Source organism: Ceratotherium simum, chromosome 16, assembly GCF_057802395.1.
Source record: "Ceratotherium simum simum isolate JZ-2026a chromosome 16, ASM5780239v1, whole genome shotgun sequence".
NCBI lineage: Eukaryota > Metazoa > Chordata > Mammalia > Perissodactyla > Rhinocerotidae > Ceratotherium > Ceratotherium simum.
Genome location: NC_141915.1, coordinates 56,340,265 through 56,457,993, shown reverse-complemented (window position 1 = coordinate 56,457,993; position 117,729 = coordinate 56,340,265). Strand labels below are relative to the sequence as shown.

General features: G+C 53.3%; 6 protein-coding genes across 24 annotated transcripts; 4 read left to right on the top strand and 2 right to left on the bottom strand.

Moving 5' to 3' along the window:
* The first annotated feature begins 3,764 nt into the window (after nucleotides 1–3,764).
* Nucleotides 3,765–11,981, top strand: WBP2 (WW domain binding protein 2). 3 transcript variants are annotated; one of them, XM_004432772.3, is made up of 8 exons: nucleotides 3,765–3,881; nucleotides 6,295–6,403; nucleotides 7,615–7,750; nucleotides 8,693–8,785; nucleotides 9,661–9,795; nucleotides 10,002–10,124; nucleotides 10,619–10,695; nucleotides 10,828–11,981. In XM_004432772.3, the coding sequence occupies exons 1-8, from the start codon at nucleotides 3,823–3,825 to the stop codon at nucleotides 10,879–10,881; spliced, it is 786 nt and encodes a 261-aa protein (XP_004432829.1). In that variant the 5' UTR covers nucleotides 3,765–3,822; the 3' UTR covers nucleotides 10,882–11,981. The 3 variants fall into 3 exon arrangements, with proteins under 3 accessions (XP_004432829.1, XP_087297750.1, XP_004432830.1); XM_087441624.1 differs by having other exon boundaries at nucleotides 9,906–10,124; XM_004432773.3 differs by lacking the exon at nucleotides 9,661–9,795.
* A 1,490-nt stretch (nucleotides 11,982–13,471) lies between these two features.
* On the top strand, nucleotides 13,472–27,626 carry UNC13D (unc-13 homolog D). 5 transcript variants are annotated; one of them, XM_004432771.3, is made up of 32 exons: nucleotides 13,472–13,618; nucleotides 14,361–14,396; nucleotides 14,658–14,765; nucleotides 14,867–14,926; nucleotides 15,012–15,078; nucleotides 15,311–15,491; nucleotides 15,927–15,971; nucleotides 16,073–16,141; nucleotides 16,326–16,395; nucleotides 16,577–16,681; nucleotides 16,785–16,877; nucleotides 16,953–17,056; nucleotides 18,626–18,743; nucleotides 18,855–18,979; nucleotides 19,111–19,201; nucleotides 19,284–19,340; nucleotides 19,419–19,516; nucleotides 19,621–19,672; nucleotides 19,752–19,882; nucleotides 19,996–20,116; nucleotides 20,472–20,615; nucleotides 20,814–20,912; nucleotides 21,017–21,223; nucleotides 21,406–21,474; nucleotides 22,514–22,593; nucleotides 23,948–24,053; nucleotides 24,131–24,202; nucleotides 24,606–24,689; nucleotides 24,786–24,906; nucleotides 25,124–25,247; nucleotides 25,731–25,927; nucleotides 26,729–27,626. In XM_004432771.3, exons 1-32 carry the CDS (start codon nucleotides 13,502–13,504, stop codon nucleotides 26,848–26,850), a joined length of 3,273 nt encoding a protein of 1,090 aa, XP_004432828.1. In that variant the 5' UTR covers nucleotides 13,472–13,501; the 3' UTR covers nucleotides 26,851–27,626. The 5 variants fall into 5 exon arrangements, with proteins under 5 accessions (XP_004432828.1, XP_087297743.1, XP_014644762.1 ...); XM_014789276.2 differs by lacking the exon at nucleotides 13,472–13,618 and adding an exon at nucleotides 13,707–14,215; XM_087441617.1 differs by lacking the exon at nucleotides 20,814–20,912.
* A 1,349-nt stretch (nucleotides 27,627–28,975) lies between these two features.
* UNK (unk zinc finger) lies at nucleotides 28,976–64,217 on the bottom strand. Of its 6 annotated transcripts, XM_087441621.1 has the most exons (18): nucleotides 59,502–59,746; nucleotides 59,039–59,203; nucleotides 58,811–58,913; nucleotides 44,955–45,164; nucleotides 43,743–43,919; nucleotides 43,464–43,594; nucleotides 42,516–42,651; nucleotides 41,817–41,934; nucleotides 40,718–40,802; nucleotides 39,032–39,174; nucleotides 38,125–38,325; nucleotides 37,448–37,513; nucleotides 36,287–36,461; nucleotides 35,221–35,322; nucleotides 34,881–35,069; nucleotides 32,377–32,558; nucleotides 31,496–31,753; nucleotides 28,976–30,295 (listed from the first exon to the last, which is right to left on the bottom strand). In XM_087441621.1, exons 3-18 carry the CDS (start codon nucleotides 58,867–58,869, stop codon nucleotides 30,140–30,142), a joined length of 2,388 nt encoding a protein of 795 aa, XP_087297747.1. In that variant the 5' UTR covers nucleotides 58,870–58,913; nucleotides 59,039–59,203; nucleotides 59,502–59,746; the 3' UTR covers nucleotides 28,976–30,139. The 6 variants fall into 6 exon arrangements, with proteins under 6 accessions (XP_087297747.1, XP_014644759.1, XP_004432827.1 ...); XM_014789273.2 differs by lacking the exon at nucleotides 58,811–58,913; XM_004432770.3 differs by lacking the exons at nucleotides 58,811–58,913; nucleotides 59,039–59,203; nucleotides 59,502–59,746 and adding an exon at nucleotides 64,062–64,217.
* A 3,654-nt stretch (nucleotides 64,218–67,871) lies between these two features.
* H3-3B (H3.3 histone B) lies at nucleotides 67,872–70,249 on the top strand. The gene is made up of 4 exons (XM_087441615.1): nucleotides 67,872–68,022; nucleotides 68,467–68,604; nucleotides 68,722–68,875; nucleotides 68,961–70,249. Exons 2-4 carry the CDS (start codon nucleotides 68,477–68,479, stop codon nucleotides 69,087–69,089), a joined length of 411 nt encoding a protein of 136 aa, XP_087297741.1. The 5' UTR covers nucleotides 67,872–68,022; nucleotides 68,467–68,476; the 3' UTR covers nucleotides 69,090–70,249.
* A 9,406-nt stretch (nucleotides 70,250–79,655) lies between these two features.
* GALK1 (galactokinase 1) lies at nucleotides 79,656–86,366 on the top strand. 2 transcript variants are annotated; one of them, XM_087441613.1, is made up of 8 exons: nucleotides 79,657–79,856; nucleotides 80,804–80,993; nucleotides 81,444–81,563; nucleotides 81,764–81,899; nucleotides 82,024–82,205; nucleotides 85,667–85,817; nucleotides 85,926–86,088; nucleotides 86,173–86,366. In XM_087441613.1, the coding sequence occupies exons 1-8, from the start codon at nucleotides 79,692–79,694 to the stop codon at nucleotides 86,242–86,244; spliced, it is 1,179 nt and encodes a 392-aa protein (XP_087297739.1). In that variant the 5' UTR covers nucleotides 79,657–79,691; the 3' UTR covers nucleotides 86,245–86,366. The 2 variants fall into 2 exon arrangements, with proteins under 2 accessions (XP_087297740.1, XP_087297739.1); XM_087441614.1 differs by lacking the exon at nucleotides 81,764–81,899 and having other exon boundaries at nucleotides 79,656–79,856; nucleotides 82,107–82,205.
* A 116-nt stretch (nucleotides 86,367–86,482) lies between these two features.
* ITGB4 (integrin subunit beta 4) lies at nucleotides 86,483–117,458 on the bottom strand. Of its 7 annotated transcripts, XM_087441612.1 has the most exons (41): nucleotides 117,026–117,458; nucleotides 113,785–113,873; nucleotides 112,430–112,512; nucleotides 112,075–112,176; nucleotides 111,718–111,922; nucleotides 111,055–111,151; nucleotides 110,718–110,889; nucleotides 109,445–109,708; nucleotides 109,037–109,126; nucleotides 108,614–108,736; nucleotides 108,021–108,185; nucleotides 107,756–107,832; nucleotides 107,016–107,218; nucleotides 105,341–105,444; nucleotides 105,122–105,220; nucleotides 104,805–104,934; nucleotides 103,854–103,976; nucleotides 103,650–103,756; nucleotides 102,729–102,762; nucleotides 102,361–102,552; nucleotides 101,982–102,085; nucleotides 101,613–101,671; nucleotides 101,458–101,481; nucleotides 100,285–100,433; nucleotides 100,012–100,191; nucleotides 98,836–98,984; nucleotides 96,151–96,355; nucleotides 95,182–95,339; nucleotides 94,629–94,809; nucleotides 94,333–94,470; nucleotides 92,009–92,191; nucleotides 91,793–91,924; nucleotides 90,294–90,524; nucleotides 89,439–89,675; nucleotides 89,125–89,283; nucleotides 88,540–88,689; nucleotides 87,737–87,925; nucleotides 87,496–87,651; nucleotides 87,243–87,407; nucleotides 87,043–87,153; nucleotides 86,483–86,934 (listed from the first exon to the last, which is right to left on the bottom strand). In XM_087441612.1, exons 2-41 carry the CDS (start codon nucleotides 113,861–113,863, stop codon nucleotides 86,795–86,797), a joined length of 5,649 nt encoding a protein of 1,882 aa, XP_087297738.1. In that variant the 5' UTR covers nucleotides 113,864–113,873; nucleotides 117,026–117,458; the 3' UTR covers nucleotides 86,483–86,794. The 7 variants fall into 7 exon arrangements, with proteins under 7 accessions (XP_087297738.1, XP_087297734.1, XP_087297733.1 ...); XM_087441608.1 differs by lacking the exons at nucleotides 89,125–89,283; nucleotides 90,294–90,524 and adding an exon at nucleotides 88,811–88,876 and having other exon boundaries at nucleotides 103,854–103,973; nucleotides 117,026–117,456; XM_087441607.1 differs by lacking the exons at nucleotides 89,125–89,283; nucleotides 90,294–90,524 and adding an exon at nucleotides 88,811–88,876 and having other exon boundaries at nucleotides 117,026–117,455.
* Between the last annotated feature and the right edge of the window lie 271 nt (nucleotides 117,459–117,729).

Below are 117,729 nucleotides of genomic sequence, written 5' to 3'. Positions count from 1 at the left end.
GTTATTATCTGACTTTATTTTGTGAGTGTGAGGAAGATCGGCCCTGAGCTAACATCTGCCAATCCTCCTCTTTTTGCTGAGGAAGACTGGCCCTGAGCTAACATCGATGCCCATCTTCCTCCACTTTATACGGGATGCCGCCACAGCAAGGCTTGACAAGTGGTGTCTCGGTGCGCGCTTGGGATCTGAAATCTGAACCGGCGAACCCCTGGCCGCAGCAGCGGAGTGTGCGCACTTAACCGCTTGCGCCACTGGGCCGGCCCCCTGACTTTTTGATTATAGCCATCCCAGTGACTGTGAAGTGAAATCTCATTGTGGTTTTGATTTGCATCTTCCTAATGACTAATGATGTTGAGCTTCTTTTCATGTGCTTATTAGCCATTTGTATATCTTCTTCGGAGAAATGTCTATTCAAATCTTTTGCCAGTTTTCTAATTGGGTTATTTGTCTTTTCATTAGCGGGTCATAAGAGTTCTTTATAAATTCCCAATAGAAGTCCCTTATCAAATATATGATTTGCATATATTTTCTCCCATTCTGTGGGTTATCATTTTGGGGTGTGTGTGTGTGTGTGTGTGTGTGTGTGTGTGTGTGTGTGTGAAGAAGATCAGCCTTGAGCTAACATCTGCCAATCCTTCTCATTTTGCTGAGGAAGACTGGCCCTGGGCTAACATCCGTGCCCATCTTCCTCCACTTTACATGGGACTCCGCCACAGCACGGCTTGACAAGCGGTGCATTGGTGAGCGCACAGGATCCAAACCCAGGGCTGTGGCAGCGGAGCGTGTGCACTTAACCGCTGCGCCACTGGGCTGGCCCTCATTTTGCTTTCTTGATAGTATCCTTTGAATGCTCCCTAATCTTTTTAATGTTGTGGAACATACAGAAAATAATTATGTGTTCAGCACAAATGATGTCTGTTCCACTCAGTGGGGCAAACAGATGGAGCTTTTTGGGGATCAAGAGGTGACTAGTTCAGGGGCCCAGTCACCCTGAACTCCACCTAGCTGTCCTGGTGTGATGGGAGCAATACCTCAGGCATAATCTTGCTTGGCACATGGTTCAAGAAGCTCTGGTCTGGAAAACAGGAGCAATTACAGCTCAGTGAAAAGTGATTATTTCTGGAAACAGGCATAGCTAGGTGGACCAGAAGGCAGAAGAGGTCCAAGTTCAGAGACCTGGGTCTTTTGCTGACGCCTTGGTTCAGCATTGAACTGCCCTTGAGCCTCTCAGGGTGGGTACTAGAAACAACCACCCCCTCCACCACTGGGAGTGGCCCTAACAATGTGTTCACATGGTCATACGTTTCTATAAAATTTGCAAAAGTTGGACATTTAAGCCGGAATCTGTTAAGCCTGCTATCTTTTTCCACTCTGACTTCCTTTTTTTTTTTAATTTTATTTATTTATTTATTTTTTTATGAGGAAGATCAGCCCTGAGCTAACATCCATGCTAATCCTCCTCTTTTTGCTGAGGAAGACCGGCTCTGAGCTAACATCTATTGCCAATCCTCCTCCTTTTTTTCTTTTTCCCCAAAGCCCCAGTAGACAGTTGTATGTCATAGTTGCACATCCTTCTAGTTGCTGTTTGTGGGACGCGGCCTCAGCATGGCTGGAGAAGCTGTGCGTCAGTGCGTGCCCGGGGTTCGAACCCGGGCCGCCAGTAGTGGAGTGCTAGCATTTAACTGCTAAGCCACAGGGCCGGCCCATCCACTCTAACTTCCTTTTCATCACATTTGCCCTCCTGTCAGGACACCTCACTGTGGCCACAGCACTGTGTATTCATGATTTTGTACTCTAGCTCTTAAACAGGGCCTCCAAAATTGTCTAAGATACAGACCCCACAAAACCTGCATCTGCTTCTGCCACCAACCCAGTTCCACAAAGGGGTTGGGGTGGGGCTGGACTGTTGCCCCACCTTCCCTTCTATGGTCCTTAAAGCAGCCATTCTTACATACCCATTACTGGGTGGATTTTCCCTTTCTTTTTGAAATTTATTAATAATATTTGCACACTGAGTCACCAGCCAACCCCAATTCCCAGACCCATGCCTCAATGGGATAATGCCAAAAACAGTGTGTGGTGAATCTTTTCAGAAATTTTATCTATATCTAAATCCTATTTTTTATACAAGTATATTTATACACCATTCTGTACTTAACAAACCTTGGCAATCTTTCCACGTCAGCACACAGAATGTGACTTCATTTTTTTCTTTTTTTTTTTGTAAGGAAGATCAGCCCTGAGCTAACATACATGCCAATCCTCTTTTTGCTGAGGAAGACAGGCCCTGAGCTAACATCTATTGCCAATCCTCCTCCTTCCACCCCCCACCTTTTTCTCCCCAAAGTCCCAGTAGATAGTTGTATGTCATAGTTGCACACCCTTCTAGTTGCTGTATGTGGGGTGCCGCCTCAGCATGGCAGGACACGGGGTGCATCAGTGCGTGCCGGGATCTGAGCCGGGGCCAAAAGCAGCAGAGCTCTAGCACTTAACCGCTAAGCCACAGGGCCGGCCCCTTCATTTCTTTCAAGGGCTGCATAGATTGCATGTGTGAAAATTAACCTAACCATCTGGGGCAGATTTCATTATGCACTACTTCACTGCACTTGTCCTGTAAGGTCCAACTTGGTTTTGCATAAAACCTCACATAAGGCCATTACTTGTTTCATTATTTTTCCCAGTTTTTGATCCTTCATCTAGGAATCTCACTCAAAAGGTAAATCAAGCAGGTGGATTTCTGAAGTTGGCCCTCACGTGTCAGGAAATCAGCTGTCTGCTTAAAATCAAACTCTTTGCCCTTAAGTTTAATGGTGCAGCAGCACCGCCACGTGGGGAGTGAGACCCCCCCCCCATATTTCCCCTTAAAGATCCCCCTCGGAGGTGGGGGGAGTTTACATAACTACAACACAGTGGAGGCCGCCCAGTGCTGGGTCACAAGCTGCAATGAGTCACCCCTGTTTTGTAAGCTGCCGGTCTCGCACTGTACCCAGTTCCAATCAGTTACTCCAATCTTGTTTAAATCTTCAAGCGGGGACGCTGCAAACCTTGTAGGCGGGCTGGAAGACAAAAGCCAGAGCATTCTAGAGGGAACACCGCCACCATGAGGTCAGCTGTGGTGCAGGCGGCAGACCCGACAATAAATTTGGCAGAGGATTCAGGTCCCGGCGCCAGGCCCAGGCCCAGGCCCAGGCCCAGGGTTCCCCCCCCCCACACACACACACGGAGATTCTCCCCGCCCACCTCGGAGGGTCCGGGTTTGGTTTCATGAAAGAGATGATAGTTCTTCCTGACTCTTCTCTGCCAGTCGACCAGCCCACCACATCCTAGAACAGACTGAATCTTGCACTCATCTATATGGCTCAGTGACCATACAAGTTGGAGGCAAAGTCACATAGTAAGTGCTCCATAAACGTTATTGAGTGAATGGTATCCCAGTAACTCACTCCACACACCAGCTTTAGGTTACAGTCCCCATTCTGCGGGTATGAGCTTTTGCGTCCAGGGCCTTTACGGTTAATTCTCCTGCGACGTGCCAACTTTATTCCGGTCCCGCTAAGGACCGGGTTGGGGGTGGAGAGCGCGCAGGCCGAGGTTGAAGAACTGTAGTCTTCAACTTGTTAGTGACGCAAGCGAAAGTGGGGGAGAGGGGGAGAGGGAGTTAACTACTGTGTTACCACGTGACGCCGGGGATCACGTGGTTGAGCCAGCTTCCGTGCGAGAACTGTGATTGGCTGACTCTAATACGACCGACGCCACTAGGGGCGGGCCGAAGAGGGGCGCAAGCTCACTGCGTTGCGAGTCTCGGGACCCCTCTCCGAGACTATGGCGCTCAACAAGAATCACTCGGAGGGCGGCGGAGTGATCGTCAACAACACTGAGAGGTGAAAACACTGCGGAAGGATCCTGGGGGACCGGGGTGGGCGTCGACGGGGTGGGCGTCGACGGGGTGGGCGTCGGGGAATAACTCTGAGGGGGACAGAAAACTGATGGGGAGCGGTGGGGGGCGGGGGTGAAGGCCGAGGGCGGGGCTAGAGGAAGGTGGGGGTCGTGGGGGAGGGGCCGGGAGGTCGCGTTCCGCTGTGGGCTGGGATCGGATGGGGTGGGGCGGCTGGACGGGGACGGGGTTTGGGAAGACAGGTGGGGCCTAGGGATCGTTCTTGGGCCCGTTTCCCAGAGTCGGTGACTTTTAACAGATGAGAAGAACCTCAGGCAGAAATAATTCCCATTTGTTGGGCGTATACTACGTTATTCCGTTACTACGTTTCTGCATTTCTTCTACCTTATTTAATACGTAGATCCTGTGCGGCGGGTACTATTGTACACATTTTATATTTAGGGAAACTGAGGCACAGAGAGGTTAATAACTTGCCTGAGATCACAGAGTTGTAAGTAACAGAGAGGAGATTCCAGGAAAGGAGTCTTGACTTCAAAGTCAGTAGGCTTAACTACCAGTAAATAGCCTTCCGGTATATTCCAGAACTGCTCAGTTTCCAGATGAGAAACTGAGGCCCAAAGGCGAAATTAAATCGATAACGTTTGTCAGATGTCTAACACAGTTCCTGGCACGGTGTCGGTCCTTGTACAGGTTGGTCCCTTGCCTCTTTCACTTGAATGCTTGTTGGTTTGGGTCACTCCCCAAAGCAGAGGTCACCCAACTTCAAGGTTCTGTCTCCCCATCCACCAGTCAGTTCTGTCTCTCCTCCCACCTTTGGGCTCCTTGGATGGCTCCTCTTTCCTCTTGTTCTTGGGGCATTGAGAATCAGACCAGCCGGCCCTGGTTGAGCTATGCTGACCCTGAGGTGTCTCTTGAAGGCAGAAGGAGCTTAGCAGGAACCTGAGTCACCAGAGGAGACTGGTAAGATCAGAGCCTTGTAGCTGGCTAAGGCCAGCACCCAGCCCGGGGCCTGTCACCTGGGAGTGCTTGATGAGTCAGAGGAGAATGCCTAGGGTGCCCCTGACCTCAGAAAGCTGACTTGCTCTCCATCATACCTGCTGAGGGTCTGCCAGACCAGCCTGTTCCTGGTAATGACCTTTTTTCTCTGAGCTGTCCTTCTCTTTTCTGGTACCCTTCCTCTTTTCACTTACCCCTCCCCAGTGAAGAAAGTTGTGATATTTGGGAGGAGGAAGAAGACAGGTGGAACCGTGTAAACTTGGACCTTGTTATCTTATAATCAGAGACACCTCACATTGCTCCTGATTTGTAACTTCTCTTTGTGTGAACCAGTCCTGGGCCCCGACAAACCCTTTTGATGCCATTTGGTAACATCTCCTGGGACTGTTTTACTTTCTCTTTCAGTGGGATTTTTCTGGAACAAGAATGCATCTATTCTGCTGGGCCTCCTACCTGTCTTAGGGCTCAGTGCTGCTGAATAGCAACATGCCTTGTTTTGGAAATGCCTCAGCCTCCTTTCTTTTTTTTTTTTTTTTTAAAGATTTTATTTATTCATGTTTTTCCCCCCAAAGCCCCAGTAGATAGCTGTATGTCGTAGGTTCACATCCTTCTAGTTGCTGTACGTGGGACTCGGCCCCGCGTTGGACGGAGAAGTGGTGCCCTGGGGCACGCCCGGGATCCGAACCCGGGCCGCCAGCATCAGAGCGCACGCACTTAACCGCTAAGCCACGGAGCCGGCCCGTCAGCCTCCTTTCTGAAAAAATTGTGTAAACAGTAATTGAAATTTACATCCAGTATTTAAAATTTGATGTGCAAAATGTGTAAAAGAGTAAGAACCTTACTCTTCAAGTCATGAACCCCTGTGAGAGTGATGAAAATGTGGATTCTTCTGGAGAAATGCACTTACACAATCTTCTCCAGGGCTTCATGAACTGACATCACTGCAGACCCGGGTTTAAAGAAACCCCAAAGTAAACCCTTGTGTAATGTGTAGAGTCATGTCTTAAAATGTTTATATATCAGGCTTAAAGAAACAAACCAACAAAAACAGAACACCAATCATAAAGACTTAGAAGAAAATGGAAGCGTTAACCTGGATAATCTAACCTGATTTGAGGGATTATGGTGTCTCCAGAGCCCGAAGCTCTACTGCGCTGGTCACTTGGGTGCTGTATGAGTGGGGTTTGGGGGAATTCTGTAGAACCCCAACTTACTCATCTCTTCCATGGCTATATTAATAGTTTCCTTGCAGCAATGTTGAAACAGTTATAAGAGATGACATGTCAGGCAACTAACTAACATGCTAATGGACAGCTGCTTACCAGGAGGGTCCAGCCACTGGGTGGTAACAGATTATGACTCCACGCTGTTTCATCAGGGCCTTTCCTCTTTTCTCATCACAGCATCCTAATGTCCTATGATCATGTAGAACTTACGTTCAATGACATGAAGAATGTGCCAGAGGCCTTCAGAGGGACCAAGAAAGGCACCGTCTACCTTACCCCTTACAGGGTGAGTTGTACAGCGTGATGCTTTGTTTGGAGGCTCGTGGCTCCTGGAGGTTGATGTGAGTCTTAGGTCAGGCTCAGCCTCGTGAGTCCATTGGCCTCCAGACCCTGGTGAATGTTAGTTCCTCACTCTGCGTGTTTCTCTGTCACATGCTCCTAGGTTCTGGAACCACTGGGCTCTTTGTGTAGCTGAACTGACCTCTGGGCGGGGAATCCATGCACATTCCAAAGCTAGCGCTGCAAAATATTTAGTTGGATGCAGCTGCTGGGCTGACCTAGGCCTGGAGGGGAGAGACTATTATTGTTTTGATATCTGTAGGAGTAGCCCATGAGGCCTTTATACACATCCAGAGTGATAGATGTGGTAAACAGGATACAGTAGCATGGCCACAGCCTCTGGACTGGGCAGAGAGCCCAGCAAAACCCTGCAGAGGGGGAAGTGCAGAGAGAAACTGCAGAATGGACCTTGCCTGAGAGTTACCCAGGCAGACTCTGACAGACTTCCAGAGAAATACAAATGGATATTCTTGGAAAAGGGTTGCTGCCTATAGCTACCTAAGAGTTAGGCTTAAAGATGGTTGGAAGAGAGGAGCACATCTTCCAGCTTTCATCACTAGGACTTAGCGGAGACAGGGGAGTCTGAAAACTCTCTCTCTGGTGGTTCAGGTCGGCATCTTCAGTCGCAGATTGAAGTCATGGGTTTAAAACAGAAGGGTCTCCAAGTGCAGGATGGAAGACTCTTGTTGTTTGGGCAGTGAGTCTGCAGGACAGTTACAACAGCCCGTTCTCTCGGATTCTCACGCCCCTGGCACTCTGTCATTCTCAGTTCTGTGAAGCTCAGGCTAGACCTCCCCCTTCAGAAGTCCTTCCCTGCCTCTGCCCTATCTTTGCAGGCCCCTTCACTTACACAGCACATCCACCACCTCCTCACTACCACTTAAATGACAGAGCAGTCAGTCCTTCTCACATACACTGTCTATGAGCAACACGTTTTTCTTGTGAATACACGTCTGGCCTCTCCAGCCAGGCTGCATGTAAGGCTTTTTACTTTAAAAAACCCTCTCTGAGAGTGTCTGGTGCAGAGAGAGCTCTGGGGCTGCTGGACCCTGGCTTGGCCGCCCACCCCTGCGCTGAGAGCAGGCATCACACATAGGAAGTGGTGGCCAAGCGGGCTGTGGTTTGGGTGGTGATGGCCCTTGTCCTTCCTCCCTGCAGGTCATCTTTCTGTCCAAGGGGAAGGATGCCATGCAGTCCTTCATGATGCCTTTCTATCTGATGAAAGACTGTGAGATTAAGCAGCCTGTGTTTGGTGCAAACTACATCAAGGGAACAGTGAAGGCTGAAGCAGGAGGTGGGTGACGGGCTCAGGGACGCGGAAGCGGCTTCCAGAGAGCTGCTCTGGGGCGCCTCTGACTTTGCCTTGAAGATGTCCTCTTTGGACCCTTATTATCCTAGCCGTGGCCTCTTCCTGGCTCTGGATTAGCTTCCAAGACCAGAGGGCTGCCACCTGTTCAGCAGGGGTGGAGTTTTAGTTGCCAAGAGCTGGGAAATGCTGGCACTAAAGATGGCAGCTCAGATCACTTTTCAGAGAGCGAAATCAGCAAAATGACTGTAAACTAAGTAAAAATGCTTATTCTGACCTGGGGAGTGTGTTCAAATTTTAGATGTGGGCAGCACCTGTATCAGGTTCTTGGAAAGGGCCTTTTCCCTAGAGCCAAAAAGAGCCAGCTGCCCCTCTGGACTCCTGGAGGGGCCCTGCTTGGTGGCAGGCTCTTTCACAGACACCAGGGACCTCTGTGTCGAACTCACCTTCCCCCTCACACCCAGCCAGGCCCAACCTTGCTCTCGAGGAGCTAGCGGTTCCCCTTAGGCCCCCTCACAATGAGAGGTCTGCTCTTAACCTGAACGTCAGTTGTTGCTGAGTGTGCCTGCTCCTGGGAAGCTGCCTTATTGGGAGTGGGAGGCCCTAGTGCAGCTGTACTCACAGGGCTGGGGATGAGAGGACAACTTTGTTCCAAGAAGGAAAAGCCCCCTGTTCCGAAGGGTGAAGCCGGCCCGGGCAGGAGGCAGGCCAGTCTGCAGCGCTGGCATGTGCTGTGTGGGCAGCAGGCCAGAAGCAGCCCGGGCCAAGAGACAGGAGCTGCAGGGCCAGCCCTTCTCCCACAGGCCTCCAGGGCATCGGATGGGGGCCTTCCAGTGGGGGCTCGGAGAGAACACATTGCCGTCTCAGCCGTCTCTTCACTTGTGACTCTTGTTCTTTTCCTGAGCTGTGGATGCCCCGTTCCCTTCTCAGGTGGCTGGGAAGGCTCTACGTCTTACAAGTTGACCTTTATGGCCGGGGGCGCCATCGAGTTTGGACAAAGGATGCTACAGGTGGCATCTCAAGGTATCAAGTCTCTAAAAATTAGGCACCAGGGGCACATTGAATCTGTGTGGTGTTTTTGTTTGTTTGAATTTGTTTACTTTTTTGTTTGTTTTTAATTTTATTTACTTATTTATTTATTTTTTGCCCCAAAGCCCCAGTAGATAGTTATATGTCATAGCTGCACATCCTTCTAGTTGCTGTACGTGGGATGCGGCCTCAGCATGGCCGGAGAAGCGGTGCGTCGGTGCGCGCCCGGGTTCCGAACCCAGGCTGCCAGCAGCAGAGCACACGCATTTAACCGCTCAGCCACAGGGCTGGCCCTTTGTTTGTTTTTTAAGCACTCAAGAGATGAGTCTCTGGGCCCTGGGCTGACCGGGGCTGGGAGTGAGGAAGGAAGCTTGTAGTTAGCATTGACTCTGTCTTGTACCTGAAAGGCTGGGTTTCCCCTGCCTGGAGCAGGTATAGAACATTTTGACAAAGCTGTTTGGACTCAAGGACATTTTACTGTGGACTCATAAAAACAAAAAACTCAGCCATGAAGCCACCATCAGACAGCCATTTTAAATCACCAAGGGCTGTGTTCAGCAGACATCCTCACCTCGTCCGCCACCTCACCCGGCTCCATTCTTTACCCCATCCCTGAGCCTCCCTCCTTCCCTCCCTCCACCCCCTCCTTGATCTCCCCCTCCTGACCTCTCTTCCCATCTGGACCCCTCTCCTCGTCCCTGACAGAGGCTGACTCAAGCATGGGTGGGGAGTGGAATGGAGTGGGGTAAGGCATGTCTGCTGTGCACATTTCTGGGACCCTGCAGCTCTCCTCAGCAGACAGTGGGGCCACCCTCTCCCCAGCCCTGCAGGCAGGCGACGCTCATTTCTCTCTCCCCTTGTACTTATAGCCTCTCGAGGTGAAGCCCCCAGTGGAGCCTATGGGTACTCTTACATGCCCAGCGGGGCCTATGTCTTTCCCCCGCCAGTCGCCAATGGAATGTACCCCTGCCCTCCTGGCTACCCCTATCCACCGCCCCCACCTGGTGAGTGTGTCCTTTGCTGTCCACCCCTTACCCCAACCACCCACCCACTAACTATCCCCATCCAGGCCAGGGGGTTATAGAGGGGAGACTTGTTTTTTGACTTGCTTCAGGACTAACGGAGAAGGTGGAGAGGCGTCGGAGGGTGCCAGCTGAGGGAGCCGGGGCTGGGCTGCTCACTGGGTCCCTGTCACTCTCTTGCCGAGCAGAGTTCTATCCAGGACCTCCCATGATGGACGGGGCCATGGGATACGTACAGCCCCCGCCACCGCCCTACCCTGGGCCCATGGAACCTCCAGTCAGCGGCCCTGGTGTCCCCTCCACTCCTGCAGGTGAGGCCTCTGGGCTGCTTGCAGTCCTGGGGGACCAGCCCTCTCCTCCCCATGGTTGCACGGAAGCCCCAAATGATGAATGACCTTTGGGCTAGGGACTATCCCAGAGGACCAGCAGTGTGGTGGCCTGGTGGTGATGAGCTAGATTCCAGCCCCACTCTGTCCCTTAGCTAGCTGTGTGCCCTGGGGTGGGGAAGGTCTCCCTCGGCGCCTCGGTCTTTTCATCCACAAAGAGGTAGCAGCAGTACCACCTGGTAAAGTGGTGAGGATCAGATGAGGAGAGGGGTAAAGGGACTGGAAAGGACAGTGTAACACATGGTAAGTGCTCAGGAAATTTTAACCGCAGTTTTACTGATGGAACTGGATCCTCAGCCCCAGCCACCCCAAGCACTGGGGGGCTGGGGTCACTGGGCTGAGAGGAGCTCCAGGGGCAGCTGGAAGAGGAGGGGAGGGCCTGTCACTAGGGCTTATCCCGAGTGTGTTTGCTCTCACAGCTGAAGCCAAGGCCGCAGAAGCAGCTGCCAGCGCCTATTACAACCCGGGCAACCCCCACAACGTCTATATGCCCACGGTGAGCGGGGTGGTGAGCGGGGTGGCCACGGTGCCGGAGGAACCCCCACAGCCACAGCATGCTGGGATTTAGGGGCGAGGGAGAACTCCTCTTGTTTTGAACCTTCTAATGTGATCTTTCTTCCTTCCTTAGAACCAGCCTCCGCCACCTCCCTACTACCCCCCAGAAGATAAGAAGACTCAGTAGACTCCTCGTGCCCCCTGCCTCCCGCCTCTCATCACTCTTTCCTTCCCCTCCCCTTGGGGCCTAGTCTGGGGTTGAGGGGCTGATGTGAGGGCCGTGTTCTTCTTCCAGGTCTGACTATAAAACACTTAGCAGGAACTAGCGTTGAGGCAAGGAGGAGCCCCTTGACTTGGGAGCATTGCCTCCCAGCTTCCCACCCAGCCCGGAGCCCAGGCACTACTCAGCGCCCTTCCCTCCACCATCACTGGGCTCTCCTCGGGCCCGCGGGGCATCCGCCTCCTTCTTGGCTTGCTCTAGCAACTTCTACCCACAGAGGGACTCTCTGGCCACCTCCTCCACTGCAGTCCAGCCCCTCGTTTTGGTAGCCACTTGATACTCAGCCTCCCGAGCTCCAGCAGACCAGCCGCGTGTCTTCCCGAGGGCCCCCGCCAGGCCCTCCTCACATTCCCTCCACTCTGGTCTGTCCCTGGCCCAGGAAGCCACCTTCCCAGCAGACTGTCAGCTCACATTCCATTCCTAGCCGGCCTCCAGCCCAGTCACACACGCCTTCCTTTCCCTGTCCTGTCCTTGCTCATTCTGTGGCCACCACTGTGTGACTTGGGGAGCTTTATCGTGAGCTGCCAGGGGGTAGGTGGCATGAACGCCAAGCCACTGCAGCTCGGGGAGGGAGCCCCCTGTTTCCCTGCTATTGTTTCTGGAATTTGGTTCCCTTTGTCTTCTCTTCCCTCTAGAAGGGGCTTCTCAGACTGGAACTGGAGAATGCATGTCCATCCCATCATGCCATTTGGGGGCTGGGGACAGGGCCCCTGACTCCTGGGGCCTGGCCTGGGGTTGTGTGCTGACCACGACCTCTCGCCAGCCCCTTGGCCTGCCCCCTTCCTTTAAGCTTCATGCCTGGTTGGCGATATGTCCCCTGGATGCACTAAAATTTGCTCTCATTTGCTCCTGGACTGGCTGTGAAATGAGGAGATGGTTATTTAAAGAGAATTCCCTATTTATTTGACCAAAAAAAAAAGCCAGTTAATATATTAATGTGAAATAAACCCTGTTTGCACCTTGATTTGTTTGCTGCAAATGCGAAGTAGTAAAAATGAAGTAACGACCTCGTCTGGCTGTGTGTGTGTTGACTGAGGTGAGCTCTCAGGAAGGAGAGCTGTCTGGCTGCTGAGGGCCCCCGGGGGAGGGAGGCAGTGTTCCCTCCCCATGTGTGTGAGAGTCCCTTGTTCACACCGCCCATTTGGGCCCAGGACACTAAGGCTTCTCAAGTGTCTATTGCATGGTGGTTTCTCGGCAACTGCCCACCCGCAGAGTCCCCTGGGCCTGGTGCAGCCCAGCAACTGCCCTGGGTGGGAGGGCTGGACGTGAGTTCCTGTGTCTCTGGCTGCTGTGTCGCCACCTCGAACTGCAGCTCCGGCCCCAGTCAGGCTCAGAGGTGTCTGAGGGAGGAGCACGTCTGGGCTTGTGAGAGGGGCGCCTCTATGAAGCCCAGCCAGGGACAGCTCTGGCCTGGAAGAAAGCCCCCCCAAGGCCCTGGCCTGGAAGAAAGCTCTGGGCATGGCATCAGAAAGCCTAGCACTGGGCCGGCCCAGGCCCAGTGGCTTAGCGGTTAAGTGTGCATGCTCCGCTACTGGCGGCCCGGGTTCGGATCCCAGGCGCACACCGACGCACCACTTCTCTGGCCATGCTGAGACCACATCCCACACACAGCAACCAGAAGGATGTGCAACTATGACATACAGCTATCTACTGGGGTTTTGGGGAAAAAAAGGAGGAGGATTGGCAATAGATGTTGGCTCAGAGCCAGTCTTCCTCAGCAAAAAGAGAGGAGGATTAGCATGGATGTTAGCTCAGGGCTGATCTTCCTCACCAAAAAAAAAAAAAAAAAAAAAGCCTAGTACTGAAGCATCCATTTTTCTGTCCCTTCTGGACCAAGTCCCCCTCTCAGGAGAGGCTAGGCAGCGCTGCCTCTCCAGCCTCTTCCTTCTGGCCAGCCCCACCCAGGAGCTCCTGGAGTTGGCTAACCGCCCTACAAGGGCATTTGAAGGGAGCACCGTGTTGACCGTCCTTGTAGGGGCAGGGGCCTTAAGGCTGTCCCTGCCCAGCATAGCTTTGCCCCGTCCCTGCAGTGGAATGTCACCTGTGGGGCAGAGCAGGCTGAGCAGTTGGCTGCCCACTGGGGAGATGCCTCTTTGGAGCCCCCACCCTGTGCCCTGCCCACCCCAACCCCAGGTCTGGGGCCCATTCAGGGAAGGTTGTGGGTGAGAACTCCACCAGCCGGGTTGGCTTCCCTCAGTCTCTGGACCAGCTGGGTCAGGGCCTCTGTGGGACAGTAAGGTGGGGCCAGACCTGCCCACTGGGTCCACCTTCTGCCTCCAGCCTGGGAGAGTTCCTCCCAGGATCCCAGCCAGCGGGAGAGAAGGTGCAGGGGCCTGGGAGACGGGGCCTCTGGGCCTCCGAGGTGGTGAAACTCTGACCTGACCCTCCTCTTGCCCCCCCCAACACCCCCACCCCCACCCCCGTCAGCACAGGGTGGCAGCTCTGGGCTCTTTGCATAATCTTGTGGCTTCACTATCTTCACCCAGTGCAGCGGGCACAGCAGAGGGGAAGGGCAGAGCTGGCCACCATGGCGACACTCCTCTCCCACCCCAAGCGGCGTCCTCCCCTCTTGCGCCAGGCCATCAAGATAAGGCGCCGCAGGGTCGGAGAACTGCAGGATCCCCTACCCCAAAGAGCTCAGGAGGTAGGAGTGACCTCAGTGGGGAGAAGAGCCGGCCTGGGTGGGGCTCTGCGGTCTCAGGGTGCAGTCTCAGGGTGCGGGGCCCCACCTCTCGTGGGCTGGGGCTAAGGATGTGGTCCCCTCTTCTGCCTGCCCCAGCCCCTGGGCAGAGCCTTCTGGGTTGGCAGAGTAGGGTCTGCCATGTGTTCTCTGGGCGGCCCTGGGCCTCAGGTCCAGGGTCTGAGCCTCTCTGAGCCCCCTCCCTCTGGCGGGGCTGACCCTCCCATCCTCTGTTCCTCCAGCTCCAAAGGCACCGGCCCCTTTAGGCAGGAGGTGTCCCTGCTGTGGGCTAGGCTGCTTGGGGACCATCTGAGCAGCCCCCAGCCCTGCTCGGCATGCCCCCCAGTCTCCCACCTCCGCTGCTGGGCCTCACTTCCGCCGCTGGGGTGTGGAGCGTGGCCACCTGATAAGCAGTGCTGTTTCCTCTGGGGAAGGAAGGGAGGTTGGGGCCACGGGTGCTGCTGGGGCAGCTGAGCGCCGATGGACCTCAGCTACGGCAGGCCAGGGGGCAAGGAAGGCAACCTGGGGGCTGGACCCCCAGGAGGCTTCCTGTGGGAACAGGTGTGCGGCACCGGTGGGGTTGGAGGCCGGGTGCTGGGGCCCCCCACGGCCCTAGGCCTGGGCCTGCTCTGCAAGGAGCCGTTCCTGCTGTCCCAGCCCTGGTTTAGGCCTCCGGGACACCTTGTCTTTTCACCTTGCTCCCCAGATTGAGCCTCCATCCCACCACTTCTCCCCCGAGGAGGTAAGAATCGGAGTGTTGGAGGGCGCAGAGAGGTGCTGGGGAGCAACCTTGCATCTTCCCCAACACCTTCTTCAGCTACTGGCCAAGGCTGATGGCAGCAGCCTGGGAGGGAACTTCTGGGTCTCAACCCACTCTGTTGCCCTGCACATATGTGTGCTTTGTCTCTATGGGCATGGAGTGTTGGTGCCAGGGGTGGCTAGTGGGGCTTTGACCTTGTGGTGGGTGAATGGGAGTTCCCGAGGTGACCCTATTGTGTCTCAGAGGGCCCTGCTCTACGAGGAAGCTCTCTACACGGTCCTGCACCGCCTGGGTCAGCCTGAGCCCAACCATGTGGGGGAGGCCTCTGAGCTGCTGCAATACCTGCAGGAGGTGAGCCCAGCCCCCACCCCACCTTCCTTCCTGCAGCCTTTCTTCCTGGCCTGGCTCCCCCCACCCTGTGCCCCAAGCCTCCCACACTCCTACCCCACCAGGCGTTCCACATGGAGCCCCAGGAGCACCAGCAGATGCTGCAGCGGGTCCGGGAGCTCGAGGTAACCCTGGGCCATGCTGGGCAAGGCGGGGGGCTGGGAAGCCCAGCCCCTTCTTGGACTCAATCTCCTCCCTTTCTCCCTCCAGAAGCCAACATTTTGTCTGAAGGCCACGGTGAAACAAGCCAAGGGCATTCTGGGCAAGGATGTCAGTGGTGAGTAGGGGGTGGGGGGCTTTCTTCCTGGATCCTTCCTCTCCCCATCACGGTCTGTCCCAGGATTCTGGGCGGGAGCTCCCATCTCCTGTCTCCCACTGGCTTGCCCGAGTGCAGCTGGCCCTTTGCCCTTGGAGTCTAGGATGGGGAGGGGCTCTACCCCTCCCTGGGAGGACTCTCCCAGGGAGCCCAGCCAATGCTCTGTTTGCCTCGTTCTCTCCCTCCTCCCCAGGGTTCAGTGACCCCTACTGCCTGCTGGGCATCGAGCAGGGGGTAGGCGTGCCCGGGGGCAGCCCTGGGTCTCGGCGTCGGCAGAAGGCAGTGGTGAGGCACACCATCCCGGAGGAGCAGACCCACCGCACCCAGGTCATCACCCAGACACTCAACCCTGTCTGGGACGAGACCTTCATCTTGTACGTGGCGCTGCCCCAGCCCCTACCCTGTCCGGGGCTACCCTCAGTGGTAGGGGGTCCCCCAGTCTATGAGATCAGCAGGACTTCCTGGCTCAGGGGAGGGGCTTGGCTTGACTGGAGGAGGAGTCTGCTCCCAAGGCAGGGGAGACAGGAGGCCAGACAGGACAGAACAATGGCATAAATGCCACGTGTGCTGAGGGGTGCGGAAGGTAGGATATGTCTGGGTTGATCTAGGAGTAGCCTGAGGCTTACCTGAAAGGAGAGAGAGATGCAGTTGGGAGGGGAGGAGGAGTTTGCAGGGAGGGGCTAAGACTCCAGGGTGGGTGATATTGGGGATGACAGCTTTGGGGGACAGGCTCTGGACTGAGGTAGTCTAGGGCCTGCTCGGGGGTCTATCCTTCCAAGGCCCTCAGCCAATCCCTCTTCTCCCTACAGAGAGTTTGAGGACATAAGCAATGCGAGCTTTCGTCTGGACATGTGGTGAGGGGCATGCCCTGCCCATGGGGGTGGGGGGGACAGAAGGGAGTTGGGGGCTCCCAGCACACCCTCTCTGCCTCCTGCACAAACCTCTGCCCCACCAGGGACCTGGACACCGTGGAGTCTGTCAGACAGAAGCTTGGGGAGCTCACAGATCTGCATGGGCTGCGAAGGTGAGTGCCTCGGGGTTCCCAGGGAATGAGTGGGGGCTCCTTCTGCTCTCCCTCACAGCATGCGCACTGGTTGCTGGGCTGCAGGCTTTGTCCGGGCGCGGGTGGCCACAGGTAGGGGGCAGATCCCCGCTTGACCTCTTCAGTCTCTTGGCCCGTTTCCCTCATGGGACGCTGCCTGGAACAGGATCTTTAAGGAGGCCCGGAAGGACAAAGGCCAGGATGACTTTCTGGGGAACGTGGTTCTGAGGCTACAGGTGAGTGGGGCAGGGCAGAGGGGGGCACGGGCGGAGGGGCCCAGGAGAGAGGCACAGGGGTGTTATGAGGGGTTCTGGGAGGAGTTCTGGGGTTTGCCTCCCATTGCCTCCTCTGCCCCCAACTGTGTGAGGCTCGTGCCACTCATGGGTGTGGGCCTCTCCTGCCTGCCCGGCCTGCCAGGACCTGCGCTGCCGGGAGGACCAGTGGTACCCTCTGGAACCTTGCACCGAGACCTACCCGGACCGCGGCCAGTGCCACCTCCAGTTCCAGCTCATTCACAAGCGGGTAGGTCTGGGGTCAGGGCCTCCCAGGGTCCCAGCTGGGTTGAGAGGATGGGGTGTACTCTGTGTGGGGTCTTCTGCTCACAGCCACGCTGGCTCTATTTCAGAGAGCCACTGCGGCCAGCCGCTCCCAGCCCAGCTACACGGTGCACCTTCACCTGCTGCAGCAGCTCGTGTCCCACGAGGTCACCCAGCACCAGGTACTGCCCTCCCAGGGCTGGGCGGGGCCAGGGCCTGCCTGCCAGGTCCTGACATGTCTCTCCCTGTGCCTTCAGGCGGGCAGTACGTCCTGGGATGGGTCGCTGAGTCCTCAGGCTGCCACCATCCTCTTTCTCCACGCCACGCAGAAGGACCTGTCAGACTTCCACCAGTCTATGGCGTGAGTGCACAGCCCAGCAGAACACCCGCAAGGGCTGTCTATGAGGCTCCACCCTCTCTCTCCCTGCCTGCCCTCCTGCAAGCTGGCAGCCCAAAGACTAACTCTTGAGAGATTTCTGTTTGGTCCAAACTGTGTGTTTTAAATTTTGAGTCAGTTGCCCACCTTTTTTTTTTTTTTTTTTTGTGAGGAAGATCAGCCCTGAGCTAACATCCATGCCAATCCTCCTCTTTTTGCTGAGGAAGACCGGCCCTGAGCTAACATTTATTGCCAATCCTCCTTCTTTTTTTCCCTTTTTTTTCTCCCCAAAGCCCCAGTAGATAGTTGTATGTCGTAGTTGCACATCCTTCTAGTTGCTGTATTGGGATGCCACCTCAGCATGGCTGGAAATGTGGTGCGTCGGTGCGCGCCTGCATCCGAACCCGGGCCACCAGTAGCGGAGCGCGTGCACTTAACCGCTAAGCCACTGGGCCGGCCCCAAGTTCCCAACTTTTAAAAATCTGGAGATTTCCCCTATAAATTCACATTCCACCTTCTCATGAAGCATTAGTGCTGGAATAGTCGCAGGGCTGTCATTTTGCTGGGCTGCAGTTGGTCAGAGCAGAGTAGCCTGTGTCTCCCCCGAGTCCATCACGGTTGCTGTCGGGCCCTCGCCTCACCGAGTCCTCTGGGCATTTGAGTTTTCCACCCCTGCCCTGGCCCCCAGCCCCGCCTCCCGATGCCATTGCCTTCCAGTCAACAAATTTTGCAGTGACGTTACCAAGTCTGTGTTGAGGGCCTGTCACATCCCCAGTGCCACATGAGATTGTGGGAATGCCAGGAAGGGGCACGTGAGTTCACAGACATTTCAGTGCCCGTGAGGAGCAGAAGTGGGGGCACGCCCGGGTGCAGGCTGAGAGGAGGAACGAGAGTGGGAGCTGCCCTGGGCCAAGCTGACGCTTGGCATTTGGGGGGGGGGGCGGGAGAAGGCTGGGGGAGAAGGGCAGCTCTGGGACTGTGGGCAGGTGAGTATTCTTGGACAGGTAGCGAGGATGTTGGTGAGGCTGGAGGCTGGCGGCGCCAGATGGTGAGGGCCCGGTTTGCCCACAGGGCCCAAGCATGTAGTGCAGGTGGCGCTGAGTCCAAGGGCCTGTCCCTGGGTTGCTCTCCTCCCCCATCCTCCCTCACCCTCGCACTCGAGCCTCGTCTCAGCTCAGTTGTCACCTCTGTGAAGGCTCCCCTGAACTGTCTAAAGGGAAGTTCCAGCTGATGTTTGCCATGTGTGCATGAAGCCTCAAGTCTCTAAATCTGATTCTTCAAAAAAAGCGAAAAATCTTGAATTTTTAAATCATAAATGTCCTAATTTAAGAGATAGGTGATTAATGTATACATTTGAAAATCACCTATGGGTACAAAAAAATCCTTCAGGTCACCTTCAGCCACTGGTTTTCAGCCCTGCGTATCGATGGGGATCCACAGGAGCAGAGGAGGCTTCAGGGCAGGGGGAGTCCCCATTCCTCCCCTGCGGTCAGGGAGAGCAGTGGGAAGGGAGGCACCCCACCTGGCCAGGCTGAGGGCTTCTGTCTGCCGCAGGCAGTGGCTGGCCTACAGCCGTCTCTACCAGAGCCTGGAGTTCCCCAGCAGCTGCCTCCTGCACCCCATCACCAGCATTGAGTACCAGTGGATCCAGGGCCGCCTCAAGGCAGAACAGGTGGGCTGGAGCGGGGAGTGGGGTGTTGGGCAGGCAGGGCTCAGGGAGCAAGAGTGCTGTCCGGGCCCCATAAAGCAGCTCCCGCCTCACAGCATCTTCCTGGCCCTGTAGCTGGAGGAGCTGGCCACCTCGTTCAGCTCCCTGCTGGCCTATGGCCTCTCCCTCATCCGGAGGTTCCGGTCTGTCTTCCCCCTCTCCGTCTCCGACTCCCCGGCCCGGCTGCAGTCTCTTCTCAGGTCGGTGACTACCTCTTCCCCTCCCTCACTGGGATCAGGGCCCAGGGAACAGCTCGGGCACCTGCAGGGATAGGGAAGCCTGCTGGAGGAGTGAGTGGGGCATCTCTGGACACAGCTCTCTGTCTCCACAGGGTCTTGATACAGATGTGCAAGATGAAGGCCTTTGGAGAACTGTGCCCCAGCAGCGCCCCACTGCCCCACCTGGTGACCGAGGCCCTGCGGGTATGGTACCCACTCTGGGGATGGGGAGGGCATGTGCCTTGGCCTAGCAACCCCTCGCTGCTCACTGCCTCTTTGTCCACAGACTGGCACTGTCGAATGGTTCCACCTGAAGCAGCAGCACCATCAGCCCATGGTGCAGGTGAGGGGGCTCAGGCAGGGTGGTGGGTGGAGTTCTTGCCCCTCAAAGCCCTGCTGAGCCCCCCTCTGTCCCTGCCAGGGCATGCTGGAAGCAGGGAAGGCCTTGCTGAACCTGGTACAGGACATCGTTGGTGACCTGCACCAGTGCCAGCACACGTGGAACAAGATCTTCCACAAGTGAGCAGATGGCTGGGTCGGGAGGTAGAGTGGCAGAGGCTCAGAATGGGGACCAGAGGACCCCAGTGTGTGCGCCGGGTCACACCCTGCTGCCTTTCCCCCAGTGCCCTCAAGATTGACCTCTTCTCCATGGCTTTCCTGGAGCTACAGTGGCTGGTGAGTCTCTCCCATAGTCTCCAGGCTGCACCCTCTGTCCTGGCTCAGGAGCCCTGCCCGCCACACCTTCCCTTCGCAGGTGGCCAAGCGGGTGCAAGATCACACAGCAGCGGTGGGTGGCTCTGTGTCCCCAGAGATGGGTGAGAGTCTGTTCCAGCTCTACATCAGCCTCAAGGAGCTCTTCCAACTGGGCCCGGTCCCCTCGGAGAGGTGGGTAGCAGGTTGGCTGTGGGCGGGCTGCGGGTAGGCCGCAGGCATGCAGGGGAGAGGAGAGTGGAGGAGGGCTCCTTGCCTTCCCCAGGCTGAGCCCTGGCTCTCCCCAGGGATGGAGTCCTGGCCCTGGATGGCTTCCACCGCTGGTTCCAGCCGGCCATCCCCTCTTGGCTGCAGAAGACATACAGCGTGGCCCTGGCGCGGGTGCAGCGTGCAGTGCAGATGGATGAGGTAGGGGCGGGGCCTGGGCTGGGGATGGGGTCCCGGCTTTGTGGGTAGTGCTTGGGTCTGCCCCGAAGAGAACGTACAGAAGCCGGTAACCAGCGTCCAGCGGTACTCTTGAGGCCAGTTGTGTGCAACATGCTGCCTCCTGATATCCTTAGGGTTGACCGTGGCTTCCCTTTACAGACTGATCCTTGCAGCCTGGGAGGTCTGGGCAGAGCCTTCCTTGTTCCCCTCGTGACCCACTGCCCAGCTCTGTGCTCGCTGGTGGTAGAAGTTCTGAATGCTTGCGGAAGGAGGGAGGAAGGGACATGGATTTGGCAAGCCCTGAGCCCTCCTTCCTGCGTGCTCCCTCATCCCCCAGCTGGTGCCCCTGGGTGAACTAACCAAGCATAGCACGTCGGCTGTGGATCTGTCCACCTGCTTTGCCCAGATCAGCCACACGGCACGGCAGCTGGACTGGCCTGACCCAGAGGAGGCCTTCATGATCACCGTCAAGTTCGTGGAGGTACAGCATCTTCCACTGTGTCTTTCCCCACCTTTCTAGGACAGCCTCAACCCCAGCCCACCCTGTTTCTCCCAAGCTCTTGCCCTAGCAGCCTCCAAAGGCCCACATCCTAAATCCTCCAAGTCACTGAGATTCCTGTGCTGCCCCCCAAGTGTCCCTCCTGGGCGCCCCCCATTGATCATCCCCTCCCCATCACAGGACACGTGTCGGCTGGCCCTGGTGTATTGCAGCCTTATAAAGGCCCGGGCCCGTGAGCTCTCTACAGGCCAGAAGGACCAGGGCCAGGCAGCCGACATGGTAAGGGCCAGAGCTGGGGGTTGGGGGCTGGGGTGGGCATAGTGCCTGCCAGTCCTGGCACTATTCAGGAACCTCTGCATCCCTGTGCCCATGCCCCCTTCCAGCTGTGCGTGGTGGTGAATGACATGGAGCAGCTGCGGCTGGTGATCGGCAAGCTGCCCACCCAGCTGGCATGGGAGGTGCTGGAGCAGCGGGTAGGGGCTGTGCTGGAGCAGGGGCAGCTGCAGAACACGCTGCATGCCCAGCTCCAGGGTGCACTGGCTGGGCTGGGCCACGAGATCCGCACCGGCGTCCGCACCCTGGCCAAGCAGGTACTTGTCCGACCCACTGTGACTTGACCCCACCCTGCCCATCCTCTGCCTGAAGCCCCCCAGCAGGACTTGGGCTGATCACCAGCCCCTACCCATTCCTGAACCTAAACTCAGGCCCCAGTGACCTCTCCTGATCCCCCCACTCATGCCCTGGCCTCCCTCCTACCATTTTGTGTCTCCAGCTGGAGGTGGGCATTGCCACGCACATCCAGAAACTCGTGGGCGTCAGGGAATCCGTCCTGCCTGAGGATGTGAGTGGCCCTCCCTGCTCACTGACCTTTGCCAGTTCTGTGGGTCTGGGATTGCAAAGGGGCTTAGGGTAGGTAGGGGGCTAAAGGCCATGGCGTGTCAGAGATAAGTCCTTCAGACTTGGGCAAGGACTGTTCCCTCCTGGCCCTTGGTTTCCTCCTTGGATGCTAAGGGGGCGGGGCTGGGTCATTCCCCTGGCTCTCCCAGCACTGATGGTCAGTGTGGAGGCTGCAGTGGCAGAGGGCTTAGACTTTGCAGCCAAACAGACCTGGGCTTGCACCTTTCTCAGCTGCCTACTAGCATAGCTGTCCTCTTTGTAGAAGCCAGCTGCCCTCAGTTTCCTCCTCTGTCAACAGGGATGGTAATGCATACCTTTGATTGTGTGGGAGAAGGTTACGCATTAATTCATCAGCTATTTAAGCACCCACTTTGTCCCAGGCATTGATTTAGGCCCTGAGGATATATATCAATGAAAACTATAATAAAAATCCCGCCTTCCTAGAGCTTACATTCTAGTGGGGGAGGTGAAAGTAAAGCTAAGAAAGTATATGGAACTAGAACTAGAAGTATAGCTGTGACTATAAACATACATATATGTGTGTATGTATATACATATATACATACATGTGTATACATGCACATGTGGTGTGTTGGATAATGATAAGTGCTAAAGAGAAAAATAAAACACAAAAGGGGGTGCAAAGTGTCAGAAGGTTGTATTTTTAGATAGTGGCCAGCGAAGCCTTACTCAGAGGGTGACAGCTGAGTCGACCTAAAGGAAGCAAGAGAAAGAGCCCTGAGGACTTCTGGGAGAGGGAACAGCAAGGGCAAAGGCTTTGAGGCAGGACCGTGCCTGGCAGATTCGGGGGCTGTAGAGATGGCCAGTGTGGCTGGAGCTGATTGTGGGCAGGGGCCAGCTCCTGCAGACATTCCAGATGATGCACACAAAAGCTCCTGGCCCTGTTTCCTCCCCCAGGTCAGGGCAGGGAACGGGGGTGGAATGGGAATAGGCCAGAGCCAGACGTGCTGCCCTCTCCCCAGGCCATTCTGCCCCTGATGAAGTTCCTGGAGGTGAAGCTCTGCTACATGAACACCAACTTGGTGCAGGAGAACTTCAGCAGGTCTGCAGCAGCCCCTGCCCTGCGGTGCCCCACCACCTCCACCTCCTTCCACCCACCCCTCCTTCCTGGCCTCAGCATCCATTCTCAGGGGAGGATGCAACCAGCCTCTGCTTAAATGCTTGCTCCCGGGGACAGGGAGCTCACTACCTAACAAGCCTGTCCATTTCATCTTAGGCTGAGCTGAAACCTGCCTATCCTTTGTCCCTTAGCCCTAGGCCATCTTCGGGGACTTGCCGACTGCAGCTCTGCCCTCCTAACATTTCAGGCAACTGGTATTCCTCTCCCACGATCCAGGGGAACTTCTAGTTAGAGTCTATCTTAAAGCAGGGGCCCAGCACACCAGACAGCAGTGGGTAGAGGTCAAGGGTGTGGGCTCTGGACCACCTGGATTCAGACTCCAGCTTCACTGCTGCTCGGTGGGTGGCCTTGAGCAGATTACTCAAGTTTTCTGTGTGGTTGATCATGGTTCTGGCCTCTCTTGAGGACTAAATGAGTCACGTGAAGTGCCGAGAGCAGTGCTGTATAGAGGAAGTGGTAGAAGACAGCGCCTATGACGGCGACAGGTCCTCCACACAAGATCTGGGCCCCAGGAAGCTGCTGGCCCCTCCCCCAGAGTTCTGCTCCACTCCCAGGGGTACAGCGGGGCCCGCGGGAGCCCCCCTTCTTTATTTCTTAGGCCGTAATATGCCGTTTGTTCAGCTTGGATTTTCACATAAAACAGAATCTAATCTCCACTAAGATAGGAGTTTTACTCACTACTGTCTCAAAAGCTGCTAGAACAGTGTCTGGTGCATAATAAGCACTTAAATATGTTGAATAAATTATATAGACCTCCCCCATTCTTACTTACACACACTTTTTTTGTACTTAACTGCTGGACTCAACTTTGACGTGTGCAAGTTCAGTGACTTAGGTGGTTATTGGGAATGTGGCTTGGTGGCTCTTTTTTTCTCCCCACAGGTGGTAGATGCTTATCTATATGCTATGTGCTGAAATCCTATTCATTTTGGCCACCCCCATCTTGAATCACAATTCTGTCATTGGGGGACCAGCCTTCCCCCCAACCTTGTTTGTTGGGGTTTGATAATCCTACTGAGAAGGATTCTTCACTCAGTTGTGAGACATGTTGGAGAGGACTGGCCCCGTCTGTCCCCCGGCTTGTCCTTCCCTCAGGAGACCAGCCCTCCCTCCCTACACTGCCTGCCTGCAGCCCTGGCCTCAGCCTCACCTGAGAAGCAGGTGGAGGTGGAGGGTGGGTGGGCCTGGGTCCCCTCCTCTTTCTCAAGAGCATCTCTGCTTCTTCTTCTTCTGTCCTCCCGCCCTGTGTCCGGCATCCCTCTTCACTTCACCCCAGCCTTCTGACCCTGCTCTGGACCCACACGCTCACAGTGCTGGAGGAGGTGGCCGCCTCCCAGCGGAGCTGCCCCCTGGCCTCTAGCAGGCTGAAGGTTGTGCTGCAGGTAATAATACTAGTAACAACAAATAATAACCCTGGTGGGAGAGTGCCTGGGGTCACCTCTGCTGTCTCACCCCCTAGAACCTGGAGATCTGCTTCTACGCAGAGGGCTGTGGCCTGTCACCTGAGGCCCTGCACACGGCCACCTTCCAGGTAGGGGCCTTTTGGTGAGCTGGTGGGGTAGGGGTAACCTGCCTTCCTGTGCTCACCTGTGTCCAGGACCAGCTACATAATTTATAGGGCCCAGCACAAAATGAAAATGTTGGCCCCTTTTGCAAAAATTATTAAAAATTTTAAGACAGCAACAGCAGAGCGTTAAACCAAGTGTGAGGTTCTTCTAAGTATGGTGATGGGGTGCTGTGCGACTGCATGGGTGGCACACCTGTGAAGCCCACCCTGTCTGTGCCTCTGGCTGTCTGTTCCTCTCCCATAACACGCAGTGCTTCCCATATCAAACTGACATCTCTCCCCGTGGCTGTGAGCTCCTGAAAGGCAACATGGGGCTGTGGTTGAGTGTGACAGTTCAGGTGACTTCTTGGCTGTGCCCCATTTCCAGGATCTGCAGAGGGATCTGGAGCTGCAAGCGGCCTCCAGCCAGGAGCTCATCCAGAAGTACTTCTGCAGCCGCATCCAGCAGCAGGTGAGGCTCCCTTCTTCCGCCGTGCTCACTGCGCACCTGGAGCCCTGCCTCACCCGCTCTGCCCCAGCTGACACTGCCCATGCACCCCACCCCCAGGCAGAAACCACCTCGGAGGAGCTCGGGGCTGTCACGGTCAAGGCCTCCTACCGTGCTTCTGAGCAGAAGCTGCGTGTGGAACTGCTCAGTGCCTCCAGCCTGCTGCCCCTGGACTCCAATGGTGAGTGGAAACTGCCCACTGGCCACTCCCCATGTCCCCACTCTGGTCCCCAGCCTCCCTGGGGGCTCTACTGGTCCAGCAGGAGCACTGGTTGCATTTCCTCTGGATTTCCAAGAGGGGGCGGTGCTGCTGAGTGGGCACAGCTGCAGGGGGTGGGGACTGAAGGGGGAAGCTGGGACATCCTTGGCCAATGTCCCCTCCCTGGGCCACTTGCCAGGTTCCAGCGACCCCTTTGTCCAGCTGACCTTGGAGCCCAGGCACGAGTTCCCTGAGCTGGCGCCCCGGGAGACCCAAAAGCACAAGAAAGACCTTCACCCGCTGTTCGATGAGACCTTTGAGTTGTGAGTGGTTCCCTACACTCACCGTGCTTCTCCAGGCCTAGATCTGCCTCAGGCCTTCTCCTCCCAGCTGGGGCCCAGGGAGGGGGCACCTGGGACAAGGGTTTGCTGGCACAGGCCTCAAACCTGCTCCCCGGGAGGTGGAGTGGGACCGTTGGCAGAAGACTCTCACAGTCTTTGGACTGAGAGGCTTGCTTCCAGGAAGGGTGCTGTCCCTGAGGTCTTCTGTTCCCCTCAGGACAGGTGGGCCTGGGGACACAGGACCCGCTAGTTTAAAGCATCAGCTCACAGCCAGAGCAGACATCATAGCCCGAGATAGGCCAGGCTGAGAGCTGATTTTGCAATCCTAATCCCCACCTGTCTGTGGCCTTTTTCTCCCAGCCCTGGCCTTTCCTCAAGAAGCAGGGAGTGAACCCATGTATGGGGGTGGGTGGCAGTGGCAGTATGTGGGGCAGGCGGCTGAGCCCAACTCTGTCCCCCATCCAGCCTGGTGCCTGCTGAGCCGTGCCAGAAGGACGGGGCATGCCTCCTGCTCACTGTGCTGGACCATGACACACTAGGGGCTGATGACCTGGAAGGGGAAGCCTTCCTGCCACTGCGCTCAGTGCCAGGCCTGACTGGGACCCAGGAGCCTGGCGAGGTGCCTCAGATCCGCCTGCCCCTCACCTACCCGGCACCCAACGGTAGGCCTGAGCCCCAGGGCAGGGCAGAGGCCATGAGGCTGCAAGTTTGGGGCCTGGCCCAGCACTGGGGGTGCAGGAAAGGGGCAGCCTGTGAAAGCTCAGGCAGGGGCCCCCAGAGAGGCAAGGTTGGGGTCAGAGAAATCCCTCCTTGGAGGTGGAAGCAGGTGGAGCCAGCATGGTGGCTTGTGTTGCTGAGTAGGTCTCTCGGTCTAGTCAAGAGACCAGTGAAATTTAAGCTAGGTCAAGTGTAATGTGACTCTACCTGGCGGGGGAAGGTCACCAACAAGTTTACCTGGGGAGAGGGGCCAGATCTCTCTGACCGGGGGCACATCTGGGGGCACATCGTTGCAAAGCATTCCCCAAGCTTGATAATAGTAATAGGTCACATGTCTGAGCACTTATTATGGGCTAGTTCTAAGCACTTGACATATGTTAACACTTTCAATCCTTACAACCACCCAGTGAGGCAGGTATTATTGCTGTTTTACAGATGAGTAAACTGAGGCACTAAAAAGTTAACTAGCCAGCCTAAGGTTCTCGTATAAAAAGGTTAAGAGTAGAAACCTGAGGCACCTTTCAGCCTCTTGCACTGCAATTGGCTCAGTGTCCAGGCCAGTGCCATCGTGCCAGAGGTGGTGAGTGTGTCTCCAGTCTTGTCCGTCAGGCTGTCTTGTGAGCTTGGCTGGTGTGAGTCCATCACTAGTTTCCAGGTTGGCTGGAGAATGGGGCAGTGCTGTGTTCCCTGCCACTACCCAGGCACTGCCTTTCTCAGAGTCTGACCCCAAACACCTCTCTTCACAGGGGATCCAATTCTGCAGCTGTTGGAGAGCCGGAAGGGTGATCGCGAGGCCCAGGTGTTTGTGAGGCTGCGGCGGCAGCGAGCCAAGCAGGCCTCCCAGCATGCCCCTCGGCCAGGGCAGTAGCAGTGGAAGTTGGGACCCTAGTAGGCATGGGCTTTCTTGGGAGATCTGGGTTCTCCCCATGCAGTGCAGCCCTCCAGCCTGGCCTAACACCCTGGAAGGGCCTGTAGGTCTGGGGAGCCCCACTTGTGCAAGGCCCAGAGTGAAGACCCCCTCTGGTCCTCCTGCCAGGGCAGGGGCCCACAGTGCTGGGGGCACCATCAGCAGTATTTATATTCCCTTCTTCCTCCCTTCAGCTCCGGTGTCAGCATTCTCTGCCAGATTCCAGCACCAGGGAAAGGGGAGGCAGCTGTCTGCATCTCCAGTCCCTGATCCCCTCCTGGGTAAAGCTGCTCTGGCAGAGCAGGGTCTCAGCTGCCTGTTTCCTGGCATGCCTATTCCAGCCACAGGGGTGGGGGCCAGGCTCCCTTGTGCCTGTTCTTCAGTACTCCTACCCAGGCCCATTGGAGCCAGGTCTGCAGACACAAAGTCTTCTGGGGAAGGGAGAGGGGATCCTGCCAAAAATGAGGCTACAGCTGCCTTGGGGTGGGCAGGGGTGGTGGCCATACTGAAGGGAGCTTGGGTCCTCTCCTGAGGTGACTACCAGCACCCAGGCTAAGGAGCCTAGGGCTAGGGACCTTCTGGCTCTGAAGGAGGGAGCGCTGGCAGGCAGTGGGGCTAGCATGGAGGAGTGGAAACAACGGATAGCTTGGCTAGCTGTGTCTGCTGAGGACACCTCCCTGCGACGGTACCTGCCACTTAGAAACTTTATTAACAAAAATAAAAGAAAAAAACCAATCCATTGTCCTCTTAGAAAATATACTGTTGGCCTGCAGTGGGGTCCAAATTAGTCAGGCCATGCAAATCCCCTCCTCAGCCCTTGAGCTGCCCACACCCTGGGGCCTGGCCCACCTCTCACACCCCCATGTAACAGAGCAAGGAGGTGGTTGTGGCAGTAACTGATGCAGAAGCAGGGGCTGGGGGAATTGGCATAACTGGGATTTTGGCCAAGGGCTCTGAACAAAGCAGTACCAGGCATTAGTCTGTGGTGGCTGCCCAGCACAGGGGCCTGGCGCTCTAGGGGGAGCACCACGAGGCCTTGGGGGGCCCTCTGAGGGATGCAGGCTGAGGCCAAGTGGCTGCTCTAGAAAATAGGGCTCAGAGTGGGGTCCCAGCCCTGCCTGGGCGAAGGTGGCCTGTGTGCTGGGCCAGTTGTCATTCTAGCTCTGTGACCCTGGTTGAGTCACTTAACTTCTCTGAGCCTGCACAAGTATCATGGGCGCAGGAGGTCAGATAAGACCATCTCCAAGGCTCCTTTCAGCTCTGCACATCTGAGACCAATAGAGAGAGCCCACTAGGCATGTTTTCTCACACCCACTTAACAGGCCAGCTAAGAGCAGGAGGAGGGAGGAGGTGGCTCAAAGGCTGGAACCCAACCCTCAGGGTACAGGATAGAAGGCAGGACAATTCCTCTGGGGCCCACTTTTCTTTTAATGCTTTTATGAGAAGGCACTGTTTGTTCCTCTGAGAAACAACTAGAGGCCCTGGTGTCTTCTGGAAAACAAGTAAACCAGCTGCAGCTGACAACAGAGCCCTGAAGAGACCAGTTGTAGGTGCTGGGAAGTCTCTGTGTCCAGGGCTAAAGGTCCCCGTCTCATCAACCCCAGCAGGCCTGGGTCAGAGAGCACTTGATCTCTGTCTAGGAGTATAGAGCTGCTTTTGGGCCTGGATGGGCCCAGGGAGCCTTGAGGCCTCTTCAGCCACCTAGCCACAGCTCAGGGGTGGGTTCACGAGCTGTTTCTGTGGCTGAGGCCGGGCTCCCAGCCCAGGTGAGGCTGAAACCTGGACTGAGACAGCCGAGCTGGCCCACACTATAGTTCAAAGGCCCTCATTTGGGGCTCCACTCCCCCTCACCCCCATGTAAACAAGCTGCCACTGCAAGTTCATATTTTATTTCCAATAGGTTTGGAGCTTTGTCGATTTTTGCGTTTTTGTAAAAAAAAAAAGAAAGTTTTCACTTAATTCATTGAAAGCCCTTTCGTGCTGAGCCCAAGGGGTGGCCTGGGCCAGGGCCAAAACCTTCGCAGCCCTCTTGTTCCCACCCCAGACCCCCAGTGCTGGGAGTGGGGTAGCTTCCCTCCACCCGCCCTGCCCTCCCACCCCTACTGCATCTCTCTGTACAGAACAATTTTTTAAATGGAAGCTAAGACACAATATACATGGGACAGGCACGCACACACATGCACACAGGCGTCCGCTCCAAACAGGGGCAGGACGTCAGCTGCACTCAGAGAGCACCAAGGAATGCATACGGAGCCCCTCCCAGCGAGGAGGGCAGGGCCTGAGCCCCACCTTGGTCCTCACAGTTTGCAGCTCCTCCCCATCAACTGCCCTGCTAGCTGCCAGACGGAGGGGGTAGATGGCACAGAGGGCCATGCCAGAAGTGGGGGGGACAGCTGAAGGCAGCTGAGGGGTTACAGAGAGGGCAGTGCCAGCCTGGTAGGTGGCCCTGGGGCCAGGGAAGCTGCTCTGGGAGTCTAGGAGGAGAGGACTGAGGTAGACCCCCAGCCTCAGGAACCTGAAGGGTAGAACTCCCAGGCCTTGCCCCTCGAGGAGCTTAGGGTCAGGAGTGGGATGGCCCTGCAGCTTTGGCCTGCCAGCCCCAGACTAAATACACATTTGTTAAAACCTAGGAGCTAGGCTGGCTTAGCCCTCCAGCATACCTGCCTCAAGCCTCGAAGCTGGGAACCAGGTCCGCCCCCAGGTCCTCCAAACCCCTGGCTCTTGCCTGGCCTGGGCAGGCAAGGTGAACAGGGCCTGCCCTGAAGACTTGTACCCTCCCCTCGACCCTTCTAGCTTCCCACCCTTCCCTGCTCAGGCCCCAGAAAGAAGTTAAAAATAGTTAGTTCCTACATAAAAAAGAGACAGAAACAGATTCCCTGCCAAAAGGCCGGTGGGAGAAGAGGGGACTTTGTCTCTGCAGTGGGAAAGGCAGGGAGTGGGCAGGGGGAGGACTGCAAAATAGTTTTTTCTTTTAAAAAGTGCTTGGTAAGTCTGTTTTAAAGTGTGTGTCTATATCTATGTACAGATATACACACAGACACTGTTCACACACTGGCCGCCCACACACACCTGCACACATACAGAAATGTATACATATACATAATCATATACATATACATACATACATATATATATATATATACACACACACACGTATATATATATATATATATATATATATATATATATACACACTTTAAAAAGTCCTAGGTGAGAAGATCTGAGCCAGGCCGGGGCCAGGCCTGCAGGGTCACGACTGGAGGGTGTGGGGCCGGCCTGGCTGGCAGACGGGGCACTCGCTGCCCTCGGCACAGAGCTCGCACAGCACGGCATGTTGGCACGGCAGCATCGCTCGGTTCTGCTCCTGACACTTAAGGCATTTCACCGACTGCATGTGGAACACGGCCTGTGGGGAAAGTGCATCATGGTCACTGGCCTCGTCTCTGCTGCAGGCCTGGCCCTGAGTCAAACGAGGAGTTCCCCTCAACTCTCACTTCAGCCTCCTTGGAATGAGAAAACTGAAGCACAGAACCTAACAGTGTGCTCACAGGACCCAGCTGACAAGGGAGAGAGCAGGGTTAGAATTCAGGCTGATCACCTCAAGGCTCCTCATTTCTGCCTTCGGCTGCAAGGCCGAGTGTGGGGGAGTTGGAGCCACTGTGCAGGGTAGAGGGGAGGGTCAGGCTGCTCTGTAGCTCCCATCCTGACGGGCTTTTCCTCACACAAAGGCTTCTGCTTCTTGTCTCGTTTGATCTTATAGTGACCCCAGGTCCCCAAACAAGAACAGTGAGGGCCGGCCCCGTGGCTTAGCGGTTAAGTGCGCACGCTCCGCTACTGGCGGCCCGGGTTCGGATCCCGGGCGCACACCGACGCACCACTTCTCCGGCCATGCTGAGGCCGTGTCCCACATACAGCAACTAGAAGGATGTGCAACTGTGACATACAACCATCTAACTGGGGCTTTGGGGAAAAAAAAAAAGGAGAAGGATTGCCAATAGATGTTAGTTCAGAGCTGGTCTTCCTCAGCAAAAAGAGGAGGATTAGCATGGATGTTAGCTCAGGGCTGATCTTCCTCAAAAAAAAAAAAGAACAATGAGGCCTAGAAAGGGCAGTGATGTGCCTGAGGTTACATGGCTGCATGTGGGGCCTGGCTGCCAAATGCCCAAGGAAGGAAAGAATGCTCTTTCCACTGTGCCATGCTCCCCTGGGGACCCAGAAGGGCACCTAGGAATACAGACAGAGTAGCCCTGGGGACCTAACCATCTGGAATGTCTGCTGGTATGTGCAGAACTCACAGGAGAAGAAGCCATCAGGATGCAGCTTAGGGCCCAGGCATACTAATGCAGCTCAGGTCAGCAACTCCCCTCAAAAATGCTGGGATGGGCACTGATGCCCCTCCACCTCCAGCTTTCTCACCTCCCCAATGAGTGACACCCTCTTCCTAGCTCTCCTCCATCAGCCCAGCATTTTATGTTGGCCCAGCTGCTGCACAGAGGCTCTCAAGAGGGTGGCCATCCCTGGAGCAGCGTGCACCCATCAGAGTCCCAGCACTAGCTGAGGCCACTGTACACCCCCACCCAGTGCTCCCCTAACCTCCTGGGCTGACCTTGTCCACTTGTTCCAGGTGGGTCCGCAGCTGCTTCTGGAGAGAGTAGAGAGTGGAGAGCGAGAGGGCCTCCAGGTCAGAGAAGGTGGGCAGGGCCTGTGGGTCAGGGCCCGAGTGCAGCCGCTCCAGCTCCTCCTGTAGCTTTTTCACCTGCACCTCCAGCGCATCCCGCTGTTCCCGGGCCAGTTCGCACTCGGCACCTGCTGCACTGGCCCGCTCACCAGCCTCCTCTGCCTCCTTCTTCCAGGCATCACAAGCCTGTGGGCCCAATACGCAGCACCTTGTCACGATGGCCCCCTGCCCCTGGCCCCCGTCCCCTGAGAGCACATCTCTGGGAGCCTGTGTGGGCCACTTGGCTGCGGGGCCTGTGGGGGAGCTGGGTCAGCTGTCGGGGGGGAGTATGAGGGAGGAGGCTGATGCTACCTGCAGAGAAGAGGTTTCAGGACCTGCAGGAGACCCTGTGTGGGCAGGGAAGGGGGCTGGGCCCAGCACAGCAGGGGAGCAGCAGGCAGAGCTCACCATGCTGGCCAGCACCTCCAGGGGCAGCCAGGCTGTGGCTGGACAGAGGCTCATCTCAGAACCTAGAACCCTGGACTTGGAGTCCTGGAAAGTCAGGGCTTTTGGGGAGAGCAGCGGTGCTGTGTGGCCAGACCAAATAAGCAGCTCACAGAGAAGAGTTTCAGGCCTGGGACACCAGCCACCCAGGGTCCTGACTGGCAAGACAAGTTTTTCCACAGGAAGAGAGAATGAACAAAACTGAGCTTCTGCTCTGTTCTCTAGGACCCCTGCCTTCCCCCACCCCCCAACCCATCTGTCTAAGATGGGCTCGGGCTGGACACTAGCAGGTGCTGGGGAAGACAGGCAGGTGTAGGGCCCCGTACCTGCTTAGCCTGCTTCCAGGACTCCTCCCACTGCTTGATGGTGCCGTTGGCTTCGTCCAGCTCTTGCCGAAGCCGGGCCAGCTCGGCAGCCCCTGGCCCTGACAGGAAGGCAGGGGAAGTGCCTGGGGAGAAGCTTCCAGAGGCAAAATGCTCCCAGATGCTGCTGTTCATCCCGTTCAGACCTGCCCCAGGAAGGGGAGGAACATCAGAGCTCTGGAGGGCTTCAGGCCCTGGCCCTGACCAGCCCTCCCTGGAGGCTTCCAGGTGCTGGCTGTGTGAGGCTGGAGTCATGTCAGGCAGGGGAATTTCACAGGCACGTGTAGGTGCCATGGTTGAGTCAGACCTACTGTAGTGGCACCTGCTACTTATCAACTGCCACTTAACTCCTTAGTCTCAGCATCCTCGTCTGTAAATAGGGTTCCCATGACCTGCCTCACAAGGTGATTCAGGGGGCTTGGGAAGTACTGCAGGGAGAGCAGTCTGTGAAGGTGGCAATTTGTGCTCGTGACTTCACTTCTGGGCTAGAGGGAGGGGAGGCTTCTTGCACCCTGATGTGAGGCACAGGAGGAGATTCAGGAGAAAAGACACAGGCCAAAGCCTCAGATGATGGCAGAGCTGGAGCAAGAAGAGCTCAGGGAGCCCTGAGTCCATGCCCCTTGCTTTATGACGAGGAAACTGAGATTAAACATGTTGCCAAGAATCACACCAACAGTAAGTGGTGGAGCCTGTGCACAGTCAGGGCATCTGACTCCAAAGGCCTACTCTTTCCAATAAGCAAACCTGCCTGCTCGTTCCTCCAATCCCCGACTTGCTCACTCATTCAACACTTGCTTACTAACACTATGTGCCCCTGCTCTGTGGTCCCCGGGGCAGCCCCTATCTTACAGAGGGGAACCCATATCTACCTCTGGCCTCATTCTGCTCACACATCATTCTAATGACTTCTCTCTTGCTCTCTTTCCCGCTAATCCAGCCAGGATGTTCCAGAAGCAAATAGATTTAAGACAGTCTGTCCTCCAAGCAACATGAGTGCACCCACAATATGACAGATGTTGTCCTGTGTGGGGATTCTCGGTGTGTGCTGTCTATGAGCCTATCTGCCCAGTCCCAGAGGCGGGAACTCAGGATCACCGCACCAACACAACACCGTCCCAGCAGCAAGCTCTAGCCGAGCACCTCTTCTCCACACTGAGGGGGTATTTCCTCTCTTGGAGAGGAGCCACTTCTCAGAGAGGGCCCTATTGACCACATCCAGGTTAGGTCCCCTCTATTATTCTGAATCAGAGCATCCAACCTTTGACTCCACACAACAGAGACAGTCTCTAAGTATGACCTAAGGTCTGTGCACCTCTGCCTCCCCTGCTAGACCACAGCTCCATGCCAGCAGGAACTGTTGAGCTCACACTGTATCTATGAAACTGTGCTCAGTAACTACATGGGGAAGGAATGCACGTGTGGCCAGTAAGTAGGGCTACAGCAAGATGCCTCCAGAATATCGGGCAAGTCAGACAAATCTAACACTAAGCATCTGAAGCTAATGGCGTGAACATAAAAAGACAACAGCTACTTTCAAAACTAGAAAAGTGCTAAGAAATCAATGTGCTGCCCTGATCTCTGGAGTGAGACTAGGGAAGGTCCCAAATCTGGTCAGAAGGTCAAAGGGCGGGTTGGAGGCCCAGGCTCAGCGTGACCAGGATGCCCAGCACCCTCGGGGGAGGGTATTTCTGATCTCCTTGACTAGCTGCAGGGGGAGTAAGAGCAGCAGCTGCTGCTATTGAGAGGCTGCGGCTTGGGCCCTGTGCTAAGTGTTTTCTGTCTGTTACCTCAGTGGATATTCACACCAGCCCCCACACAGGAGGGGGAGAGTACCCCGCCCATAGTGGCAGAGACTGCAGGTCTCCACGCCACACTTCTAACCACTGTGTTTTGACGGGCCCTCCAGAACGCCCAGTCCACACCGTTCTAATACTGTTTAGCAGAGAGCTGCTGGGGCTAGAGCTGGGCCTCCCTGGTGCCTCTGCCTGCCAGGAAGACCACCCTGAGCCTGGGGCAAGCATGTTCAGACTTCTCCCTTGGCCTCCAGTGAACCTGGCTATTGTGAGCCTGCCTCTGGGAGCTCTGGGTGACTGGGCAGAACCACCACACTGGCCTGAAGAACAGACTGAGGCCCTGGCGACTCCGAGGTCACTGCTTCTCACTGTGCACTAGCCCTGCGCCTAGCACTTATGTTATTTTCTTCAAGCCTCACAGCCACCTTACAAGGTGGATGCTGCCATTATACCCATTTTACAGCACAGGAAACTAAGGCAGAGAGACTAAGTCACTTGTCTAGGTTCACACAGCTAAAGGAATTGTGGAACAGAGACCTGACTCACCTCCAAGCCCACAGCCCCTGCTCTAACTTCCGCTCTGCATTGCCTCTAACCATGGACAAAGTAGCCAAAGGTACTTTCCAAAAGCCCAGATTCCTGCCCCAGGTCTCAGAAAGCCACAACCCCTCTTACCCAAAGATCCATGTGATGCTGAGGTCCCCAAAAACGTGTTTTCTGACTGGCTCAGGTGGCCCTGGGGCTGCTGCAGGAAATGTGAGGAGAGGCTGACAGGAGGGGATGGGGATGCTGAGTGGAAGGAGGCAGAGCTGCCCAGGGAGCCAGGGATGTTCACAGGTGCAGAGCTCTGTAGCAAACTGCCGCCTGCAAGAGAGGCCCAGTAGGGCAAGCGAGTGAGGGCAGAGCAAGCCATGTGGGGCCACCTGGAGCAGGGGACTGCTCGTCTGCCCACCCTGGGCCAGGCTGGACCCCTAGGAGCCCTCCCATGCCACCCTGCCCGCCTACCACCCAGTACCGATTGTGATGCTGCCTGGGTGGGGCACTGTGCTGTTATCGAAAGTCTTCTCTAGGGCGGCTACCCCAAATTCGTTCAGGTCCAGGTCATCTAGGGCAGACTCTAGGGACAGAGTGATCGGGGTGTGAGCCTCCCAGCCTCCTGAGGGGCCACACAACCCTGAGGTCCCAGGCCTTGCTTCCTGGACCCACCTGCCCTTTACTGCGTCACCTCCTGCCCCCGCCTCACCTTCACACTCAGTCCCACTGGACCTGTGCTCTCTCAAGCCTCTGCCTGTGCTTGGGCTGCTCCTCTGCCAACACTGACCCTCCACCCCCATGCTGTCTACTTAGCCAAGTGCAACTCAAATGGCTCTCCTTTCTGAAGCCTTCTTTGATACCCTCAGGCAGAATAAAGTCTCAATCCAGGGTCCCTGCCTCTAAAAGGGGTCTTGTCTCCTGATGTTACAGCTCATATGTCTCACCCCTAAGCTCACTGAGGGCAGGCGGGTCTCTAGGCTCTCAGGGGCTAGTGCGTAGTAGGTGCTCAACAAATGTCCCCTGCCCTCTGCTGAACTGGTCTGGGAGGGTGAGAACAGTGTCCCTCCTTGAGAGCAGGAACAGCATGTCTTCATCTCTGTCACCCCCAGTGCGTGCAATAGGACCTGGCACAAAGTGGCACCCATAAATGACTGCTAAAAGAGAAGAGCAGTGGTTTCTAATGACCAGCAACTTTGAGTACAGTTGTGTGGGTTGTTCACAGCACAAATATACCCAGGGAGAGAATAAGTGGGGGCTGAATGACATATGTCATGGAATGAGACTACACTTGCCCAGGGGAAGAGGCATCTCTTTCTAATTTGCACAAAAGAGCAAACTGGAGGGCTAATTTGCTATAAGGGCTAGTCTTGGCCCTACACCTTAGGCTCATTTTCCCTTTAGCTCAAAGGGCCCAGAGTGTCCACCCTCTGACTCTCCCAAGACAGATATCTAAAGTGACCAGTATGCTGGTTTGAGTCTCACTCCAGACACCTAGTATCTGACTCCAGACCCAGTCCTGGACTTAGCAACAGGAATGGCCTAATTACCTATGACTGACTCTACCGTGTCACTGGTGGGGTAGAAGGGCAGAGCATTTGCATTCATGCCAGGGACACTGCTGGTGCCAGCGGGGCTAGGAGGAGTAGCTGCCAGGCTGGAGGTGATACTAGAAGAGATGCTTGAGGTCAGGGGACTGCCCACGGGGAGGATGCCCAGCACGTCCTGTAACGAGAGAGTGAGGAGAGGCATTGGGATGCCTGCCCACAGAGCCCATGGCCGGTGCTGGGGACAGGGGCTGGGTGGGGCAGAAGGAAATGGTGCATCCCAGCTCTCAGTTACCCCCATGCCGAGACGGGGCTCCGCCCACTCGACAGCTTGTTGAGAGGCTGGAGTTGGAGAGGTGTGGCTTGGAGGCTGCAGGGCCCACTCACCCCTATCGTCCTGCAGTAGGGGCAGGGAGAAGTGAGTCTGGTGCCTGGCATAGCGTTGATGCTCAATAAGTACTTTTTTGTGTGTGTGTGAGGAAGATCGGCCCTGAGCTAACATCTGCCAATCCTCCTCTTTTTGCTGAGGAAGACTGGCCAACATTCATGCCCATCTTCCTCCACTTTATATGGGACACCGGCACAGCATGGCTTGCCAAGCGGTGCGTCGGTGCGCACCCAGGATCCAAACCTGCGAACCCCGGGCCGCCGCAGCGGAGCATGCGCACTTAACCGCTTGCGCCACCGGGCCAGCCCCAATAAGTATTTTTTTTCTTTTTTCTTTTTCTTTCTTTCTTTTTTTTTTTTTTTTGGTGAGGAAGATTGGCCCTGAGCTAACATCTGTGCCCATCTTCCTCTATTTTGTATGTGGGATGCCACCACAGCATGGCTTGATGAGTGATGCATATGTCTGTGCCTGGGATTCGAACCTGCGGACCCCAGGCCGCTGAAGCAGAGTGCAAGAACTTAACCACTACGTACGCCGTTGGGCTGGCCCCTAAGTTTTTTTTTTTTTTTTTTTCGGACTGACAGATGAGTGAGTCCAGGAGGAGGTGCTCTAGGACCTCACCCCCACTGTCTCTGGATTTGGGGCTGGGGCCCCATCTTAGTCCTGCCCTCAGCTTGTGGGGAAAGCAGGGCCTCCCACTCCCTGAAGCCTCTTGGGGTTCTGGGCTTGTCCTGTCCACAGCCAGAAGTGGGGGAAGTGGGCTGAGAGCTCTATACCTGTTTGGGCTGTAGCAGAGGTTGCTCTTGACTCCTGGGCTCTAGTGAGTGGGGTTTTAACTTGGCCTGAGAGAAAAATCAAGGAGCAGAAGATGAATGTAGTGCTAGGGAGGGCCCCTGAGTCCAGGAGTCCTCCTAAGCATCAACCTGCCATGGCTCGCTGAGGAGGCAGGGGGCAGGGAGGCGTCAGACACCTGTCATGCAATCTCCCTTCACACACATGCACCCCATTCCCCTCCCCACACCTACTCCTTTCCTTCCCCTAGGAACCAAGGGAGCTGCTCCTCTCCTCCTTGATGACTCCAAGCCTCAGATAAGCCCAATTAGGGACCCCGCTGTCCTGCTCCCCAAGGCCCTGCCACTCCATCAAGGCAGCATAGGGCAGGGAAAAGACCAGCTGTGGGGTCAGAAGACTGAGGCAGGAATCCCTGCTCCTCTATTAACTGGCTCTGACACTGGGTGAGGTGCTCCGTCTCTCTAGCCTTCCTGACTTCCTGCCTTCATCTGTACAATGGGGTGGCCTGACTCACTCTGCTCAGTCTTGAAGAGACTGAGGACAAGGACTTTCCAGCTCCCAGTCATGCTCCCCCTAGCCAGGCTGGGACAGCCCTCCAGGGCTTCTCTTGCCCCAAGCAGGAGAAGGCTAACCTCACTGGGCTGCCCCTCTCATCCCTTACCTGGCATTTGAAATTTTTCAGGTACTCGGCTCCCACCTGGTCTTCTCTCTCGAAGCCAGGAGCCTTCTTATAGCTGCCAGGGGCAAGGCCAGACTCCCCAGGGAAGACAATGCCTTCCAGGTTCGGGGGCTTCCTGATGGAGCCCGGGGGAGAGCCACAGAGGTTAGATGGGCTGCCTAGGCTGCTGTTTCTACAAAGGAGCTGCAGAGAAGGAAGGGAGTGGGCTGGTGGGCAAAACGCAGGCTGGGGCATGGTCCATCCTCTGTCCCCTCCTCAAAGGGAGATTCCTCAGCGAAGGGCTCAGTCCCATTTTCATCTGCCAATGGGCAGCAACGATCACCCAAGGACCCAGAATTCCATGAGGGAACTGAATGTGTATATGTGTACATGGGGGTGACAGAAGGTTTTGTTCCTTCTACCAGCTCTACCCAGGCTGACCAACAGAGGCTCTGGGGACACCACCCCTCACCCACCACAAGCTTTTTTTTTTTTTTTGGGTGAGGAGATCAGCCATGTGCTAACATCTGCCAATCCTCCTCTTTTTTTGCTGAGGAAGACTGGCCCTGGGCTAACATCTGTGCCCATCTTCCTCCACTTTATACAGGACGCCGCCACAGCATGGCTTGCCAAGCAGAGCGTCGGTGCGCGCCCGGGATCTGAACCGGCAAACCCCGGGCGGCCGCAGTGGAGCACGTGCACTTAACTGCTTGCGCCACCGGGCCGGCCCCCCACAAGCTTTTGACAGAGAGAAGAACCCTGGGGCACAAAGGGCAGAACCCCTTGGCCCAAGGCCAAATACCAGGGCCTCCTCCCGAGGCACAGGCTGAGAGGGTGTAGGGGGCATGAGAGGTAGGTGTTGGCTCCTGGGTAGGCAAGGTGCCCACCCACCCCCTGGACAGGCACGTACGGCGCTGAGGTCAGGGGCATGCGGACTGGAGGGGCTCACAGGCACCGAGTCTCCGGCAGCAGAGGGCATATACAAGACGGGACCTGGCTGGGTAGGGCTGGACACAGCTGAGGAAGGCTGCAGGTCATCACCGAGGGGTGGCTCTGCAAGAGACAAGGGCAGGGTGTCAGCAGGCTCCAGAGCCAGGTCTGTCCCTCCAAAAATGCACCTGGGTCTCTTTCAAAGGAGACCATGCATGCCCTTGTACATAAAGGGGAGGCTCCTACCGTGTTTCTATTAATATCATGTACTGCGCACTTACTGTGTACCAGGCGCTTTGCATTAATTGTGAATCTTCACAATGACTGGAAGGTGTAAGTAACGTCATGATCTCCATTTTACAGATAAGGAAACTGAGGCTCAGAGAGGTAAGGTAAATGTTCCAAGGTGACAGAGCTAGGAAACAGAAGAGCTGGGATTTGAACCCCAATCTGTGTGATTCCAAAGCCTAAGCCATTCATCACTTTTCTGGGCTGCCTCATTTGGTGGTCCCATGGCTAGGGAACACCTCTGTGCCAAGAAAATGCTTCGCCCTCCCAAGGTCCTCAGTTTATTTTTCACTCTAACCCCAGAGATAAGGTCCAAGCCTGGAAAGAGGTTAAGGACAATCAGAGCAGCGGCTTGGGGTGGACACAGGTTTTAACTTGAGCTCCACTCCTGAGATTGGCAGTGGTGGTCTGGAGGGCAATGTTGAGATCAAGAGCTGTGCTATCCGACATGGCAGCCACTAGTGGGCACTCGGAACATGGCTGGTCTGAACTGAAATGTGCTGCAGCTGTTCAAATATGCACCAGATTTCGAAGACTTAGTTTGAAAAGAAAAAGTGTAACATCTTGATGATTTTTTATATTGATTATTATTTTGTGTGTGTGTGTGTGTGTGTGTGTGTGTGTGTGAAGACGATTAGCCCTGAGCTAACATCCGATGCCAATCCTCCTCTTTTTTGCTAAGGAAGACTGGCCCTGGGCTAACATCCATGCCCATCTTCCTCTACTTTATATGGGGCGCTGCCACAGCATGGCTTGACAAGCACTACATCAGTGCACGCACGGAATCTGAACCTGTGAACCCTGGGCCACCAAAGCAGAGCGTAAGAACTTAACTGCTATGCCACGGGGCTGGCCCCTATATCATTTATTTTTGAAATGATATCATTTTATATTGGGTTAAATAAAAATATATTGTTAAAATTAATTTAATCTGTTTCTTTTGCCTCTTTTTAACGTGGTTACTAGAAAAGTCTAAAATGACACAAGGCAGGTTATATTTTGATCGGACAGCTCTGCTCTCTGCTGGGCTCAGCAGGGCAGAGTGCTGTGTTCAATTAGTGATGTCTGCCATGGGTGTGGCACAGGGTGGCTGCTGAGATCTGCTTAGTTGTCTCTGGGAGGGTGCCTCACCCTGCCTGGGACTGTGAGTGCCTGACCAGTGCCACAGTCCCTGCTCTCTGTCTCATGACCTAGGCAGTTCCAGAGCTTTGAGGCCAGTTCCAGAGAGGCAGGGAGAAATGGAACTTCCAGTGGGAACAGGGCCTGCTGCTGGCTGACAGACGAGGAGCCATTCCCCTGACTGAGCCTGAGCAGAGAGTGAGGGGAGGGAAAGGGAGAGTGGAGAGGGTACTGCCCTAGGGCAATGGGAATAGCATACGTTCTACGTGGGCGAAGGCGCAGAAAGGTCCTCGGGGACAGCTGCCCGACTGCTGCATGTCGTTGCACTTGGTAGATTTATAGATCTGGAGGAGCAGAGCAGAGGCAGGTCAGGCTTGGGCAGAGACGGACAGGTAGGCATGAGTGCCTTCAGCATCAACAGGTTAGTTTAGTAATCTCTTCTTTCTCCTCCCCATCCCACACCACTTCCCTAAATCTCTTGTCCTACCAACCTCTTACTCAGACTCTTGGAGCAGACACTGCACCCCTGTGCTGAGGATGTCCTCCCTTCTGGGGTCGCAGGTCGACCAGCCATGACCCAGCCCTCAAAAGGAATCTTCTCCATGCTGCTCTCCACTCAGGGTCTTGGGCAGGGCTGTGACCTCCAAATATGCCTCTGGGCATTAAGGGAGCCAAGATCACAGGCAGCACCCGCCCTCCCCAGGGCACCCTGGACTGGGATCTATGCTGGGTCTAACTTTCCGCCCTGTTGTCTGCAGCCCACATAAGGTAGTCTCTATCCATGTATCCATCTCAGAGTGTCCTGGCCTCCACGGAACCAGGAGCAGGGACAGTATGTGCCTCTATGTACCCTACATAAGACCTCAGCATACTAATATGGCTCAGGGCCACACCCCAGGGACAGTAGGCTGGGGAACTGCATCAATGGAGGTGGCTAGTACCTAGGCTCTGATCTGGAACAGAACAACTGTAAGGGGCTTTCTTATTTTTTAAATCCTGATGTTACTGGATTGTAAGCACCATGAGTGATAAAAAGCCCAGAATGGCCAGCTCACCATGCCCAGTTTATGCCCTCCCTGTCAGGAGGCCTGGAGGAAACAAAATTGGGAGTAGAGGGCTGCTTGGTGAGGACGCGCTCAGAACTAGGAAAGTTGCTTAATTAGGGTGTGGAGCTCTTTTAGGCACTGCCTGAGGGGGAGCATGTGGCTATGAATCTCTCTTGCAGGATGGTGTCAGAGTAGACTCTGCAAACATCTGCTCAGACCCTCCCTTCCTTTCTCCTTGCTTCCCAAAGAGGATAAGTTAAGCCACCCACACCCTCAAAAGGCCCCAGCCCTAGCCCCTGCTCCAAGGCCCACCTCTGGGTGGAACTGCTGCTCCGTGCGGGTGTGGCAGTACTGGCAGGCGTCTCCATTCTCACACTTGCCGGGGTCTCCCCACTCATCCCCATGTTTTACATTCGGACATGGAGATGACCTGGCCCAATGAGAGTACGGTCAGACGGATGCAAGAGAGTGAGAGATTAGGATCTGGGGAATGCCCACTGAATGTCTGTTCAGGGACCCTCTCTGGTCTCCCCGCCCCACAGGGCCAGGCTCAGAATACAGAAAAGATCAGTTGCAGAGGGAGGGCCTTACTTGGGCAGAAGCCAGGCTCTGCTCCTCTGGCCCAACCTGTCTGCATCACCAAGGACTCTGTTTTATTCCCTTCAGCCAGGTCCTCCCACCAAGTACTCTGCAGCCCAAGGAGAGCCAGGTTTATAGCCACAACCACACTTTCTACACCATGGCTTGGCCTTAGCAGATGCCCCTCAGGATCAGAATGGGGAGGGAGGAGGGCCTCAAAGATCATCTGACCCAAGATCCTCACTACATGCCAGAGGAGGATCTAGGCAGGCTCCCCATCGTTCAGTTATCCCTTGTACCTGGGCCCTGAGATCCTGTAATCCCCAGGGCTGACGTCCCTGCCTCCCTGAGAACACAGTGGAAGCAGCCTCCGCTGTGATCCCTTCCCTGACACCCCTCTCTCCCACAGCAGGCCTGCTGGGGCCAAAGGACCTGTATTTGTGTTTCCGGGGGCTCCGCCGCCGGTCCTTGCTGTTGTGGTAGTAGGGACAGGCATAACCCTGGCGGCACAGCCGTGGAGGCTTCTTGCACGGCTCCGTCTTATAGTTCCCCAGCACATAAGCAGTCTCTGCACAGGAGGCCAGAGGCAGGGGTCAGGTGGGTGGGACCAGGGAAGGGGAAGGGAGAAGCCACCGAGAGGTAGTCCAAGAGCTGAGGCTCCCATGAGAGTACGAGCAGAGCCATCTCCTCATGGGTCAAAGCTAGACTGCGGCGTAGCGGTTAAGTGTGTGCACTCCGCTGCTGGCAGCCCAAGGTTCAGATCCCGGGTGCGCACCGACGCACCGCTTGTCAGGCCATGCTGTGGCAGCGTCCCACATAAAGTGAAGGAAGATGGGCATGGATGTTAGCACAGGGCCAGTCTTCCTCAGCAAAAAAAAAAAAAAAAAAAAAGAGGAGGATTGGCATGGATGTTAGCTCAGGGCTGATCTTCCTCACCAAAAAAAAAAAAAAAAGCTAGACTGAGACCCAAGAGAGAGTTGAGGACACCGTTCCTCCCTGGAGATACTCACAGCTCACAGGGTAGAAAGGGCACCCTCAGGGGGGTCAAGAACACACGTAAGTGTACTTATGTACATGCACAAGTATGTATGTGTGAAAGCCCCCCAACGAATCTGGGGAGTCCTTGGGGGTGATGGAAGCAGGGCAAGGTGCGTCTGGGGAAACTCCCCCAGAAGTGCCCCCGAATGACGGAGCTGTGGTTGGCTGGATGTAAGGTGGGAAGTGGGGGCAAGCACTTCCCAGCTGAGGCGAGATGGTGGCTTGGGTTGGAAAAGGCAGTAGGTGGTGCTGAGCCAAGTCCTTAGGGCAGCTACAGGCAGGAGAGGGGAGAGGACAGACATGTGGCAGGAGGGGCATGGCCATTTGTGTGACCACCTTTACCTTGCCACCGCGGCTCCTCACTGAGGATTTTTTCTATCATGGCATGGCTTGCGGCCCCAGCCGACTGGCCCTCTATGCTGCCCTCTACTGTGGTCTGGCCGTTCTGCAAGGCTTCCATGGCCTGGAGCTCCCTAGGAGGAGAGGAGAGGGCGGGGAGGGGGCATGAGAGGTAAGGAACCAGTGCGCCAGCCCTGTACTCCACCTGTGGTACTCACTGTGGCAGCAGCCAGGCCCCGACCCCGGCCCACAGCCATCAGCCCAGTGCGGCCTCCAGCCCACCTGATGTCGTAGACAGGGGAACGGAGGTCATGGGGCCCATGGGCAAAAGCACAGTGCAGGCCGTTTTTGGTGCAGTTGCCTTTTGAGTCTGTCTCGTGGATGCAGATTCCAGTTTTGTAGTAGCGCAGGTGGTACCTGCGCTCAGTGTCCCCTGTGGTCCTGTGCAGGAATGGGCACCTGAAATGGCAGTGGGGGGTCACTCACCTTTGCCCCCTGCAGCCTGGGCTACCAGCCCTCACCCCTCCCCTACCTGTCGAAGGCTCTCCCCATGACCCAGAGGCTGTACTGATGGAGGGTCAAGGAGGTAAGCAGTGATGGGCCCTGCTGCAGTAACAGAACCATCCTCCCACTGCCAGTCGGGTGCTGTAGTCTGAAGGGGGCCCAAGAGGGCCTGGTATTCCCACTTCAGTCTCAGCAGGTTCTCTCAATGGCTGCTCAGCCAGGGCCCTGGGCTGTCCTGAAGAGAAGCTCCAGAGAGGGGCACTCCTGGGAGACAAATGCTGCCCAGATCAAGGTCCTTGAGAAGCAAACAGCTGCTCAAACATGGGCGCACCCCGTGTGTCCCGAGCGCTTCCTGAGGCTGGGTGGCGGGCGGGGTCAGCAAGCCTTTGATCTCTGGGGGATAGAAGTGCTGGTGCAGGGACAGTTCTGTACCCACAGAAACCCTACAGTGCCTCCCATCACCACCTCCGCAAGGTTGAAACAAATGATAAGCAGGGTCAATAAATGTCCCCTCTCAGTGACGTCCCAGGTTTGCCACTTGTGTTGTGCCCTGTCTCTTCACAGAGCTATGTGGTAAGATAGGGCCAACAAACGGGGAACTGGAGAGTCTCTGTATCGCTCAACAGCCAGCCTCGGCGGAAAATGCCTGGGATACAGTGGGCGGTGGCAGCCTGGGGAGAGGGTCCTTGTGACCTGCAGGGGACCATGACAGAAGGCTCAGGGAGCCAGTGATTCAGGGTTCAGATGTGGCCCTTAGGCTTAGCAGAAGAAAGGGCTGTGTAGGATTTCTCAAAAGTGGGGAAAGAAGAAGGGGTCTCCCCCAGAGGATGGCAGCATCTGAGCCCAAGTTCAGGCCAGAGGAAGATGTACCAGGCTGCAGGAGTTCCCCAAATGCAGCCTCTGGCTGGCTTCTCAGACTCTGCCTGGCCTATTCTGAGGGCATCTGACCCAGGAGACATGGCCTCTGAGGGCAGGCTGGGGGGCACTCACTCGTCGCCCTCCGGGCAGAGGCCTGTGGCCTCGTCGTACTTGGTGCAGTAGACGTCAGGGCTATAGTTGAAGGTGCCGTCCCGACGGCGGATGGACCGGCGGCGTCGCTGGTTCACGAAGTGCCAGTGGAAGCAGGTGTAGGGCCGATGCTGAGTGCATTTGTGTTGCACAAAGAGTGGGCACTGCTCCGTGCGGAATTCCTTCAGATACCTACAGGGAGAGCCCCCAAGTAGGGTGGGCCAGGAGCAGAGAGTTAGGTCCCTTGCTTCCTAGGAGGAAGTTAGCCACTAAGTCCCCCAAGGGCCCTGTCTGGGGTGCTAGTTCCACTGGGACACCAGAAGAGGCCCAGAGCTAAAGCTGGACCTCAGCAACCAGATCTTTCCCAATACCCAGGTCCCAAGCCAGACTGAAGGACAGGAACTATAGACCACAAGGGCCCTCAGCAGTCAACTGTCTGCCACGGTAACCACTGGAGGGCTTGATCAGTGGCTTGGTTCTCTGAGCTCTCCCTGAGGTTTTCCAGGCCAAACCACTGATCACAGGCAAAGGGCTGCAAACAAGAGCAGGAGGAGCCTTGCTCAAACCTCCTGTGGGGTTCTCTGCTGCCCAGATCTGCCCACCAATTCCTGGAGGCCTCACCTGGCCCAGGAGCAGGGCTGTGGCTCCAGGCTGAGGACCACAGAGGCTGCTGCTAGAGCTGAAAGCCCAGGTCATAAGGAATCCCTCTGAACTACTGACTCAGATCATCACTGTCCTGTCTGCCTACCTCCTCCCAGAGACACTTCCTAGCATCATCCAGGTTAAGTGTTTAGGAAAGAGCTCCTATCAGAAGCATCTGAAGAGACTCTTCCTCTCAGCCTTGCCTACCCCCAGTAGTCTCACAAATGAGTACCTACAGCAGCTGGGGCAATTTACGCCCTAACCTAGGGGAATTGCAGGCTCTGGCTGTCCTTTTGGCCTCCTCCCAACCTTCATGTCTCTTTTGCTCTGCATGTAATTGCCAAGACACCCCCAAAGCTCCTCTCCCAAGGACCACGCAGTGAAGGGCCCCAGACCCACTTACCCCCTTACAGAACATACCATCCGTATTTTTCTTCACCCTATGTGTCAGGTAGAGGGTGTCTTAGATTTGGCCTCCCGCCCCAGGGGGGGACAGAGAGGCAGCGAAGTTCTCTTTACATATTCCCTCAAGCCATAACAATGCAGGCAACAAATGGCTTGATAAGGGCACTTGATGCCAGCAAGAAGAATGATGGTTCTAGAAGGCATGGAAGGTTGTATGGAGGGAACAACCTGACCTGAAGCAACTGTCAGGCTTGCAACAGCACCTGGAGCTGGAGGGCATGGGACAAAGGCAAGAGGGTCCAGCCCATGCCATTGGCTCATGCCAGGATACTCAGGGTCTTATTAGTCTGGGCATATGGAAGGTGAGGGGACAGGTAGGTCCAGGGCTGAGACTTTCCAGAAAGGTTTTCTTTAATGCTAATGAAAAGTGCTGAAGAATCTTCCCAGCCTTGAAGTGTGGAGAAGTATCCAGGTGTGTGTACTGGGTGGCAGAGAAGCTGGAGCTGGGTGCTCCCTGAGGAACACAAATAGGGGTTTAAGGGGTAGTGAGGCTTCCAAAGAGTCCTGCTGTTTATTCAGCATGTATTTATTGAGTACCTACTAGGTGCAGGCATGGTGGTAGGCCCTAGGATCACTGATGCAGCAGGTCCTTGTCCGTAGGAAGCCCTCATTTTCATGGGAGAGACACACTAGTAACACATGGAATCAATCAACTGTGGAAAAGGTTATGAGGGAGGTTTTCTCAGGGTTCTTTGGGAACCCAGACTAAGGATCCTTGACCCAGACTGGGACAGAGGAAAGTGGAAGGGAAGTGGGTGAAGGGCTAGTAGGTGAAGAATGCAAAAAGGGTGTTTTAGGCAAATGGAACTGTATGAGCACAGAAACAGAGTATGTCTGGGCCCAAGACCTCCAAGCACCTTTGTGGGATGTGAGTGGGGTAGGAGAGGAACTGGAAGGAGGATGAGGTCAGGCACGGCAGGAGCCAAATTTCAGGGATACCATCTTCGGGCCCTAGGTACATTCTGAGACACTGGGCAGAAACCTTAAAGGCTCCCTAGGGCCTGATGCTCTCCTGTCCCCTTTGGCATTGAAACACAAGGTCTTTCATCCTGTCTCCCTCTCTGTCTGGTTAGACAGAGGAGAGCTGCACCTCCTGCTGTACACAGGTACCAAACCCTGGCACTGAGTTGGGACACTCATCCCCCAAACTACTACGCTGAGCCCTTCTGGGCAGCACATACTCTACCTGACTCTGGACCTACTAGGAGACTAACCTACTAGGAGGAAACAGGTGGGAGGTGGGAGCGGAGGAAGCTGAGCCCAGGGCCAGAAGTAGAGAAGAGTGAGGAGTGGTTTGGACTGTCAGGCTAAGTAAAGGACACTCAGTTAAACTAGAATTTCAGGTAAACCAAATATTTCATGGGACATACTTATAGTGAAAAATTATCCATGATCTGAAATTCCAATCTCATTGGCCCCCTGTATTTTTATTTGCTAAATCTGACAACCCTACGAGTGGTGTCTGTCTGCTTGGTATCAGTGCCTCAGTGAAAACCCAGGGAGGCAGTCAGGGCAAGACTGCGGTCTAAGATGTGGTCACCCTGACTTCGGCCACAATCTGTCCTCTTGGAGGAAGAGAGGTCTTGGCGAGCCTGCTTCTTTGGGGAAGCCATGGCCACGGTGCCACATCAGATGCCAGGGCTCCACAGGGGCTCCAGCTGGCAGGGGTGCCACAGAGGAGCACAGACACAGAGGCAACAAACGATCACATTTTAAGCCTCTTCATTTCCATACCCACCGCCGTGGGTCAGGGACTTGGTATCTTTTAATAAACTGGTCTCCTTGCTGCTGGCCCCTCCTCTGTCCAGTTTACACTACACAATGCTCATTATTCTTTAGAGAGCCCAAATTTAACTCTCACTTTCTTAAAAGCCTTCGGCTTCCCCCGGCAGCCACTGAAAAACACCAACCCTCTGGCCCAGCATTCCAAGCCCTACACATCTAGCCCTTTTCCAGCCTCATTTCCCTTGATTCCTCTCCAATCCAGCCGGTGAAACTAGAGTCCTTAGTGTCTTGCAAATAGATCTTTAACTTCCCTGCCTTTGCTCATATCCCCTTCCTTACTGCAAAAATCTTTCAAAACTGAATTCAGTGGTAATGAATCTTCTGATGCCACCACCTCCATGAAGCCTTCCTTGACCTCTACCTATCTTCCCCCTCCTGCCCTTGTCCCCAGCTAAATGTTATCATCTCTAAGTCTTTACAGCACTTTCTGTGGATATTTCTTATAGCTCTTACCCTGCAATGAATATTAATAATGTGCACATTTTTCTCTATTACTAAATTATAAAGTCCTTGATAACAAGCATGTAAGAACCCAGTACAGTGACAAAGTTTGCTAAATGAATACAACAAGAAATGAAAAGTCACAGAAAGAGCAAAGTCCACAAAGCAATACCAACAGTTTCATGATGTCCCCAGCAGGCAGAGCACTGAGAGCTGAAAGCCTAATCCTATTCTCTTATGAAAAGCACTTGCAGGAAACCTATAACTCAGCAGACAGGGCAGACTGTCCTGCAGAAAACCCCTCATGAGAGAAGGGGCCGAATGACCGAATCTAGGCAGGCAGAGAGCCCACTTTCAATGAACTATAATCAGATGAGAGAAATTTCTAACCTTTTGCTTAAGTCATTAATGGAACTGGACCATCTACTACCTAGGAACCAAAATGTTTGGGCAGAATTTCCCATTCTCTCTCTCCCCCTCCAACCTCGTGCTAACCAGCAATGCAGTGCCCAGCAGGCAAGGAGAAAACCACTCAGAAATCACTCTTTTCCATTTTCATGGATTGAAATGAAACATAAATTTTCAGTGGAAGTGCACAACTGTCTCCATTAAGCTCCAATCCATCTTTCCATTTTAAAGGTTTGAAAGCATAAGATCTAAGGAACTAAATAGGCTAAGACTCACTCCTCAATTCAACTAGCTTTCAGGAAACCTCAAGAAGTGCTGGGATCTAACCAAGGAGGGAAGATTCACCACCCACCCACTCCTCCCCTCCAAGATCTGGGGAGGTCACAGGGCCACGGGACTAAAATTCTTCACGCTTCAATCTCCCAGAAATACCCGAACTCAAGGATAAAAGCCAAAGAACATAAACTAGTTTGGAATTTCAAGGCCTGAGTGACCTACTGTGGCCAGGATGAGTCAAGAAACCACTCAGGGGGCCAGACCCAGTGGCGTAGCAGTTAAGTGCATGCGCTCCGCTGCCGGCGGCTGGGGTTTGGATCCCAGGCGCGCACCGACGCACCGCTTGTCTGGCCATGCTGGGGCGGCATCCCATATAAAGTGGAGGAAGATAGGGACAGATGTTAGCTCAGGGCCAGCCTTCCTCAGCAAAAAGAGGAGGATTGGCATGGATGTTAGCTCAGGGCTGATCTTCCTCACAAAAAAAAAAAAAGAAACCACTCAGGCCCTGAGTAAGTAACAGTTGTCAGACAATGCACACCTTCAACCAGCAGAAGGGATCGACAAGGCCTGGAGGGAATTGTGACTGGTCAGAGCTTTGCTTTGACTAAGGAGCAGCACCTTCACGTTTGCACACTGGGGGCTGACTTGAAATCAAAGCTATCTTTCTGGGCCGGCCCCGTGCCTTAGCTGTTAAGTGCACACGCTCTGATACTGGCTGCCCAGGTTCGGATCCCGGGGGTGCACCAATGCACCGCTTCTCCGGCCATGCTGAGGCCGCGTCCCACATACAGCAGCTGGAAGGATGTACAACTATGACATACAACTATCTACTAGGGCTTTGGGGAAAAAAAAGGAGGAGGATTGGCAACAGATGTTAGCTCAGAGCTGGTCTTCCTCAGCAAAAAGAGGAGGATTAGCACGGATGTTAGCTCAGGGCTGATCTTCCTCACAAACAAACAAACAAACAAAAAAAGCTATCTTTCACTCCTTTTTAGGACATCACATTAATTATCCTACTAACGGCTTATTTATAAATGTTAAAGATTATTATGAAAGTAACATACCCATTTTACAAAACAAACTGGAAATGGAGAAAAGGGCAAAATCACTCTTAATCCCACCACTAATAATGTTAGCCTTTTGGTAAATTTCCTCCCAGTATTTTTACACAGATTATGATTTTATTTTTTTATTTTTATTTTTTCCCCTTTTTCTCCCCAAAGCCCCAGTAGATAGTTGTATGTCATAGTTGCACATCCTTCTAGTCGCTGTATGTGGGACGCCGCCTCAGCATGGCCGGACAGCGGTGCGTCAGTGTGCGCCCCGGGATCCGAACCCGGGCCACCAGTAGCAGAGCGCGTGCACTTAACTGCTAAGCCACGGGGCCGGCCCCCAGATTATGATTTTAATCATAATACATCATATTGCTAAACTGCTTTACAAAACTATTAATACTTTTCTCTAAAAAATTTTAAAGTCAAATACATGCATCCAGTTTTTCTAAAAAATCAAATAATACTTTCAACATTCATTGAATTATCTTTATTTTCCAAAATTCTAAGAAACAGCAAAAATCAGGCTACTTGAAATCTAAACACAATCATTTGCCCCACTAAACCAACAGTGGTAACACATAAGGGATTAACAGTAAATTACATCACTCTTAAGGAGGTGTTAGATCAAGTGCTAAACTGCCAGCAGCTCAATTTCCAACTAAACTTTAAATCCTATTCCAAGTTGTCTCACTTAACAGATTTATCAGTTTGGGTGTTTCACTCTCCTCTCGGGAGGAGTGTGAGGAGAATTTGAACAAACTGAATAAACAGAAAAGTATCAGAGATAACTGAAAGAAAAACTATGTAAGTTTAGAGGCAGTGGGGAGAAAGTAGCTGATGTTTTAATACATATCTAGTGCCCCGCTGCCTCTAGAACAGTGTTTAGCATGGCCTCACTCTGACTCTACCTCCCCTACTATCACTGACCTGCTCCCCTCCCCAACAACAAACTAAAGTCTAGAGCAGGGTCAGCAAACTTTTTCTGTAAAGGACCAGATAGTATTTTAGACTTTGAGGGCCAAGAGGCCAAATTGAGGATATTAAGTAGGTACTTACATAACAAAGGAAAACAAATCTCCACAAATTTTTTATTGATGAAATTCAAAATATAATATTTAGCTACAATTTTTGGTAATACAATTCTCCTAATAAGAATGGATTTGGGGGTGCAGGGATAACTTGGAGGTCTCTTTCATCAAAATTGATTACAAATGTTCATCTGTTAATGCTGATTCTGTAATAAGATTTTACATATTTCATCTCTGAAAACGTCTTTCCACATAGATAGGTACTCCCAAATGCTGTTATCACTCCACAAGTGTGATTTTAATTGAGCATATTTGTCTCTTAGAAGACATTTATAGAATTCTATGAGAGTCTTGATATTTGCCTTTTAATCATTTCCAATTGAAGGTTTGGTGTAAACTTCTTAGTTGCACAGCTAAGTGGATTCTGAAATACGGAAATTTCCTTTGCATTCATATCAAGATGCAAAATCACTGCTAGAACTATAGTTTGTGTTTGGAAATCATATCCACCATAAATCTTCGCAGGAATGGAGATCACGTCTGTTTTAACTTTTAATAGCACCAGAAATGTTAAGGTAGTTTGATATGACTCACGCTTCACACAATGTTAGTTGTCGAAGTGACTTTACTGCAATATAAAGTCTGCATATAAGCAACGTTTTGCCTTGCAATTTTAGGGTGAATTAAGAAACATTATCAAGTCTGCAGCAAAAGCTAATTTCCAAAGCCATTCAGCATTCAATAACAGTAGTTGAAAATGATTCTTCTCGTTGAGAAAAACTTCAATTTCAGCTCTCAAAAAATTACAAGAAAACTTGACCACTGCTAAGCCATCAAACTATTGTGTAACAGGGCATGTCAGAATATTCAGCTTCTCTGACAAAAACTCAAGATAGTAGTTGGTTAGATAGATAGTTGGTTAAGTCCACAAGAGGGAATGAAGTTTATTGCTGATCCTAATGGTTCAATAACACGTAATAGACTCAAATATTTTCTGAAAAGTATCTGCTGATGAATAATACAATGAATAACCACAGGCTTTAAATATTTTTACATTTTCATAAGCTTTGTAAATTTGTCCAATTAAATCTTGTTTTGCTCCACGCATATTCTTAGCATCATCAGTTATTAGCAGATTATACTTCAAGTTGTACTGAATTAGTGTTTTCTTAACTTTTTTGAAAATATTCTCAGTTGGGGCCGGGCCGGCTCTGTGGCTTGGCGGTTGGGTGCGCGCGCTCTGATGCTGGCGGCCCGGGTTCGGATCCCGGGAGCGCCCCGAGGCACCACTTCTCCGTCCAACGCGAGGCCGAGTCCCACGTACAGCAACTAGAAGGATGTGAACCTATGACATACAACTATCTACTGGGGCTTTGGGGGGAAAAAACTGAATAAATAAAAAAATCTAAAAAAAAAAAAAAAAAAAAAAAAAAAATATTCTCAGTTGCAGTTGTTTGAAGTAGACTATTCATAGGGGCTTTCAGTCACCTGAAACACGGCATTGACTCCATGAATAAACAACAACTAAACAGTAACAGTATCTATTGACTCATCAAGAGCCAAGGAAACCCCACAAAATCATTTGCCTTTTTTTTAATTGACTATTGCTGTTGCTCCGGATGACCTCAACATTTTGAGAAACTGTTCTTGCTGAAAGGCTAACACTCTTAAACAAGTTTGTTTTCTCTGGACACTTTTCTTCAGCTGCTGTGATCAAACACAACTTAATACAATATTGGTAAATGGCTTTCCTTGCTTGGCCACTAAATGAGCCACTCGGAAACTTACTTCAGTTGTAGACTCATTTTTATTTTTATGAAGAAATTCTGCTGTGATGAAATTATAATTTTCTAATTTTTCTGACTGTTGCCTTCCTATGAGTTGGGAATAGTGCGATGACTGCTTAGTCAGGTAATGTTGATGGATTCTTTCAGCACAGCTTTTTGATTAAAGATAGCTTTGCAATCTAATTCGATAACAAAATAATCCATACTCCACTGTGCCCCAAAAACACGATGTTCCAAGTCCATTTTTCTCTTCCTCTCTTGTTTTGACATGATAGGTAGGCACTGGTAATAAAGAGTAAATAAAACATGTGGTATGCTGATACACACGGCACTGGAAACACTGTCAAGTTGTAACTGTGTCACTGTGACTTGTAGTGCACGGAACAGCAATGCAAAGCGATGAGAGTGCCCCATTTGTGTCACTGTCACAACTACTGAACTCTGCAGTTACAGCGCAAAAAGCAGCCACAGACAATATATAAACCAATAAGCGTGGGTTCCAATAAAACTTTATTTATGGATGCTGAAATTGGAATTTCATATAATTTTCATATGTCATGAAATATTATTCAACCATTAAAAATGTAAAAATCATTCTTTACTCACAGGCCATACAAAAGCAGGTGGTAGACTGGATTTGGCATACAACTCATAGTCTGCCAACCTCTGCTCTCAAGAGTTGGTATTCCAAAGCACACCACACCCTCCCCTCACATCTCCATATTTTTGATCATATTGCTCTGTGTGTCTGGATCACCCTTCTGGCTTCTTCTCTGCACGAGGGTTCCCCGACCCAGTGGTGTTAATCGCCTCCTCTTCTATGTTTCCACTGCTGTGTGAATACAGCTGGTATGTCCCCTACCACAGTCGATTGCAACTGCTTTGTATGTAGCCATGTCTGTTCATCTTTGTACCCCTGCACAGAGCCAGCTCATAGCAAGTGTTCAAGACATGTTTGTCCAAAAAAAATCAAATGCATAAAGCATCCCAAGTGGTACAAGCCTGATCCACAGCAGCTACATACTAACCCAGCAAAACACAGAGAAGCAATTCTAATCTCTGACTTAGATGCTTCTCCTGGCAATTAAGAAACCAGTAACTTCTCTAGTTACCTTCCCCACAATGTCTGCACAGCCTTGTTCCTCATGATGAACACTAAATTTGCTATCTTCAGCCTCACACGCAGACTAGAAAAGCAACCAGTGGGATGGCTTGCTCTGTAACTGTTGCTGGGAATGTGTGCAGATCACTGGAGATGAATTAAATTCCTTTCTCTGTTTCCTCCAACAACTAAGGTGTATTATGATGACTATTTAGCAAAACCTGGGTACAAACTAAAGATATATTAAGTGAAAGAAAAAAAATATGTAACCAGACTACAATTAGGTAAATTAGGTAAATATACGCAGAAAGAAAAACTAGAAGGAAAAATACATCCATTATTATTGACTTTAGGGGTTATCTTGGCTTTTCTTTACCATAATTGTGATTAATTACTTTTGGAATTAAAAAAAAAAACTTGTTAGGAAAGAAATCCACTACATTAATGACAACTCGATAGGGAATCTATCCTGATCCAGAATTAAAGATGTATGTTGCTAATAACCCAGAGGAGTTCTTTTAAGTTAAAAGTGAACTGTGGTAAATCTTTTCATAAAGCAAATGACTATTAGATTGTCATCCTGCTTATGATTTGTAAAATCTGATTTGGACACATATGTAGAATGGTCAGATCTGAATAAAAAGGCAAATAGGCAAGACAATGATGGCCTCTCGAGAAGCAACAGGAAGAGATGGTGCTGCATCCCCGGATTTGCTCAGGACTTGATGAATCCCCATATGCATGGTGAACAGCAATATGTGAGCCCAACAAAAAGGGTGCAAAAGACTGAACTGACAGAAGAAACTCACCCCGGAAGCCCAACAGCATGGAGGCCATGGCCCTAGAGGGCTGTGAAGAAGCACCTGCTCCTGGGGAGCCTGCTACTCTCCTGGCCAGTCAGTGGTCACTGCTCACAAGCCTCACACAGGGGTGGCAGAGATAGGGCAACTTGACAGATGTGCCCACACCCCTAATAAGCCACCAGTGTTTACCTGTATTACAGCTAGTCTCATGAAAACTGAATTTCATCTTTTTCAAGCAATATACAAGCTTTATCATAGAAACAGAATCTTAAAATGCAAGAAATGATCCTATTCTTAAATATTCTTTATTGAAATCTAACCACAATGTGATAGGGTTCCACAACTAGCAAAGGAAGAAAGAAAAAAAAAAACCCAGTCATTCTCAAAGATTATATTATAGTATCTAAAGGGTCAAATGACACTTATCTGTAATCTACTGTTTTCCACATTCATATTAACCCTACTGGCTACTTTTCTTCCACATACATAATTCCTAAAAAGAAATTTAGCATAGAGCTCATAGCTCATGGTTCATCAAAGATTCTTCATTTTTAAGTTTGAGAATAAAATATTTTTTAACTTCAAAGAGAATATTATAAGAGCAAATAAGCAACAGATTAAGAATCCTAAATTAATCATCCAAGTGTATGCATACATGTATATACATATAGTCATGTGTCACTTAATGATGGCGATACATTCTGAGAAATTCGTCATTAGGCGATTGCACCATTGTGCGAACATCATAGAGTGTACTCACACAAACCTAGATGGTATAGCTTAACACACACCTAAGCTATATGGTACTACTCTTATGTGACCACCATCAGATATGTGGTCTGTCATTGACTGAAATGTCGTTGTAAGGCACGTGACTGTATACACAAATATATTATATATATAAATATATATATTTCTTACAATTTGCTGAAAATCTTTCATTTTTGAAGAGCTTTAGGAAAACTACTAGCAGTTCTAGATTCAATGTTCATAAGGACATACACACACATTCTGTTTTGACACCAAACATAACACAGAAACCATTCGACTTTATAACAATAACCACACCAGTGGGAGTTGTCAAAAAATGGCTTTTAAAAAACAGGGCCAAACAAAGCTAAAATGGTGGTTGGCAAATATTTGGACAATTCTGATAAAGCACTATACAGCTAGGGATCTGGCTTCCAAATCTTCTTAAGTGATCCTGGTTTAGAACATTCTGGCAGAAAAAGCAAGCTCAGATAGCATTATTCAGGCAAATAAAATAAGTGTCCAGTGAATTTCTGAGTGTGTCTGAACCTTTAAGAAAGGCTTTGATCCTATAATTGGCTTTTAGCCAAAGAGTAATACAGTAAGAACTTAGGGACAGTATGAACCTCCTGGATACAATGAAACTATCCTAAACCACAGATACATACACAAGAACCCACGGTACAAGTGCTACAGGCACTTAAGCAAACAAGCGCTTTAAGGTGGAGGAGCCACTCACTAGCAAATGATTTCAGCCCACTCTTCACTGGGAATGGTCTGACACCAGGGAGTTCTCCTGGCCCCAAGAACTAACAAGAGCCATAAATGGTACAATGTTGGTGTGCAACTAGTCCTACGTGTCCCTGGTTCCTTCTTTCTATAATCGTCCCTTTGCCCTAAGGATCATGGAACTGGCAAAACTGAGGACAGAAAGTTCATGTAAGGGTCACTCCCGTCACCGATTTTGGAGACTATGTGAGGAGTAGTGAAAACACTGGTTCATTATTCCTGAAATTAGATAACACCTTGGCTTGATTCAAAGTTTTCCTGTACACAGCTGGCCTGAAAAACCTCCAATTTGATAAACATTTTAGTATATACGTTTAAACTGATGTGTTATTTTGTACACTGTTTCCTGTTACAACATGGATCCGTAACACAAACCCATCCCATCGTGTAAGATACAGGCAGTCCGATGGAGGCTATACAAAGAATGGCGACCGAAGTAAAATTAGAATGGATGCGCAAGAGAGGAGTGTGCTCTGAAGACAACGCTGACCCACGTGTCCTATGAACTGAAGAATCTACTTTAGTGTGGATGTAGCTAAAGAAGGCATTTTATTAAGGCTGTTGAAGAAGCAGCAATGCAACTGAAAGCACTAACTTGGGCCTTGTTCATATACTGATAAGAATAGTACTTCCACTGTGCTAAGTGCCAAGCATGGTTTTAAGCACTTTATGTGTATATTAACTCACTTAATCCTTGTAACAACCCCATGGGACAGGTAGCATTGGTATCCCCAGGAAACTGACACACAGAGAGAAGTCACTTGCCCAAGGTCCTACACCTAATAAGTAGCAGAGCTGGGCTTCAGCCCCAGACAGTCTGGCCCTGGAGTCAGTACTCTTAAACACCACGCTGACAGTTAACTATGCTTTTCTTAACAAGAGTAGTAGCAAATTAGCATAAGCGACTCTAGAAGCTGTTCAAAATACATCAGGGAGTTTTTGACAGGCCATAATTACAATACCATGAGATAAGTTACTAAAAATAAAAACAGCAATGTTAACTTTAACATGCTTTACTGAATATTTAATATTCATTTTATGTATTCACTATAAAGTACTCTTAGTTCGATAATAAAATTTAAGTTTGTTTTTTTTTTAAATAAGAAAATAGAAGTACGAGTTTCTAACTTATGTTATGTTTGAATAGGTTTGATTTACACAAATCCTAAAGTGGCAGGCTACCAAATGCCTGCCACCTCTTAGCAGTAAAAGCGACATCAAAAAGATGTAGTAATGTTCTTACCAAAATTAATAAAGGCTTAGATATAAAAACTACTACTTAAAACTTTTAAGCCATAAAACACCATGCCAAAGGTTTTTATCAACCTCTTATTTTCTAAGCATAACTACCTTTCTTCAATGGGGGTAGTTTTGTGAAAAGGCCAAATTTCATAGAAAGGTGGGAACATGGGCCTTCCCCTTCCTCATTAGAAGTTTTTTTTGTAGGACTCATGGTGGCCACACTGTTTCAAACACTAACAGAAAACAAACGAGTCAACTTACAAACACGAAAAGCAAACTGTGATATAAAGAATAAGGAAAGGGGGGAAACATTTCAATAAGCTCAGATATGACATGATGATACTGTCACAGGACTTAGTATCTTCTTTATCTCCTAAATAAATTGAGCCACCAACAGGAAAAAGGTCACCTCACAGAGAATGCTATGAGATTTTTAAGTTGCTAGACTCCTTTCCATCTTCTCCTCCTCATCAGCTCTTGATACTGCTGTCAAATTCTACACACTGGCAAAGAAAAAAGGAGTGAAAATTGAGGGATTTTATAGAGAAATAATAAAAAGTTTGTTGTGATTATTTGAACTAAAATATTATAGCCATTGATATCATTTTAAATGCCTAAAACAAATGGCCTGTCCTTAAAGATATGCCCATGTGAACATTAAAACAATCATCACAATACCTGAAGAATGGAATCTACTATATTTTAGCAGAACAGCAACCTTCTCTTCTACCTCCCACCCACCCTAGGAAGTAAACACAATTTACTTTACAAAGGCATTGGGAAAAATGTGCTTGTTCCTTAAAACGGCTGTCAATTCAGAGACAATTTTAAGTACAACTACCATCAACTAGGAGTCTCAAACTTGCTGAGTATTCACTAATCTCAAAAGCATCTCTGCAGACTCACAACATGGGGGCATTCACCTAGAATGGATACACAGGGACCAAGCCACTGAGAAGGCTGGGAAAAGGGCACCAAGGAGCTTTTCACAAACTGCAGGCTTTCCCATACTGAGCGATGCTACCAATATATCAATACATCAGGCAATAACAATGCCTGATAGGCCATCTGCTCTAAAGCCTCTCTAGTAGTAGGGACTCATATGCACTGATTTTTTTTAAAAATTGAGATGTAATTTACATAACATAAAAATTCACCATTTTTAAAGTATACATTTCAGTGGTTTTTAGTACATACACCATGTTGTATAACCATCACCACTAATTCTAGAGCACTTCCATCACCCCCAAAAATAAACCCCATACCTATTATCATATGCACTGATTTTACCCAAACTTTCTCTGCAGATAGCTCCGTTGCCCATGCAGGTATTTTAAGATGGCTGGCTGGGGTGAATCTGTAGAGTAGCTATATGGTAAGAAAACAAGAAAGCTACATTGTCCAGAAGGATACTGAACCCAAATTCTTGGCATTTTTAGCAATTAAGCTAATACAATTTCTATATATTGGCTAAGAATAGCAGAGAAACTTACATTCAATATCCATCTTCACATAACACATTAGTGTGCCCCAAATTCATCCAAGATGTTAAAAGAAGGGAAGACAATCTACTAGGATTAGCCATAACTGTCCATAGTTGCAATTTCAAAATACAGAAGATGCATATGTGGGAAAACCTCCTTTAGTATCAAGCATAGCTGGATTAAAAAAAAACAACAACAAAAAAATGAGAAACTTAATCATTAAGCAAATATTGCCCCATCTGGGAAAATAATCCCTAGACCAGTCCACTATTTAAAGTAATATAGCTTTAAAAGCAACCTTACTTTTATTTTACCACTCTTCTGACCTAGAGTCTCTCCTCATGAGAAAAAACCACCTTTAGGCAAAGGCCTGGCAGGAGGGCCTGCAGATGTGTGGTGCTCAAGCCTTTGCAGGGCTCTCATTAACTAACTGAGCTCACAGCTTCTAAGACACACAGGAAGGAGACCTCACCTTCAGGCATCAGGGTGTTGAAAGCGGGAAGAAGTAGCTCCACGAGGGTGTCTTGCTTTTGTGCACTTATCTGGGGTGCTATTTCCAGAGAAGGAGCTCCTTTATAGAGTGTGCCCAAGATGGATTTCTCTAAGTTGCTCTCAGAGTTGTCCAGCTGCCCTCACCAATAAGTCACAGTCTTTGTAGGTTGATAGAAACCACCAGTCAAAGCAGATGCATATGGATTGTGGGGAAGCCTTCTTTAGTATCTAACATAGCTGGATTAAAACAAAAAAACTTAACCATTAAGCAAATCTTCACTTTAATAATTAATTTAGATTATAGCAATTATCAACTAGGTGCTAAGCTTGAGTCTACCCTTAGCATGGGCATTTAACACTTATTAATTGGGATTTTGCGGGCTTGATTGAAGGCTACAATGAACTTTTAATTTTTGTCCTACAAGAAATTAGCCCTACTTGATAAACAAGTAAACAAGATTGAGAAAATGGTTATTGGTAATTTAACTCATCCTGGCTGAGGCTTCTAAGCAACGAGTCCAGTGACTTCTGTTGTGCAACAAGTTGTACTCTAGTAATATATTTACAATGTAATTGCAATTTGCAATAATGGTTTAAATACATGTTTGTTTCCTGGATTTTCCAAAACACAATCAGATGCAATCAAGGGAAGTTCATGACATTTATATAATGTACAAACTAACAAATTTGCCTCAAAATAATTATCTATAGAAGTACTACTACATTATCTTTGTTTAAAGATGCCCAGGAAACAGCCCTAAATTAAAGTGACACCTGGCTAGACGAGGCTATAAAGCATTTATCCTCTGTCTACCTATAAGAAATCACCCAGTGACCAGAAAACTCCAAGAAATCGTCACTAAACTAGAATTTCATTTTCCTTGAACGTAAGGGCATTAAGAAGTCTAAGAATCAACTGCAGACGAAGGAATCCAAAAATGATTTAATGTCTTTGAGGCTTACATCCCCTTATAGAGTCAAAATAATGAGGTCAGAAACCTGGGTATTTTAGATGGCAGGTTTTTTTGGTCACCTTTCAACAATACACTTTTAATGATATAATTGTTATACAGTAAAAAGCCCAAAGTTAACTAAACTTGTAGATACATTTTGGAATGTAATTGCTCCAAAATTTCCCATTCTTAAATCTGTTTTTATAAAACTCTTCTGGGGCCAGCCCGGTGGTGCAAGCGGTTAAGTGTACACGCTCCACTGTAGCAGCCCGGGGTTCACTGGTTCGGTCCCAGGTGTGCACCGACGCACTGCTTGGCAGGCCACGCTATGGTGGCGTCCCACATAAAGTGGAGGAAGATGGGCACGGATGTTAGCCCAGGGCCAATCTTCCTCAGCAAAAAAAGAGGAATATTGGCAGATGTTAGCACAGGGCTGATCTTCCTCACCAAAAAAAAAAAAAAAAAACTCTTCTAATATATAATATGCACTTGTTCTGAATAAAGCTGGATTAAATTTAGTCTTCGTCAAATAGAATGGCAAATTACCTAGCAAGAGGTCATGTGGCTCTTGTATTGGAAGAGTACTAATATACACACATTATTATTTTACTGAATGCTAATCAAATACCTGGAACTGCACAACAGAGGAAATTCTGATATAACTGTTTCTAAAGGGGTTGGATTCCTCAGGTCTACCACAAGTGCCTGCTATCCCAATTTGCTGAAAGGATTATTTCAAAGTTTCCCTTAAAGCAAAATTATTCAAGAGTTTATAAAAAAATACCAACAAAACAATTATCCTTCAAACTATGTTATGAATAATCCTCTTGGTTTAGGAAAACGAGGGCTCAAACTCTAGGACTTTAGTTGTGGGACAAGAATAAAGGAAAAGAAGGCAATTGTTGTTTTTGGTAGATTCAACTATGTTTGCCAAGACTGTCTGCCATTATGATGACTGAAACTCAATTTTAATATAAATTTCTTCTGGATTACTGCAAAGATTACTGCATGTCACATAATCTCAAATAACATTAGGCACAAAAAATACACAAAATTAATGTAATTAATTGTCTGTCGATTGGCATACTGTGTTGGCTACGTGTTGTTGTGATGCTGAAAGCTACACCACTTGTATCTCAAATACCAGTAGGGTCACTCATGGTGGACAGGTTTCAGCAGAGCTTCCAGACTAAGACAGGCTAGGAATAAGGACCTGGCCACCCACTTCCAGAAAAATTGGCCATGAAAACCCTATGAATAGCAGCAGAGCATTGTCTGATACAGCATCAGAGGGTGAGAGGATGGTGCGATAAGACAGGGCAGGGTTCAGCTCTGCTGTACACAGGGTCGCTAGGAGTTGGAATCCACTCCACAGCACTAACAAGAACAGCAACATTGTAATTAACGTATAAGAAAGTTTTAAAAGATAAAAAATTTGACAGATAAAAAAATACAAACATTCAAAAAAACAAGAGGTCTATATCTATATTCAACAACGGGATCAACACAATAGATGAGGCCATATTCAGACTGGAACAAATTTTGGAAATTCATGCTGCAAGGGAGAATAAAAAAATGCTGGGCAGCTCAACGTTTTATAGCAAATATTAAAATCAACATAAAAATGTTCCTGTCTCCTAACCCCCAAGGGCAACAAATGGATTCACCTTAAAAAAAAAAAATAGTGTACTGTTACTGCCATCATCTATGTCCTCACACTCCCTGCTCCTCAGACCTGGGATGACAAGGGAATGAAGTTTTCCAAATCATCACAGCTTCTGAATGCCCATAAATCTACCAAGGAAGACAACTGACCTCTAAATCTGATTTTTGGAGACAAAAACATAAACACACACACAAAATGAACAGATAACATAAAATAAAGAGATGGGAACACCTACAACCTCCAATCACTCAATCAAGCTTGAGCATTTCATCTATAGTTGATATACTAAGCCACCTCAAGAGCCAAGACTGATTACTCTGCACTTACCCCACAAGGAATGGAAAGACAGATTTTAAACAAGTGAGCATCAAGAGAACAAAGACTCAAGATATTAACATTTACACAGCTGCTGACTTGTTTCATCTGCCAATTCCAAAATGATCAGAAGGCCTTTCTAATACAGATTCCATAGTATACTCAATGTCAACACGACATAGAAACAGAGGTTGCTGAAACCAAGACTCACACTACTCACAATGTTACAGGTATTTTAGTAAAAAACGTGATCCAAGCAACCAGAGATTATAAAGAGGTGCCAATTAGGTGAAGTTTGCAGATTTCCAAATCAAGACCATACTGTTGCTTGACCACTCCATTCAACTGATCAGTATTCTCTGAGGTAAAATCATCTCACCAAAACCAATGAAAGGATTGTAGAAAGAACTCCAGTAAGAAAGGACCAGCAAAGCAATGGCCACATTAGAAAAGTTATCGTTAACATGAGTCAGACTGTAGCCAAGAAAAAGCTTCAAATGATCTCAACCAAGAGCAGAGAATCTCACAAAGAAACCAATATACTTCCTAAAACCGATGTTCCCCAATCCCAGGATGGTTTCCCCATGGGTCTGTCTTCTGTGAGGGACAAACAAGCGCTCCTCCTATCTGCTTTGAGTTCTTTCTACTCCAACAGAGGCTTCCTGCTCTTGGCTCACCAGGTGGCATTCCTGTGTGGCTCTTAAGGGTGGTTCAACCCCCAGGTACCCAATCTCTGGCCAGCCTGAGGTACACTTGGGGACCCATCTAAACACGCACATCAACCGGGACCCATGGGAATGAGAGGCACTCAAAGAGCATCAGGGAAAATGGAAACCAACATTTTGCTTAACAGGAGGGGCCGCCTCTTTTCATCTTTCTGTCTAGCACCAGCACCAGGTAGTTGCTTAACGTGCCTTAAAAGGGAATAAAGAGCAAGAAGACAAGGGACCCATACTTAAAAGCAGATTCCCAGGAGGAGGTTTTCCCTCTTACTCGACTCTCGTAGTGTCAGCATTTGGGGCTCCCCCTCATGCCACACTTCAGTTGGGCCCGAGGACATAGTCTGACCCCATCACCCTCGGGCCGGGTCAACTGTTTAAGTGAATTCAAGCAAGAGTGGCCTCCGTGGACAACATAGGGCCTTAGAGACAAAAGGTCTCCTGTGCACAGTACACGGGTCGCCTGACAAGACTTCACGCTAATGGTCATTCATAGGCCGTTCGAGGACTGGCCCGTAAGGAACTCATCCTGGTGGTGTCTTGGACTCCTTATCGCCCCGCGAGTGTTTGGTCCTGTGGTTTTACGGTCTGAGGAACAGTTAGGCCTCGAAGGCCTGGCTAAGATGTGTTGCACTCCGCACCCCGAGCTCCCGTCTTCCCCACTCGATGGCGGGGCCCGAGTTTCCCGCCCCACGGCCCGACCAGAGGTTGGTGGCAGTTGAAGGCAGTAGAGACCGGCCCCAGCAGGTTGGAACCGGTCTGGGCCGGGCCGGAGGAGGAAAGGGGGGAGGGAGAGGCCGCCTCGCGCTCTCCCTGCGCGCGTGACTCACGCTGGCCGCTGACGTCAGGCGTGCGCGCGCGGCGGGGGGGGAGGGGGCTCTACGTACGTGTAGTGCTGCGGTTTCTCGGGCTGTGCCTGCAGCACCTGAGCGGTAGCGGCCGGGGGCGCCGAGGAAGCTGCGGAGCCGCCGGGCCCAGGGCCCTTCGACATGGTCCTGTCTTCCTGCCTCTTCGCCGCTCCCCTTTTATTATTCAGTCTGCGCGGTCCGCGCCGAGGACCCAGTGCGCCTGCGCCGCGCCACGAGAACGTGAAGACCCCCCACACGGCAGCAAGGGTTGCTGGGAGTTGTGGTCCTCGGTTCCGCTGGAAATTTACCGTCGGCAGAGGGTTGCTGCCAAAGGAACGGACCACAGTACCCAGGGATCTTTGCAGACGGTGTCCCGGATGCTGAGGGCCCGCGACGGCTTCTGGGGTTTGCAGTCCAGCCGCGTTCCTGCTGCTCACTAGCGTCCAGTTTTGTCGGGAAGCCTTTCCTTGAAACTAGAGCCCATGGAGTGGAAGGGGCACAGAGCTATGGGAGGTCTTAACGACTTCTGTGAAACAATTCCAAGTGTAATTTCACTGCCAACAGTGCAATAATTACCTCACTTCCATACTTAGTGCAGTTTGGGCTCGGTTCTGATACCGGCAGCGAGCAGTGCTTAAGAATTTGTGTCATCCATTCTTAGCTCTGGGTTTTTGTGCCCCACGTAGCTGGAGTCTGCGAACAGCCAGCCTCCTCATTCCTACAACGGGACTAACCTGAGAGGCATGAAGGAAAGTCTGCCTGCTGGAAGTCAACTTGATAAAGCTTTGCTAAAGGAGAGCTACATAATACTCGGTTTCCGCGCCTTTACTGAAGCGCTACATAAACATTTACCAACCCTGAAACCTGGAACTCCACGAGTTGGGTCCCTTCTCAGCTCGACACCTGGCCTAACTTGTTTCCAGTACATTAGGGGCCAAGGGCGAATTTAATCTCCGTCTAGAATAGTCTCAGTTACACTGGCAAGTTGCAGAGGTGTTGGGAAGCATTACATTGTGTCCAGAGGAAGGGCCTGGGTTTGAGTAGGGGGTGCGATTTATAATCCACTCCAGTTTCCTCCTCTGGACGTTGGCCTTCTCGTTTGGGAAAATATGTCTTCCCTCCCCGCTTCCCGCCAGTCGGGCGAAGTTCTTCACTTTGTGGTCTTTATCAAGTAAGCCAGTTCCCCCAGACCTAGGCCTTTGATTCTATGAGCTTTACAAAGTGCTTCATAGATATTTTAACACTTGTTTTAAACTTTGTTTTCCATGTTGACTCTGTTTAAATCTATTGTTTTTAAAACCGATTGATATTTTATTAGATAGGATTATATTAACTAATGATCATCTCATTAAAGAAACACATTCCGAATAACCTTAGGCGTGAGGAAGGGTGGGCTGAATGGAAAATTGTTCATTTTTAACAAGGATACATACTTATTTAGTCCCGGGTAACCTCACGTCAGAAGCCTGGAAAGTTGAGAAACTGGTATTTCTTAAATTGTCAAATCAATTGTTTAACCACTGGGGGCGTTGGAAGATGAAAAATTCCAAAAGGGCAAATAAAAGTTGTAGTGTATTGCTTTAATCCTATTATTAAATCCAAGTAATTGGTTTATATGTTATCCCCAAAATACCCGAGTATGATTTGAATGCAGAAATATAGTTCGTAGCGCTAGATTTTAAATGAATGTATATCATGAGTTTCAGAATAAGTGTGTACTGGTAGAATTGGGAGATGAGATCATCCAAACTGCTTAATTTACAAAAGAGGAAACCGGAACTCAGAGAGGTTAAGTAACTTGCACAGTTACTCAGCAAGTTGGTGACAGAACAGGAACCAGGAGGATAGCTTACATGCTGCCTCACATTCTGCATTGTTTCGATTGTATAAACATTTTCAGTTGTTCCCCATTTCCTGCGTTGCTTTTCCTCCCCTGCACCAACTTAAGAAAAAGAAAAACATGTCCGTATGACTGCCAAGTAAGAGGGACAAACTATTTCCACTAATCATCCTTAAATAGATGAGTGTAAATCCATATCTAGTTTCTCCTGGAGCAGTTTTAGTTCTTCTCTAATAATTAGCAGAGCTGTAAAAACACTAACTGGACTGTGTCTCCTCTAGAAAGCATGGGACAAACAGGGTTCTGGATATAGGAAACCCTTGGAACACAAAGTGGGTTGTCAACTTAGGAGCCCATTCCTTCTCCAGGCCATTTGAGCAGTCCAAAAAAGATGACAGGGTATTTTTCTGGTTACATCTCAGAACATTTGACAGCCTCCTATGCGGGATCTATGCAGTGCCCTGTTTCTTAGCTTTAAACGGGTTCTGTAAACAGGGCAAGAGCCTCTATCTTGGTGTCTCTTCTCAGGATGGCATGAATGAAATAGAAAGCTTAATTTTCCCCCACCCTAGACTTTGAGTACAAGGCAGAAACTAAAGTTGATGAAATTATCACATAAAAGTTAGATGTATGGTAATTAAATACATATTGTGGGTGTGATAATTGAGAGGGCTGAAATAATGAGGAATTTGGTGCCAAAGATGTTTTTGCCATAGCTGCTTTTTCAAATTGTGCATTTTTTTCTCACTGTTGATACTGATAGGGGACCTTTGGTGTTGCAAATAAATTTTTGAGGTATTTGTATTAATGTACAATAATTCTCTGAGTTGAAATCTATATGTATCTGGTTTTGCTGCTTTTTATTTTAATAATTTAAAATATTCGGTGAATCAAGAGTAAGAACTATGGAGTAGAATGCCCAAGGCTCTATTTCAATTTTCTGAGCTTTGTTTGGCTGGTCTTAACCTTAAGCCTGCTTTGGTATTTTATATACCTGAGTCATCTGGAGAACTGAATATTGCAATCCATCCAAGACATTTATTTAGGGAAAGGTAGGGATTACCATTTTTATACATTTGTCATGTTTCTTCAGAAATAATACCTTTCAGGATATACCATTAAACACAAGGGCATATATTTAATTTAGTTGTTTTTCGTTTACTCTTTATGGACATGCAAATGCTGTCATAGAACTATTCCCATTCTAGCTGTAGTCATTTCATTCAGTTGAATTACATAATTCAAAAATATATTGCTTAGTAGGTTACTTCTTGTTTACCTCTAAGCATATTGAAATCACAGCGTGTTTTGTGATGTCCTAAAGAACATACAAAACAGTACTTATAAAATCATTTATTGACATTTGTTTCTTTGTATCTATTATTTACCCCTCCCCATCCCACCGAACAAAAGAACTGCTTTTTGGTTAAAATGTGTATATGGGATATATAAAATACTTGGTAATATAACATGATTTACTGAATTCTAATTCTCATTTATACTCTGTACTTAACTATCAAAATGTTAATGAAAAGTAAATGATCACAGAGAACACGTATTTTACTTTGCAAAATATTTACAAAAGTTTCGTGACAGTAACTTCTCCTTCTCCCGCATTACATTAGCTTGATGCAATTAAGGTTAGGCTCCTGCACATCCGGACTCTTAAGTCCTGATAGGGACCAATGCAGTTCGTTTACACTGACTTTCTATTGTAGAGCTTTGGAACCAAGGGAAGGATCCAAACATAGCTCCGTTTTATCCAATCAGAAGAGCAGCTTAGTGTCAAACTCTGATTCGTCCGTTCTTCTTTGTATCTATCCAATCATTAGGCCACTTTAACAGCCAATCAGCGACCTAGATATCCACCAATCAGACAAGGGGCCCGAAGCACGGCCTTTGTGTCGGGGGATGTCAGCGCGTCGGCGAAAGCGCCCGCCAATAGAAAAAGTCGTTGGTGTATGCAAATAAGGGTCCTATGACGCAGAGACGCAGCGTGAAGCGTGGGTATAAAGGTGGAGGCATCGGGGGGTTTTTGAGCGCAGAGCGGTTTGGTAGTTTGTTGGTAGCGGTTGTTTGGTTTCCTGTGCTGTCGCGGCTCTTCGGTGGGCAGGGGGGCGGCGCGCCGGTCGTATAAGTGGCCTGGGACTTCGGCGTTGGGTAAGCGTGTTTGGGTTTACCCGTGACTTGAAGCCTCCCAAGCTGTTGATACTGGCCGTTGGGAGCCGAGTGCCGGCGGGTGCGGGCTGTTGGGGCCGCTGGCATCGGGCGTGGGGTTGGGCGATTTTCCCTTGGGGTTTAATTCCGGAACCGCGTCTCCGCCTCTTCCGCGGCGGTGATTCAGAGGTCCCGACGCTGGGTTACGGGCAGCCGGGCCTCCGCCCGTCGAGGAGGGGAAGTGACTCCTCCCCGCGCACCCCCTCCTGGGGGAGGCTGCTGCTCCTCGCCGCCTGAGTCATTAGAGGAGGGGGAGGAGGCGGCCCTCGGCTGTCTGCCGCCGCTAGGTGTGGGGTACGAAGGGGCCGGGGGGGCAGTGGCGCCGAGCCCGTCAGACTCCCGGGGATGCGAGCGTCGTGGCCCTGGAGTCATAGGTGTTTTTTTCAGATGAAAGAAAATGGCCCGAACCAAGCAGACTGCTCGTAAATCCACGGGTGGGAAAGCGCCCCGCAAACAGTTGGCCACTAAAGCTGCCAGGAAGAGCGCTCCCTCTACCGGCGGGGTGAAGAAGCCTCATCGCTACAGGTAGGCGCGGTGGAAGGAAACAATGATCTGGCGGCGCTGGCCTGTGCGGGCGCGTTCTGTTGCGTGGCCGGCGCTGTCAGTTAGGTGGTTTCCCTTTCCACTCTCTGCTCGCTTCAGGCCCGGCACCGTTGCGCTTCGAGAGATCCGTCGTTACCAGAAATCGACCGAGCTTCTCATCCGGAAGCTGCCTTTCCAGAGGTTGGTGAGGGAGATCGCCCAAGACTTCAAAACTGACTTGAGGTTTCAGAGTGCCGCCATTGGTGCGCTGCAGGTAAGACGAGGTCGTAGTAGGGGCGGAGGGCTTGGTGTGGTTCTCCTCGAAGCGAGTTTAATAGTGCGGCTCTTGTCCTCAACAGGAGGCTAGTGAAGCGTACCTGGTGGGTTTATTTGAAGATACTAATCTGTGTGCCATCCACGCTAAGAGAGTCACCATCATGCCCAAAGACATCCAGTTGGCTCGCCGGATACGGGGAGAGAGAGCTTAAGTGAAGGCAGTTTTTATGGTGTTTTGTAGTAAATTCTGTAAAATACTTTGGTTTAATTTGTGACTTTTTTTGTAAGAAATTGTTTATAATATGTTGCATTTGTACTTAAGTCATTCCATCTTTCACTCAGGATGAATGCGAAAAGTGACTGTTCACAGACCTCAGTGATGTGAGCACTGTTGCTCAGGAGTGACAAGTTGCTAATATGCAGAAGGGATGGGTGATATTTCTTGCTTCTCATGATGCATGTTTCTGTATGTTAATGACTTGTTCGGTAGCTATTAAGGTACTAGAATTGATAAATGTGTACAGGGTCCTTTTGCAATAAAACTGGTTATGACTTGATCCAAGTGTTTAACAATTGGGGCTGTTAAGTCTGACCATACATCACTGTGATAGAATGTGGGCTTTTTCAAGGGTGAAGATACAAGTCTTAACCACAGTGTAACTTACAGTTTCCTTAAAAAGAAAAAAAAAAGTAAACCTGGCAGCTATAGAATACACTATGTGCATTTATAATAGCTATTTTATATATTGTAGTGTCAACATTTTTAAATTAAATGTTTTACATTCACATGTGGTGGGGAGTCTTGTCATTAAGGTGTTTGTAATTTAGAGTCCAGTTGGTGTTTTCCTAACTAGACTGCACTTGTTTTCATGGTAGTAAAATGCTTTGCGCATTATGCCTTGCATAAGTCCTCATTCTACCACATGTTAGCTAACCCTCTAGTTGATAGTGCAAACACTAACCGGGGGGATTTTATTTATAAGGGCTCTGGGATATAATACAAGTTATTTACACCAGCATCTGTTACTAATATCCTGAACTAGTTAGTACAGCTTTTCTTTGTGTTGTGATTGGTTTTTAATTAGGTTGAGTTTTTCTCTACCGAGGAAACAATACCGACGTTCTCCTTGCGGAGTTTGTGTTTTAATAACCCTTAGAGTGAACTTGATGTGGGGGAGGGGCACACAGCTCCAGCTTATTGAAACTCTGCCAGTTAAGATGGTACTGGGTTAGGTTACATCTGGTATGTGGTCCTGGGAAAAGCACTATATAGAGATGGCCTTCTAAGTGGTTTTAAAATTTATCCTTCTATTGAAGTTTTTAGGTCAATTATGTATGTTGACTAAATTTACAAATAAACTTGTTTATCCAACTAAGTGTCAAAAACCTAAATTGAATGTGCAAAGCTTTAATACATCCATTATCTAGGTTCTTTCTATTCTAAAGTTTGGGTTTAGCTTACTTGGGGTTTTGTTTGATAGACAAAGGAACTTATAAGAACAGCATGTAAGCAGTTTTCTGCTCTATAAAAATGCCATGATTGCCATACTTGTAGTGTGGGCTTAAGATGAAGTATTCATGTGCTCCTCTCTGCCCCACCATTGTTAAGAAGTAAAAATACTTTTATTCAAGATACACTAGGCCATGGAAAGTAATTTTTAAAATTCTAGGGTGCAGATTTGGGATCTGTTGCATGTACCTGTTTGTGAAGTGTGTTTATAGATGTCTATACAGCAAGTTATTTTAACAAAAGCCCACTGGTATAGAGCTGATTTTTGGTCTGAGCTACCTTTTCAGTATGAAAGTAGCTTTTTTGACCAGTGGTGGCCAAGCGGTAAAGCGTAGTATGTGACTGTCAGCAAGACATGGGCACAAGAGCCGCCGGTCATCAGACAAAAGCATTCTGTATGTTTGAAGCTAGTAGTTTTAGAAAGACATTTGTGGTGTAATACTCCCCCCCCCCCCCAATAAGTTTGAATTAATTTTAAATTTTAAGGAGCTTAAGTAGAGAGGCAAGCTAGAATAGGTTTGGGAGTCTTGGTAACTTAATGAGCCCTATGAGATAACACTAATACAACGTAATGAACTTGTTTTCTAGGAGGTGCATCATAACCAGCTCTGAAACAATCACAATGATTTTGACAATTTCCTCACATTGTGCTTCTGAAGGACATTGAAATTCTAGACATTGGAATGTGCTGTGCTCTAGAGTGTCTGGTACTCCACACAGAAGTAAAGAACCTTGGCTGTTGTGATGAGTCAGCTTCAGTTACCGATAACTGAAGTGGGTGACACTTGAACTTGCTCCCGTTTGCATCTTGATATAGAAGGTTCTTGGATTATTATTGAGTAGCTTGGAATATGCTGCTTAAATAGTGCAACTTGCACTTCTACACTGTATTTAGCACACTTAAACCAGAAGGCAAAAATGTTTTGGTTCTAGGAAGTTGCCCACACAGGATATACCTGGGGTTAGGTGATGGAACAGAGTCTGTAAGAAGAAAAGCAAGAGTTGGAGCTGAGGAAGGGATCCTGTGCCCTTGATGGATGAGACACAAATAAAGTTTTTAAAGTTGAGATTTCCTCATCGTGTTAATGGTCTTCATTTGAGTAACATCTGTTTCTTTCACAAAATTTCCTCTGGGGAAAATGTCTAGAAAGTCTTGTCTTCTGACTTAGCTGGGGTTGGGGGAGTGCATTCAGTAATGAGACAGACTCCTATTTTTAAAGCTGATAATATGTCAGAGTTTGCTCAGGACAGTGCCAGTTTATGCCGGTTGAACGTGTGTAGTGATAGTTATTCTTTTCAGTGTCAGCCGTCCCAGTTAGGGCAGACAGTGTGGGCCAGGTAAGATGAGGGCTGAAGTGCCAGAGGTTCTGGACCCAAGCCAGTGCCCTTGAGAAGGCAGCTGAAGGGCCAGGTATTTGTGAAGTTGGCCAGAAGCCAGGTCTAGGCTAGGTGAGGTAGACCTCACTGCCTGCCCTCCACATTTGTTTCTTATCTTACACAGTTAGTGTAATTGTCTGTGGACTCCCAGGGCCCATATTTCTAAGTCTTCAAAATATTCCTGCTTCGGGCTGGCCCAGGTGCTGTAGCGGTTAAGTTCGGTGCTCCGCTTCGGAGGCCCAGGGTTTGCAGGTTGGGATCCTGGGCGCGGTCTGATGCACACTTGTGAAGCCATGCTGTGGTGGTGTCCCATACAAAGTGGAGGAAGATGGGCACGAGTGTCAGCCCAGAGCCGATCTTCCTCAGCAAAAAGAGGATTGGCAATGGATGTTAGGTCAGGGCTAATTTTCCTCCAAAAAAAAAAAATTTGTTTCATCCTAGAACTGATATGTATGTGGACCAGATGATTTAAGTCTAAGAAACAAAACACAGAAATTACATCCTGTTTAGAAAATATAAGGTAGTATATAAAGAAAACTAGGGAGTCAAGCACTTCAAACCCAGCTTGTTTCCTGAGATCTGTTCTACAAAGGATTCACTGTGTCCCCATCACACATCGGCCAAAGGGAAGGAGAGCAGACCTGGGAGAGGCCATTAAGGACCACCCCATGTCTCTAGCCAGACCTCCCCACCCTGCTGCTTTGCCCCCAGTCAGGGACCTCTGCTGTCCCCTGAGCAATGTCTCAGTGTAGGGAAATAGGCTCTGAGTTGATTAGAAATTTACTCTTGTCTGCTCATTCCTCACTCATTCCTCAGGTTTCCCTAACTGTTTCTCCACTGGGGCTCTCCCTGTCTGGCTCCTTGCAAACACCACCTCTTGCCTGGGTTGGATGTCAGAGTCTGGGTCTGTGCAGCAGTTGGAAAGTAGGCTCCTTCTGGATCACCTTCAGGTAGGGCAGCAGGGGGTGGACACAGTCCTGCCAGCTGTCTGCCATTGAATCAGCAGGAAACTCAGGCTTGCCCGTCAGTTTATGCAGGATGGGGCCAGCCTGTGTTTGGGAGCAATAGCGGAAAGCCAGAGAGCAGAATCCCAGGCCTATGGCCAACTTAGCCTGCCACAGAATGGTGAGGTTCATGGTTTTCACCACACCCTTCAGCTGTTGTCTCACTGGGGGTGGCGTGGTCCACTGGGCATGAGAGCCTTGCGCCCCCACCATGGGCATCTGCTCCCCACCCCTACCTCCTAGACTTTGGGTTGGGAGCATTTCACAGTCACCTCACCGAGTCAATCACAGCTTCCTCAGCCCCACCCCAGGCACTGACCTAAGGCCACAGCTGAGCTGGCTGCACCTTGCCTTGGGCCCCCACAGCCTCTTCCTTCCCTCACCCCAATGGGTGGTCCCACGTGCCACCATTCCTGTGGGCACTCCTCAGGGATGTCATCAGTCTGGACCATTCCATTTAGCTGTGCCTGGCTTCTGGCCAGCAACTTCAGCACAAATGGCTGGCCTTCCAGCTACCTTCCTGAGGGCAAAGCTAGAGGGAGGAAGGAAAGATGGAAGGAAGAGCCAGGCCCCTGCCCAGGTTACTAACCCAAATCTTGCAGCACTCCCAGGGAGAAGGCTGCAAGTGCCCTCTTGGGCCAGGTGGCTGGCCTTTTGGCTCTCTGACCCCTCTGTCAGCTGTCCTGCGGAATGAGCAAGGCTGTGGGATGAGGTGAGTACAGCTGGGCTGGCTTTGAGTTTATACACAGAGAGGCTGTGCTGTGAGGAGGGGCCAGAGGCAAATGTCTTCCTTCCTGGGGGGTGCCTGCTCCCGGTGTCCTGCTGACTGCCCAGCAGCCCCTCACAGTGAGGGATCCCACCCAGACACCACTATCATTCCAAGCCGAGTTGTGGGACTTCTCCTATGTGATATGCCCCCAGCATATCCTGGTGTCCTCACCTGCGCACCATGACCACCGTCCAACGGGCCAGAATCATCAGTCAGGCACACCCAGGAGCAGCACGTCTTAGCTTTCTGCCTAGAGCAGAGAACATTCCACCCCCACCTACCTACCCCACTGCCCTTCCCTATGGAGGAAGCTAGGAGGTTCTGCAGTCACCTCCCTACCAGAGAAGCAAGGGGAGGGGGCTTCAGTGAGGTTGTGGTTCCTGGAGGGCCTATAAGGCCATAAGTGAACTGGAAAAGAGTGCAGAGGGGCACAGTTGGGCAACAAGGTTCTGGGGTCTTATCTCTGGCAGCTGCCAGCTCTCATTCAGGAACCTGCAGTTCTGGGAATATATATAGTGGAATGGAGAGTAGGCAGAAAGGGAGAAGTCCATCTCATACACCACCAGTTCCAGTGACAAAAAGGGCTCTGGGAAGGAGAGGCTGGTGGGCTGCAGGCTTAGGGCAAATGGCCTTTTACTGAGGGGTGTGTGAGAGACTGCACATGTCCCCGTGGAGGTGGTGCCCGGGCTCCATTAATCCCCACTCCCTTCCCACCCCCTCTTTTGGACATACTGGGTCCTAGGACCTTTCCCATAAGCTCCTTACTGCCTAGCACTAAGCCAAGAGTGTCAGCAGAGGGGATAGGATGGGGTTGGGTCCAAGGGCCAGGCATCACCGGCCTGAGGATCCTGCTGCAGCCTGCAGACCTCTCCCTTCCCAGCACCCTGCCTTTGGCCAGTCTCAGTCCTCCTGCCCACCCTTGGGGGCCTGGAGGCCTGGGCCAGCTGCAGCGCCCAGTGCAAGGTGCAGAAGGAGACAGCCGTGGCCTTGATCTGTCAGCTGCATCTTGTGAGTCTGGATTTGCTCCCTGGCTACTGACAGGGTTGTCGTCAGCCTAGAGGACAGGAACTTCAGGGACACGGTGGGAGACAAGGCCTGAAGCTGGCCCCTCTTAGCAGGGGCATCTGAGGCCAGGGAGGGGCAAGAAGCTCCTGGTGCTTTGAAGGCAGGGCCTGAGTCTTGCCTGCATCTGGAGTTGTGCCTGGCACTCGGCAGAGACTCCAGGCATGTTTGCTGACCAACCCAAATGACCCTGGCAGCCCCACAGCACAGCTGGCTGGATCTGCTCCTGGCATGGAGGTAAAGAGTCAGTCTAGTTCCCAAGAGCTTTGGTTATTGGTCTGGCTTCCAAATTGGGTGTGTTCCACGAAGGAACTGGGGCTCCTGTGGTCTAGGAGAGCAGCTGCCCCTTCTGTCCCTCACTAAGAGGTGAGCTTTAGATCTTAACACTTTAGCAAGCAGAGGCTGCAGCAGGTCAGGTAGCTCTTGGGGAGAGGGTGGTGCCTGAGAGAACAGGCTCAGAGTCAGACAGACCCAGGTTCAAGGCCCAGGTCTCCCACTCAAATGAGTTCCTTAACGCATCTGTGCTTCTTTTCCTCATCTGTAAAATGGGAATCAAGACTACCTACCCAATAGGCTTGCAAGGATTTAATGAAATAATCTGTGCAAAGTCTGGTGACTTTAAAAATATTTGACAGCAGAAGTCAAGGGCACTGACCAATCAGAACAGACAACCAGTACTGCCCTATGGGCTGTGTATCAGCCCTGATATGCTTACCACCAGCTCGATATTAGTATTATCAATATTACAGACGCTGTTATCATTAATATTACAGAAGGGCAGGGGGGCCCAAATCAGGAGATAGGTTAACCTTCTGGGAACAACAACAAAAAGAACCTCCAGAATGGGTGAGAGGTTGGGCCATCTGCTGAGAGCAAACATTTTCAGAGACTGTGTCTGTAGATATTAGCTTGGGAAATGTGGACCCAAGTCTCATCAGGGAACCAGGCTATGATTGTAATGGAGAAGCCAGAGCTGCATGGAGCGTACAAACCTTCAACACGTGAAGAAAGACTGAGTCTAGCAGGGAGGGCCCAAGGGCTAAGAACTGGGCACAGAGATAGACACGGATTCTGGAAGAGAAGAGGCACCTCTGGAGTGCCTGTCCTCAGTGGTGGGCCAGATCTCACTGTGGCCTGAATAAATGTGCCTTGGCAACCTCTAGGCCTGCCTAGGCCACCGGGCACTTGGCTGGCATGGGTGGTATTCCCACCACTGGATAGTATGTCACTGTCATGGATATTACTGGGAAATCTATCACAACACCTTGGTCCTGTGTGATAGTTGGCTCTGGCTGTACTGATACAAGTTTTTCAGCCAGCAGAGCAGAGGACAGACCTTGGGTTGCAGTGTCCCCATTAAGATGCCACCTCCCCCCCAATCCTGTGACATCTAGCCAGGAAATGAGAGGGAGGGTCAAAGGTTAGTCAGACTTCCTTCTGAACAAATTTCATGTAACATGTCAGATGGGGTTCAAAAACTGAGAGTAAACACTTCTGCCAAATAAAATCAATGTTTCAGAGTCCATCTTGAGCAAACGGGAGCACATTCCCTTAGATCAAATCCTGGTCCTCCAAGAACAACTGAAGCAATACAAATGAGGAAAATCAGTCAAATGGATGTGTTTTCAATCAAAATGAAAATAAAAAACAAGGATGTGGGCTTCCCAGTGGTCAGGATTCCTCCTCTCTCTTCTTACTCAGAAAGCTCTTTCCTCCTTTGTCAGAGTGTTTATCTCGGTCAGAGGGGCCAGATTGTGACTACCTCCTGAGCAGAGTGTGAGAGCTGAGGCTCGTATCTGGCCAGTTGCACACAGGAGGGTCCAACAATGTCTGCTGAATTAATGGGTGACTGATAATAATAGCAAACATTTATTCTGTGCTTACTAAGTACCAGGTGCTGGGCTGGGCACTCGATGAAGATTACCTCATTCAGTTCCCTCTATAATAGTCTGTTGGAGAGGAATTACTCGCCCCATTTGACAGATGAGAAACTGAGGTTCAGAGAGGTCGAGTCATCTGCCTGAGATCACACAATAGTAAGGGCAGAGATTTGGGCTCAGGACTGTCGGACGTCAAAGCTGAGGTGGGTAAAGGATTTGTAGAGAAGGGGTTGCTTTGCTCAATGCTGCCTGGACAGTCTGGTGCTTCTTGGGAGGCATGGTTTGTCAGTTTAATTCTATTTCAGCCGGCTCCTAGGGCCACTCATTGTTTTGTCTTGTTTTGTTTTGCCTATGCCAAAAAATGCTTTACTGAGGAGTACTAGAAAGGAGCAGGCCATCAGATGAAATTTGGAATTGCATTTATTCCCAATGGTTGTTTTAAACAGCTTTATTGAGATATACTACACATACCACACAATTCACTCATTCAAAGTATAGAATTCAATGGTTTTAGTATATTCACAGACATGTGCAACCGTCACCACAGTTTTAGAACATTTTCCTCACCATAAAGAGAACTCAGGACTCTCAGCTACCTTAAACTCAGGACTTTCCTATTCTTGAATTTCCCTCAGCCCTATGCAACCACTAATCTACCTTCTATCTCTATAGATTTGCCTATTCTGGACATTTCGTATAGACAGAATCATACAATTTGTGGTCTTTTGTGACTGGCTTCCTTCATTTACCATAATGTTTTGAAAGCTCATCCATGTTATAGCATGAATCAGTACTTCATTCTTTTTTTGGGGGGGGGAGGAAGATCAGCCCTGAGCTAACATCCATGCCAATCCTCCTCTTTTTTTTTTTTTTTTTTTGCTGAGGAAGACTGGCCCTGAGCTAACATCTATTGCCAATCCTCCTCCTTTTTTCCCCCTTTTTCTCCCCAAAGCCCCAGTAGATAGTTGTATGTCATAGTTGCACATCCTTCTAGTTGCTGTATGTGGGACGCCACCTTAGCATGGCCGGACAAGCGGTGAGTGCCTGGATCCGAACCCGGGCCGCCAGTAGCGGAGCGCGCACACTTAACTGCTAAGCCACGGGGCCGGCCCAGTACTTCATTCTTTTTATGGCTGAATAAAATTCATGGTATGGATATGCCACATTTTGTTTATCCATTTGCCCTTTAGGTTGTTTCCACCTTTTGGCTAATGTGAAGAGTGCTGCTATGACCATTAATGTACAAGATTTTATGTAGACATATGTTTTCTTTTTTTTTTTTTTTTTTTTTTTTTTTGTGTTTTATTTTTTGTTTATTGCAGTAACATTGGTTTATATAGACATATGTTTTCAATTCTCTTGAGTATATACTTAGGGGTGAAATTGTCGGGTCATATGATAACTTTATGTTTAGCATTTGGTGCAATTGCGTTCAGTTAACTGTTTTTATATTCCCACCAGCAGTGTATGAGGGTTCTGATTTCATCACATCCTCACTCACACTTGTCATTGTCTGTCTTTTTTATTTTAGCCATCCTAGTGGGTGTGAAGTAGTATCTCATTGCAGTTTTGATTTGCATTCCTCTAATGACTAATGATGTTGAGCATCTTTTCACGTGGTTAATGGCCATTTGTTTATCTTCTCTAGGGAAATGTCTGTTCAAATATTTTTCCCACTTTTAAATTGCGTTATTAGTCTTTTTTACTGTTGCATTGTAACAATTCTTTACATATTCTTGATATAAGTCCCTTAAATATATGATTTGCAAATATTTTTTCCCATTCTATGGGTCATCTTTTCACTTTCTTGATGGTGTCCTTTGAGGTACAAAAGTATTTTATTTTGATAAAGTATAATTTATCAATTTTTTTGTCGCTTGTGCTTTTGGTGTCATATCTTAAAAAACTACTGCCTAAGCCAAGGTCATAAAGATTTACTCCTATGTTTATCTCTAGGAGTTTCAGAGCTGCCTTTTGTTCTTTTGTTTTTTTGTTTTTAAAGATTTTATTTATTTATTTTTTTCCCCCAAAGCCCCAGCAGATAGTTGTATGTCATAGCTGCACATCCTTCTAGTTGCTGTATGTGGGACGCGGCCTCAGCATGGCCGGAGAAGCGGTGCGTCGGTGCACGCCCGGGATCCGAACCCGGGCCGCCAGCAGCGGAGCGCATGCACTCAACCGCTAAGCCACCGGGCCGGCCCCAGAGCTGCCTTTTGAATGCAGTTCTCCACTCTTTGGGCAAACCCCTGAGCAGACCCCAAGCTACATCCCTGGCCACAACTCTCCACAAAGCCCCCGGCCTAATCTCAGACAGGCTGCTTACATTTCAGCATTTCTGCTCCAAAGTTTCATGTAGGATGGGCAGCTGCGGACAGGCGTCCAGGCAAGGGCTGAGACCAGCTTGAAGGTTTAGGATGAAGGCTGTGAGAGAGGAGGTGGCAAGTGTCAGACTCCGAGCATGAGGCCATGCCTCTGGGACCAAGGCTCCACGCTGAGGAAGGCCCTGCTGGGGCCAACAGCCCAACCTACCTTGGCAGCTGTGATAGGTCCTTCCAGGAGGGGCTGGGCCCACTGCTGTCCATTGCCCCCTCCTTCAGGTCTCCATTGCTAGGAATTGTGGCAGCAGGTTCACCCTAGGAAAGGAGCCTGTAGAAAGCAACTCCCTGGTCACCACCAAACTTGGCTTTCTTATGGCTATTTACACTGAGTGCCAGGCCACCCTCTTAGAGACCCATGATCAGGGGCTGGTGATCTCGCACAGATACAGGACTCTTGGACCTAGGGGATCCCTTTGGGAAACTCAGGTCTGTTAGATGCCAGCTCTATCGGTGGGTGGCTTGGTGGGTGGGTGTGTGCACAGAGAGGGCCACCAGGGCCAGGGAAGGGCAGCTCAGACCTCCCAGTCCAGCCAATACCACTCAGGGCCATAACCACTCGAGTGGGCCCCCAGCGGTCTTTCCCGAAGACCGCCGCCTGCCTGGGGTGGGAGCGTCAGGAGAGACTCGAGCTCCGCGCACCCAGCAGGTGGATCGGCACCCGGGTTGCGAGCGAGGCGGGGCCCGCTCGGCGGGGCCCGCTCGGCGGGGCGGGGAGAGGCGCGGCCCGGGGGTGGGGGCGGCGCGTGCAGGAATGCGCACCACCCGCTGCGCGGCCCCGCCCCGAGCATCCCGCGCCGACGGGGCTGCGTCGGATCGAGCTGCAGGGCGAGAGTTATGGCCGCTGCGAGACAGCCGCAGGCCGAGGAGCTGCTGGCCGAGGCCCGGAGAGCCTTCCGGGAGGAGTTCGGGGCAGAGCCCGAGCTGGCCGTGTCGGCGCCAGGCCGCGTCAACCTCATCGGGGAGCACACGGACTACAACCAGGGCCTGGTGCTGCCCATGGTGAGGGGCTGGGCGGGGAGCCCCAAACCTCTCCTGCGACCTGGGCTGCCCCGCCGGAAGGGCGGGCCGTAGGGGCGCGGGGAGGTACCTTCTCCCTGCGTGGCCTGTTGGGCGAGCCGCACCGAACTTGAGCCCCCGCTAAGTTTGGGGGAGCACGTGGGAGAGACCCTGGGATCGAGCATTTCCCACGTTGGAAGGGAGGAGGCCGGGAATCCGCTAGGAAGTAGGCTGGGAGAGGGGTGTACCGACGCCACTTCGCTCCAGCCCGCCCTCTGGACTGCTGATCCTGCCGTCAACCTGGGAACCACCTCAAAATGTGGGCCCCCCCGTAGCATGCGGAAGGGGTCCCTTTGGGCTCTGGGCTCCATGGGGTTATCGCAGATGGGGGGAACTAGACCTAAGCCTCCCGGCCCAGTCTGCTCAATTTACAGAGGCGGAAACTGAGGCCCAGAGAGGGCTAGTGATCTGCTCAAGGTCTCACAGCTGTTCCTTGGTAGGGCTGTGACTAGCGTCAGGCCTCGCAGCTTCAGCCTGGGGCTCTTTCGACCCCACTGTGCAGCTTGGCAAGTGAGTGAGTACAGTGCACCTGAGGCCACCCCAAAATGGGAAGGCATTAGATGGAGTTCCTCTGATCCTGTTTTCTTTTTGAGCTCTCTATCCCCTTTGCCCCACAGCTGGGAGCCTATGCTCAGGGCAGAGTCCAGGTCTGCATTCCAGCTGCACTGGTTCCACTGCCCCTGAAGACCAGGAGGCAGGGCCCAAGCCGCCAGGGCCCCCTCAGCACTCAGGCTCTTCACTAAGACATTCCCCATTCACTGCATGTTGAGCCTGAAGGTCACCTCCCTGTCTGTCCAAGGCCCCTCATCCTTCAGAACCTTAGTATTGGAGGTGCCTCATGCATCCATCAGCAGGCAGAAGCCTTGCATATTCCTTGTCTCTCCTGCCAGGCACTGGAGCTTGTGACTGTGCTGGTAGGCAGCCCCCGGGCGGATGGGCTTGTCTCCCTCCTCACCACCTCTGAGGACGCCGATGAGCCCCGGCGGCTGCAGTTTCCACTGCCCACAGCCCAGCGGTCGCTGGAGCCTGGGACCCCCCGCTGGGCCAACTATGTCAAGGGAGTGATTCAGCACTACCCAGGTATGGGGCCCAGGTCTGGGTCAAGTTCATGCTGGTCCCAGGAGTGCCACCTGTCAGCCACAAAGCTCATTAGCTCATCCAATCCATTGTGGGGTAGGCTTGCAGAGAAGAGCATGATGAGGAAAGAGTAGTACAGATGAGGAGACTGATGCCTTGAGAGGTTCCAGAACTTGCCGTGGGTTGTCTATTTCATGATTGAAGGAGCCAGGACTCAAACCCTAGCCTTTGGCCTCCAGAGCCCTAGGAAGACTGTGTCCCAGGAACCCCAGGGTAGGGGGATGGAGGGCAGTGGGCCTCTTGGCCCCGCAGGTTGGTGGCCTCTAACAATTGAGACACATCCCTGGAAGCAGCTGCCAGGCATTTGCCTCCCTTCATACCAAAATATATGCCCTTCCTGTGCCGATCCTGCCAGATGAACCATCTCACCATCACTCATTCTTTCTCCTCCAGCTGCCCCCCTCCCTGGCTTCAGTGCGGTGGTGGTCAGCTCAGTGCCTCTGGGGGGTGGGCTGTCCAGCTCGGCATCCCTGGAAGTAGCCACGTACACCTTCCTGCAGCAGCTCTGCCCAGGTACCTCCTAGACCCCAGCCCCAAACCCAGCCCTCCTTCCCTGAAGTCTCCTTCTAGTCAGGGCTTTTTCTCCTACTGTGGCTTTGGGAGGGACGTGAGGAATCTCCCTGGAGTGTCATTGGAGCTACCGATGCTCTCAACCACCCACCCCTTGTGGCCCCTCCTGGGCCCCAGCCTCCCCACCTCACCCTGTGCCACAGACTCGGGGGCAATAGCTGCCCGGGCCCAGGTGTGTCAGCGGGCCGAGCACAGCTTCGCAGGGGTGCCCTGTGGCATCATGGACCAGCTCATCGCACTGCTGGGGCAGAAGGGCCACGCGCTGCTCATTGACTGCAGGTCAGGGGCTCCCCTTGTACCCTCCCACCTCATAATCAGGAACTTCTGGGTGGAGCTTGCCCACTGCCTTGCCTGGCAAGCAGACACGTGGCCTTGCCATCTCCTCACTCCAACTCCATCCCAGGTCCCTGGAGACAAGCCTGGTGCCGCTGTCAGACCCCAAGCTGGCCGTGCTCATCACCAACTCCAATGTCCGCCACTCACTAGGCTCCAGCGAGTACCCCCTGCGGCGGCGCCAGTGTGAGGAAGTGGCCCGGGCACTGGGCAAGGAGAGCCTTCGGGAGGTGCAGCTGGAGGAGCTGGAGGGTGAGAGCGGGCTGGGTGCGCTCTGTCCTGGATATGGCTGGGCACCCTACGGGGGCTGCCAGACCCTCGACGTGGCCTTGACCCTGCTGAACACTCCCTCATCTCCAGGCCTCTGCCCATTCCCCCTAACACTGCTAACCTGGGGCTCCAAACTCAGTAGGGCTGCTTGAAATCTCAATATTGTTTTTTGTAATATGAGAATTACGTTTCCCCTGTGGAAAATGTAGAAAAGTACAAAAAAGAAAACAATAAGCTATAAGGCCTCTACCCAGAGATAGTCACCATTAGTAATTTAGCATATTTCCTTCTAGCATTTTTCTACATCTATATTTTCAAAGTTGAGTATATGCAATATTGTCTCTTGCCCATTTTTTTTTCCTTAACATTATCTCAGAACCGTTTCCTATGCCATGAAAGGCCCATCATCAACATGGCTTTTTTGTTTTTTTTCTTGAAGAAGATCAGCCGTGAGCTAACATCTGTGCCAATCTTCCTCTATTTTTTATATGTGGGTCGCCTCCACAGTGTGGCTGACGAGTGGTGTAGGTCCATGCCCAGGATTTGAACCTGTGAACCAGGACTGCCCAAGTGGAACGTGCTGAACTTAACCACTCTGCCACGGGGCCAGTTCCAACATGGCTTTTTAAAGCTACATAATATGTATTTCAGCATACAGGTGCACCATAACTTACCTAACCATTTTCTGAGACTCATACCTAACACTGTGATGAGTATATTTATATATATGTCTTTCTCTGCATTCTCTTATTATTTTCTTAGGATTAAATTCTTATGAGTAGGGGCTGGCCCCGTGGCTTAGCAGTTAAGTGCATGCGCTCTGCTACTGGCGGCCCGGGTTCGGATCCCGGGTGCGCACCGACACACCGCTTCTCCAGCCATGCTGAGGCTGCGTCCCACATACAGCAACTAGAAGGATGTGCAACTATGATATACAACTACCTACTGGGGCTTTGGGGGGGAAAAAAAAAGGAGGAGGATTGGCAATAGATGTTAGCTCAGAGCCGGTCTTCCTCAGCAAAACGGGGAGGATTAGCATGGATGTTAGCTCAGGGCTGATCTTCCTCACACACACACACAAAAAAATTGTTATGAGTAAGACTACAGGGTCCAAAGATACAGGTATTTTTAAGGTTCCTATACACATGGCCAGGAAGTTAGTCTATTTAATAGTTTGAAGGTCATATAAATATTAACTCATTTAATTCTCTCACAACTGTGTAGAGCAGATACCATTATTCTCATTTTTTCTGATGGAGAATCTACAGTAAGTGACAGTGCTGAGACTTGAATCAGGCAGATTAGCTCCACAGCCCACATGCTGAACCATGGGCCCATGCTGCTGGTGCTGGGGGTTGCGCCCTCCCTGGCAGTGTAGGTGTGCCCATTTCAGGGATGCTAGCCAACCCCAAGGGACCATCGTGTCCTCCTTGGGGAACTGTCGTGTTCAGACCTGCTCCGCCTGCTCTGTGCAGGTGACCTTGGCTGAGGTTTTCACACTTGAACACTTTGGCCATCCCTCCTCTCCACTGCAGCCCTTCCATACCACTCCTGGGGGTCTCCCTCTACCTCAGAAACAGTGCTCCCCTCTGCCTTCCCCAGAGTCCTCCCCAGCAGCCCCCACCCAGTCTCTCACACCTTCCCTACTTCCTGCCCTTTGCCTGGCTCCTCCCCTTCTGCTTTGAAACACGGTTTTCTTTCCTCCTAAAATGGATTCTCCTTCCCCTGCCAATCTTCTTGGAAAAGTACCTAATGTTCATCACCCCCATTTTCTCATCTCCACTCACTTCTTAATCCTGAGAATCTGCCTGACCCCCTCCCATGCCACCTGCCGTAACGACTTTCCCAGGGTCCCCACATAAACCTGTGGATCGCGCTCCCCTACCCCTCAGTGGCTGGATCTGCTTATTTACAGTCCTTCTGTTTCTCTGCCCCAGCCTGCCCCAGGCTTTGTTCTCAGTGCACACCACCAGCCACCACTGCTCCACTAAGGACTCAGATCGGAGCCCCTTGCTCTCCTGGCTGCAGCCCCCCGTTTCTACCTGGGGTTCTGGAACCTTCACCTGACCCACAATGGAACTCACCATCCTTCCTCCCCCACAGGCTTCTCCTCCTGACTTCCTCCTGTCTCTTATTTCATCTCACCCTTGTCACTCCTGTTTGAAACTTCAGAGTCACCTCTGAGTCCTCACTGTCCCCCCTCCCACTCGCCTCTGACCTCTGTCCCCTCCTTTCCTTCCTCCCTCGATCAGGCCCCTCGTTGGTCTCTGACTACATAACAGCTTCCGGCTGAGCTCCTGGCACCCGCTTCTCCCTGCCTGGACCCTCTGCCCACTGCGCACGGCAATTACTTTTGTCTCCTAGAGCTCAGCTCTGTCCCTCCCCTGCTCCAAAACCTCTGTGGCACACGGAACTAAGCAAAGTCCCCTGCAGCTCTGGGCTGCCATTATTGACTCGGCTTGCTCTCCCCGCCAGCGTGCTGGTCCCCTGGTGTGCCCTGTGCCCTGCCTCCTGATCTTCATCTGGGCTCTTCCCTTCCCAACACTGGAGCGCCAGCCCTTGGAGTCTCCGTTGTTGCTCCAGCATAAACATCAGCAGGATTTCTCTCCTGCTCTATCATGGCCTCCTTTTTTTTTTTTTTTGTGAGGAAGACTGGCCCTGGCCTAACTCCGTGCCCATCTTCCTCCACTTTATATGGGACGCCGCCACAGCATGGCTTGATTAGTGGTGCGTCGGTGCATGCTTGTGATCTGAACCCAGGGCCGCCAGCAGTGGAGTGTGCGCACTTAACCGCTATGCCACAGGCCAGCCCCTATCGTGGCCTCTTTTTTTTTTGTGTGAGGAAGACCAGCCCTGAGCTAACATCCAATGCCAATCCTCCTCTTTTTTGCTGAGGAAGATTGGCCCTGGGCTAACATCCGTGGCCATCTTCCTCTACTTTATATGGGACGCTGCCACAGCATGGCTTAATGAGCGGTGCGTCGGTGCGCACCCGGGATCGAACTGGCGGACCCCGGAGCCGCCGCTGCAGGGGAGTGCGCGCACTTAACCCCTTACACCACCTGGCCGGCCCCTATCATGGCCTGTTGAAGGCAGCATTGTGTCCCACTCACCTTGGAAGCACCAAAAGTCTGGGGTTTAAACTGCTGTTTACTGAGCACCCACTGTGTGCCAGGCGCCCTGCTGGGAGCTCTCCCTGTGTTAGTTCGTTCAGTCCTCACTGCGCCCATTTTATAGTCAGGAGGGGAGGCTCTGAAAGCTTAGTTACCAACCCCAGGTTCTACCTACAGCTTCCACGGAACAAGTTGGAGGCTTCCCTCCTCCCCTCTCCTCCTCCTCCCCGCCCAGGGCCACCACCCTGGAGCCTTGGTTCCCCCTCCCCCACATCTGCAGGGGCCCAGAGGCACTGGGTGGCAGGTCTGCTGACTCCCTTAACTCTCCAGCTGGCAGAGAACTGGTGAGCAAGGAGGGCTACCGGCGGGCACGGCACGTCGTGGGTGAGATCCGGCGCACAGCCCAGGCAGCGGCGGCCCTGAACCGCGGGGACTACAGAGCCTTCGGCCGCCTCATGGTAGAGAGTCATCACTCACTCAGGTGAGGCCCCTTGGGCGCCTGGCACCTCCCAGGTACAGGGTGTCCCCAGGGTTGGGTGGGGCCAGTCCCAGGCCCGCCTCCTCGCCTCCTCCTATATCCTCTCTGCAGGGATGACTACGAGGTGAGCTGTCCGGAGCTAGACCAACTGGTGGAGGCTGCGCTATCTGCACCGGGGGTTTATGGCAGCCGCATGACAGGTGGTGGCTTTGGTGGCTGCACAGTGACCCTGCTGGAGGCCTCTGCCGCTCCCCGAGTGATGCAGCATGTACAGGTGGGCAAGCGCCAGAGCCTGGGGTGGGGAGAAGTGGGTTCCCGGGGCCCTGCCACGCTGAGACCCCACCCACCTCTCCCACAGGAGCAGTACAGTGGTACTGCCACCTTCTACCTCTCCCAGGCGGCCGACGGTGCCAAGGTGCTGCACTTGTGAGGCGCTCCCCTGGGACAGCACACAGTGCACAGGACCTGCCAGGGGCAAGTCACAAAGCTCCATGCTTCTGGTGCCTGCCCTCTGCATTGAGGTACTCAATAAACTTGTGTCTCCGACCACAATACCTGTGTGCCTCTGGAGGTGGGGTGGGTGTGCTTGGGCCTCAGAGAAGGGTGGGTGTCAGAACCGCTCCCCTGCTCTGGGCAGGCCCCAGGAGAATGGACAGGGCAGAGCCAAGTGGTAGCAAATCTTGTATTAAGTGCAGAACAAAGCTGGGTCCTTGTCATGCTGCTCCCAGCTCTTTGGTTACAAATGGGCTTGGGCCCAGGGGGTAGGGGATTGCTAGAAGGGCCTTCTGGGACCTCTGCCCCCTTCATGCCTCTGAGGACACTGGCCCGTACTCTGTGGCCAGAGGCGTTGGCCCTGAGGTCAGCATGCGGGTGGGCTGCGCCGCCAGGGGTCCCAGGATGGAGTAGCTGAGGCAGCGCCAGGGAGGGGAGGCAGGGAGGGGGCCCAGGTTCCAGGACACTGCTAGGTGGCGGTGGGGGGCTCAGGTCTGGAAGAACTGTTGGTCCACTTGGGTGTTGAGTGTTCCACTGGTGGTCAGCGTCCGGCTCACAAACTCCTGGGTCACATGCCGAGTGAGGGAGCCACCAGCTTCCAAATGCTGGGAGCCCAGGGTCAGTCCGTCTGCAGGGGGAAGAGGCACTGAAGGACCCTGCCTGGGTCCCTACCTCTCTTCCTCTGTTAGCTCTGTGCGCCCCCAGGAGAGCCAGGAGCTCCCGCCCACCAACTCACCCAGCAGGAAGGGTTCAATGGTGCTGGTGTGGGTGGTAGTGATACTGCTGTACTCGCCTGGCAGTGGGTGCTGGAAGAGCCCGGAGTGGCTCCCCAGCTGTGGGAAGGGGCCTGGAGTGGGCAGATGGGCCAGTCAGAGGATGGTGCCCGGAGAAGGTGTGGCCAGAGAAGGTGGGGTTAGAAGGGGCGAGGCGCCCTACCTCCATCCTGGGACTCGATGGTGATGATACCCTCACGCTCTGGCCCGAAGCCTTGGGTGGTCTTGGCCTGCACCTTGAACTTGTAGGGCACATTCTCGCTGAGGCCTGGCACAGTCAGCCGGCTCTCAGGGCTGTCGCCATCCACCAGGAACGTGGTAGCTGGCTCTGGACAGGGAAGACGCCTTTACTTTAGCCCCTGTGGCTCCCTCTCCACTCCTCCCCTGGCCACCCCTGACCCTGGGGAGGACAGCACCTCCTCCGTGGGCCATCTCACAGGTCACCAGGTAGCCAAGGATATCCCCATCGGGCCTGCGTGGCCGCTCCCAGCTCAGCTGCAGTGAGTCTGGGCTCAGGGCAGTGAACACCAGTGGGCCCGGGGCACTGGGCGTGCTTAAAGTGAAGGTGGAGCCTGGGGGCAGCAGAGGAAGAGTGTCAGTGTGTAGGTGAGTGGGAACATGGTGGGGGCAGCCATGGGGGTGGGGGAGGCAACTCACCTGGCAGGGGGCAGAGTGGGCTCTGGGGGTGCACCTGTGACTCAATGGTGATGACACCCTCGCGCTCTGGGCCCCAGCCTTCCTGGCTCTGGGCCCGCACGCGGAACACGTAGGAGTGGTTGGGCAGAAGGTCTTCCACCACCACGGAGGTCTGGCTGGGGTTGGGGATGTTGAGTCGATGCAGCTCACCTGGGGTAGGGGAGGGGGCAAACAGCGGAGCAGCGTTATTCCCACTCCTGGCCTGATCCCACCCCTTCCCCAGGCTGCCACCAAGACCTGGTCATCAACCACCCAGCACTAGCTGTGGTTTGGGTACAGGTTTGGGGTCAGCCTAGTATAGTATGGTTGGTGGTTCAGGTTACACAGTCTACAAGGGATGAGTGGAGCCTGAAATCCCACCTATGTTCTGGCTGTTTATGGGCCCAGGTCATGCTGCTGTGAGTGTGTCTGCCAGAGAAGATAAGTGCCACTTCCCAGTTCCCACAAAGCCATCTCATAGGGTAGCAGAGACCCTAGGTGCTCTCACCAGGTGCTTCGTAGGCCAATGAGGCCTTGTTAGTCAAAACCTAGCCGAGGGAATGACCTGGAGAGGCCCAGGTTGATGGATGAGACCTCAGAAGAGAGGAGGCAATGAAGGGCAGTGAGGGCATGGAAGTGAGAGCCCCTCTCAGGCTGGTTGGGGGGGGGGCATTAGTGGTCAAGGGACTTGGGTGGATTCTTGACACAGCTGGGTGCCCCTGTCTATCGTGGGGCCAGGCCTTGCAAGGCTGCGTGCCCACAGCCCGATAGCAGCCGTGCCTCACCGCCATTCAGCAGCTGGTACTCCACGCTGTAGCCCTGCAGCGCCTGCTCACACTGTGGTTCCTGCCAGCTCACTTTCAGAGATGTGGGTCCCAGGGCTGAGAACACCAGGCGGGTGGGTGTGTTGGGCACACCAGCAGCCAAGCGGGAGCCTGGAGACAGGAGGCCACAGTCAGCATGTGTCAGGGGTCCCTGGGCAAGAGTTCTAGTTCTACCCCCTGACCTCCCTCAGCTGTCATGTCTACACTGTCCACTGGCCAGGCAGTTGCTCACCCTGCAGCACCCTGTCCAGGCCACCCAGCACCTCCTGCATGTCCTCAGAGTGGGTATGGGCCCTGCCTGTGCCGAGAGAGGGCGAGCACCATAAGCCTGCCAGCCCCCCACCACTCCTCAGCTGGCCTGGCCCCTCTCCTGCCCCAATCCCAGCCCGACACCCCTGGAAAGGCAGAGGCTGTGTTAGGCATCAGCACTGATGTGGATGGAATGGAGGGTGAGGCGGTGGGCATGGGCAGTGGCTGCAATGGGCAGATGGATGACAGATGGAGCAGGACAGCTGTGGAGACACAGGATGGCCACCCCTGTACTACCTGGGCCCCAAGAGGGCGCTGCTGGCCGCCCAGCCAGGATTATAGAGTCTTGTGAGTCCCCGGAATGGGGGAACCCCTTCATCTGAGCCCGACTCCGGGACCCCAGGGCCCAGGACAGCGGAAGCCTGCTCCTCCCGTCTTCCCAGATGGGAGGGAGGCCTAGGGCAGGACAAAACAAGAGTGAGGGGGCAGGAAGTGTGTGTGTGTGTGTTGGAGGATGGGCAGTGGGGGACAGCAGGCCAGCAGCCGGAGCCTCCAGGAGCTAGAAGAGAGGAAGGGTTAACGGGTGAGGCAGGGCTGGCGGCAGCACTCACTGTGGGAGGAGAGGGAGGTGAGGGTGGAGTAGTCCCTGGGCAGCGTGGCCGAGTGTGAGTGTTCTGTGCGGGTCAGAGAGTGGTAGTCCCGCGTGAGGGTGGAGGACGTGCTCAGCACGCGGTGGGGCAGGTGTGGGCTCAGGTGGGTGCCGTAGGTGGCGTTGGCTGCGGTCATCCTGTGTAGGGAGTTGGCGCTGCCAGGGAAGGCATAGTCCATCCGCCCATTCACCAGGTGCTCTGCAGGGGGAGAGCAGGGTCACTTGGCCAGGCCTGCACCAGACCTGGAGCCCCATGGGGCAGGCTGCGGCTCTGGGAATCCCAGGATTACCTACCCTCTGGGGGACCTTGGCATAAATACAACCAGCTTCCCTAGGCCCACCAGGGACAGAGGCCCAATGTCCTTGAAGGAATCAAGGAGCCACACAGACTTATGCAGCTCATCTCGTCTGGCCTGGTCAGATACTACTATGGACGATCTGAGCACAGTTGACCCCAGCTGGGAGACTTACTGCCCCTGCAGTCAGCCCCACGGTGGGGAGTGACCAAATGCCTGCCCTCCTGTTTCTTGAGGCCTCTGAGAGGTCTCCTTGGATAGCAGGGCCTGCTCCCTGGATACAACAGACTTCTGAGGTTGGATGCTCTGGTGGCAGGCCTGCTTTGGGGAGAGACCAAACGCCTGCCCTGGGGGTCCCTTGGCTCTGGGGGTCTGCCTCCGCGCAGCTGCACGTCCCCTGACTGGGCAGGGGTCCTTAACCGGCAGCCCGGCCGCAGCTGGCTCAGGCTGGGGCCCTGAGACAGCGACTGAATGAGCCTCGGTGAGTGCGGGGTCAGGGTGCGCCGGGCAGGGCCCGTCACCTCCGGGGGGCCCGGGCGTGGCGCCGCGGGCCAGGCCGCCGCCCTCCCCGCCTGCGCCCCCCGCGCCCCCGTCGGCGCCGTCATCTGGGGGCCCGCGGGGCGGCTCGGCGGCGTCGGAGGAGCGCCCGCTGCTGGCCGACAGGCGCGGGATGAGCTCCGGGGGCAGCCGCCACGTGACGCGCCGCAGGTCCAGCTCCTCCCCCAGCAGGGGCTCGAACTTCCAGCCGCCGCCTTGGGAACAACGAAGGGCCGCGTTGGCACCGCCGGCGGGCGCGGGCGGCTGCGGAGGGGCCCGGCGGGGCAGATGCGGGTGGCGCCGCGACGGGAGCCTGTCTTCGGGCTCTGGGGTCCAGCTCTGTGTGTGTGTGGGGGGGGGGGGCGGTGCGCTACGGGGACTGGGAACACGGGGACAGGTGAGTCCCTCAGCCCGCGCGGCAGAAGAGCCCTCTGGATGCGCGAGTGCAGCCTGGGCCCCAGCTGGTGAGGAAAGACCAAGCCCAGCCAGGAGACCAGGAGTAGTCCTGGCTCTGTCACCAGCTCTGAGGTCTCCCTGCTCTTTGCCTCAGTTTCGCGTCTGTATTATGGAGACAGTATTCTCTCCCCTGCCTACCTCCCACGGACAGTTCCAGAAGCCACAGTGCTTCACAGGTGGTGTAGCTGGGATACCTGATTCAAACCAGCTGCTCTTTACCTCAGACCCTCAAAACCCTCAAGACCCTTGGGCTTGGGTTCCTTAAGCCCAAGTTCAGCCCAGTGGGGGCAGGTGCCAGGGGGGCTCTGGCATAGGCAAGGATGGAAGAAAATACAAATGACAAAAGTGCCCTGGAGGATTTTCACTCATGGCATTGTGTGATTGGCATCCCATTTTACAGATCAGAAAACTGAGGCACAGATAGGGTAAGCAATTCATCTGCATTCCCACAGTGGGGCCAGAGCTAAAACTGAGTAGCCAGGAGTCCCAGCTGAGGGCTCTTTGCACCACATTGTGCAGGTAATCAAGGAGGGAGGAGGAACGGGGCCAGTGGCAGAGAGAGACTGCCTTGTGGACCCTAGCCAGGTGGCTGCTCTGGGACTCCTGGGCCATGCCGGCCTCCTCCCACATAGCCCTGTCCCCAGGGGACAGCCCAAGTGTCCTGACTCTATGGCAAGGCTGGTGAGCCTTCCAGTCGCAAAGCTGTGTTTCCACGTGGCCCCAACGTGCATGAGCCCATGAGCATCTGCCCCAAGCACGCATCTGTCTGCCTGCCTGCCTTCATACACAGATGTGCACGTGGTCGCATGTGGGCCACGTCAGTTTTGTCCCTTCTGTACCCAGTGCCAGTACGGTGCCTGCTAAACTGTAGTCTCCACAGATATTTGTCTGGGGCTGAGAGGGGACTTCTAGTCTTGACCTCCATGCCCAGTGGTCACTGGCTCCTTTGCCCTCCCTGGACACCAGTGACAGCCCCACTCCCTATGCAGTACCCTGACTTTCCTCTCGGGGATTCAGGCCCACTCACCAGTGTCGTCGGAGACGCTGGGCCTCTGGCTGCCAGCCGGGGAGCGCAGGACATCATCGCTGTACATGAGGAAGCTTTCATAGTCTTCCCCACTCTGGGCATCCACGATGGGGATGTCTGGGATGATGGGGACTGCGGGGGTGGGAGGTGTGAGCCGGGACCCCAGCCTCAGATCCCTGTGTTCCCGTCTGCCGTGCCTCCCCACCCACCACTCACTGGACATGGGCCGCTTGGGCTGGGTGGCCAGGTTGATGATGGCCTCCCGCTCGGGCCCCCAGCCTGCCCCGTTGCGCGCCTTCACCGTGTAGCGGTACGGCTGGGACTCCCGCAGGTTCTCAATGAGCAGCGTCCGCTTCTTGGGGCTGTCCACCAGCACCTTCTTCATGGGCCCGATGGGTCCTGGGGCAGGGAGAGCACTTCAGAGGGGTCATCCAGGTTCCGACCTGGTCCCGGCCCTGCCTCTGACGCAGCAGGACTGTCGCACAGCCCCTGAAGGGTACCCAGGGGGTTCAGGGAACAAGGCAGGGAGCGAGCACTTTTGAACTCCAGCAGCTGCCAAGCCCTGAGAACCTGGGCGTGACTGGTTGAGAGAAGTGTCACCAAGGGGCTCATCGCTAAGTTAAGTGCCAGAGCCAGGACTAGACTCAAGTTGGCCCCACTGTCACGTCTACTGATTGGTAAACGGTCCTGTGTCCAACGTGCCTCTGCATGAGGCTCGCTCCAGAGGTGAGGGCACTCACGTCACCTGTGCCCCACTGTCTACAACCAAACCCCAAAAGCTCTGTTGAGAAAGCAAAGGTGGAGACATGCGAACACCAACCGTGGCTGCCCTGTGGTCACATGGGCTAGGATGGGAGGAGAGAGGCAGGCTCAGGGAAGCTGCACTCAGGAGAGGCTGCAGCTTGTGAGAGCTAAGGGTGTCAGAGTGGAGTGGATGTTATGCAAGAGGGCCGCCGGGGGTCATGCAAGCAGAGAGCAGAGGCCACACAGCTCTCCTCCACTCACACCTAGAGGGTGGACACGCAGCTCTGGTAGAAAGGAGGAAGAGATTGCTCAGCTGCTTTGAGCAAGTTATGGCGCTGAGGCCCAGATATGACGAGATGGGGCCCGCCACATTGGAAGACTTCTGGGAGACCAGAAAATGTCCCAGTTTCCAAAAGTCCAAAGGGGGGTTCTGGAAAATGACACCTGATAAGCTTGATGTCCACCCCCAGCAAATAACTGTGCTCAGAAGAATTTGTTGATGGAGGCCTGTCAGCCCAGGGGAAATCTCTAACTGCTGAGGTGGGGGCTTCCCGTGGCCCACCCCTTACATCTCTTTCAGCTCATGGGAGAAGGGAAGAGGGCGCACACCAAAGTGCTGATGCCCTTGGGCAGGGAGGGCTGCCCGGCACATTCCATGACACAGCTGAGGCCTCAGCAGGCTGAAGCCATGAGCTGAAGCCATCAGGAATGAACTTTCGTTGGATACATGTAACTCCTGGGATTAAAGGCAGGGTCGGAGGAGACTTCCTGACAGAGGTCCGTGGGTGGACTAGGTGTTTAAACTCAGAATAAGCCAAGGACATGATGCAGCTGCTGAGAAGCTTGTGCTTGGTCAGCCTGGCTAATGAAGAGCAACGAGCCTGACGCCCAGAGCAACCCCGCTGCCCTCTGCCCTGCTGGGCCACCCTGGGTTTGCTGAGCCCGACCTACTTTAGGGTCCACGGATCATATGCAGGTGGTGAGCTCCCTAGCCCTGGGACTGACCAAGCAGAGGTGAGGGCTCGAGGAGAAGGTCCCTACACCAGGTGAGAGGTGGGCCCGATTTCCCTCGAACACTTTCATCTCAACAGTTGGCAGGGGTCGCCCATCCTTCCCTCCCTTCTAGGACTGGGAAGAAATAACAGTTCTGCCAGGTGCTCTGGCCTAGGGCTGCCAGATAAAATATTGCATGGAATGTACTAAAAAAAAATGTTTATCCCAGGGCCGGCCTGGTGGCATAGCGGTAAGTTCACACGCTCCGCTTCAGTGGCCCGGGGTTCACAGGTTTGGATCCCGGGTGCGCACGGGCGCACGGCTGGTCAAGCCATGCTGTGGTGGCGTCCCGTATAAAGTAGAGGAAGATCGACACAGATGTTAGCCCAGGGCCAATCTTCCTCAGCAAAAAGAGGGGGATTGGCATCGGATGTTAGCTCAGGGCTAGTCTCCTCACACACACAAAATTTTATCTGAAATTCAGGGTGAGCTCTGTGTTTATTTGCTAAATCTGGCAACCGTACTCTGGCCCTAAGAGAACCATGTGAAAATGAGCCATTTTGGGAAGGCACGCCTGGACCTGTGACCCCACACTACATATATAATCTCCGGCCTTCCATCCCCACCTGCCCTGGGAACTTCTGGGCTTGGCCTTGGAATGCAACTGTCCCAAACCTGACCACAAACCTAATGATGCCTCAGGCAAACAGACGCCTCATCCACTGCCTGGGACATGTGACCTCCCTCCTGCTCTTTGTCCCCTCCCTTCCCCTGGGGGCAGGAGGAGGGGTCCAGGTCCTTACGGTTGTCCTCGTTGACCAGGCCGTAGCAGACCTCATAGGCCGTGATCTCGCCGTTGGTCTCGGCTGGCTCCGCCCAGCTCAGCTGGGTCACCGTGGAGGAGACAACGTTGAAGGCCAGACGCCCTGGCTCACTGGGTACTGGGGGAGGGGGTATGCAGGAAGAGAGCGTCAGTGGCAGAGGGAGGGTGGAGTTCTGAGAGGACGGGTGGGGGTGGGGCAGGACTGGGACGCTGGCCTCAGGGTGGCTAGGAGACAGATGGACAGATGGATGGACCAAGGGACGTGCGAGGCCTCACCTTCCTGGTGGGTGCGGCAGGACACCAGGGAGCTGTAGGGGCCCTCGCCCTGCGCCCCATAGGCGCACACCTTCATCTCATAGTCGCAATATGGGTACAGGTTGGTGAGCTCCACCGAGGGTACCTTGCTGTCGAGCAGGTGGGCTTCCAACTCGGAGTCACCCTGGATCCAGTACTTCACCTGTTCCCAGGAGAGGGGCTGGTCACCGGGGAGCGGCAGGCACCAGAGCCGCTCTTCCCTGTTGATCCCCTGCCCTTATTGTCTCCTTTGCACAGATGAGACACTGAGGCGTTGAGCGACCTCACACAGCAGGGCTGGGGCAGAGCAGGGGTGTCTCCGGGTGGGGGAAGGGGCTGCATTCCAGGAAGGAGGGCAAACCTCTGAAAGCTCCCCTTGCGCAGATGCGGGTTCCCCCTGTCCACCTGTGCTCGGACCCACTGGGGCCAAGCATGCCCTCTCCTCTCCTTCAGGGGCGCTCTGGCCTCCGGTGGCCCACCTCCCTAGTGGCTGCCAGGCCTCCCCATCCACCTCCCTCATCATCCCCCACCTTACCCTGTACCCTGTGGGCTTGCCAGGAGGGGGCAACCAGTTGAAATGGATCTTCCGGGACCCGGCGGCCTTGGCATTGGGGTTCTGTGGGGCGCCCAGGTCACCACGGGGGGGTGGGAGTGAGGACACGGTCTGGCTTATTAAGTTTCGGTCCAGTTCATCTGTAGTGGGTCAAGTCCACGGGGCAGCCAGCTCAGACACTTGCTCTTTGAGGGGGCAGGAACCCACTCTTACTAGCAGGGGGTGCCAGAGACCCAGTTAAACACCCAAGACTCCTCCCCCCACAGCACTCAACTGAGACCTGCCCCACATCCCCCCCTCCCCCAACCTCCCTGGGCCTCTGGGGGGCTGCTGCCCTCATTGGTGCCACAGAGGACATCCTGCCAAGTTTGGTGGGGGCCCAGGAGAGTCTCTGAAGGAATGAGAAGGAGGAGGGAGTTTGCCCCTCTTTCTCCCTTGGCAGCCAAGGGAATGTCACATTGCTCCTCCTCCCTCCTCTCCCATCTTCCCCACAAGCCTCCTCTGGGGGTGGGCTCAAGACACCACCAGATTGGAGGCTAAGGACCAATAAGAACTAACTGTTTCACCCCTTCTGGGAGCACCTGTGTTTTAGTTGGAACTGAAGCAGACGTCAAAGGGCTAAGGCCTAATGGTGGGATTCACAGCACCACCAGCAGGTGGGGTGGCCACAACATGACCCCAGCCTCTCTGGTCGAGAGTAAGGTTACCAGATAAAATGCAGGATGCCTAGTTAAATCAGAATTTCAAATAAACAGCAAATACTTTTTTAGGATAAGTATATCCCAAATATTGCATGGGACACACTTATACTACAAATGTGTTTGTTGTTTATCTGAAATTAAAATTTAAGTGGGCATCCTGTATTTTTACTTGCTAAGACTCACAGCCTTAGTTGAGAGGCCCCCAGCCCTCCTTCCACACCTGCTTAAGCTGACCCCCAGCTCTGCCCACCTGGGTCCCCAATGATGACAGTGGCTGAGTGGGGCTGGCCCAGGCGGGCCCCAAACTTGGGGTTGCTGAGTTGGATGTGGAAGCGGCGGGTCTGGCGGCCCCGCAGGAGGGAGTCCATTTCCTGCAGCTCCAGAAGCTTCACCTGCAGCTCCTTCCAGGTCTCCCCAGGCTGGAACAGCAGCTCGCCCTCCACGGGAATGTAGTCCTGGGAGTGGGAAGGGGTCAAGGTCAGACCAGGCCTGGGGGGCAAGTCACGGCCGCATGCTCCACCCCAACCTCATGGACACTGCAGAGACCATCACACACGGGCTGTCCCACATGGAGACGAAATGGCTCATGTTTATATAGCACCTCCTGTGCATCAGGCACTTTACAAATATTAGCTCATTCACTCCTCACAGCAGTGCAAGGTTGAAATATTATTGTCCCCATTTATAGATGGGGAAATTGAGGCACGGAGACGTGAAGAAATTTGCCCAAGTTCCCCCAGTTAGTTGTGATGGAGCTGGGATTTGAACCAAGGCACAGAGAGAGACAGGGATGCACGGCAGATATGGAGAGTCCCACACAGGCAGGCTCAGCTCCGGGGGAGCTGGGATTTGCAGGCCCTACCCAGGGAGGGATTCTCCCCCACACTGTGGCTCTGAAGTCTGGAATCCCGCCAGGCCTCAGGCCCCTGCTGGGTGGGGTGCTTCCATTAGCTCCACCTGTCTTCTTTCAATGCCCTGGAGCTTTCCTGAGCGTCCCAGGATGAGTGTGTATACATGTGGGACGGATCAACTGCAAGGAGCCTGTGTGTGGGAAAGCCATCTCACATGAGACCACTAGGTGGCGCTTCAAACTAAGATTTCAGTTCCAGGCCCAGCTAGCCCGGCCGCTGTGCAGCAGGGGACAAACTAAAATGCTGCAAAACCCACACAGTGAGACAGCAGATGTAAGAAAAGCAGGAGACTCCTGCAAGACAACTGACCCTGAGGGGGTGGGGGTGGGGTGGGGGACGCTTCAAAAACCTCAAAGTCACGAAAGACAAAGCCGGGGAATTATTCTAGATTAAAGGAGACTAAAGCCACATGACAACAAAATGCAAATGCCAGATCCTTGATTGTTTTCTGGATTTCGGGGAACAAGCTATAAAGGACATTATTGGGACATGTGAACATGGGGAGATCTGAATATGGACTACTTATTAGGTACTAGTACAATGGGAAGTTTCTTAAGTTTGGTAATTATGCTGTAGTTATGTAGAATGACCTTGTTCTTAGCAGGGTCCTGCAGAAGTGTTTAGGGTCTACAGGAGTCTACAACTTATTTTGAATAGTTCAGCAAACAAAACTAAACACAACACAACTTTCTCTCCCTTTGTCTCTACAGTTATAGATATAGAGACACAGATCTACATACTATATCTACACACTGTACATGCATGTATACCTCTATCTACACAGAAAGAGAGAGAGAAAGCAAATATTAACAGTTGGCGAATCTATGTAAAGGGTAAAGGAGTGCTAATTTTATTAGTCTTCCCATTTTTTTGTAGGTTTGAAGTTTTTCAAAATGAAAAGTTGAGAAATAATAAAAATGTTTTAAAAAATAATTAAATACCAAAGCCTCTTTATAAAAGCATAACAGGATAGCCAGAATCTCTTATATACTAGGGCATATGCAGTGAAATTTATGGACATACAAACTCTTCTTTGGAATGTTTATCGGGAGCATTGGAGCAGGAATGAGAACAGTTCCTACCAATCAAAAGAAGTGAAGAGGACTAGGATGTGGCCGGGCTGCCAGGACCCGCAGAGTGCATGCTCTCCTGTGTTTGCTGAATGGCTTGTGGGCCCAGTGAGACTAGACTTTATTACTTTTTAAGTGAATTTTTTTTGTGTGTCTGTGAGGAAGATCAGCTCTGTGCTAACATCTGCCAATATTCCTCTTTTTTTTGCTGAGGACGACTGGCCCTGGGCTAACATCCGTGCCCATCTTCCTCCACTTTTATATGGGATGCAGCCACAGCATGGCTTGCCAAGCAGTGTGTCGGTGCATGCCCGGGATCCGAACTGGCGAACCCCGGGCCGCCGCAGCGGAGCACGCACACTTAACCACTTGTGCCACCAGGCCGGCCCCTTAAGTGAATTTTTGATATGAATATTTTTAGTTTTTAAATGTTGTTAATAAATTCAGAAAAACAAACAAATAAACCTGTAAGCCAAACCAAGCACGTCCACCACCTGGATTTGGCTGCTCCCTGAGTAAAGGGAGACCGGCCCCTGCACATGGCTCTCCCCGCCCTGAAGGGCAGCTCCTGCGGCTTGGCCCCAGGAGGGTCTGCCCGGGACCTGGGGCCTGTGATCCCACCTCAAGAAGCCCAAAGTCCTTAGACTGGGGCAGACAGGGGAGTCCACTTCTCTATGAGCGGTTTGGCTGCCCTGGTGGATCCTGGCTTGTTGGAAAGGGGACACAAATGGTTTGGACATGTTCTTGGCCTCGGTCCCTGGCAACGATGGGGCCTCGCCCAGGGCGTCACTGGCACTTTTGGTGAGCAAGACATCCCTGCTGCAGGGAGCAGGTGGACATGTGCTTGGGAGGCCAGCCAGGGCCATCACCAGCATCCAGGGACTCAGGCAGCTGCAATGTCCTGCTCCCACTGGGCCCCTGGGATGTGCCCTTGACCCCGTGATGGAGCCTTACCCGGTTGCCCTGTGCTGTGTTGTCCTGCGTGCGGTAGGAGACCTGGGACTTGCCGTTGTCCAGGATGCGTCGGACGACGGGAATGCGGGCCACTTGCTCCCCGCCGCTGACCAAGTACTCGGGCTGCTCAAAGGACACTATCCCGCTGGCTGCAAGGAGCCCAGGCACTGGTCAGGGGGTCCTTCTCAACTCCCGCCCTCCCTCTGGCCCAGCCCAGCCCAGACTCCAGGAGTCTGCTTGTCACCCCTCACCCCACTGCTCTCTGGGGAGGGCAGAGGAAGGGGATGGAAAATTCTTCCAGAAAAACTTGAGGGGGCTGGAATAGTGTCCAACTGACATCCTGGAAGGGTCAGGGCAGAGAAAGGAAGCCAGGCAGGGGCAGAACCAGAGATGAGGACTTGAGACTGAGGGCTGGAGCAGGCAGGACTAAGGCTTGGGGACCTGGAGCAGGAGGGGAGGAGGGGTCAGGCCCTCTGGATGTGGGAAGGACCGTTATCAACAACTCCGGGTTTCCCAAGGAGCAGGTAGGGTGTCGATGGTGCAACGCTTTGTCCACCCCATTCTAGATAGGTTTTGGCAAAAGGAACCCCTAGTTCCCTTCCTGCTCCGATGCCCTGGCATCCTAGGGAGGCCCATTCAATCCCCTCAGTTCAAAGGCCATAGGGAGGACCCGCCCCGTGGCTTAGCGGTTAAGTGCACGTGCTCTGCTGCTGGCGGCCCGGGTTCGGATCCCGGGCGCGCACCGACGCACCGCTTCTCCAGCCATGCTGAGGCCGCGTCCCACATACAGCAACTAGAAGCATGTGCAGCTATGACATACAACTATCTACTAGGGCTTTGGGGGAAAAATAAATAAATAAATAAAATTATTAAAGGCCATAGGGAGAGAACAGGTGAGGGATGTGGGACAGCTCCAGGAGGACCCAGCACCTGTGATGATTATAACAGAAGCTTCCATATTGAGTGCTTACTACCAGGCACTGTGCAGAGATGCACAGTCACGTATCCCTCACAAGAGCCTGGTACCCATTTTACAAATGGAGAAACCAAGGTTCGCAGAGGCTAAGTGACCTGCCTAGGCCACACGGCCAGGCGCCACTCCCATTCGGATACCAGGAGGAACAAGGGACCCCAGAGCCCCCTTTTTGCCCCCCTGCTCCCCCTTTCCTGACCGACCTTGCTCCTTGATGATGGTGATGTTTACCAGGCGGCGGCCGAGGGTGGCAGTGCCCACGGGTACGTCAATGGCCTCCACCAGCAGCTGCTTCTCGTCGTCGTCCTCAGGCCGGATGAAGAGGGGCACCCGCACGTCCACCAGCTCCACGCCCTCCTGGAACTCCACCATGCCCCGGGCGTCTGGGTAGGGGTCAGGGGGCAGTCAGACTTGGGTCGAGGGCTGCACAGGGGTGGGAGGTGAGAGGGAGTGGCACAGGGAGCCTGCCCACTTACCCTGGTCTGCAGTGAGGGTGTAGTAGCCGGGGGCCACCTTGAGCTCATGGAAAGCCCCCTGCTCCACATGCTTCTCCGTCAGCTTCAGCAGGGTCTGCTTGGCCGAGCGCGGCGCCATCAGCACCGTGTCCACAATGGTGTGGTCCTGCCTGCGGGCGTCAGGTAGGGAGGTGTCAAGCTGGCCAGGAGGCTGGCACTTGTCCCCACCCACCTCTCCTGCCTGTCCTCTCTCCATCAGAGGACAAGATGCGGGGCAGCAAAACGTGCAGGGTCTTTAGAACCGGGCAGTCCTGGAGGCCCATGTTGGCCCCACCATCTCACACTACAGCCTCAGCCAAGCCACTGTGTCTCCCTGAGCCTCAGTGTCCTCATCTGTGAAATGGAGTTACCCGTGCCCACCTCACTGAGAAGGGCTGGTGATGCAAGTAGATGCAGGACAGCAAAGATGCTAAGCGTGTGGGCACTGAAGCCAGACTGCCTGGGCTCAAATCCTGGCTCTATTTCTTGATAGCTAGGTGACCTTGGGCAAGTTCCTTAACCTCTCTGATCCTCGGTTTCCTCATCTATAAAATAGGACTAGCAATGGTACCTACCTCACTGGGTTGATGAGAGTGCTGGATAAGCTAACCCCACACATGAAGCCCTTAGAACAAGGCCTGGCCCACTGTAAGCCCTCAAAGTGCTAATCTGAATGGTTCTTATTGACGGTAGTGTGCTCCGTGAGAGCTGTACTCTGTTACTGCACATTCTGTCCTCTCTGCACTGAGGCCCCCTCCTCACTCTCCCCATGAAGGGTCAGGACACGGGGTAGGAACTGGGAAAGAGGGTGTGACCCACTGGTCTGTCTTCTTGGTAACCTGCCTGGCACCCAGAGGTGCCCTGGAGGAGGGACGGGGCTGGGCACTGGGCTATCCCTGGTACTGGTGGGGGCTCTCGCCGGTATGAGGGCAGGGACTGGGTCCCTTTGGTTCCCTGTGCTTTGCCTGTCCTAGTACAGGGGCTGGCTCACAGTGAGGGCTTCACATCAGTATTTGTTGCACGAAGTCCTAATCTGTGACAGACACATACCGTCCTCCCTTCCTAAGGGATGGGGATGGGGTGTGGGGGGGAGCAGGGGGCAGACGGGGCAGGTGGCTGGGGCTGGGGCTGACCCACTGTGCGTCTTCAACTCACTTTTTTCCAGCATTGGGCTGCTGCCTGTGGGGGACAAAGAGGGAACCATGAGCCAGATGGTCCCTGGGGTGGAGGCACGATCTGCTTGGGGGAGATCTCCTGGAGACGGCTGTATGGGCAGCTCCCCCACCCAACCCCGGGCACCCAGGACCCACCGGAACTTGGTCTGCTGGAGCTTGTGTGCGCCTGTGATCTGTCTGTACACCTCGTTCAGCTGCCAGGCAAGGGAGGGCCATGAAGCTGGGGCCCTGGGCGAGCCTCTCTACCCAGAGCCGTCCAGGCCCAGAGGACCTCCCAGGTTGGCTGGGGGAATGCCCATTGCCTCATCCCCTTCTGGAAGCATTCACAGGGAACAGATCCCAGGATGACCCCCGGACAGGCACATGTCTAACTAAGGAAGCCCCTCTTTCCTACTCAGAAAAATCCAGGTTCCACGGCCACTTTCCCTTTGCTCCCCCACCACCTGGATCACACCCACGCCCAGAGACGCCGGCTGCCCCAGGATTGGCTTCTTTGGCCCTTACATTCTCCTCCACCTCCTGGCGCAGCTGGTCACATTCTCGAGTGTCAGGCTTCAGCAGGTTCTCGGTGCAAAGGCGGGCGAGGCGCAGGGACAGCCCATAGGGCACTAGGGGCAGGCAGGGATGGGGGTCGTCAGCCCCCCGCATGGTAGGCACCCCAGAAGCCCCGTCCAGGAGCCATGCTAGGATGGGGGACAACTGGCTAGCTAGGGGCCTGAGGCCTGGAGCACTATCGGGAAGGGTAGAAGGTGGCCAGGCCTGTGTCTGCTCCCAACACCCAGAGGAAACAGGAATGGTGTGATTTGGACTGGGAACAGGGGTGACTGTGCTCCAGGCCCCAAGTGCACCACTAAGAGGTGTAGTGCCCAGCACCGGCCCTCACCCAGCTCCGTGGGGTTGGTGCTGGCCACGTGGGTGGCGAAGCCAGGCCGCTGTACGTTGTTGGTGATCTTCCAGCGGACCGTGTCACGCCCCTTGAGGTTCCCGCTGCGCAGCATGGGCGTGTCCAGGTGGTCCGAGGCCATCAGGTTCTCCCGCAGCATGTAATGGTCTTCCTTGAAACCCACCATGTGACCTGCAGGACAGGGTCCTCAGGATAGGCCCCTCCCTAGACTCTCCCAGGCACATCCCTTCAGGTGGGACCCCAGGGCCTCCCACCTCTGTTCCACACTCAGCCCCCACTGCCCCTCCACCCCAGCTGGGGAGAAGAGTGATCAGAGGCCCACCACCCCTGTTGATGCCAGGCGATACCTCGGTTGCAGCAAGGGAGAAGTGCCAGGCAGGCCTAGGAGACAAGGTGGGGAGGATGAGGGCTGGGACAGCTGCCCCAGCCCAGGTAAGCCCCTCCAGCCACCACCCCACCCCCCATGCCAATGGTCCAGGGGCAACAGAGCCTTCCCCAGACACCAGGTCATGCAGACAGTTGCAGAGATCTACGTGTGGGGCACCCAGGGTGCATATAGAAGGTGATGGGGCCAGAGGGTTCCCAAAGTTCATGCCATGGGACCCTGGTGTTGCCAGATGCTCTGTAAAGTAAAGGTTCTGTGATCAAACTTATTTGGGAAGCATTGAATTCATTCCCCATGCCCCTCTTATAGTTTCACTACACATACAACTAGATCAAAGACTCTGAGAAGGCCTGCAGAGAAGAAACTTGTATCTCAAATGTATTTGATCACAGAACTCTTTTTCTCTGTAACCCATACTAATATCCCACAACACTGCGGTCACTACAGAGTGTTGCCTTTGCTGGGAATTCAGTATTCTGGCCATGCGATCCTCCATGCTTTCCTGTCTCTTGTCTGTTCTCCCCAACAAGACTGTCAGCTCCTGCGGGGGGAGGGCCCTTCCTTCCCTGCTGGCTCCCATGGCCCTTTGCATGTGGCTGACCCCAGGGCAGGTGCTCCCAGCTATCTGGCCACTGACCGTTAGCAGAGGCGAGGGGCTGGGGTGGAGAGGGGACTAGAACTGAGCAGAAGACCCGAGTTCACCTGGCCTCTGCCATCTACAAGGACACTGGTGCAGGGGATACTGGGGAAGTGGGGACCCTGGGGAGGTGGGGACGCTAGTGGGTGGTGGGGACCCCGGGGAAGTGGGGACTCTGGGGAAGTGGGGACCCTGGTGGAGGGTGGAACTCTGGTTGGGGGTGGGGCCTCTGGCAGGGGCTGTCACCTTGCAGCAGGCACAGTACTTCCAGCAGAGCAGCAGCAGCAGGGCCAGGAGCAGCAGGAGGAAGATGAGCAGGGGGATGATCCACCAGAAGGAGGCGGGAGGGCAGTCTAGGAAGGAAAGAAGAGGGGGAGGGAGGTGGTGTCCCCCTCCCTGGGTCTGACAGGTGTCCCCCAGCCCCCCCCAACCGCCTGGCTGCCAGCTCACCCTTCTTCCTGTGCACCAGGACAGTGCTGTTGGGCCCGGGGGTGCCGTCGCCCTCCACGGTGTAGCTGTAGGTACAGTCGTCATCCTCGTCCCGGAAGAAGCAGTACTCCACCACCTCCTCTGCTGCACCCACAGATGGTCAGCAGGGCACCCCCACCCCACCCTGGAGCACCCCAGGGTCTGGTGAGGTGTCCCCTACTCTGGGGCCCACCCACCTACTGCAGGGTAGGAAGCACTTCCCTAGGGAAGAACGCAAGTCCCCGGCAAACTGTGCACAGGGATGGGGCAAGGTTGGGGCTGCTCTGCCTCATGCCCAGGAGCCTCCAAGTCTGCCAATCTGTGCCCCCCCACTTCCCTGTCCTGGGCATCACTCAGGAGCTTGGCTTCTAGAACATTATCTGACCTAGAGGAGAAGAGGCTGTGTGCCCCCATGGCCCAATCATGTACCCCTGCTGTGTTCATCCCCCTGCCCAGCTAGGTGCCGCTTGCCCAAGCTAGGCACCCCCTCCCCCGACTCTTTGATTCCTACCCAGCTGTGCCCCCTGCCCGGTTCTGTGTGTCCTATCTGGGTTCTGTGACCTCTCCTGGGTCTGGAACTCCTCTCTCTCTTTTTTTTTTGTTTTTGGTGAGGAAGAGTAGCTCTGAGCTAACATCTGTGCCAATCTTCCTCTATTTTGTATGTGGGATGCCACCACAGCATGGCTTGATGAGTGGTGTAGATCCGCACCCAGGATCCGAACCTGTGAACCTGGGCTGCTACAGCGGAGTGCGCAAACTTAACCACTACACCACAGGGCTAGCCCCTGGAACCCCTCTCTCTTGACTGTGTGATCTCAACCTGGATTATGAGCCCCCTGCCCAGCTCTATACCCCTGCCCAGATGAGTGACCCCACTCACCCATCAGATGCCCCCCTGCCTAGGCTTTTAGCACCTGGTCCTCCGCCCCATACCTTTCTTAAGCTCGTCCACCATCTTGATCTTAAAGCTGCACTCATCGCACATGCGCCCCTTCTTCTCACCGGTGCCCCAGGCCTGGCACTGCACGCAGGAGCGCAGGTCCTCGCAGAGGCCCAGGCGGATCTGGATGGGAGAAGGGGGGTAGATGGGCCCTGTGTGGGGTGGGCTTCTGCCAGGCCCACTCCCCCAATCTCACACCCTTGGCTGGCTCCTATGGCACCAGGTTCAGACCCTCCTGTCCACCCTGCCCTGTGCCCCCTGCCCTGTGCCCACGGTTCCCATGCCCACACCCCAGGGATTCTGGCCTCACCGCTGAGTGGTTGATCTGGCAGATGGTGTCCGTGTAGAGCGACTGCTGGTTGCAGTGGCAGCGGCCACACTCGCAGTGGCCACGCCCATTACAGATGCCCTGGGACAAGAGGAGGCACCAGTGAGCCAGCTGTACCCTCATCCCTGTCTGAGAGGGTGGGTGGTCCTGACTGGGGTCCCCTCTGCCACCCCGCACTGCCTGCCTCATGCCCAGGCCTACCCCATTGCTGTCGATGCAGGTGGCATTGCTGAGAGGACAGTCACAGCTCGAGCCTGTCCAGCCAGGCTCACACACACACTGGCCCATGATGCAGCGTCCTCGGTCTGCAGAGAAGGAGAGGGAAGGCAGAGGAGAGCCACATTCACACCTGCAGTCCAGGCTGCCCATCTGCTGGGGAGGGCCTGTGGGAGCTGAGCCTTGGGAGCTAGGATGTTTCCAGCCAGGGGCAGAGCCATCTCTTCCTTGCTTTCTTGGAGCTTCCTTCCCTCCATCTCTCCTGCTTCATTCCATCTTCTACCCTCCACTCTGCAGCCAGAGTGAGTATCACAAAACACAAATCCAAGCATGTGGCTCCCCTGTTTAAGAACCTCTAATGAGTCCTGGCCAATGCAATAAGGTAAGAAAAAGAAATAAAACATACACATATTGGAAAGTAAGAAATAATACTGTCATTATTTGCAAGTATTAGGAACATGTCACAAAATATCAAGAAGAATCTACAGATAAATTATTAGATTTCATAAGTGAGTTTAGCAAGGTGGCTAGATACAAAAAAAAAAGGCTGGATAATGAAATTAAAACCAACAATGACTCCTTTTTGCCCAAAGGATAAAGTCCAATATCCTTAGACTAGATTAGGGGTTGATTAACTATGCCCTGTGGGCCAAAGCTAGCTCACCACCCATTTTTGCAAAATCGTTATTGGAATACAGCCACACTCATTTGTTTACATATTGTCTATAGCTGCATTCTGCAAAAATGGCAGAGCAGACTGGTTGTGACAGAGACCATATGGCTCACAAAGCTGAAAATATTTACTTTCTGCCCCTTAAGAAAAAGTTTGGACTAGACTAGAACCCCAACCCCTCACGCTGTGGCCCTGCATCCCTCCCAGCAGCATCTCCCTCCCCTCCTCTCTCGCAGCTCTGCCTCTATCAAATGTCTGCTTTTCTCCGCACTACTGGGTGCTCCTTTCATTTCTCTGAGCAGAGAAATAGCAGACAGAAGCAAGAACAGAGGAAAGGGTAGAAATGCTGGGGCTCCACCCCCAGTGGCAAGTATGCAGTTGGGGCTTAATAAGTATTTGATGAGTGGATTTTCACTCATTCTTCCATGTAGTCCCTGTCTGGGTTCTGAGACCCAGGCCTAGCTCAGAAGCCCTGCCCAGACTATGTGCCCATGACCTGGCTACACTGTGTTAGGCCCTGGGGGGCTACAGAGGATGCATAACTGCAGGCCCTGCCTGTAGAAGTGTAGCATCTTCCGAGAAAAGAAAGATCACCATGCCACATACCAGCAACCAGTGAGGGTTGAGGTGGGTGGTACCCACCCGAATGAGATGGGAGAGTGAAGGGGGTAGCTACAGACTGGAGGACTTCAGGGGAGCTGAGGTCTTAAACATGAGGTGAATGTTGCCCTGGCAGGGCCCTTGGGCATCAAAAGGGCATCAAGTATATAGAGAGGGACAGAGGTCCGGGTTGGCGCTAGACTTGGAGGCACTCAGGGAGTCTGGAGGAGGGCTGGGCCTGAACTTGGGGAATCTGACTCTTGGCCTGGCCCCCCCCAACCTGGGTCCTGACTGGGAGAGCCAGTGGGCAGGGCAAGGACTGGGCACCCAGGCCACCCTCGCTGCCCTGCAGTCCCCAGCATTGGCCACCATGGCTGCCGAGCTCACCGTTGCAGAGGAATCCGGAGGTGCGGGGACACTGGAAGTTGTCGTACTCACAGAACTGACCCTCATAGCGGCCTTCGCCGTAGCACACACAGTGCCCGCACTGGCACTCGCCTCGCCCCGAGCACGGCTTGTCCTCGCCCTCCCGCAGGCAAGGCTGCGTGTCGCTCAGCGAACCGGTGGAGCAGTTACAGGTCTTGCCACTCCTACGGGAGGAGCCAGTCACTTCCCACAGCCCAGGAGGAAGGCTGGGGCTTTCACCATCCCATTTTACAGATGAGGAAACTGAGGCTCTGAGAGGGCTTCAGTGGGGCCAAGTCACCCAAACACCAGTGGTGGGGCTAAAATTCAAATCTCAGTCCCCTGAGACCCTCCCATTGTCCCTCCCTCAAATCATGACAGATTTGTTCAATGTCTTGGAGCTAAAGCTAAAGCCCTCACTACCATTCTCTGACCCAGATGATATAGCCTACTACACACCTAGGCTCTATGATACTAATCTTATGGGACCACCATCGTATATGTGGTCCAATGTTGACCCAAACATCGTTATGCAGTGCATGACTGTATATCTTCATATTTCAAAGTGCTTTGAACTGGATCCACCTAAGAACTGGGTGTGTACCTTTCCTAGCCCTTTCTATGACCCACCACCCCACCCTCAGCCGGGCATATATGGTGTGCCCAGGGTCAGGGCCTTGCAGTGGCCCAGCCAGGTGCCAGTTGCACTCCCGCGCACTCACCAGCCCTCATTGCACATGCAGTGTCCACACATGAAGTCTCCGTTGAAGCTGCAGTGAGCTGACCGCACCTCTTTTTGCTGGAATGAGATTGTGGTGGGTGTATGGGGGGAGGGGGGCCAGGGCCACTGCACACTACTGCTGCCTCTGCCCCTCAGGGCACCCCGGAAGGCAGATGTGGCCCCAAAGGCTCTGCTTCATTACCCAGCCCCGAAGGCTGGGGGCGTGGCTCAGCACCTCCCTCCCACCTGGCAGAGCCGCATCGTACCAGCTCACAGGAGCACACATCACAGATGATGCCCACGTCAATCTTGAGGCCATCGGAGAAGGAGGGCTTCAGATGGATGTTGCCCTTCTGATCCTCTACTGGAAGCTGGCACACGTGTGTCCCATCCAGCTTCTCAATGGCCCGCAGCTGCACGTGGTATGTGCCCTGCAGGGACCCCAATGTCAGTCAAGGCAGACTCCGCTGGGAATGACCTCAAGTTCTCAGCCCTCCAGCTTCAGGGCTGGGCCTGGTCCCTGATGCCCAGCCCCCTGCCCACCTTTCCTCTGGGCTGAAACCTTGCTCCTTCCAGGCACAGTCACAAAACAATCGCAACAACAGTAACAAGAGCCTCCTTCGGCCCATTCACTCATCTGAGCAACCCTCTGAGCTCTGTGCTAATTAATCCCTGCTGCACAGATGAGAATAAGCCAAAGAAGGTGCCAAGCTCATCCGAGTGGGTAACCCAGGGGGCTTCGAACCCAGGCCTGCCTGACTCTGGAGGCCCCGCTCTTGACCTCTGCTCAGGCAGACCCCCCCACTTGCAGGGCGGTGTGCCCATCCTCCCCTGCTCCAGGGCCCCCACAAAGGCGTACCACTTCCCCTCGCCGGATGTGAAAGGACCCTGTGTTGGTCTTCTGGAATATCTTGGAGTTGACCTCTGTCCTCAGGCCTCGGGGGCTTTCCAGGGCCCGGATGTCCAGGTTGGAGCGAATGCGCTAAAAGAAGGCAGGTGATTAGTGGTCTGGGGGGAGCCTGGGCTCACCCACTCTGGCCTGGCCTGGCTGTGCTCCACCCCCACCTGCATGGAGGGCTGGGGTGGGCGGTCAAGGTGGCAGGGCCCCCAGGAGCCTGGGGCCAGGCCCAGGTGGGCTCCTCAGGGCCCCCAGGCACCAGCAGAGACCCTTCCTCACTGGCCTATCCTATTTCTCAACCCTGACTTGAGACATCCTTTGCCCTTTCCGCCTCCTCTCCAGCTCCGCCCCAGGACTGAGACTCGAGCCCGCGCCGCCCCTCACGTCGAAGGCCTCCTCCAGCAGATCCACGATGTTGGACGAGTCCTCCTGCAGCACCCCCAGTGAGGAGACGGGGAAATACGTGTGCAGCTTCTGCAGGAGAGAATGCCAGGCCTGGGCTAAGCCCTTGACAAGTATCATGTCACTGAATCCAGACAACAGCTTTGAGGTTAGCCCCACGTTGCAGATGGGAAAGCTAAGGCCTAGAACTTGCAGGTGTATTCCAGAGCCTGTCCTCTAAGCCTCTACCTGCTTGGGAGTTGGGTTAGGGGATGGGCACATGACCTCCCCTTCCCACCAGGGCCCATCCTTGGGGGGCCAAAAGTTTAGGGAAGGAAGGGTGTCTGAGAAGTGCCATGGATCCCCCCACCCGGCCCATCCTCTCGCCCAGTGAGGCCCCTGCCCCCGCACCTCGTAGTAGCTATAGGAGTAGTTGGTGACGGCGAAGATGGGGATAATGTTGTGTTTGCCAAGCAGGCGCACCAGGGTGGGCACTGACGGGTAGTCCTGCATCTTGTAGTGGGTGTAGGTGCCCGTGGCGTCCAGGTGGCACGTCTCATCGTTGCGGCTCATGATGCCGGCCAGCACATTGGCACCGTCAGCCTCATAGTGGAAGGCCGACTCGGTGGAGAACACCAGCAGGTGGGTGCTGTCGGGGCGCCAGCCGATGTCCCTCTGGGGAGAGCAAGGAAGGGATGCCAGCTGAGCAGGCTGCCTGCTGAGGACACTCACCGCAGCACCGTGTATGACAGCGAAAGTGGTTCCCAACACGGGGCTCAGCTAGGCCACAGGATTGACAGCATGCTGCCATCATGAACGACACATGTGACAGACGGCGCAGGAGTGATGGGAGTGAAAAATAGACACCTGCGATGAGGATGGGAAGTAGATGTAGGGTCTGTGCACACAGTGGCACCATGTAAGATTTGAACCAGGTTCATCAGACTATCCTCTCAAGCTGCTACCCACTCTGTGAGAATATTTTTAAACGCATAGGAAAATGTACACCACGCAACGTTAAATGAAAAAGGCCAGTTAGAACAGGTACAGCAGTGCACAGCAATTTGTTAGAGAAATATATGGAGTGATTTTGAAAACCATGTATTACAAGAGAAAATGTTTACGATGGTGTTAGGTGAAAAAGCAAGTTTCAGAACTATAAGTACACTGATTCCAACTATATAAAATAAGAAAAAGGGAACAAAATATGGTGAGATATCAAGGGGCTGTCTGTCTGGTGATGGTGAAATTATGGCCAATTTCTGTTCTTTGTTTTCCAAATTGTCTGTAATATGGGTATATTATTTTAAAAATGAAAAAATTGATATGCACATAAAAACAAGTGCCCTCTTCAGCTGCCCAGTATCCAACAGTGCTGGGAATGGCATTAGCAGGGAGATTGGGTGAGAGGCTGGCCTCAGGGCACCGAAGATTCCAGAACCCCAGGACTCATGTCTGCCTCCCTGGTCAATACAAAAGCAGGCTGTGACTGCTCAGCTGGGGGACCTTGGCTCCCAGCATATCTAAACCTGTATTGTAATTGAGGGCCACCCAGGGGGTCTGAGTGTGTCTCAGGGCATGCGGGCCTCCAAGCCGGGCACCAGAGCAGGGCAGTGGGCAGCTTGTGCCCTTGTAGAGAAGCACAGCCCTGGTCTAGGCTGGCAGGACCCTCCCTGGCACTCACCGTGCACACGGCTGTCTGCAGGATGGCATCAAAACCTCCTTCAGGGGCATCCAGGTTGCCTGAGATCCGTTCTCCCTGCAGTTTACTCTGGAACTCGTCCACATCTTCCGTCAGGCTGATGACGTTCTTGAAGGAGAAGGGGGGGTCACTGTTGGGCCAGGGCTCCTTCAGCCTGGGCAGAGGTGGGAGGGAGATAGAGAGAGTCAGAAGGAGACCCACATATCCCCGTGCCCACCCTCTCTGGGAACTGCCCCCTTGGCTCATTTCAACCAGAAGACTAATAAGTGCCTGGGTGAAGAGGAGGCGGGCCACACAGCCAGGACCCCTGCCCACTCACTTCTCAGGCCTCATGTCTGTCTGAGGGACGCTGACTTTGTCCACAAATTTGCCAAATCCAATAGTGTAGTCGCTGGTGAGCTGCTTCAGGACCTTGGCTGAGTGTTAATAGAAAAAAAAGGGGGGCAGCTGAGCCCCAATACCCCCACATCAACACAGGGGCTGGGGGCTGGCTCAGGAAGGAGGAAGAGGAAGAATAACCACCCACTAGCAGCATTTTGCATGTTGGACATCAGTTCACGCTCACAATAGCCCTTGTCCCTATTTACAGAGGAGGGAAATGGGACTCGGGGGACCCAGAGTCATACATGGGACAAATGGGAGTGGGGCGGCTGGAGAACTGGACCAGCTCTGTCTGCGGGTGGGACTCAACCTCAGCCTCGTGGCACCGGGTGCCTCCCTGTCAGGGCCAGAGGGCTCTGCGGTCCACCAGGTGTAGGCCCTCTCTGAAGTCCTGAGTAGTTAGCAGGGTCTGGCCGAGACCCTCCCCTGAGAATGGGGGGAGGGAGTTCTTGGAGGGCTCAGATGTCCCTGTCCTGTCCTCCCTTGTGGGGTGGGCGCAGCTGTCCTGAGCCCTGGCCTCCTGAGCAGGTGGCCAGGCAGCTGGGTGAGGCCACTCTCTCCATCCCCTACCCCACTGTCCTCCGTGCTGGCCCAGCCATACCCAGGTTCTGCCCCATCTTCTTGAGATTGTCCAGATCGTCGGACATGGAGTTGGAGAAGTCCATGAGGATATACAGGTCCACGGGGCTCTCCCGGGGCTCAAACACCTCCAGCTCAAAGTGCCGCTCTTCGCCCGGCCGCAGGCGGACCCGCAGCCCCTGGGGGGACACCTGGCTGCGTAGCAGGGTGGTGTCGATCTGGGTCTCCTGTGTCCAGGGGAGAGGGACAGCTGGCTGGAGGGTCACTCCAGAGACCTGATGGGGAGCCTCTCAGCCCAGCCAGGGGACACAGTGGACCCCCATAAACCATCAACCTTGAGCATGGAGGGCCCACCTCCCTTGACCCCTGCTCTGGGCACCTCTGTGATCTCAAAGCTGCTCTCCATGACCACCACACTCTCCAGCCGGCAGCCCGCAGCCAGCAGCTCTGTCTGGGTGTTGCAGCGTCGTTCCTTGAACATCTGGCCGGAAGGAGATGGGGTCAGGGGCACAGTGCCCATGCCCAGGCTGTCCCAACCCCGGATTTATTCCCCCAGACCTTCCTGACCCTTGCCTGTTCTCCCACAGCCACCTGGCCCAAGGCTGGGCTGAGGGTATGGCAAGTGTGGACTTGCCAGAGCCGAGGTGGGGTGTGGCAGGGTGGGGCACCCAGGGCGGGGAGGTGGTCCGGGCCGGCCCTGGCTCGGGAAGGCAGGCCAGCGGGCAGCAGCTCACCTCGTCGGTGCAGTAGGCGCAGTCCTTGGCCACACGGATGCACTCGGTGCAGCTCTTCACCTGGGCCTTCTTGCAGCTGTTGGCTGGTGGGCAGAGACGGGCAGATCCACTGAGAGGGACCTCACCGATGACCAAGCCCTTTCCCATCTGCACCCTCACTTGAGAGAGGTAGGGATTCTCTCCGAATTTACAGAGAGAAAACGGAGGCCAGAAGGCCAGAACAGAGGCCTGATTCTGCCCCAGGCAGCACAGCTGGAAATGGGCGGAGTCAGGTCTGAAACCTAGAACTTTCTGCTCCAGTCCAGAGTGAAGGACAGTGGGGGCTGAGACAGAGGTGCTGGCCCATTTGCTGGCAGGGACACCCTGGCCATCCCCCTCGCCTGTTCTTCTGTCTTGTTTATCGCTGGGTCCCTGGTGCCTAGTGCAAGGCCTGGCACACAGTAGGTCGTTAGTAAAGGAATGAGGTAAAACTCCACAGTTTCCCCAAAGATTATTGGGATTCCCTTTGGTTCTGCTCAGTTAAAATTACATTAACACCTACTATGTGCACCCAGGGTACACAGTGGGCGGTCTCCTGGGCTCCAGGCAATGGTGCACTGTCAATGTTCAACAACAGCTCTGGTGAGACAGGAGAAGCCCTGACTTGCAGCATTTGCCAGTTTCCATTGTATAAATATTCCCACCATGGTCTATTTCAAGCTATCAACATGGCCTCTACTGACAAGCAAAATTTTATTGGTAGAAGCAGCCTCTAGCCCCTTGTGAACTGCAGACACTCAGAGAGCAAGTGATGAGCCACTGGTCTCTCTCCTCCAAATTCCTATAAAACTTTTTTTTTTTTTTTGTGAGGAAGATCAACCCTGAGCTAACATCCATGCCAATCCTCCTCTTTTTGCTGAGGAAGGCTGGCCCCGGGCTAACATCTGTGCCCATCTTCCTCCACTTTATATGGAACACCGCCACAGCATGGCCTGACAAGCGGTGCATCGGTGCGCGCCCGGGATCAAACCCAGGCTGCCAGCAGCGGAGCGTGCACACTTAACCGCTACGCCCCGGGGCTGGCCCCTAAAACTTTTGACTCCACTTTCGAGGCCTCAGCACATCCTGCGAGTGCTTCCATTCTCTGAGTGGGCGTCTTCTCTTCCCTCTAGACCAAGTCTCCTTCCCTTCGGTGTTCTCGGGCCACATGGCTCAGGCTCACGATTCCCTAGCCCTCGAAGTGGGTGGTGGTCGTTTGTTGAATGGCTGAGTGAGTGTCTGGGCGAGACACCCCATGAGAGGCCCCCGTGTGAGGGCAGTGCCTTGAAAGGCATGCCCTCGCCAAGAGGGGTGCTGAAGGGGCATGCCAGACTCACCCATGTCCCCAGGAAAGCTCACACTCAGCAGGGCTGCCAGCAGCAGCCTGGTCCATGGGCTGGAATGCGGCCCTGCCATCCTCTTCCTCCTGTATAACAGCAACAATTGACATACGATGCCTCTACACCCTTGGTCCCTGGGGGCCACTCTACAGCTCACTGGGTCCCTGTCAGAGTTCCACCATTCCTAACGCACAGGTGTGGAAACTGAGGCTCTGAGAGCTTCAATGATGTCGCAAGGCCACGCAGCCTGTGAGTGGCAGGGCCAGGGCCCCTGATTCCTCTTTTCCACTGCCCCCTTCCTTGCCATCCCTGGGGTGGCTAGACACCATGCAGGCCTGCAACCTGCCCAGGGAGGCCCCCACCCTCTCGCCACTGAGGACTCTGGGCTCTGAGCTGGTCCCAACGCCAGGTCTCTTGTGCTGGTCTCCCTGAGGGCAGGGCAAGGCTTACCCTGCCTTTGCTTTCTAGACCCCAGGGGGCCTCGGTCAGGCTTGGCAGGGATAGGGCCATCCAATAGGGGGGCTACCCTAGACGGCCTGGCTCTACCTTCCTGCCCACTCTCTGTCCTGGTCTACTTGCCCTTTGGTGAGGGGGCGCAGCTAGGAGGGACTCCTCCCAATATCTGGGGCCTGGGGAGGGGAGGAGGCAGCTCGCTGCACTCGGCTAGGTTCTGCAATGGCTGCCTGCCCCATCAGAGGTGGGGTCCCCTGTCCTACCCTTCACCTCTGCCTACCCCAGAGGTGAGTTTTGGGGCCCCTGAGCAGTTGACCCTTTCAAAAGTTAGCCTGCAGCTAGGTTACAAGCCCCTCCTGCCCACTAACACGCACACATAGTGCCAGCCACCCCGGGAGCCCTGTCTGCCTTTGGTTCACTCACTATTAAACCATCTCAACTCATCAACAACCTGACCTCTGGGGCAGGCATTGGCATCCCTGAGGGCTTTTAAAAGGTGGGCAGCCTGCTGCTTCAGGAAGAGAAGGGGGCTGCCTAGAGCCACCCGGCCTGCAGAGCTGAGGACAAAGAGTAGGGCCCTGGCCTCTTTCTCTGGGGCCAGTCCTCCTAGTGGCCCAAGACCACGCCATGCCCACTGGCCCACCCTCCTTGGATCCTTTCTCAGTCCCCAGCTTGTGAGGCAGGAGTAGCCCCAAGATCTGGGGGGTTGAGGCCCCCACAGTGCTGGGGAGTCCTGGGGGGGGGCAGGAAGGCATTGCCTCCCTCCCTCCAAGGCATGTGGCCCCCAGGAGGCCACTAGCAGCTCCAACACATCCACAGGCAGAGCCCGCTGGGGAGGAGCCGCACTCCACAGGGCTGAGGTAAAGACGCCTGGATCCAGCCTGAGGGGGAGCTGCTTGGAGGAAATAACTTTCCTGCAGCCTCGGGGCGTAGGCACCACACCCACACGCTACACAATAAGACTGCAGACTTGGCCTCCCTGGGGCACCATTACACTGGCAGGTACGACTCTGGAGGGCTGATCCTGGCTCTTAACCTTAGCATGCCCACAGGCTGGGCACACAGCGGGCATGCGCCCAGCACTTCATGTACATGATTGCTATTTAATCTGCACAGAAACCCAATGGGGGATGATTGCATCATTCCCATTTCCCAGACGAGAGGACAAGGCACAAGGCTGAGGGGCTTCCTCATCCCGCAGCCAGCAGTGGGGGAGCCTGGATGGGACTCGGGCAGTCCAGACTCCCCATTTAACCTCCATATTATCCTCAGAGGCTACAAAAAGGTAGTTGGGGGGCTAGTCACACACTCAAGAGTGTTTTGTTGGACTTAACTTGTGTTTTAAAAGTTTTAAAAGTATGTGTCGATGTTAAAAACAATGAGATTTTACATAAAAGTTAGGATTGCGGGCTTATCAGAAGATGTGGCCACTGCGGGCTGGGTGGAGTACTCAGGACATACACTCTCTTCAGGCCACCCTCGGCCCCACCAGGCTGCTGGGCCTTTTTATGTACCAGTCCGGTCCCAGGAGTATGTGACTGCCACCCTAAATGTTGTCACACTGTGGCACACCCAGGCCTTCCACACACAGGGACATGCACGTGCATGCACACACGCCGTGACCCACAGGCACATAGGCTCAGAGCTCCCCCCACACTCACTCTCCCTCCACCCCACAGGACCCTTGCTTAGTACATCTGCACCAACGCACCACAGCTCTCTCCCCTCCTGCTTTCCCATCTCCTGGCCCCTCAGCTGCTCTATCACCCACGGGAATCAGGGCCAAGGAGACAGGCACCCCTTCCCCACTGTCCCTCCTGCTCTCCTCTCTCCCCTCAGCCCCCAGGATGGAGACCCTCAGTCTTCACTTCCAGCTCTGTCGGAGGCAATAACAACCATGCCACTTGTGCCCAGTCCTCAGGCTCAGGGTGCGGCAAGGCCATGGGTGAGGAGAAGCCCAGCCCCTGCCCTCGGGAGCCATCTAGAGCCCCTGACCCAGGGGCCAGAGGGCCAGCCACAGGCTGAGTGGGTGAGAAACAGGCCGGCACTGCAGGAGGTTACTGTGGTGGGCACAGCCCTCAGGCTGCTGGATGAGCTCAGGAGAGCTTCCTGGAGGAAGGATGTCCTGAGCCAACTTTGGAAAGAGGGCGGGCGCATGCTTGGCCAAGAGAAGAGGAGAGTCAGGGACTCCTCAGACCCCAGATGGACTATGGCACCCCACACAGTAAGCCCTGACCAGCCCAACAGGGAGAGCCTCTGCCTCTAGGTGGCTGCTTCCCCCACCTTCTTTGCAAACTTCGGAGGGGCCTAGCCCAGTAGGCCTGCCAGCCACTGCCCAGCCTCTGCCCACTTCTTCCGCACACCCACCCAAGCCCAGGCCTCTCTCCTGCTGCCTTCCTCTAGCCCAGAGGTCTGATGGCCAAGAGACTTCCCCAAGCTCCCCTGCCCCTCTGCCCCCAGCTACCCCCTGGGTGCACCCTAGCAGGTTGGGCACCTGCCCTGGGCAGCACAGGCAGAGCGGGCCAGGGCCTGCCAGCCTTCAGTGAGGCGAAGAGCCGAGGAAACAAAAGCCACTCGGCCCTCCCGACCGGCTCCCCTGCGCGGCTGCCCAGGCTGGGTGGGCACCCACTTTCTCCTCCTCATCTCCGAGGTCCCAGAATGGGCGCCCAGCCCTGGCGGCCCGGGGCACTGGAGGGGCGAGCAGGGTGTGGCCCGGCGACCCCGAGCGCTCTTCCGCCCTGCGCCTGTGCCCCTGGCGCCTGCCGCGGTCGGAGGCTGGACCTACCTTGGGCGGACTTGCGCCCTCCCTGCGCTGGGCTCCGCTCGGCGACTCCGGCTGCAGGCGCGCGCGGGCGAGCCGGGACTGTCCGGAGGGCGGGCTGCAGGGAGGGCGGCGGCTGGCGGCGGGAGGGGGCCGCTTTATGGGGCGGGCGGCAGGTAGGAAGGAGGCGCTGGTGAGTCAGGCCGGCCGCATTCCTGAGCGCGGCGCGCACCTGTCGGGGCAGGAGCCGGGGCGCTGCCGCCGTCGCCGGGACCGCCCCCCGGAAAAGGCTGCGGCTCCCGCGGTGCCCAGCCCCGCGCCCCGACCGACGGCTGCTGGGGCAGGGGAGGAGCCATCCCCCTCTCTCTCCAGTCCAGCCCCGGGCGCGGCGTCTCCCCACCCCTCCAGGCTCCAGACTCGGGTGCTGGGCTGTCTCGGGCTGGGGGTGGCCTCTTAGCCCCCTGCCCGGACCGCCGCCCTCCCTCCTCCAGACCCCGAGCGGCGAGCCGCCGCACTTCCCCGACGGCAATCGACTGCGCGCGCCACCACCCTCCTTCCTGTGCTGGCGCGAGGGATGGGCCCAGGGATTGCCTCAGGCCAGGTCTGCCATTCCCTGGGTCCTCTCAGCCTCCCCCACACGTGTGTCCAGAGGGAGATCCGAGCAAGCACTCGTTCCTTGAGTGTCCTCAGGCAAACTACTTAAACCTCCTTCAAATGTGAATAATACC

Bases quoted from the DNA above. Each gene is read 5' to 3' on its own strand.
- WBP2 (XM_087441624.1), top strand. From the start codon at position 3,823: ATGGCGCTCAACAAGAATCACTCGGAGGGCGGCGGAGTGATCGTCAAC. The intron at 3,882-6,294 runs GTGAAAACACTG...TTCTCATCACAG, and splicing joins ATCGTCAACAACACTGAGAG to CATCCTAATGTCCTATGATC. The intron at 9,796-9,905 runs GTGAGTGTGTCC...GACTTGCTTCAG, and splicing joins CTATCCACCGCCCCCACCTG to GACTAACGGAGAAGGTGGAG.
- UNC13D (XM_004432771.3), top strand. From the start codon at position 13,502: ATGGCGACACTCCTCTCCCACCCCAAGCGGCGTCCTCCCCTCTTGCGC. The intron at 17,057-18,625 runs GTGAGTGCACAG...TGTCTGCCGCAG, and splicing joins GACTTCCACCAGTCTATGGC to GCAGTGGCTGGCCTACAGCC. The intron at 24,054-24,130 runs GTAATAATACTA...CTCACCCCCTAG, and splicing joins GGCTGAAGGTTGTGCTGCAG to AACCTGGAGATCTGCTTCTA.
- UNK (XM_004432770.3), bottom strand. From the start codon at position 64,165: ATGTCGAAGGGCCCTGGGCCCGGCGGCTCCGCAGCTTCCTCGGCGCCC. The intron at 45,165-64,061 runs GTACGTAGAGCC...CTCTCCCTGTAG, and splicing joins GAGAAACCGCAGCACTACAC to GTATCTGAAGGAATTCCGCA. The intron at 38,326-39,031 runs GTACGTGCCTGT...CCTTCTCTGCAG, and splicing joins ATGCCCCTGACCTCAGCGCC to CTCCTTTGTAGAAACAGCAG.
- H3-3B (XM_087441615.1), top strand. From the start codon at position 68,477: ATGGCCCGAACCAAGCAGACTGCTCGTAAATCCACGGGTGGGAAAGCG. The intron at 68,605-68,721 runs GTAGGCGCGGTG...TGCTCGCTTCAG, and splicing joins AAGAAGCCTCATCGCTACAG to GCCCGGCACCGTTGCGCTTC. The intron at 68,876-68,960 runs GTAAGACGAGGT...TGTCCTCAACAG, and splicing joins CCGCCATTGGTGCGCTGCAG to GAGGCTAGTGAAGCGTACCT.
- GALK1 (XM_087441613.1), top strand. From the start codon at position 79,692: ATGGCCGCTGCGAGACAGCCGCAGGCCGAGGAGCTGCTGGCCGAGGCC. The intron at 85,818-85,925 runs GTGAGGCCCCTT...TCCTCTCTGCAG, and splicing joins GAGAGTCATCACTCACTCAG to GGATGACTACGAGGTGAGCT. The intron at 86,089-86,172 runs GTGGGCAAGCGC...CCTCTCCCACAG, and splicing joins GAGTGATGCAGCATGTACAG to GAGCAGTACAGTGGTACTGC.
- ITGB4 (XM_087441612.1), bottom strand. From the start codon at position 113,863: ATGGCAGGGCCGCATTCCAGCCCATGGACCAGGCTGCTGCTGGCAGCC. The intron at 105,221-105,340 runs GTAGGCCTGGGC...CTCTTGTCCCAG, and splicing joins CCTGCATCGACAGCAATGGG to GGCATCTGTAATGGGCGTGG. The intron at 102,086-102,360 runs GTGAGGGCCGGT...GCCTGCCCCTAG, and splicing joins CACCAACCCCACGGAGCTGG to TGCCCTATGGGCTGTCCCTG.